We start from the raw sequence: 131,814 nt of genomic DNA on the forward strand, positions 1-131,814 counted from the left end.
ATTATTCAAACCATGGCAATTAAGCAATTAACACAAGTAATGGCTCTCTAGAATGACCATTGAATAATCAGCAATAATAACCTTGAGTTAATTATCAACAACATCTCCATCCTAGAGAACACAGATATGTGGATTGTAGTAGGACATGTGAGCCATGTGTGAGCTCACCGAAACACAAGCACACACAAAGGGGGCACAACAAAGGCGTGGTAAGGGAAAGAAATGGGTCAACGACCGACAGTAGCACAGCAGCAAACTAGTTGTTGAATAGCAAGCAGTGGAGCAGGAAAGATATAGTATATAGGGGCCCGGCCTGCTGTCAGCAGGACTGCCTTTGTTGATAGTTGTCCTGACTAACATGCTGCTCATTTGAATCTTGCAACACGCCAGGAGATCAGTGTGATGCTCAACAGGCAGCCAAAGGATCAGTCAGTTATCCGCATAGATCCAATAGAGAGTTCTATGGGTGTACAATGTATTCAGTCAGGGAGATCCAGATGGATCTATACTGAACAAAAATATAAAAGCAACATGTAAAGTGTTGGTCCCGTGTTTCATGAGCTGAAAGAAAAGATCCCAGAAAATGTCCATACGCACAAAAAGCTTATTTCTCTCAAATTGTGCACAAATTGTTTACATCCCTGTTTGTGAGCATTTCTCCTTTGCCAAGATAATCCATCCACCTGACAGGTGTGGCATATCAAGATTAAACAGTATGATCATTACACAGGTGCACCTTATGCTGGGGGCAATAAAAGGCCACTCCAAAATGTGCAGTTTTGTCACACAACACAATGCCACAGATGTCTCAAGTTGTGAGGGAGCGTGCATTGGCATGTTGACTGCAGAAATGTCCACCAGAGCTGTTGCCAGATATTTCTCTACCATAAGCCACCTTAACGTCGTTTTAGAGAATTTGGCAGTACGTCCAACCAGCCTCAAAACCGCAGACCAAGTGTAACCACGCCAGCCCAGGACCTCCACATCCGGCTTCTTCACCTGCGGGATGGTCTGAGACTAACCACCTGGACAGCTGATGAAACTGGGTTTGCACAACCAAAGAATTTCTGCACAAACTGTCAGAAACGTCTCAGGGAAGCTCATCTGCGTGCTCGTCGTCCTCACCAGGGTCTTGACCTGACTCCAGCTCGGCATTGTAACCGACTTCAGTGGGCAAATGCTCACCTTCGATGGCCACTGGCCCGCTGGAGAAGTGCGCTCTTCACGGATGAATCCCGGTTTCAACTGTACCAGGCAGATGGCAGACAGCGTGTATGGCGTCGTGTGGGCAAGCGGTTTGCTGATGTCAACGTTGTGAACAGAGTGCCCCATGGTGGCGGTGGGGTTATGGTTTGGGCGGGCATAAGCTACAGACAACGAACACAATTGCATTTTAATCGATGGCAGTTTTAAATACACAGCGATACCGTGATGAGATCCTGAGGCCCATTGTCATGCAATTCATCTGCCGCCATCACCTCATGTTTCAGCATGATAATGCACAGCCCCATGTCGCAAGGATCTGTACACAATTCCTGGAAGCTGAACATTTCCCAGTTCTTCCATGGCCTGCATACTCACCAGACACGTCACCCATTGAGCATGTTTGGGATGCTCTGGATCGATATGTACAACAGCGTGTTCCAGTTCCCGCCAATATCCAGCAACTTCGCACAGCCATTGAAGAGGAGTGGGACAACATTCCACAGGCCACAATCAACAGCCTGATCAACTCTATGCGAAGGAGATGTGTCGCGCTGCATGAGTCAAATGATACGGACTGGTTTTCTGATCCACGCCCCTACTTAAAAAAAAAAAAAAAAGGTATCTGTGACTAACAGATACATATCTTTATTCCCAGTCATGTGAAATCTATAGATTAGGGCCTAATCAATTTATTTTAATTGACTGATTTCCTTATATGAACTGTAACTCAGTAAAATCTTTGAAATTGTTGCGTTAATACATCTGGAGTGTCTGCATGGACATCAACAGGAAACAATTACTTTGGCATGGGAGGGTAGGTATAACTATAAGGGGAAAGGGTCAGGGCAGGGGAAACATGCATTGCTATGAATAACATGGTGCAAGAAGTGAGTCCGTTGCATCACTCAGTGGGCCACTATCCCAGGTTGAACCATGAGCTTGTCTCTGCCTGAATTTACCATGTGTGTTCACTATCATATTTCATATCCTAACTCCATCGCAAGGACAAATGTAATACACACAAACACGAGAAAATAACCACAAACGAAGTGTTGGTAGAGGTCACACGTTGCTAGTGTTTTATTGGTTAATACGTGCATCATCAGGTCACACAATAGAAAGCTGAATCCAAAGTAATGAATGGCAGAACAGCACAGCCATAGAACACCCACACCAACATACAGAAGGAGGGACAGGAGTTCTCCTGACCATGTGACCTGACCATTTAGTCTAGACCGGAACATTTCTTGGTCAGGAAAAACAACTGTTCCTAAACAGAACACTGGAGGACACAATTTCCAACTCCCCCATGTCCATACCCAACTACTTTTGCTGTTGAAATTACATATTTTCAACCAGTTTTACGGGTAGTGAAGAGATACAGTGCGTTACAATGGTTACAATGTCCAGTAGCTTATTCCTGTTGCAACCCAACAGGTTCACGTTCCATAGCAACCCAACAGATTCACATGTTCCATAGCAACCCAACAGGTTCACATGTCCCATAGCAACCCAACAGGTTCACGTTCCATAGCAACCCAACAGGTTCACGTTCCATAGCAACGGCAACAGATTCACGTTCCATAGCAACTCAACAGTTTCACACAACCATCTGATCGGAGGACAGCCGTAAAAGAGTAAGGTTGCAGTCAGAGCTTTGCATCATCACATTAATCTCTGACATAAAGCATATACACAGAACTCTTTCTGGTTAAAAAGAAAAAAAAAGAAAAAGTGACACACACACATAGAAATCAACTCTGTAATTGATCAAGTGAGAGGTTACATTTCAGTAACAAAGAATCTTAGTTCAAACATCTCTTTGCTTTTGTCCAGTCTTAAGACATAAGAGGAACAGCAATTCTTGATTGTAAAATATATGCTACTATTTCATACGGCCTCCTAAGAGGTATAATTAAAGCAATATAAGACCAAATAGGACAAAAATGAAACGGAGTAAAAGCTCATTAATAACAGTTCATTCTGTTACAGTATTCTAAAACACATTCAAACATTAATGCCTAAGACAAATCATTTACTTGTTTGTAATGTCACCCTCTAACATTTATAAATGATTGTTACAAATAATGTTTTATCTGGAAGCGGATCTTTTTAAATAACAGATACAGTAAGGTATTTTCTGACAAATATGACATTTTATTTAAATGAGTCTCATTTACAGTATAATACACGTAACTTTGTTAAGTATATAAGGATATTTGCGAATAAACACAAATAGTTCCTATTGACGTGAAACGTCATGGCGTTTTGTCGTTATTAATTTGGTGTTACTTGTAGAAGCTTTATAAGCATTAACTTTGAAAGGTACTGGCAAAAGAGTTGGAATGAAGAAAGAACCTCTTTTGCCTCAAAGTGTGGTCTATAGCCCATGTCTTCCTGACAACAGGAAATTAATGTTATGCCCTCATCTAACTGCATTACCTATTGTAGGTAAGCAAACTCAAATAGAATGTTAAAATAGGTTAAAGGGGCAGTCCCACTAGCAGAGTCACAGCCCACAGCTACCACCAAATGTAATCCTCAAAAATAAAGACAGGAAGCTTTACCAAACAATTCAGACCACAGTAAAAATACATAAAACACGGTAAAATAACGTTTTTGGTCATCCTTCTGAAGCACATCCAAACCTCTTTCTGTCCCACACATGTATGAGTAAGGAGAGGAGAGCAGGGGCGCTTTCCCCAAAGTAGAAAGGATTTGTGAGGAATTTATTTTCCTGCATGACATTACTGTACATATACAACCAGGAGACCAAACAATACATGAATGAGTTAGCCTTTCGGCTTAGCGACGTACATAAAAGCTATTAATTCGGTTTGACTTTTAAACATGTACTGCAGGTAATACTCACATATTTCTGATGTATATACATATATTTATGTAAACATATGGACACTTTTCTTTACAATAACTACATGTATAAGCGTTTGCAATAATTATTTTCTGTCAAGTATGCTACCAATACGCTATCATGAAATTGAAATTTGATTAGATTTTCAGTGCCATATTTCGCCTGTTCTTTTCCTTTAATTTCCATGTCAGGAAAAAGTGTGCTTTGAAGGGCGAGAAAAGGGCTGTAAATTTCATAAAATCCATAAAATCATATGCAATTAGTCTAAGAAAAAAATGTTTTGTTTCCTATATAAAAAAAGAGTTGCCATCTTATTAACACAAGGATATACATACTGAACTGTTCAAGGGTCCAAAAGTGCATAAAGCTCATTAAATTGGTCTCATCATAGTAGAAGGGGAAGGAAAATGTTGACGAATAGCCCAATATTAGAAGACACCTGTGGAGGCTGCTGAGGGGAGGATGGCTCATAATAATGGCTGGAACGAAGCAAATGGAATGGCATTAAACACATGGCACCATGTGTTTGATGTTGTTGATACCTTTCCACTCATTCCACTCCATTCATTACCACATGCCCGAACTTCCCAATTAAGGTGCCACCAACCTCCTGTGATAGACACATTTAGTAATTGTTTTTGTCATTAAAGCCTCTTAGTCTTATTTACTTGTTACACTTACATAGTGTACAGGTACTACCAGAGCTAAGCGTCACTGTTGCAACTGATCCGGTTGTTTTACAATTGTAGAGGTAGTATTAACAATACCTATCGCAAATATTTGGTGTTTCTTAGGTTCTGATTGAAAATATTATTTTGGACCCTTTCCTTCCCCTATGTACACACCACACAAGATAACATGGAGGGAAGCTGACAAAAGCTTTTCAAAAGAGGAAAGCAAATATAAAAGCTGTGTAACAGATATTTGCTGTGGTGCCATAGGGCTTGAACCCTGCCACGGCTGCATGCAGCTATATATTTTTTGGTTTTCCCTTTTGAAATGTGAAAACAGACAGAGACAGGTCAGTAATGTTTGCTATCCTCACAATGTTAGGTTATATCCTCCTTCGGGTAGCTAGCTGCAGATGAGATACAAGACTACAGACATATCCCACACTGACAGACGGATCAAAACCTCAATAGTAATACATGATGCAACACGGCTGCGCGGGCAGACAGCAAGCATGGTCCTCTGCAGGAGCAGGATTGGTGTTCAGTTCAGTAGCTACACTGCTGCTTGGCAGGAGTGCCGGATGGAGCAAGTGGGCCTGGGGTACCTAGGTGCTGTAGATGCCTCAGAGAGAGGGGTTTCCTGGGGTAGACTCTACAAGGCAAAGAGGGCATCCTCCGTCCGTTCGGCCTTCTTGCGGGTGCCGCTGGGGGCGCTGATAGGGGGACCAGGCTCATCACTAGGGAGCGATGGTAAGGAATCGACCACCTTCGCTCGATCCTCCAGAAACTTATCAAACTCTACAGGAAGAGGAGAGAAAACCCCTGTTAACAGCAGGACATGGTTTGTCAGTTGTTGACTTTTTGCATAGTGATCGTCATTGCTGCACCTTCTGGAGAGGCACAGTACTGCATGTTATTTGCCCCACATCAGCAGTGAAACACCTCATTCATGCAATCAATGTGTTGAAGATCAGTAGATTGGTTGAATCAGGTGTGATGGTATTAGCTGAGACAAAAGCCTGCAGTACTGTGGCTCTCCAGGAGCAGGCTTGAGAATAAGAGCACAAAGGCTACGTTTACACGGGCAGCCCAATTCTGATCTGATCGGATTGGTCAAAAGACCAATTAAGTGGCAAAGATCAGAATTAGGCTGCCTGTGTAAACGCAGCCTAATATATCAAGTGCTAAAGAGCTGATCAGAGAATTTTGACACACAAAGTAAGAAGCAGAATCTATGCCACATTTAATGAGAGCTTCTACACATGCAAAAAATGTAAAAAATAAATAAAAATAAATAAAAAATAAAATGCGCAGTATCAAGTGTTAGTGCCCTGAATCCATCCATACCTTCACTCGTCACCCCTTCCTCACCATCTAAACCATCGCCTTTCTATTCAGAGGAGAAGAAACAGAAATCAGTGAATCCATAACATTTGTGGTCAATTCTGCCAGGAGGATCACACAACTATTGACTCACCAAGATGCCTTACAGTAAATTGACATTGTTAGGAGACAAAGTCAAAAAATTGGTCTTCCCTTAGGTATTGTATAAGTATGGGTTGCAAAATTATTTCCCAAAATCCCAGTTTCCCAGAAATCCCAGTATAGAATTAACGGATTCCCTGCTTATTCCCTCTTGATTCCAGGAATCTTCCAACTGGGATTTCTTGAAAACCAGGGTATTTTGGGAAAGTTACAGGAATTTTGCAACCCTACGTACAAGTTGACTAGGCTACTTACCTTCCTAACTCCTACAGGACACCATTCACAACTCAGGGAGGTCACTCCCACCCAGTGCTTTTGTACTGACATTGAGGTACTTCAAGAACATGTACTTTCCACCACTGTGTTGGACCCATGCTTCCAATAGATCCATCCACTCGTCCATCCAACCTTTCAGGAACATATTTACTCTGCTATATCCCTTTAACAACAGGACCTGTGTCTACCTTTCACATTCATCAGGAATAACCACTGTAGCGTCACCTGGTGTGATGTGATACAGTACCAATGTCATCTTTAGACTGGCAGGTTTTATTCTCTAGATTAGCATTACGGTAGCATGTGAGAGATAGTACATCTCATAGATCACTTTTATATTGTTATATCACTCACATCATTGGTGGAAAACCATTAGTCAGATAATGTATCAATAGAAGATGGTCAACTAAAGTTAAGAACACTACATGTGATCTACCTGGTTACGTGAGATGGATAGAAATGTCATGTGATAAAAGAAAAAGAAAAGAAACGTGAGAGAAGAGAGAGAGAGAAATCAAGGTAAAGAAGTCTCACCACATCAGCACAGAGCCACTCCTCTATGTCATCCATGACAGAGGACTGCGATACGGGGATCTATGGAGCAAAGCCATGGACAAACCCAGGGGACGGCACAAAGCCACACAAAATAATAAACCCCACCGCCACACCCACCCGACAACAGAAACAAAACAAAGAAACGACAAAAACAAAAGAAAAACAACAAGAATAGATTCACCGGAGGCTCTGAGAGGAAAATGACAAATAACAAAAACAAAGCCATCAAACCAAAACCAAGAGCAGAGGAAGAGAACACCAGACACATCACAGTGGTCCTCAGACACAGAGGAGTCCCTATGTGTGCAGGTTTCCTTTATCATGTTCAACACATTGATTTATTATGCATATGGACAGGATTTTTTCCTGACTGGGCATAGGCAATAACCAGGTCATAGGCAATAACCAGGGTCCAGAGTTGTACCTGGGTCAAATCACATGGTCAGGATTCAGGGAAAACTCCAGTCCCAGACCACTTCCCAGGTAATTATTTTGTCCTCATTGGTTCTAATGAGTAGGTATGGAACTACCAGCTGCAGTTATGTAACACTGTGTTAATTAGTCCACATCATTAGTCAATTAACAGATCAGCCAATTAACATGATTCAATCATTTGTTGGAAGGACAACCTGCAAAACACAGGGACCACCGAAGACTGGGAATGAGGACTAATGTCATAATGACACACGCACACACAGAGCATAAGCAACGCTGGCTGCATGACATGCAGTGACAGTGAGAATGGAAAGGAGAATGTGAGAGGGTGGATGCCATGGTGTGTGTGTGTAGAGGTCGGAGTAACTCAGGGTACAGTACCAGCAATCAGGTCTGATAGGAGAGGGGTCAATGGTCATGAAGGCTGCCCTAACAGTTGCCTGTATGCACAGATCTAGGATCAGCTTACCCTCCTGGTTTAATGGTTCTGGGTAGAAGTATGCCTATATGCACAGGTCTAGAATCAGCTTACCTTCCCCAGATCCTAACCTGAACCATTTATTAAACATCAGTGTCATGATGCAACTGAATCATAGCCGATCTCATCCAAGCTCCTTTTAGTTGCTGATCACAAAGATCGAAGAGAAGGAGATACTGAGAAGTTACTCAGAAGTACACAGACTAGTCATGCTTTGAGCAGAAGAATAAGATAGAGAAGAGATCATGCTCAAGCTGCCAGGCATCTGCATTCACTGACGTCATATCTACAATCTAGTCTTTAGAATCTAGATTCTCTAACAGATCAAATTCCACTGTTGTGTACCGATATGAGAAGGACATAAATGTATAATGCTCTTAAAGATTCTGATAGATCTTTTGGGACTTTGATGAGAGATGTTGAAACAATCACTCTTTGTGAAGTAGTGGTGGGTTTTTTCAGTCTCCACCAGTCTATTGAGGAATCAAAAAAGGAAAACATCAAAGGTACTGTTGTGTAGGATGCTCCATACACTAGGTCACTAGTGGTAGATAGAAAACTCACTCAAAGGTAAAACAGAGGGTGAGTTACTGTAAGGGAATTCCCCACACGTGGGAGTCACGTGATTTGCATAATGATACGCAAGTCAGATCATTTGGACTTTGGCTGTCTAGCTAGCTACACTCCTTTCGAGCAACTTCACAATATATTGTTGTTAAGCCTTATTCACAGATTCCGGGTGTTGAACATTATGCAATGCCAACTTTTCAAAGCCAACAGGGTCGACAGGGTTGACATATCATGGTCAACATACCATGGTCAACAGGGTTGACATACCATGGTCGACATATACCATGGTCAACAGGGTTGACATTACATGGTCAACAGGGTTGACTTACCATCGTCAACAGGGTTGACTTACCATGGTCAACATACCATGGTCAATAGGGTTGACATACCAAGGTCAACATACCATGGTCAATAGGGTTGACATACCAAGGTCAACATACCATGGTCAACAGGGTTGACATAACATGGTCAACATACCATGGTCAACAGGGTTGACATAACATGGTCAACATACCATGGTCAACAGGGTTGACATAGAAGAAGGACCATAATTGAAAGAAATAATAAGTATGGTACAATATGGAACAGTTTTATACCAATCATAACAGCAATCAATGCATCACATCAACAGTATTGTAGCTAATAGGTTTAATATGTTAAATCAGTTAATGCACTAGTCTTCCAGTGTTAAAATGGAACTACTATACTAGTTGTCTTAATATGTATAGTATATTATCTACACTGAACAAAAATATAAACGCAACATGTAAAGTGTTGTTAAATAGCATTAGCATTACCCAGGTGCACCTTGTGCTGGGGACAATAAAAGGCCACTCTAAAATGCGCAGTTTTGTCACACAACACAATGCCACAGATGTCTCAAGTTTTGAGGGAGCGTGCAATTGGCATGCTGACTGTAGGAATGTCCACCAGAGCTGTTGCCAGATAATTTAATGTTAATTTCTTTACCATAAGCCTCCTTAACGCCGCTTTAGAGAATTTGACAGTACGTCCAACCGGCCTCACAATCGCAGACAACGTGTATGGCGTCGTGTTGCGAGTGGTTTGCTGATGTCAACGTTGTGAACAGAGTGCCCCATGGTGGCGGTGGGGTTATGGTATGGGCAGGCATAAGCAATGGACAACGAACACAATTGCATTTTATCGATGGCAATTTGAATGCACAGAAATAGGCCATTTTGAGGCCCATCTTTTAAAAAGGTATCGGTGACCAACAGACGCATTCTGTATTCCCAGTCATGTGAAATCCATAGATTAGGGCCTAATAAATTTATTTTAATTGACTAATTTCCTCATATGAACTGTAACTCAGTAAAATCTTAGAAATTGTTGCATGTTGCGTTTATATTTTTGTTCAGTATACTTCAAAAAATTTCTCTATAGACTGTTAGCTTGACAATGAATGTGACAGAGATGATACTTTCTACTACACAGACGTTTGAACCAGGTCCAATCAGCAATAATGATACTATTGACAACAAATCTGATGTCAACCATAGAAATAGAATCACTTTCAAAATGGCCGCCGGTCTACCCATTATAGACCCACTGACTTGAATGGGGATTCCCATTCTAGTGATTCTATTTCTATGATGTCAACAGCCTTGTCAACTTAACACCTGTTGTGCAGCAAGCAGTAAAGTATCTGTACCTCTCCTGGGTTTAGTGTGTTACTGTTAGACATGTACTGTTTGTGACTGATGAAAACCCACACCTGGTCCTGGGGACCAAGCAGACCTTTCACTTCATCCATGAGGGGAGGAGGAGAGGATGGAGGGATGAGAGGACCAGGACCAACAGTAGGAGGGACAGAGTGAAGGGAGTCCACATGTGTAACAGTAGGTGTGTGTGTGTGTGTGTGTGTGTGTGTGTGTGTGTGTGTGTGTGTGTGTGTGTGTGTGTGTGTGTGTGTGTGTGTGTGTGTGTGTGTGTGTATGTGTGTATGTGTGTATGTGTGTGTGCGCGCGCGCGCGTGTATGTGTACAGTGGGGGGAAAAAGTATTTAGTCAACCACCAATTGTGCAAGTTCTCCCACTTAAAAAGACGAGAGAGGCCTGTAATTTTCATCATAGGTACACGTCAACTATGACAGACAAATTGAGAAAAAAAAATCCAGATAATCACATTGTAGGATTTTTTATGAATTTATTTGCAAATTATGGTGGAAAATAAGTATTTGGTCAATAACAAAAGTTTCTCAATACTTTGTTATATACCCTTTGTTGGCAATGACACAGGTCAAACGTTTTCTGTAAGTCTTCACAAGGTTTTCACACACTGTTGCTGGTATTTTGGCCCATTCCTCCATGCAGATCTCCTCTACAGCAGGCGGCAGGTAGCTTAGTGGTTAAGAGCGTTGTGCCAGTAACCGAAAGGTCTCTGGTTCTAATCCCCGAGCCGACTAGGTGAAAAATCTGTCGATGTGCCCTTGAGCAAGGCACTTAACCCTAATTGCTCCTGTAAGTCGCTCTGGATAAGAGCGTCTGCTAAATGACTAATTATATTATATATTATTATAATTATATATGTTTTGGGGTTGTCGCTGGGCAACACGGACTTTCAACTCCCTCCAAATATTTTCTATGGGGTTGAGATCTGGAGACTGGCTAGGCCACTCCAGGACCTTGAAATGCTTCTTACGAAGCCACTCCTTCGTTGCCCGGGCGGTGTGTTTGGGATCATTGTCATGCTGAAAGACCCAGCCACGTTTCATCTTCAATGCCCTTGCTGATGGAACGAGGTTTTCACTCAAAATCTCGATACATGGCCCCATTCATTCTGTCCTTTACACGGATCAGTCGTCCTGGTCCCTTTGCAGAAAAACAGCCCCAAAGCATGATGTTTCCACCCCCATGCTTCACAGTAGGTATGGTGTTCTTTGGATGCAACTCAGCATTATTTGTCCTCCAAACACGTCGAGTTGAGTTTTTACCAAAAAGTTATATTTTGGTTTCATCTGACCATATGACATTCTCCCAATCCTCTTCTGGATCATCCAAATGCACTCTAGCAAACTTCAGACGGGCCTGGACATGTACTGGCTTAAGCAGGGGGACACGTCTGGCACTGCAGGATTTGAGTCCCTGGCGGCGTAGTGTGTTACTGATGGTAGGCTTTGTTACTTTGGTCCCAGCTCTCTGCAGGTCATTCACTTGGTCCCCCCGTGTGGTTCTAGGATTTTTGCTCACCGTTCTTGTGATCATTTTGACCCCACGGGGGTGAGATCTTGCGTGGAGCCCCAGATCGAGGGAGATTATCAGTGGTCTTGTATGTCTTCCATTTCCTAATAATTGCTCCCACAGTTGATTTCTTCAAACCAAGCTGCTTACCTATTGCAGATTCAGTCTTCCCAGCCTGGTGCAGGTCTACAATTTTGTTTCTGGTGTCCTTTGACAGCTCTTTGGTCTTGGCCATAGTGGAGTTTGGAGTGTGACTGTTTGAGGTTGTGGACAGGTGTCTTTTTATACTGATAACAAGTTCAAACAGGTGCCATTAATACAGGTAACGAGTGGAGGACAGAGGAGCCTCTTAAAGAAGAAGTTACAGGTCTGTGAGAGCCAGAAATCTTGCTTGTTTGTAGGTGACCAAATACTTATTTTCCACCATAATTTGCAAATAAATTCATTAAAAATCCTACAATGTGATTTTCTGGGAAAAAAATGCTCAATTTGTCTGTCATAGTTGACGTGTACCTATGATGAAAATTACAGGCCTCTCTCATCTTTTTAAGTGGGAGAACTTGCACAATTGATGGCTGACTAAATACTTTTTTCCCCCACTGTATATATATATATATATACAGTGGCGAGAACAAGTATTTAATACACTGCCGATTTTGCAGGTTTTCCTACTTACAAAGCATGTAGAGGTCTGTAATTTTTATCATTAGGTACACTTCAACTGTGAGAGACGGAATCTAAAACAAAAATCCAGAAAATCACATTGTATGATTTTTAATGAATTTATTTGCATTTTATTGCATGACATAAGTATTTGATCACCTACCAACCAGTAAGAATTCCGGCTCTCACAGACCTGTTAGTTTTTCTTTAAGAAGCCCTCCTGTTCTCCACTCATTACCTGTATTAACTGCACCTGTTTGAACTCGTTACCTGTATAAAAGACACCTATCCACACACTCAATCAAACAGACTCCAACCTCTCCACAATGGCCAAGACCAGAGAGCTGTATAAGGACATCAGGGATAAAATTGTAGACCTGCACAAGGCTGGGATGGGCTACAGGACAATAGGCAAGCAGCTTGGTGAGAAGGCAACAACTGTTGGCGCAATTATTAGAAAATGGAAGAAGTTCAAGATGACGGTCAATCACCCTCGGTCTGGGGCTCCATGCAAGATCTCACCTCGTGGGGCATCAATGATCATGAGGAAGGTGAGGGGATCAGCCCAGAACTACACGGCAGGACCTGGTCAATGACCTGAAGAGAGCTGGGACCACAGTCTCAAAGAAAACCATTAGTAACACACTACGCCGTCATGGATTAAAATCCTGCAGGCGCAATGTCCCCTGCTCGCAGCCAGCGCATGTCCAGGCCGCGTCTGAAGTTGCCAATGACCATCTGGATGATCCAGAGGAGGAATGGGAGAAGGTCATGTGGTCTGATGAGACAAAAATAGAGCTTTTGGTCTAAACTCCACTCGCCGTGTTTGGAGGAAGAAGGATGAGTACAACCCCAAGAACACCATCCCAACCGTGAAGCATGGAGGTGGAAACATCATTCTTTGGGGATGCTTTTCTGCAAAGGGGACAGGACGACATGCACCGTATTGAGGGGAGGATGGATGGGGCCATGTATCGCGAGATCTTGGCCAACAACCTCCTTCCCTCAGTAAGAGCATTGAAGATGGGTCGTGGCTGGGTCTTCCAGCATGACAACGACCTGAAACACACAGCCAGGGCAACTAAGGAGTGGCTCCGTAAGAAGCATCTCAAGGTCCTGGAGTGGCCTAGCCAGTCTCCAGACATGAACCCAATAGAAAATCTTTGGAGGGAGCTGAAAGTCCGTATTGCCCAGCAACAGCCCCGAAACCTGAAGGATCTGGAGGTCTGTATGGAGGAGTGGGCCAAAATCCTTGCTGCAGTGTGTGCAAACCTGGTCAAGACCTACAGGAAACGTATGATCTCTGTAATTGCAAACAAAGGTTTCTCTACCAAATATTACGTTCTGCTTTTCTGATGTATCAAATACTTATGTCATGCAATAAAATGCAAATGAATTACTTAAAAATCATACAATGTGATTTTCTGGATTTTTGTTTTAGATTCCGTCTCTCACAGTTGAAGTGTACCTATGATAAAAATTACAGACCTCTACATGCTTTGTAAGTAGGAAAACCTGCAAAATCGGCAGTGTTTCAAATGCTTGTTCTCCCCACTGTATATATATATATATATATATATATATATATATATATATATATATATATATGTATATGTGTGTGTGTGTGTGTGTATCCAGAATATGCATAATGACTCAGATTCACCATCTCAGAGGTCCTAGGAGTCTTGACTCCTTTCAGAGCACACAAGGACAAATTAAGATTCTAACAGCTTATTTATTCATCATTGTGTGGGTATTGTACAATTGGAGGAGTCGTCTGGCTTTTTCTAATGTGTCTCCATTCTACTGTTGGTGCTAGCTGGTTTATCAGTGCTGGGATATGGATGGTCAGGGGGATGGATGGATGGTGACGAGGGGGCCAGGGGTGGAGGGGGGATATGGGTGATGGGGTGACTGGACATAGGGGGAGGACACTGAGGATGGAGTCCTCACCATTCCTTGGGTAATAAGCCAGCTGTCTATGGGCAGCTCCAACTCTGGGTTATCATCCCCTATCACCCTCAGCTGAATCAACAACAGAACAAGACCTTACACAAGATTGAAGATAGAGGAAGCCCCAGACCAGAGCAACAGAGCACAGAGAGAAACAGAGAAATCAAATGCAACGCAACAAACCAGACTGAAGAAAAGATGGGGAGAAGGAAAGATGGGGGGGAACAGACGAGAGGAAAAATACAGAATCATTCCAATAAAAAGGTGAACGCATGGGGAAAGGAGGAAGGAAATAAGGAGTTTGAACTTTGAGCCCTCAGCTGATCACTAAGCCCCAGACTGGCAGTTACATTCCATCTGAGGCAATCTCAACTGGCACTGGAGGGTGAAGGGTGTGTGTAATCGGTTTGTGTAATCGGTGTGTGTGTGAGAGAGAGAGTGTAGATTTCATAATACTTTGTGTCTGGCCTTACATGTGCAGAATCTACATCTAGTTTAGTAGTGTAAAACCTGATAATTACAAAGTGCCTTGTTAGTACTGACTGACTGTGGTACTAGAAAAAAAACTCATCCAAAAAATAGTTTTGACAATTTGAAGGAGAAAAGGTGACATGCAAAAAGTGGAATTCAATAGCATGGTTTCCTATGATCTTTGACACACATAACGTGACCAAATACTGTCTTACAGAGTGCAATGAACAAGACAAGAGGAAGAAAAGAACACCCCAAAAAAAACTATACTGAGGAATGACAGAATGACCAAGTAATGGGAGTTTATAGTTTAAAATGTTTAGAGAGAGTATTACATGTACCTCTTTAGAGTACCTAGTTATACTAGACTACAAGCCATGCTTATTGTCTGTGTTTGTTACTACAACACTACAAGAGTGTAGTTCACCATTCAGAGCTGGCTAGCCATGGTCTACTACTGTATTCATCTGGTATTACTCTGGTAAAGTCTGTCAGAGGCTGCGTCCAATGGCACCCTATTCCCTATATAGTTTAGTACTTTTGACCAGTGCACTATATAGGGAATAGGGTGCCATTTGTGGTACAGAGAGCCGAGGTCAATCACATGCAGAGAGAGGAGACCAGGGGCTGAGAGATTAACCTTGTCAACCATTTTAACAGCACGTCAACCACACTCTACACTTCAATGTGGGGGGGGGATGTGAATCTAAACTACATCCCCCAGCATGCTTTGGTGCACTCACCCCTCCAGTGGTGTTCTGTTGTCTGACATCCAGAGCCGAGGCAAGCCCGCCCAGGGCCCGAGGGTCCTCGTACTTCACACTGACAACAAACACACACAAAAACACAAACAGAGAACAAGTTAGAGCCAGTCCCACTGTGTGGCATGGAGATTGTTCTGGAAGGCTGAGAGTGGCTCTAGAACAGGAGTGGACAAAAACACATTCACAACTCTGGTCCTGGGGGACAGCAAATTGCAGGATTTTGTTCCAGCCCAGCTCTAACACACCAGATTACATTTATGTTAGCCTAACTAGAAGACTATGATAAATTGATTATATTAATCAGGTGTGCTATTGCTGGACTGCACACACTGCAGTCCGAGTCCGACAGGATCAAAGCTGCAAATCCATTGTAACAGGGTTCTAGAAGTTTGGAATGGGTTCTAGAAGCAAAAGGGAGAGCTAAGCTTGAAGAAGCCATACTTTCTGCGTTTGTCGGCCAGAGAGCTGGTCCTGGTCTGAGCGAACATGTCAAAGTCGTCTCCAAGGTTGTGGCCCGACAGAGAGGACAGGGTACCACTGACACTGTCCCCACCCACATCTGAGGGGGAGAGAGAGAGAGAGAGAGAGAGAGAGAGAGAGAGAGAGAGAGAGAGAGAGAGAGAGGGGCAGAGGTAGAGGGAGATAGGGAGAGAGAGAGAGGCAGAGAGAGAGAGAGATGCAGAGAGAGAGAGAGAGAGAGGCAGAGAGAGAGAGAGAGAGAGGCAGAGAGAGAGAGAGAGAGAGAGAGAAGAGAGGAGGGGAAGAGAAAGAAAGGAAGAGAGAAAGAGTTGAGAGAGGGTGTAAAAGGGGGTGTAGGGAAGAGAGTAAAAGAGAGATGAGATCTAAATGTCCACAATAACAGTCATCATCCTGCACCAGTCCTCTGGAATCAATGACAGTCATCATCCTGCACCAGTCCTCTAGAATCAATGACAGTCATCATCCTGCACCAGTCCTCTAGAATCAATGACAGTCATCATCCTGCGCCAGTCCTCTGGAATCAATGGCAGTCATCATCCTGCGCCAGTCCTCTGGAATCAATGACAGTCATCATCCTGCACCAGTCCTCTAGAATCAATAACAGTCATCATCCTGCACCAGTCCTCTACAATCAATGACAGTCATCATCCTGCGCCAGTCCTCTGGAATCAATGAGTCATCATCCTGCACCAGTCCTCTAGAATCAATTACAGTCATCATCCTGCACCAGTCCTCTAAAATCAATGACAGTCATCATCCTGCGCCAGTCCTCTGGAATCAATGGCAGTCATCATCCTGCGCCAGTCCTCTGGAATCAATGACAGTCATCATCCTGCACCAGTCCTCTAGAATCAATAACAGTCATCATCCTGCACCAGTCCTCTACAATCAATGACAGTCATCATCCTGCGCCAGTCCTCTGGAATCAATGAGTCATCATCCTGCACCAGTCCTCTGGAATCAATGACAGTCATCATCCCGCACCAGTCCTCTAGAATCAATTACAGTCATCATCCTGCACCAGTCCTCTAGAATCAATGACAGTCATCATCCTGTGCCAGTCCTCTAGAATCAGTCGTCAGTCATCATCTGATCCTCTAGAATCAAATACAGTCATCCTCCAGTCCTCTAGAATTAATTACAGTCATCATCCTGCACCAGTGCTCTAGAACCAATGACAGTCATCATCCTGCGCCAGTCCTCTAAAATCAATGACAGTCATCATCCTGCGCCAGTCCTCTAGAATCAATAACAGTCATCATCCTGCGCCAGTCCTCTAAAATCAATGACAGTCATCATCCTGCGCCAGTCCTCTAAAATCAATGACAGTCATCATCCTGCGCCAGTCCTCTAGAATTAATAACAGTCATCATCCTGCACCAGTCCTCTAGAATCAATGAGTCAACATCCTGCACCAGTCCTCTGGAATCAATGACAGTCATCATGCTGAACCAATCCTCTAGAATCAATGACAGTCATCATCCTGCGCCAGTCCTCTAGAATCAATAACAGTCATCATCCTTCACCAGTCCTCTAGAATCCCTCATAATTCAGAAGCACCTCTCTTACTCCACTCACTGTGTGCGTCCCAAATGGCACCCTATTCCCGATGGGCCCTGGTCAAAAGTAGTGCACTACATAGGCAATAGAGTGCCATTTAAGACGCAAGCACTATAGATCAAAGGAGCATATTCTACCATGTTCTCCCCCTGCCTGCTAAGGCATTTTTCTCTATCTAAGGCCTCAGCCAGAGCATAGTGCCACAGAGTGCAGCAACATCATTTAGGCTAACAGGGGAGTCATTTACAGTGCATTATGAGAGTTATGGAGCAGGGCTTATTTCCCTGATTATAAACCTTCTTACACTCCACTGTGTGTGTGTGTGTGTGTGTGTGTGTGTGTGTGTGTGTGTGTAAGGCAGGGCTGGGGCTGCATGTATGTATGGGCGGTGTGTTGCATGCTATAGGCTACGCATCATTGCAGTATAATGCATTTGTATACAGTACACAGTGTACCATTTATGTTCCTATTGAACCCTTCCCCATCCTTACCTAGGCCAGCGAGCTGAGTGGACAGAGTTGAGGGGCCGGAGGTAGGGTCTTGGATCAGGGCCGGGGTCCGGGCAGGGGAGGCTGCAGCCCCTGTAGCCCCAGCCCTGGGGGCGGCTACGGGGGGGACGCTGGATGGTGGTGTGGGGGTGGCTCGGAGGCTGACCACAGCGGGCGAGCCTGGCGTTAGGTCTATCAGGTTGTCCTCTGTGGCTTCGCTCAGCATCTGGAGGGAGACACAACAGAACACAGTCAACACACATACAGCGGTGGCTCCTGTAGAGAAGATTAACAGAGGTAGGAGGTACTGGAGATGTCTACTGGTCCAACACATCACTGTCCTCTATTTTAGACTATGGACATCAGAGGGGTTTGCTTATATATATATATATATATATATATACACAGTGGGGAGAACAAGTATTTGATACACTGCTGATTTTGCAGGTTTTCCTACTTACAAAGCATGTAGAGGTCTGTAATTTTTATCATAGGTACACTTCAACTGTGAGAGACGGAATCTAAAACAAAAATCCAGAAAATCACATTGTATGATTTTTAAGTAATATTTTGCATTTTATTGCATGACATAAGTATTTGATCACCTACCAACCAGTAAGAATTCCGGCTCTCACAGACCTGTTAGTTTGTCTTTAAGAAGCCCTCCTGTTCTCCACTCATTACCTGTATTAACTGCACCTGTTTGAACTCGTTACCTGTATAAAAGACACCTGTCCACACACTCAATCAAACAGACTCCAACGTCTCCACAATGGCCAAGACCAGAGAGCTGTGTAAGGACATCAGGGATAAAATTGTAGACCTGCACAAGCCTGGGATGGGCTACAGCATAATAGGCAAGCAGCTTGGTGAGAAGGCAACAACTGTTAGCGCAATTATTAGAAAATGGAAGAAGTTCAAGATGACGGTCAATCACCCTTGGTCTGGGGCTCCATGCAAGATCTCACCTCGTGGGGCATCAATGATCATGAGGAAGGTGAGGGATCAGCCCAGAACTACACGGCAGGACCTGGTCAATGACCTGAAGAGAGCTGGGACCACAGTCTCAAAGAAAACCATTAGTAACACACTACGCCGTCATGGATTAAAATCCTGCAGCGCACGCAAGGTCCCCCTGCTCAAGCCAGCGCATGTCCAGGCCGGTCTGAAGTTTGCCAATGACCATCTGGATGATCCAGAGGAGGAATGGGAGAAGGTCATGTGGTCTGATGAGACAAAAATAGAGCTTTTTGGTCTAAACTCCACTCGCCATGTATCACGAGATCTTGGCCAACAACCTCCTTCCCTCAGTAAGAGCATTGAAGATGGGTCGTGGCTGGGTCTTCCAGCATGACAACGACCCGAAACACACAGCCAGGGCAACTAAGGAGTGTCTCCGTAAGAAGCATCTCAAGGTCCTGGAGTGGCCTAGCCAGTCTCCAGATCTGAACCCAATAGAAAATCTTTGGAGGGAGCTGAAAGTCCGTATTGCCCAGCGACAGCCCCGAAACCTGAAGGATCTGGAGAAGGTCTGTATGGAGGAGTGGGCCAAAATCCCTGCTGCAGGATGTGCAAACCTGGTCAAGACCTACAGGAAACGTATGATCTCTGTAATTGCAAACAAAGGTTTCTCTACCAAATATTAAGTTCTGCTTTTCTGATGTATCAAATACTTATGTCATGCAATAAAATGCAAATTAATTACTTAAAAATCATACAATGTGATTTTCTGGATTTTTGTTTTAGATTCCGTCTCTCACAGTTGAAGTGTACCTATGATAACAATTACAGACCTCTACATGCTTTGTAAGTAGGAAAACCTGCAAAAATCGGCAGTGTATCAAATACTTGTTCTCCCCAATGTATATACATATACTACTGTTCAAAAGTTTGGGGTCACTTAGAAATGTCCTTGTTTTCAAAAGAAAAGCAATTTTTTTGTCCATTAAAATAACATCAAATTGATCAGAAATACAGTGTAGACATTGTTAATGTTGTAAAAGGCTATTGTAGCTGGAAACTGCTGATTTTTTATGGTCTACATAGGCGTACAGAGGCCCATTATCAGCAACCATCAGTCCTGTGTTCCAGTGGCACGTTGTGTTTGCTAATCCAAGTTTATAATTTGAAAAGGCTAATTGATCATTAGAAAACCCTTTTGCAATTATGTTAGCACAGCTGAAAACTGTTGTGCTGATTTAAAGAAGCAATAAAACTGGCCTTCTTGAGACTAGTTGAGTATCTGGAGCATCAGCAATTGTGGGTTCGATTACAGGCTCAAAATGGCCAGAAACAAATAACTTTCTTCTGAAACTCGTCAGTCTATTCTTGTTCTGAGAAATTAAGGCTATTCCATGCGAGAAATTGCCAAGAAACTGAAGATCTCGTACAACGCTGTGTACTACTCCCTTCACAGAACAGTGCAAACTGACCTTCTAGGCAGAGTTGCAAAGAAAAAGCCATATCTCAGTCTGCCCATCTTAATCTTTTATTTTTATTGCCCAGTCTGAGATATGGCTTTTTCTTTGCAACTCTGCCTAGAAGGTCAGCATCCCGGAGTCGCCTCTTCACTGTTGACGTTGAGACTGGTGTATTGCGGGTACTATTTAATTTAACTATTCCTCTTTCTATTCTGGTTAGAGCCAGTTTGCACTGTTCTGTGAAGGGAGTAGTACACAGCGTTGTACGAGATCTTCAGTTTCTTGGCAATTTCTCGCATGGAATAGCCTTAATTTCTCAGAACAAGAATAGACTGACGAGTTTCAGAAGAAAGTTATTTGTTTCTGCCCATTTTGATCCTGTAATCGAACCCACAATTTCTGATGCTCCAGATACTCAACTAGTCTCAAGAAGGCCAGTTTTATTGCTTATTTAAATCAGCACAACAGTTTTCAGCTGTGCTAACATAATTGCAAAAGGGTTTTCTAATGATCAATTAGCCTTTTAAAATGATAAACTTGGATTAGCAAACACAACGTGCCATTGGAACACAGAATGACTTCATATTCTAGTTCTCTGGAACAACACCACTATATAAAAGGTTCCATGTGAACATGTCATTTGGTCTTACTGTAGTAAGACATGTTTCAACATTTTCCTTATTGACTCTATTCATCTCAAGACAGAGCTGGGATAGAATGGAGTGCTGTCATACTTGCCTCCATTAGCTGACCACGACACAAAGAAACAGAGAAACACACAGAGACATAAAACTGCTATACATGCAGCAAATCAGTCACAAACATTGACAATCTAAATCATATCACATTGAAAATGCACTGAAACAAATCAGACATAATCAAATCAAATGTTATTTGTCACATGCTTCGTAAACAACATGTGTAGACTAACAGTGAAATGCTTACTTACGGCCCCTTCCCAACAATGCAGAATACAATAAAAAAATATATTATAATAATATTTAAAAATGATGGCACGAGGAATAAATCCACAATGAGTAATGACAGCTTGGCTATTTACATGGGGTAGCAGTACCCAGTCAATGTGCAGGGGTACGAGGTAATTGAGGTAGATATGTACATACAGTGGGGAAAAAAAGTATTTAGTCAGCCACCAATTGTGCAAGTTCTCCCACTTAAAAAGATGAGAGAGGCCTGTAATTTTCATCATAGGTACACGTCAACTATGACAGACAAATTGAGAAAAGAAAATCCAGAAAATCACATTGTAGGATTTTTAATGAATTTATTTGCAAATTATGGTGGAAAATAAGTATTTGGTCACCTACAAACAAGCAAGATTTCTGGCTCTCACAGACCTGTAACTTCTTCTTTAAGAGGCTCCTCTGTCCTCCACTCGTTACCTGTATTAATGGCACCTGTTTGAACTTGTTATCAGTATAAAAGACACCTGTCCACAACCTCAAACAGTCACACTCCAAACTCCACTATGGCCAAGACCTAAGAGCTGTCAAAGGACACCAGAAACAAAATTGTAGACCTGCACCAGGCTGGGAAGACTGAATCTGCAATAGGTAAGCAGCTTGGTTTGAAGAAATCAACTGTGGGAGCAATTATTAGGAAATGGAAGACATACAAGACCACTGATAATCTCCCCTCGATCTGGGGCTCCACGCAAGATCTCACCCGTGGAGTCAAAATGATCACAAGAACGGTGAGCAAAAATCCCAGAACCACACGGGGGGACCAAGTGAATGACCTGCAGAGAGCTGGGACCAAAGTAACAAAGCCTACCATCAGTAACACACTACGCCGCCAGGGACTCAAATCCTGCAGTTTCAGACGTGTCCCCCTGCTTAAGCCAGTACATGTCCAGGCCCGTCTGAAGTTTGCTAGAGTGCATTTGGATGATCCAGAAGAGGGGATTGGGAGAATGTCATATGGTCAGATGAAACCAAAATAGAACTTTTTGGTAAAAACTCAACTCGTCGTGTTTGGAGGACAAAGAATGCTGAGTTGCATCCAAAGAACACCATACCTACTGTGAAGCATGGGGGTGGAAACATCATGCTTTGGGGCTGTTTTTCTGCAAAGGGACCAGGACGACTGATCCGTGTAAAGGAAAGAATGAATGGGGCCATGTATCGTGAGATTTTGAGTGAAAACCTCGTTCCATCAGCAAGGGCATTGAAGATGAAACGTGGCTGGGTCTTTCAGCATGACAATGATCCCAAACACACCGCCCGGGCAACGAAGGAGTGGCTTCGTAAGAAGCATTTCAAGGTCCTGGAGTGGCCTAGCCAGTCTCCAGATCTCAACCCCATAGAAAATCTTTGGAGGGAGTTGAAAGTCCGTGTTGCCCAGCGACAGCCCCAAAACATCACTGCTCTAGAGGAGATCTGCATGGAGGAATGGGCCAAAATACCAGCAACAGTGTGTGAAAACCTTGTGAAGACTTACAGAAAACGTTTGACCTGTGTCATTGCCAACAAAGGGTATATAACAAAGTATTGAGAAACTTTTGTTATTGACCAAATACTTATTTTCCACCATAATTTGCAAATAAATTCATAAAAAATCCTACAATGTGATTTTCTGGAGAAAAAAATTCTCATTTTGTCTGTCATAGTTGACGTGTACCTATGATGAAAATTACAGGCCTCTCTCATCTTTTTAAGTGGGAGAACTTGCACAATTGGTGGCTGACTAAATACTTTTTTTCCCCACTGTATATGTAGGGATAAAGTGACTAGGCAACAGGATAGATAATAGACAGTAACAGCAGCGTATGTGATGAGTGTGGAAATGTGGAAGTGTGTGTGTGTTGAAGTGTGTGTGTTGTGAGTGAGTGTGTAAAGTAAGCATGTGTGATTGTGTGGGTAGAGCATTGTGGTAATCACAACAAACTGACAGATAGTAACATGTACAGTGGCTTGCGAAAGTATTCACCCCCCTTGGCATTTTTCCTATTTTGTTGCCTTACAACCTGGAATTAAAATGGATTTTTGGGGGGTTTGTATCATTTGATTTACACAACATGCCTACCACTTTGAAGATGCAAAATGTTTTTTTGGGTGAAACAAACAAGAAATAAAACAAAAAAATAGAAAACTTGAGCGTGCATAAATATTCACCCCCCCAAAGTCAATACTTTGTAGAGCCACCTTTTGCAGCAATTACAGCTGCAAGTCTCTTGGGGTATGTCTCTATACGCTTGGCACATCTAGCCACTGGGATTTTTCCCCATTCTTCAAGGCAAAACTGCTCCAGCTCCTTCAAGTTGGATGGGTTCCGCTGGTGTAGAGAAATCTATAAGTCATACCACAGATTCTCAATTGGATTGAGGTCTGGGCTTTGACTAGGCCATTCCAAAACATTTAAATGTTTCCCCTTAAACTACTCGAGTGTTGCTTTAGCAGTATGCTTAGCGTCATTGTCCTGCTGGAAGGTGAACCTCCGTCCCAGTTTGAAATCTCTGGAAGACTGAAACAGGTTTCCCTCAAGAATTTCCCTGTATTTAGCTCCATCCATCATTCCTTCAATTCTGACCAGTTTTCGCAGTCCCTGCCGATGAACAACATCCCCACAGCATGATGCTGCCACCACCATGATTCACTGTGGGGATGGTGTTCTCGGGGTGATGAGAGGTGTTGGGTCTGCGCCAGACATAGCGTTTTCCTTGATGGCCAAAAAGCTAAATTTTAGTCTCATCTGACCAGAGTACCTTCTTCCATATGTTTGGGGAGTCTCCCACATGCCTTTTGGCAAACACCAAACGTGTTTGCTTATTTTTTTCTTTAAGCAATGGCTTTTTTCTGGCCACTCTTCCATAAAAGCTCTGTGGAGTGTACGGCTTAAAGTGGTCCTATGGACAGATACTCCAATCTCCGCTGTGGAAATGTGCAGCTCCTGTAGGGTTATCTTTGGTGTCTTTGTTGCCTCTCTGATTAATACCCTCCTTGCCTGGTCTGTGAGTTTTGGTGGGCGGCCCTCTCTTGGCAGGTTTGTTGTGGTGCCATATTCGTTCCATTTTTTAATATTGGATTTAATGGTGCTCCGTGGGATGTTCAAAGTTTCAGATATTGTTTTATAACCCAACCCTGATCTGTACTTCTCCACAACTTTGTCCCTGACCTGTTTGGAGAGCTCCTTGGTCTTCATGGTGCCGCTTGCTTGGTGGTGCCCCTTGCTTAATGGTGTTGCAGACTCTGGGGCCTTTCAGAACAGGTGTATATATACTGAGATCATGTGGCAGATCATGTGACACTTAGATTGCACACAGGTGGACTTTATTTAACTAATTATGTGACTTCTGAAGGTAATTGGTTGCACCAGATCTTATTTAGGGGCTTCATAGCAAAGGGGGTGAATACATATGCACGCACCACTTTTCCGTAATTTATTTTTTAGGATTTTTTGAAACAAGTAATTTTTTTTATTTCACTTCACCAATTTGGACTATTTTGTGTATGTCCATTACATGTAATCCAAATAAAAATCAATTTGAATTACAGGTTGTAATGCAACAAAATAGCACAAACGCCAAGGCGGATGAATACTTTTGCAAGGCCCTGTATATCCACTCCTGTTGAGTTGTTCATAGATGCAGTAAGATAACTCACCCCGTTATTCTGAGCCGCTCTACCCGACCGGTACCTCTCATACCTGCAACACACAACAAGACAAGTCCTCTGAGTTCAACGTAACGAACACGTAGGCATCGGCATGAATCATACATTTACATTTCTTTCATCTCTAAAAAACAAACATGAAAGGAACGCTTTGACTTTTTGAGGCCATCAAATGTTTAATAGAAGTGTGTGCTCCAGATAGGTCCCCAAGGCCTAAGATGTTTAACTTTGTTCTTGTAGGTAGGGCCTGCTGGAACTATGTGCTCTACATGCCAACATTATGTCACAGAGTAGATATCCTCGTTCACCAGTGGGCTTTGTGTAGCTGTAAGCGTAAGAAGTCAGGTAAGCTAAATTGTGTGTGTTTGTGTGTATTGTCATGCCCATGTGTGTGTGTTACCTCTCGTATCGTAGGAAGATGTTGTTGAGGTCGTCGTTGATGTGCAGCAGCTCCTCTGTCACCTCCTCGTTGGAGACCCGGGAGATCAGCTCCACCACCCGCTGCTGCATGGCCCTGCACGTCCTGTTCAGCTCCTAACACACACACACACACACACACACACACACACACACACACACACACACACACACACAGGGTGAGGACAGGGCATCACTGATGGAAAGGTGAGAGTCTGTCTGTCACTCAGAAGGTCGATGACTAGAATTCCCTAAAACAGGTCTCTAGCTAGCCAATAGCCATACATGTCCATAATTAGACTCAGTTGTGTTACTGAGTAAGAGAAATCACAACACTTACATTACATTTTTTGAATCACAGTTTAACTGTATTACCTAAAGTCACCTCACAAAACAGTGGAAAGGTCACCTGATTCAAATACCTATCTATCACACCCTCAGTCTGAAATACAAAGGGTATCCAGTGTCGTATTCATTGGGGCACAACGTAGCAAAAATGTGTGTTTCAGGTAGTCCCTCCCTGTTTCAATATGTTTTCTTCCATTGGTGCCTAATGAATACGACCCACCTTTGCTTAATCGAGAACCACATTGATTCTAGTCTATTGGTTCAGTGCTTGGAGCAATACTGAAACGCTACAGCTCAGCCAGCTCTGCTTTATCAAGCCTAGTGGTTATGTGGTATGTGTCACAAGACCCGGATTCTGTAGGGGATTTAATTAAAACACTGAAGCTTACATTCTCTTTGAGGTTCTGAGAGCGTGCTTAGTGGTCAGTTCTTGGAATTTGACCACAGGCAGTGGTCTGTCACGCTGCGGAGTGAAGTTTCCCCTATAGGGGCTCGATTCAATCCGTATCGCCGAAAGTTCAGAGCTACAGCGCGATTGAAATTTCAAGGCAATCTTCCCGCGTTCACGGAGACTGCATTCACGGTAAACGCTGCATGTCGGCTCAATCGGAAACTACCTTTAAAATTTCAAGCATGCTTGGGCTCCCAAGTGGCGCAGTGGTCTAAGGCACTGCATCTCAGTGCTTGAGGCGTCACTACAGACCCCCTGGTTCGATTCCAGGCTGTATCACAACCGGCCGTGATTGGGAGTCCCATAGGGCGGCGCACAATTGGCCCAGCGTCGTCCGGGTTTGGCCGGTGTAGGCCGTCATTGTAAATAAGAATTTGTTCTTAACTGACTTGCCTAGTTAAATAAAGGTAAAATACAAAAAACTTCGGTGTTGCGGTTTGAATCGAGCCCTAGGTACAGATCTAGGATCAGCTTCACCTCAACCAATTAAATGCTAAACTGATCCAAGATCAGCATCTAGGGGCAACTTCACCCTACACCAACTGTCACTTAAGAAAGTACAGTACAGTAATATTTAGCATTCACTCCTCCTCCCTCTAGAGTGGTGGTACTATGGTGGTACTACTCCCTCTAGAGTGGTGGTACTATGGTGGTACTACTCCCTCTAGAGTGGTGGTACTACTCCCTCTAGAGTGGTGGTACTATGGTGGTACTACTCCCTCTAGAGTGGTGGTACTATGGTGGTACTACTCCCTCTAGAGTGGTGGTACTACTCCCTCTAGAGTGGTGGTACTATGGTGGTACTACTCCCTCTAGAGTGGTGGTACTATGGTGGTACTACTCCCTCTAGAGTGGTGGTACTACTCCCTCTAGAGTGGTGGTACTATGGTGGTACTACTCCCTCTAGAGTGGTGGTACTATGGTGGTACTACTCCCTCTAGAGTGGTGATACTACTCCCTCTAGAGTGGTGGTACTATGGTGGTACTACTCCCTCTAGAGTGGTGGTACTATGGTGGTACTACTCCCTCTAGAGTGGTGGTACTATGGTGGTACTACTCCCTCTAGAGTGGTGGTACTATGGTGATACTACTCCCTCTAGAGTGGTGGTACTACTCCCTCTAGAGTGGTGGTACTATGGTGATACTACTCCCTCTAGAGTGGTGATACTACTCCCTCTAGAGTGGTGGTACTATGGTGGTACTACTCCCTCTAGAGTGGTGGTACTACTCCCTCTAGAGTGGTGGTACTATGGTGATACTACTCCCTCTAGAGTGGTGGTACTACTCCCTCTAGAGTGGTGGTACTATGGTGATACTACTCCCTCTAGAGTGGTGGTACTACTCCCTCTAGAGTGGTGGTACTATGGTGGTACTACTCCCTCTAGAGTGGTGATACTATGGTGGTACTACTCCCTCTAGAGTGGTGGTACTATGGTGGTACTACTCCCTCTAGAGTGGTGGTACTATGGTGGTACTACTCCCCCTAGAGTGGTGGTACTATGGTGGTACTACTCCCTCTAGAGTGGTGGTACTATGGTGGTACTACTCCTCCAGAGTGGTGGTACTATGGTGGTACTACTCCCTCTAGAGTGGTGGTACTATGGTGGTACTACTCCCTCTAGAGTGGTGGTACTATGGTGGTACTACTCCCTCTAGAGTGGTGGTACTATGGTGGTACTACTCCCTCTAGAGTGGTGGTACTATGGTGGTACTATGGTGGTACTACTCCCTCTAGAGTGGTGGTACTATGGTGGTACTATGGTGATCCTACTCCCTCTAGAGTGGTGGTACTATGGTGGTCCTATGGTGATACTACTCCCTCTAGAGTGGTGGTACTATGGTGATACTACTCCCTCTAGAGTCCCCTGTAGCTCAGTTGGTAGAGCATGGTGCTTGCAACGCCAGGGTTGTGGGTTCGTTTCCCATGGGGGGCCAGTATGAAAATGTATGCACTCACTAACTGTAAGTCGCTCTGGATAAGAGTGTCTGCTAAATGACTAAAATGTAAATGTAAAATGTAGAGTGGTGGTACTATGATGGTACGACTCCCCCTAGTGGGATAAATGAGTTCCAACACATTTCAGTTGAGCAGCAGGGTGACTACAGCAGGGAAGGTTTATACTTGTATTTAGGGGTAAAATAAAAACTAAAAACAGATGGAGCGCTACTGGTGAATTCCTTTTATTAATTTTTTGCGTGCAGTACACAGCTGTCTCAAATTCTCCATGATGAAAAGCTTCCACAGTTTGGACCAATACAGTGATATATTTTTTGTAGTATAAGGGCGTCAGATAAATATAATTACTAGAATGGACATCCCCATTCAAGTCAATGTTGTGTTGTAATTCTATTTCTATGGGGGATGTAGTATCTGACCTGGAGTTTTAGAAATATAATTACTAGAACGGCATCCCCATTCAAGTCAATGTTCTGTAATTGTATTTCTATGCTGGGTGTAGTTTATATTCTGACCTGAAGGAGTTCCAGGTCCGAGGAGTCCTCCTGTCCAGGCACCATCTCCGTCAGCATCTCTGACATCACTTTGGTGTTTCCCCTCACAATGTCCAGTTCACTGCGCAGCCGGGCGATCTGAGGAGGACACACAGGGGTCAAGGGTTAGCGAGAGAAAGTCTTCCCTGATCTGATCAAAGCTAAGTGGAGGCACCCTTGCTTTCGCCTATCTCAGTATGTTACATCAGTGATAAACTCACTAACTGTATGTCGCTCTGGATAAGAGCGTCTGCTAAATGACTAAAATGTAAATGTAAATGATAACTCCAAGGAGGGGAGGAAGGAAGGCAGTATGTTGACAGTTTTCAAAGAGGGCCCAAGATTGTGCATAAAGGCCTACAGGATGCGTCTCAATTGTCAAAGTGGCTTCCTCCTCATCTTCTAATATCCTTTCCTTCATCCTCACTAATCTATTAGAACTTGATAGGTGAAAACAAGTGCCATATGGTTCTCACATCTGTCATTCCAGTGCAGTGGGCAATTGAAGGAGAGTAAGGGAAGAAGAGGAGAGGAGAGGAGGGGAAGAGGAGGAGAGAAGAGGAAGCACCTTAACACTAGTGAGATGCACCCCCATATTATGCATATCAAGTTCTTCGACGCAACCCTCAGGACAGGCGATACTTGGTTTCTTATTGGGCAACGTCTAGGTAGCCACCCCCTCCCTCTGTTCCAGTCTGTTTTCTTCCGTTTTGGGCCTAATGAACATGACCCTGGTAGTAGTTTAACATTAGCCTTCAGAGGCCATCTTTATCCTCACCTGTTCAGGGTTGGCGGTGATGGGGCCCTGTACGTTGGGGATGTGTGGTATCTGTAGGACGGGGGTGAGAGCGGCGGGGGCTGGGGCTGGAGCCGGGGCGGCTGCAGGCTTGGGGAGGGTGGCTGTAGCTGTGGCTGTGGCTGCAGCGTGGGGCTGGACGGGGGCTTTGTACTTTAGTACAGCCGGGTCCACCTCTGGTAGACCCTGTAGAGAGAACACAACATGAAGTTAGTTAGTACAGTGCTGCTACTACGGCAGTATGGTCACTGCTTCAGATTATTTTATCTCTGTAGCGTGGGTGCGTGCATGCTTGTGTGTGTTTGTGGCACCCTCTGTAGCATGCGTTCATATATGTGTGTGTGTGTTGGGTCTCACCCTCTGTGGTGTGATGTGTGTGTGTGTTGGGTCTCACCCTCTGTGGTGTGATGTGTATGTGTGTGTGTGTGTGTTGGGTCTCACCCTCTGTGGTGTGATGTGTGTGTGTGCGTGTTGGGTCTCACCCTCTGTGGTGTGTGTGTGTGTGTGTGCGTGTTGGGTCTCACCCTCTGTGGTGTGTGTGTGTGTGCGTGTTGGGTCTCACCCTCTGTGGTGTGATGTGTGTGTGTGCGTGTTGGGTCTCACCCTCTGTGGTGTGTGTGCGTGTTGGGTCTCACCCTCTGTGGTGTGATGTGTGTGTTGGGTCTCACCCTCTGTGGTGTGTGTGTGTGTGTGTGCGTGTTGGGTCTCACCATCTGTGGTGTGATGTGTGTGTGTGTGCGTGTTGGGTCTCACCCTCTGTGGTGTGTGTGTGTGTGCGTGTTGGGTCTCACCCTCTGTGATGTGTGTGTGTGCGTGTTGGGTCTCACCCTCTGTGGTGTGTGTGTGTGTGTGTGTGTGCGTGTTGGGTCTCACCCTATGTGGTGTGTGGATGGGTGACAGAGCGTCCAGGTCAGCCATGGGGAACTCAATGCCTTTCCTCTTCAGCTCCTCATAAATATGGACCACCCCCGTCAGGTCAGGGCTACTCCTGAAGGCATCCGCCCAGGCCTGGCAACACACAGACAAACACAGAATAAGGCCGTGTCCGGAAACAACCCCTAGCCGCTACATCCTAGGCACTGGTGGACATCTGAGAGGAGTGGCTAGATGAAGGCCAAATGGTGAGGGGCCCAGGTGTTGTGTTGCTGACATCAGTCCTGTGTGTTTGTGTGTTCGGTCGCTGGTTACCTGCCTGGAGCTGCTCAGGTAGAAGGTGTCCTCTCTCCTCCTCTCACTGTATTTAGAGGGGTTTGTTTGAGGTGTCTGGACTAATTTTGGATGTAGGGTTTTCATAACTGCTGTAGCCTGGCCTCTTATAGCGCTGTCTAATGCGTGAGAGATGGGAGGTTGTAGCTCCACCTTGCTCTCTGATGGGCTTGGTGAAATGTTCACCAAGTTACTTATACCTATCCACTCCTCTCAGATGGAAAAGTACCTAGGGGTTTCTTAGATAGATATTATGTGCTGTACCTGGATCAGAGCCAGGACTTTTTCCTGTACGATGGTGGGGGGTTGGTTTTGGGGGAGATGATTTTGACGAGGACACCATCAATGAAATCCCGGTTAGCCACGAAGACGTGAAACCGGTGGCCGCAGTTCTTTACACACGTCTCCAACACCTATAGAAAGAAAGAAAGAAAGAAAGAAAGAAAGAAAGAAAGAAAGAAAGAAAGAAAGAAAGAAAGAAAGAAAGAAAGAAAGAAAGAAAGAAAGAAAGAAAGAAAGAAAGAAAGAAAGAAAGAAAGAAAGAAAGAAAGAGAAAGAAAGAAAGAAAGAAAGAAAGAAAGAAAGAAAGAAAGAAAGAAAGAAAGAAAGAAAGAAAGAAAGAAAGAAAGAAAGAAAGAAGAAAGAAAGAAAGAAAGAAAGAAAGAAAGAAAGAAAGAAAGAAAGAAAGAAAGAAAGAAAGAAAGAAAGAAAGAAAGAAAGAAAGAAAGAAAGAAAGAAAGAAAGAAAGAAAGAAAGAAAGAAAGAAAGAAAGAAAGAAAGAAAGAAAGAAAGAAAGAAGAAAGAAAGAAAGAAAGAAAGAAAGAAAGAAAGAAAGAAAGAAAGAAAGAAAGAAAGAAGAAAGAAAGAAAGAAAGAAAGAAAGAAAGAAAGAAAGAAAGAAAGAAAGAAAGAAAGAAAGAAAGAAAGAAAGAAAGAAAGAAAGAAAGAAAGAAAGAAAGAAAGAAAGAAAGAAAGAAAGAAAGAAAGAAAGAAAGAAAGAAAGAAAGAAAGAAAGAAAGAAAGAAAGAAAGAAAGAAAGAAAGAAAGAAAGAAAGAAAGAAAGAAAGAAAGAAAGAAAGAAAGAAAGAAAGAAAGAAAGAAAGAAAGAAAGAAAGAAAGAAAGAAAGAAAGAAAGAAAAAGAAAAGAAAAGAAAAGAAAAGAAAAGAAAAGAAAGAAAGAAAAGAAAAGAAAGAAAAGAAAAGAAAGGAGGTATGTCTTCATATTCTATTTCTCTGGAATAACATCACTTTATAAAGGTTCCATGTGAACATGTCATATGGTCCAAAAAGAAGGTCCATATGTTACTGTAGTAAGACATGTTTCAACATTCTACTCATTGACTCTATTAATCTCAAGACAGAGCTGGGAATGGAGTGCTGTCATACTTGCCTCCATTAGCTGACCACGACACAGAGAAACCACGAAACACACAGACATAAAACTGCAGTACATGCAGAGAGAGAGAGGTAAAACATCAGGATGAGAGAAAGAGAAAGAATGATAGAGAGAATCTCCCTGTAAGAAGAGATGTGTGCTCAGATATTCACAAAGATCTGACTTCTTTCATCTGACACGGAATACAGAAGCTTTTAACTAGCACACAGATCAAAGGGCTGGATGGATGCAGCTAAATAAGCAAGAACCACATAAACAAAATAAAATAGGAAGAGAGAAAAAAACATAACAGTTGAGAAATCGCCTGAGGGAGAAGACACAGCAGACAATACTGGACAGATCAAGTATTACGAGTGCTACCCCATACATCCCAGCTAATTCATGAACGTGTGTGTGTCTGTATAGGTGGCTTTTTGAAGCTCAGGATTGAAGAACAAGTGTAACAGATAATAGCACTGTCCTAGTTAAGCATGCAGGCGTGTTTGCAAATGTGGTAAGTGTGCTCTAAATGTGAAAGGTCTATTTGTTTGTTTCGCTTCCCCTAGACTCGGTTGTTGTTGAGGGTAAGTTCAGGCAGTAAGCATTGTTTGGATCTAGGCCTAGATCTGGACGTATTCTCTCTCTGTCCCTGCTGGTGTGCTCATCCAGTGTTTTCCAAATGGTGGGTCTTGAGTGCTTTGTGACAACTGCCGCTGTAAGAAGGGCTTTATAATATACATTTGATTGATTGCTTGATTTGATTGGTCTGGGGTCAGGTTCTACCGGTGGGTCTCCAGATGCACTTGCACACATGATCAGTGATTTAACCTGCATGTTTTAGGCTTTTCAACACCACACACCCTCTTTATCATCTGAAAAGATTTAGGTGGGTCACGTTGGGAACCTCAGTAGAGCCTGTCTCACCGTCAATCCTAGCATCACCTCCCGGTAGTTCCTGTTCCCACTTAGTCTCTTCTTCAGTGCTCGGATGGCGTCTTTAGGCCTGCAGGAACACAACACAGAAACGTAGCTAAGCACAGAGATCCTGTTAAATAGCGTCCTGTAAGTAATTATATGGTTAAGCAGCTAATCTTAATGTAAAGTAAAAGTATGCATGGCATTCTTGGATTAGCATAGGACTTTGGTCATGCTATCAACTCAACTCACACCGTTGTTTTTATTGACCTAACCCATCTTAGCTGTGGTGTTGTTGATTTTGTATGAAGTCGTGTGCAGGTGGGATGTCACAAGGCAACTAGCAGTAAATATCTTGCCTCCGTGGGGCAACAACCACACATTGTTTACTACCTGACAGTCTAAACACACACACACACACACTTCAAAGGCCCAGTACAGTCAAAACTCAGTTTTTTATATCATATTGTACAACAGCTGATAAAACTAACACTGTAAAAGTTTGAAATAATGTGATCAGTGTTATGTCCTTATAGTTGCTGGTTAAAAATATAAATTTACACAGGACCTTCTAAATCAGTAGGTTTTGCATGGGTGGAGTTTTGGCTTGGCTGGTGAGATCACTAAGCAGTATAAGTTAATAGACCAATAACAAAGAGTTCCAAACCAATAACAGCTGGTTTTCAGGTTACATATCCCCCCCATTAGGCCCTTTCTCAGACCAGCTCTCATACAGTCCTAGCAAAAGTCTTGCTTGAGAAATAGTTTTTTGCTAAAAAGCAATTTTTGGTTCTTTCTTACCATTTTAATTAACAACTATTACTACAGTAATGTACAGGGCCTTGCAAAAGTATTCATCCCCCTTGGCGTGTGTCCTATTTTGTTGCATTACAACCTGTAATTGTATTTTATTTTTATTTGGATTTCATGTAATGGACATACACAAAATAGTCCAAATTGGTGAAGTGAAATGAAAAAAATAACTTCTTTCAAATAAAAAAAATCATAACGGAAAAGTGGTGCGTGCATATGTATTCACCCCCTTTGCTATGAAGCCTCTAAATAAGATCTGGTGCAACCAATTACCTTCAGAAGTCACATAATTAGTTAAATAAAGTCCAGCTGTGTGCAATCTAAGTGTCACATGATCTCAGTATATATACACCTGTTCTGAAAGGCCCCAGAGTCTGCAACACCACTAAGCAAGGGGCACCACCAAGCAAGCGGCACCATGAAGACCAAGGAGCTCTCCAAACAGGTCAGGGACAAAGTTGTGGAGAAGTACAGATCAGGGTTGGATTATAAAAAAATATCTGAAACTTTGAACATCCCACGGAGCACCATTAAATCCATAATTAAAAAATTGAAAGAATATGACACCACAACAAACCTGCTAAGAGAGGGCCGCCCACCAAAACTCACAGACCAGGCAAGGAGGGCATTAATCAGAGAGGCAACAAAGACACCAAAGATAACCCTGAAAGAGCTGCCAAGCTCCACAGCGGAGATTGGAGTATCTGTCCATAGGACCACTTTAAGCCGTACACTCCACAGAGCTGGGCTTTATAGAAGAGTTGCCAGAAAAAAGCCATTGCTTAAAGAAAAAAATAAGCAAACACGTTTGGTGTTCACCAAAAGGCATGTGGGAGACTCCCCAAACATATGGAACAAGGTACTCTGGTCAGATGAGACTAAAATTGAGCTTTTTGGCCATCAAGGAAAACGCTATGTCTGGCGCAGACCCAACACCTCTCATCACCCCGAGAACACCATCCCCACAGTGAAGCATGGTGGTGGCAGCATCATGCTGTGGGGATGTTTTTCATCGGCAGGGACTGGGAAACTGGTCAGAATTGAAGGAATGATGGATGGCGCTAAATACAGGGAAATTCTTGAGGGAAACCTGTTTCAGTCTTCCAGAGATTTGAGACTGGGACGGAGGTTCACCTTCCAGCAGGACAATGACCCTAAGCATACTGCTAAAGCAACACTCGAGTGGTTTAAGGGGAAACATTTAAATGTCTTGGAATGGCCTAGTCAAAGCCCAGACTTCAATCCAATTGAGAATCTGTGGAATGACTTAAAGATTGCTGTACATCAGCGGAACCCATCCAACTTGAAGGAGCTGGAGCAGTTTTGCCTTGAAGAATGGGCAAAAATCCCAGTGGCTAGATGTGCCAAGCTTATAGAGACATACCCCAAGAGACTTGCAGCTGTAATTGCTGCAAAAGGTGGCTCTACAAAGTATTGCCTTTGGGGGTGTGAATAGTTATGCACGCTCAAGTTCTGTTTTATTTGTTTCACAATCAAAAATATTTTGCATCTTCAAAGTGTTAGGCATGTTAAATGATACAAACCCCCCAAAAATCCATTTTAATTCCAGGTTGTAAGGCAACAAAATAGAAGAAATGTCAAGGGGGGTGAATACTTTCGCAAGCCACTGTACTTAATTTTTACCCAGAAATGATTTGACATTGAAATAAAATCAGCTGCATTGGCCTTTAAAAAAGCATCACATAGATCTCCGCTGCACCTCTCCTCTCCGCGACACCATTCGTTCTTGTTCCGTCAGCCAGCTCCACGGAATGTTTTTCCGGTTTGAAAGTCTCGTCAAACTCCTTAAACTTCCCGATGTCCGTGACTATATGTGACGTTGCTCCCGTATCAACCATCAGCCCTTTATGTTTCAGTCCACGAACCTGACAGTCACTTATTTTGAATGCAAATGTGTGGCCTTCAGCATCTGTTGCTTGTTTCACATTGTCTCTTCTTTTTCGTCTGCAATTTGCGTCAGTATGAGTGGAGCGCTTGCAAAAACTACACCACTGTCTCCGTTCTCTGTGCTCTCCAGTAACACTACATTCCCGGGCCTTGTGCCCTTTCTGGCCACAGTTGAAGCAGGTTATCTCGGTCCCTTTATCTCTTCCTCTTGGCCAGCTAACTTTAATGTTACTTGCCTTCATCACGTTGTCGCCAGTGGAAATGGCGCTAAACTTCTCGGTGCTTTCGTAGCTCCTCAACTTGGTTTTGAACTTGCCATAAGTTGTCGGCTCGTCACTCTGCGTTATGTGGATGGCAAACGGCTTAAATGATTCGGGCAAACCTTTCAGAATCATTGCAATCAACAGCCCGTCACTTAAAGTCTCTTCAGCATTCCTCAGTGCTGTAATAGCCGTCTCAGCACGAATGATATAATCCGTAACACTTTCGTCACTGGCTTTCTGAAGAGAAGTTAGCTCAGTGTAGAGGCTAATCACACGTGGCTTCCCTTTACCTGCATAATGTTCCCTCAATATCTTCAACGCTTTTCTCCCATCATCTGCTGCTTCTCTCATTATCAGGGAAAGACTTTTATCATCCAAAACCTGTATCAATTCGGCGTAGGCTTCTTCATTTTTCTCTCCGTCTTCTTCATCTTCATCCACGCTCAATATGGTGGCCTTTAGCCCTAGCAACGCAAGTGTCCCAAAAACGTAGTCTCCCATAACTCGTAGTTTTTTCATCTCCGTCGAAACATAATCTATTCCATCGGCTTCCATATTCCCTCCTGGGCCCATAACCTGTTGGTGCTGTCATCTTCAGGACAGGAATACCGGCTTACTTAACGGAGGAATAAACACACATGTTCATCGTTGGTGTTTCAACCAGAACGCGGGAAAATGCCCTTTCTTTATTTTCGCACATGCGCAGTTGTACATTTCTCATAGGGCATAACTGTACCAGTGTAAGAACACAATTTATAACATATTAGTCTATATGTTAACAGTTTACATGTGTCCACTTAATTTGCATTACTACCTACCCGTAACAAGCCATCTTTCTACCCTTAGCAAGCTATCTCTGTAGCTAATATTTCTGCTAAAGCTAACTAAATCACCAGTAGCTAGCTAGACACGCCGTTATAACTAGTCAACTAGCTAGGTTATATCAGGGATTTTGCCAAATGTTGCGGTGGGTACCGTTTAGCTAGCTAGTTAACGTTAACTAGCCTACTTTGAAGTAACTTAGTAGCTAGCTAACTACTCTTGCATTGTTTCCATTGCACCGTAGTGATATATTTGCTTGTTATGTTTAAATGCTTTTAACTAATACCTTTCCAGAGGCTTAACAACATTTGGTCATACTGCTGTTAAAGTGGAAAACAAAGGAAGTGCCCATGCTATTCAAACTGGGTTTCCAGGTTGATGTTGGCTTCATGTATCCAACAGCGTAACCAGAGTGAACAGGGAAACAAAACAAACATGATCAACTACTTGTTACTTAGTGCTTTTTACATATTCTGTAAACGTGGTGGTTTTGATGATCAAAACCATCCTGAGTGGCGCAGTGGTCTAAGGCACTGCATCGCAGTGCTAACTGTGCCACTAGAGCCTGGTTCGAATCCAGGCTCTGTCGCAGCCGGCCGCGACCGGGAGACTCATGGGCGGCGCACAATTGGCCCAGCGTCGTCCAGGGTAGGGGAGGGAATGGCCGGCAGGGATGTAGCTCAGTTGATAGAGCATGGCGTTTGCAACGCCAGGGTTGTGGGTTCGATTCCCACGGGGGGCCAGTATAAAAAAAAATATATATATAAAAAAAAAAAAAAAATGTATACACTAACTGTAAGTCGCTCTGGATAAGAGCGTCTGCTAAATGACTAAAATGTAAAATGTAAATGTAAAGTACATCAAAGATACTGGTCTGGATTGAATTGATTGGTTAGTGTAGGGTAATTAATAGGCCTGTGACTAGTGGTTGTGTAAGACTGTATATGCAGTTCCTTAGAGTGTTAGCTATTATGAATCATGGCAAAAAAAATGGTTTGCTCTCTGTGAGTGTTTGCATCTGCATCCTCATCATGACTGTATGTATGCTGTGGCCACAGTTCAAACTATGATTTAGGCCTTTCTTGACTTTATTGGGGACCGATAGAATACAGTCAGTCGGATAACATCTCACAAAGTTCTACACCGGTAGCCTGTCTAAGTGAAATTAGCTATAAAGGGAACGCTATAAAAGAGATCTGCAATTAGGATAGCTAGTCAACATTAATCTGTCAGTGTCACATCATGATTTACATGGCATTTTGAATATGTCATCTGTTGCTCAGCTGGTAGTGCACGGCGCTTGTAACGCCAAGGTAGTGGGTTCGATCCCCGGGACCACACATACACAAAAATGTATGCACGCATGACTGTAAGTCGCTTTGGATAAAAGCGTCTGCTAAATAGCATATTATTATTATTATTATTATTATTATCTGAGCCTGTATATCGGTCTTCCTGCCTGCCTTATAGAAATATCAAAGCTAATCTTAATAGAGAAAGCTCTCCCTCTTTCTCTCTGTGCTACAGTTGAGGTAATGAGCTTCCATGAACCTCTTAATGAACTCTGGAGCTCTGTGATGTTTCAGAGGAGAGATGAGAGTGTGTATATCACTGTCTGTGACAGCCACGGCTGAGTGTATGCAGTACATAAAACATTAACGGAGTGGTGCTCAGGCAGTAGTCTCACTGACAGTCAGGCTCTCACTGATATGCTCTCTCACTGACACTAGTGGCTCCTATGGGAGGGAGTTGAGGCCTTCAGACTTCAGACACGAACAGACTATAGAAAGAGAGGAACTTAGGGAATACTGGTGTGTGCTACCTCATGTCAAAAGTTCCACTTCCAGAAGTTTCAGGTAGGCAGTCTGTTTATCTGTCTGATAAGCGGCATTAGTGGAAAGAGAGTGAGCGGGGGGACTATATAATAATTGACCTCAAAAGTTAGTCTTGCTGCTAGCTGGCATTCCTTCCAAATGTACACTACCAGTCAAACGTTTGGACACACCTACTCATTCAAGAGCTTTTCTTTATTTGTAAAACATTTTACATTGTAGAATAATAGTGAAGACATCAAAACTATGAAATAACACACGTTGACTCATTTAGTAACCACAAAGTGTTAAACAAATCAAAATATATTTTATATTTGAGATTCTTCAAATAGCCACCCTTTACCTTGATGACAGCTTTGCACACTCTTGGCATTCTCTCAACCTGATTTATATATATATTAAGACATGGGTCATTTTTTCCCCTGAATTGTACTGAAGTCTTGTGTTCTTCCAGGACGTCAGACAGCTAGCCAGCAGACAGTCAGACCTGACCTGTTAACCACTGTGACTGGAACACAAGACAGTCCAGTGTTCAGTCAAGCAGAATAGACTGACTGGGGCTGCGAGTGAGTGTGTGTGTGTGTGTGTGTGTGCCAAAGCTTGAGTGCATGTGGGCATGAGGAATGTGAGAGACAGAAAGGGAGAGAAAAAAGAGAGAAAGGGGAAGCAGAAGAATGATTCGGGGAAGAGGAAAGAATTGTAGAGGGTTTGAATCCCTCCAGTTGTTCCTAAAGGCCACAGCAACAGACTCAACCGATTTCAGGAGAGTCAACAACAACTTTCATCTCATTAAGCTAAAAGAGAAGTTAACGCTAATTAGTAAAAAATGACATTTTCTCGTTCCCTTCTGTCTGCACTGCAGCTTGACCCTGTGCTTGTCTCGACTGTATGTGTGATGTGTGCCGTGTAGGGAGTTTGAGAGCAGAGCAGAAGACTGTCTGTTGTTCGCTGTAACTAATGGACAATAAAGTTGTATTGTATTTGTGCACACTATTTGTTATTTTTGAGTGTAATAAGTGGTTTGTGTTTGTGCAAGTGACTTGTTCAGTCAGTCAGTAAGGCAAGCAGTGAGTCAGTCCGTCTTTCAGCCAGTAAGTCCGTCTTTCAGTCAGTAAGTCCGTCTTTCAGCCAGTAAGTCCGTCTTTCAGCCAGTAAGTCCGTCTTTCAGCCAGTAAGTCCGTCTTTCAGCCAGTAAGTCAGTTTTTCAGCCAGTTAGTCCATCTTTCAGTCAGTTAGTCCGTCTTTCATTCAGTTAGTCCGTCTTTCAGTCAGTAGTCCGTCTTTCAGTCAGTAGTCCGTCTTTCAGTCAGTTAGTCCGTCGTTCAGCCAGTTAGTCAATCAGTTAGTCCGTCTTTCAGCCAGTTAGTCAATCAGTCAGGGGAAAGTGTTGGTGTATGTGATGTAGTCAGTAGCTCACCCTTCCTCCGTCTCGTTGATGATGTCACAGATCTCCATGTTGAGGGTCCAGTCCTCAGCCTGCAGGCCGCCATCCGTGGCCTTCTCTGGAAAAGACAACAGGAAGTCAACAATAGGAAGTCAACAACAACAGGAAGTAAACAAGCCTGCTCATTGGACCAAGGAAGACCCTAAGTAGTAGGAAGTTGCCCCTAGAGCAGTGAGCAACACCTAACCCCATGGGAATAACCAGTACAGCCCGAAAAGGATGAACCACCCCTTTGGGCCTGGTTCCTATCTAGGTTTCTTCCTAGGTTTATTCCTTCTAGGGAGTCTTTCCTGGTGCTTTCACTTCTGCTTTTCTTGCTCTTTTGGGTCTAGGCTGGGCACCTTGTGACAATTGCTGATATAAAAATAGCTTAATAAAATAAATTAGGCCTAATTGATTGATTAACTAGATGGGAGATGTAAAACAGGTTTTATAACTGACCTAGAGTCAGTACTCTGCCAACCCACTGTCCACTAAGCCTTGGGTTATATTTCAGTCCGACTGCGCTGTGACCTGTCCCCTTACCTCAACAAGCCGCACTAATTAGCCTAAACTCCATGGCTTATGTAACATTACTGTGGGCATGAGAAAAGTTGTGTAGCCAAGCACGTAAACATGTGATAACAGTAACACGTTTCCTGTAGCATGCCAATCTCTCGCTATTGATGTGTCTCGTTTGATAACTGTAGCATAGGCCTAGGCCTTTTCGGATGTTAAAAACGCATTCCTCCTTCCTTCCTAGAAGTAGTCTGATGATCTAACCTGCTTAGATGGGTGTGAGCAAGGCTTCTACTGGTGTTGATTTCACCAATCACGTCATGTGTGATGCATTTTAATGTCATGGAAGGATGCATTTTAAGCCTATTCAAACAGGACCATGGGTGTTCTCTGCATTGTCTTAGAGAGAGGAAATGTAATAAAGGGAAACGTGACAGACAGGATTTGCGCTATTGGCTTTTCAACACAGTCAATAACAGTGAAGTTTTATAATGACATAATTGAGCTGACGTCTAGAAGTCTACTACCACTGGTGTCGACCAATTACCGTGCTGAATTCATCCCTCTATGAAACAGGATTAAATAACTGTGTGTGTCCCACATGGAACCCTATTCCCTATATAGTCCACTACTTTTGATCAGAGCCCTATGAGCCCTGGTCAAAAGTAGTGCACTACATATAGAATGGGGTGAAATTTGGGATGCAGGCCTAGTCTCCCTCCTGGTATTGGCTGGCAGAAAACAAGGAAACTGAGCCAGCTAGAGGTTTTTAGAGTCAAAACACAAAGCTAAGAGTTAAAATGTTTAAAAGTTAGTCATGATGACTAGGCTAGCTCTAGGTTAGCTCATGGCTCAGTCAGTCAGAGCTTTTCTACCTCCAGCCCAGGGGCGCAGAGCAGAGTGGCATGCCCAGGCCAGGGGCCTCTCTCTGGGGCTGTGTCCTGTTCTGGCCTGGTGGAGCACTAGTGGTTCATGATCTCTACCGTCCCTCTCTTTCCAACCCGTCAGATCACACGGTCTACCACTGAGAGGCCACTGTATGTGAAGGACTTTGATGCTTTTGGTGTCTGTTTCTCTCATTTCAATCACACCCACACACAGTATGCGAACACACACACACCGCCTCTAATCTAAATATTACTCAAATAAAGTATTTCCTGTGCACACAAAGACAGTATTCTGCTAACCTGTTGACAACATGTCAGAACATGAGAAGCCAAGGGACACTGTGTTTAGCTGCTCGGGCCCAGTGTGTGAACAGCAGAGCATTAAGTGTTGTTAAGTCTTAACCACTGCTATCTCCACTGGGACGCCCCACGTAATCTCCTCAAGTGGATTGGAAAGCGGACAGACAGGGAGAGAGAGGAAAAGACGGAGAGTGAGAAAGAGGAGGAAAATGGAAGGGAGAAGGAAAGGACCAGACCTATATGGAAGGGAGAAGGAAAGGACCAGACCTATATGGAAGGGAGAAGGAAAGGACCAGACCTATATGGAAGGGAGAAGGAAAGGACCAGACCTATATGGAAGGGAGAAGGAAAGGACCAGACCTATATGGAAGGGAGAAGGAAAGGACCAGACCTATATGGAAGGGAGAAGGAAAGGACCAGACCTATATGGAAGGGAGAAGGAAAGGACCAGACCTATATGGAAGGGAGAAGGAAAGGACCAGACCTATATGGAAGGGAGAAGGAAAGGACCAGACCCATATGGAAGGGAGAAGGAAAGGACCAGACCTATATGGAAGGGAGAAGGAAAGGACCAGACCTATATGGAAGGGAGAAGGAAAGGACCAGACCTATATGGAAGGGAGAAGGAAAGGACCAGACCTATATGGAAGGGAGAAGGAAAGGACCAGACCTATATGGAAGGGAGAAGGAAAGGACCAGACCTATATGGAAGGGAGAAGGAAAGGACCAGACTTATATGGAAGGGAGAAGGAAAGGACCAGACCTATATGGAAGGGAGAAGGAAAGGACCAGACTTATTCATCCCTTATTTTTCTTGACAAAAAGTAACACAGAGTTTGGGCTGTTGCGGTCAGCCGGTGATTGGCAAGCAAATAACTGCAGGTCTCAGTTGATTGGCAAGCAAATAACTGCAGGTCTCAGTTGATTGGCAAGCAAATAACTGCAGGTCTCAGTTGATTGGCAAGCAAATAACTGCAGGTCTCAGTTGATTGGCAAGCAAATAACTGCAGGTCTCAGTTGATTGGCAAGCAAATAACTGCAGGTCTCAGTTGATTGGCAAGCAAATAACTGCAGGTCTCAGTTGATTGGCAAGCAAATAACTGCAGGTCTCAGGTGATTGGCAAGCAAATAACTGCAGGTCTCAGTTGATTGGCAAGCAAATAACTGCAGGTCTCAGTTGATTGGCAAGCAAATAACTGCAGGTCTCAGGTGATTGGCAAGCAAATAACTGCAGGTCTCAGTTGATTGGCAAGCAAATAACTGCAGGTCTCAGTTGATTGGCAAGCAAATAACTGCAGGTCTCAGTTGATTGGCAAGCAAATAACTGCAGGTCTCAGGTGATTGGCAAGCAAATAACTGCAGGTCTCAGTTGATTGGCAAGCAAATAACTGCAGGTCTCAGTTGATTGGCAAGCAAATAACTGCAGGTCTCAGTTGATTGGCAAGCAAATAACTGCAGGTCTCAGTTGATTGGCAAGCAAATAACTGCAGGTCTCAGTTGATTGGCAAGCAAATAACTGCAGGTCTCAGGTGATTGGCAAGCAAATAACTGCAGGTCTCAGTTGATTGGCAAGCAAATAACTGCAGGTCTCAGTTGATTGGCAAGCAAATAACTGCAGGTCTCAGGTGATTGGCAAGCAAATAACTGCAGGTCTCAGTTGATTGGCAAGCAAATAACTGCAGGTCTCAGTTGATTGGCAAGCAAATAACTGCAGGTCTCAGTTGATTGGCAAGCAAATAACTGCAGGTCTCAGTTGATTGGCAAGCAAATAACTGCAGGTCTCAGTTGATTGGCAAGCAAAGAACTGCAGGTCTCAGTTGATTGGCAAGCAAATAACTGCAGGTCTCAGTTGATTGGCAAGCAAATAACTGCAGGTCTCACGGTAATTGACCGTTAATTAACATAAACACATTTAGCATCTCCTGGCTTCCACGCATAGCCTACAAGCCACTGATGCCGACCATTGGAACGTCTACATTTCAGTCCAATAAATCTGTGTAATATAGCCTACACCTTCACAATAAATCCATTATTTATTTCAGACAGGTCTAAAGAAACATGATATGAAGAAAATGTAATCTATTTCTGAAGAACATAATACCATACTGAGTTGTCCTTATGTTAGGTCCTGATCTGGCAATGCCATATGGCTGTGGGCTACACTAGTTCATTTAGCAGACAACATTTGCTTCGAATTCCGTGGCATTATTTTATATTATTTTATAGTATGAAGAACACAACTGAACATCACTGAATAAAACAGAAAGGATATTTTCTCCAAATGACTTGAGGGAGACGCACATGCGGCTATTCTGTGTTGAGCGGTTAACAATGAAATAGGTACTCCTATATGCTTAATTTAGAGTTATTTATGCAACTTTAGTTGTGATACAAACGTTGGGCTACAGTGAGGGAAAAAAGTATTTGATCCCCTGCTGATTTTGTATGTTTGCCCACTGACAAAGAAATTATCAGTCTATCATTTTAATGGTAGGTTTATTTGAACAGTGAGAGACAGAATAACAACAAAAAAATCCAGAAAAACGCATGTCAAAAATGTTATAAATTGATTTGCATTTTAATGAGGGAAATAAGTATTTGACCCCCTCTCAATCAGAAAGATTTCTGGCTCCCAGGTGTCTTTTATACAGGCAACGAGCTGAGATTAGGAGCACACTCTTAAAGGGAGTGCTCCTAATCTCAGCTTGTTACCTGTATAAAAGACACCTGTCCACAGAAGCAATCAATCAATCAGATTCCTAACTCTCCACCATGGCCAAGACCAAAGAGCTCTCCAAGGATGTCAGGGACAAGATTGTAGACCTACACAAGGCTGGAATGGGCTACAAGACCATCGCCAAGCAGCTTGGTGAGAAGGTGACAACAGTTGGTGCGATTATTCACAAATGGAAGAAACACAAAAGAACTGTCAATCTCCCTCGGCCTGGGGCTCCATGCAAGCTCTCACCTCGTGGAGTTGCAATGATCATGAGGAATCAGCCCAGAACTACACGGGAGGATCTTGTCAATGATCTCAAGGCAGCAGGGACCATAGTCACCAAGAAAACAATTGGTAACACACTACGACGTGAAGGACTGAAATCCTGCAGCGCCCGCAAGGTTCCCCTGCTCAAGAAAACACATATACAGGGCCGTCTGAAGTTTGCCAATGAACATCTGAATGATTCAGAGGAGAACTGGGTGAAAGTGTTGTAGTCAGATGAGACCAAATCGAGCTCTTTGGCATCAACTCAACTCGCCATGTTTGGAGGAGGAGGAATGCTGCCTATGACCCCAAGAACACCATCCCCACCGTCAAACATGGAGGTGGAAACATTATGCTTTGGGGGTGTTTTTCTGCTAAGGGGACAGGAAAACTTCAAAGGGACGATGGACGGGGCCATGTACTGTCAAATCTTGGGTGAGAACCTCCTTCCCTCAGCCAGGGCATTCAAAATGGGTCGTGGATGGGTATTCCAGCATGACAATGACCCAAAACACACGGCCAAGGCAACAAAGGAGTAGCTCATGAAGAAGCACATTAAGGTCCTGGAGTGGCCTAGCCAGTCTCCAGACCTCAATCCCGTAGAAAATCTGTGGAGGGAGCTGAAGGTTCGAGTTGCCAAACGTCAGCCTCGAAACCTTACTGACTTGGAGAAGATCTGCAAAGAGGAGTGGAACAAAATCCCTCCTGAGATGTGTGCAAACCTGGTGGCCAACTACAAGAAACGACTGACCTCTGTGATTGCCAACAAGGGTTTTGCCACCAAGTACTAAGTCATGTTTTGCAGAGGGGTCAAATACTTATTTCCCTCATTAAAATGCAAATCAATTTATAAAATTTTTGATTTTGATTTTTTGGTTGTTATTCTGTCTCTCACTGTTCAAATAAACCTACCATTAGAATTATAGACTGATCATGTCTTTGTCAGTGGGCAAACGTACAAAATCAGCAGGGGATCAAATACTTTTTTCCCTCACTGTATACAGTATGTTTAGATTTTTAATACATTCTAAGGCTGCACGACTCTAATGATGATTTGAAAAAAGTCACATGAAAGGCATGAGCTCTGCTTAGTTTTTTGCTCAGGCTGTACACACTTCATCAGTCTCTCATTCACAATTTGACAAAAACTTGATAATTTTTTTATTTTATTTTATTTTACCTTTATTTAACTAGGCAAGTCAGTTAAGAACAAATTCTTATTTACAATGACGGCCTACACCGGCCAAACCCGGACGACGCTGGGCCAATTGTGCGCTGCCCTATGGGACTCCCAATAACGGCCGGTTGTGATACAGCCTGGAATCGAACCAGGGGGTCTGTAGTGATGCCTCAAGCACTGAGATGCAGTGTCTTAGACCACTGCGCCACTCGGGAGCCCATAATGCCTCAAACTTCCCAACGGCATCCCCTTTGTGTGGCCGTATTGCCCCCTAAAATAATCCATGCCTTTTGTGGCCAGTGGCAGTTGTGCCCTTGGGCTGAATATAATAATTATAATTCCCTTCTCCCGGCTGCGTGTTCCGAAGCACCTCTCACTCACATGGCTCTCTCAGATAGCTCAATTCTTATTAGCCAATGCCCGTCACGTGATCAGGTCCTTCTCACAGGCTACAAGTGAAGACAGACATCGGGGATGCAACTGCGCGCGTCCTTATCCAATTCCGTGGCGCATATTAAAGATGTTGGAAGAACTGTCCTGTTAGATTAATTTGGATTTTAAGAATAATGACTAAAGAATTTCACCCCAAACACAGTATAAATGTTAGAATTATCATGTAGTGTCAACCCACTAACAGAGGGGGCGTTACTAACCATTCAAGGGGGAAGGCGGGAACTGTTTAAGAAAGCCACCTAAAGGTGGGAGGAGCATAGTGCCTTTGTTTGTCAAGGGGTATAAAAACAGTATGTTTGTGTTTTTGGCCCCAGAGCTCTCGCCATGAATAAAAATACAGATAAGACTTGTGAGTTGTGGACCTTGAATCATTGATGATTAAAACCAGAGCCTTACAACCTCTGGTAATGATTCAAGCTTAGGTTGAATTAGAGATAAAAATTCACATGACAGATTGGTCCTTCTGAGCCGGATCTTAATACATCTTTATCGTTCTAGAGACACCGAAATCCGTGCACGGGCGGGTGATAGCATCCGTTAGAGAGTCCTGGCCTTCCACGTTAAGGTTAATAAACAGGCCGGTGATTACTCTTTATGAACGATAAAGACGTTAACAAGTTTGAAAAAGCATTTTAATCCAGACTGCAAGGAAAAGGTCAGTAATTTTTATTCATGGATTTTGGTAAAATGTGTTGAACTTAGTTACCAAAGTCAAAGAAGGTAATAATTATTACGACAGGGAGGGTCCGCAATTGATCCTAGAGGTAAATAGCTATTACAAAAAAAAAAACTAGTCCGAAATGACATGGTAGTGAATTGCAATCACAAATGTAAACTAAGTTAATATTGTCATTGTACGAATTGCAATGTTCAGTATAAACAGGGAAATAATTATCATCATATGAGAGGGATATGTCGGGAGTTCATATATGCGACTGGGCATTTGCTAGAACTGTGCAAACAAGTTTAACAGATGATAAGGTCATATGTGTGTGAGACTGAATCCCTCGGGAGACGTGATTATTATTTCAGGGGTGGGGGAAAAAATAAGTCGCGTGAGAAATTGGGTAACTTACTCGTTTCATGAAACCGGAGTTAAATAGAAACTCTGGGTTAGGGGTTAAATAATTTTAAAGGGTTAACTACAAAAGCAAGAGGCGCACTAAGAGATTGGCTCCTACGGAAATAATTCGGGAGTGAATTATTTAAAAAACAAAAAGGGGGGGAGGGATTTCTTATTGTTCCACGATGGGAAAGACATCTTCTAAACAAGTCCGAGAATTAACGGGAGATGAAATATATATGTTAGGGAGGGATCGGAGAAATATGTTTTATGGGTCCATTTGGGAGAAGAGGTATGAATTTATTGGGCATCTCGAAGTAAAAAAGTTAGTGGGCAGATGCATATAAAATTAGATGAAAAAAAGCGAAAGGAGGGGCTGAAGACAGGGAGTGTGTTTTTTTTAAGCGCGAAAAATGCTTTAACGGGGACAAAGGAATATTTAACTATCGTGACTGCAGGGGGGAAAAAGGAGAATGACAGTCAATATTTTTGGATCGAACAAATGTTTGACAAAATGATTCGTGTCAATTAAGAATTGGCTAAAAACACCACAAAGCGATTATTTGAGAGGTACCTATAAAGTCCAACGATGTGGTCCTCTGTAGCTCAGTTGGTAGAGCACGGCGCTTGTAACGCCAAGGTAGTGGGTTCGATCCCCGGGACCACCCATAATAAAAAAAATTATGCACGCATGACTGTAGGTCGCTTTGGATGGGAGCGTCTGCTAGATGGCATATTATTATGCGTGTGTCTGGACTTTCGCACTCAAACGTAGACGTACGTAATGGGTTGGAAGGTGGAGAATATTTGCGTTTTTGGTCAGTTGGCAGACGCTCTAATCCGGAGCGACTTGAAGAGCCAATAGAGGTTTGCATGGAACTATTCTGTCGTGTTGGGCATTTGAATGGCAGAAGATGAAATATGTGTGTATGAGGAAATTCAACGGCGGGTATGAATGATAACCGGATACTACTTAATATTTGGTTGGTTAAATGCTAAATAAAATATTTGAGGCGTGGTTATGGGGTAACTAGGAAGACGCACTTATTCAAAAAGGAATGGGTGGAGAGAGAGTTTTTTTACGTGTATTAAAAGTTGCATTAGATAGCTTTAGTAATATTCTAGATATGTCTATGAAAATATGTTATACGTACTAATGACATTATTTCCTAAGAAGGAAAATTGTAGGGAAGTTTCCCGCGCCTCCCCCATAATGTAGGAAGGAGCAGGAGAGGGGGGGAGTGAGAGACAGGACATCGTTCAAATGGTAGGAATGTCATTAAGTGTATGCTGATAAATAATATCAAGCATTTGTTTTATTGATTGGGGCCGAATCAGAGAAAACTGTTAAATATATTGAATAGCGAACTGAAAATGAAAGGCATGGAATACAAATAATTGGAAAATTTTAAAACGATAATTTATTTTCGTTACAAGGAAGCAAGTGGCATTGGCTGTTGTGCTGGGGGAAATAGCGCCAGCCTGTGGTGGGTTCTGGATTTGTTATAAATAACTTTATATTTTAAACTAAAATGAATAGACTACAATTGGAACATCAGAAAAAGGACAATATAATCCGTAATAGTTATTATAATTATTATTGATAGTTATTGCAATTATTATTATCCTGAGTGGCGCAGTGGTCTAAGGCACTGCATCGCAGGGCTAACTGTGCCACTAGAGATCCTGGTTCGGATCCAGGCTCTGTCGCAGCCGACAGCGACCGGGAGACTCATGGGCGGCGCACAATTGGCCCAGTGTCGTCCAGGGTAGGGGGGAAAATGGCCGGCAGGGATGGAGCTCGGTTGATAGAGCATGGTGTTTGCAACGCCAGGGTTATGGGTTCGATTCCCACGGGGGGAGGCCAGTAAAAAAAAATAAAGATTAAAATAATAAAAATGTATTCACTAGGTTGCTCTGGATAGGAGCGTCTGCCGGGTGACTAGAATGTAAATGTATTATCATTGATTCAGTAATGATAGGAGGGAAGTAGCGATAGAGCTGAGAGGGTTGAGAGTTGAGGACAAGGAGAATGATTTGTGGCTCTGGTTGGCGGGAAAAAGGAGAGGCAGAGACAGACTTAGAGAGACAGAGAAAGTTAGAGAGGGAGAGAATAAAAGAAAAAGAGAGAAGGAAACTGTTTAGGTTTGAAAAAACAAGCAGGCTGGAGAGACAGAGATAACAGTTTCTGGAGCTTGAAAAGCAGAGACTAACAGAGTAAGAAAAGGAACAGACGAGAGCAGAGTATTTAATGGCCACTAGGGGAAATAGCTGGGATCGGTAGAACTCCAGGATAGAAGAGGAGAGAGATTTTACTAGGGGGTGGATCAAATAATTGATAATGGATCATTTGAATGAGATCACATGTAGCAGATTTAGAGTAATCAATTAAATAATCATTGTATACTCGAGGAATTTTGAGGGATTTTATGAAGTTAGGCAGTATTTAGGTCATAAGAGGGAGCTACCAAATTAAGTTGAGCCTAACTATCTTTGATTGTTATTTTTCAATTGGGTTTTTCAAATAAAATAAAAACACACCCAGCATGATGTTTATAAAGGGTTGTTATGTTGAATTTAGGGAATTTTCAACAGTTCATAGGTGGTGTTTACTATGCTGTGGGATGGAACGGTTTATTGGGTGATATTTGAAACTAAATTCATGGAATAAGCTGCAGTAATCAGAAGAATGTACAATCTAAGGCGAGACAACTATTGCCTAGATCATTGATTTAGCAATAGGGTCAGGTAGATAAGGAAAAGAAGAAAACAATTAGATGAAGAATGATGAGCTTTTTGGTAAGGATAGACTTCTGTAAAGCTAAGATCGTCATTATGTACTGCATACGGGTAAATCAAGTGATCTTATCTATGGGAAGGCAATGGCAGCCCATGGTAAAATCATTTGGAACTCTGAGGAGGAAGAACAGGTTATGTTGTTGCTCTCTTCAAAAACAGTCTTAGCTTTTCATAAATATATCAGGGATGTTACCCAAATGGTATAGAGTAAAGAGGGATGACATTGGTCGTGGTTTAAAGATGATGGTTTTTTTGGTGGGCTATTAGAGATAACTGGGTTATCTAGTTGCAGGCAGAATACTTAAGTGACCTAAAAATGGACTTGTCATGTCCAACAATCAGTCTTCAGGTCAAGCCCGGGAGAGCCGGGGTAGAACAGAGGTTGAACTAAACATAAGTGTTTTTACAAGATAAGAGATTGTTTGATTGGATTACTAATTGATTCTGAACTGAATGAAAGTCGAATTTAGCCGCCATAAAGACAAAGGAAGTGGGAGGAGCAATAAAGAAGCAAAAAAGAATCTCAAAAATGAAAGGCATGGCAATTGGTTGATAAATAACCTAAGGGAATGTTTAGGAAGGTGGAAAAAATTGACACATAAGCAGAACTATGTGTCAAGAGAGGGGAAGAGGCTAATTGTATTAGATAATATACGAAGGAGAGGACAAAATACTTTTAAAAAACATTTTTTAGATAGTCTAAAAGGAGAATGCAGTCAGAAATTGTTACATTAATCTGAACATGTGTGAAGATAGTTTATTAACCACACCCGTATGTCAGAGGTTTTGTGCCCCACAGGTGAACTAAAGGAGAAGGTGACCCACTATCTAACCAGGTGACTGGTGAGCATCCAGTAAGGAAAACTGGAAGCAGTCCTGTTGGGAAGGGCCCTATCAGGTTATGTTGGTAACCACCTTGGCCATTAGAATAGCAGAGAGAGGAACCTGGGTCCATGTTACCCACTGCAAGAAGGTAAGACCACATACAAGCACCGCTTAGCACACGCAGAGTTGACAAGCGGAACTGCGCCACAGGGTGCGGGGGTCACCTCTGTCAACGAAGATCTCCTACCCAGACCTATCATCACTGTAGTGTGTTCCTAGGGTGTGAGTATGGGGTGGTACCGAGCAGAAGGACTCAAGACAGGAGAGGGTTGGTTTTTTTTGGGGAATATGGGTGACCCTGAGCTGCATCATAGTCTCGGCAATAGTCGTGGTAGGTCAAAATCCACCACCACCTCGCACCAATTACGCTATGGCCTTACCATTATTAAGAAATAAAGGGAAAGCGACCCGACATACTGACCATCAAGGGCAAGTGATCTACAAAATAGGAGTCAGAGAAGGGTGGGGAGTAAGATTCAAAATTATGATTAGGGATCTTATCAGAGCGGATAAGCAAGCAACATGGGATTATAAGATCCCGTTGTATTTATGTTCAACCCCCTCAGCGGATTGTTCCTGGGCTCAGGTATTTAGACATACTGGGGGAAGGAGATATGAGACGGGGGGGGGGGCTGGACGTCCAGATGGAGGATAAGAAGGTATAACGACATCCCCACGGAGATGGTAGTAACAATAGTAAAGGTCACTAAAGAGGACATGAAAATAACTTACTGGGCTTGCGCGGACGTATACGGACGGGATACTTGTCTAAGATTATATTTAATGGAGTCAAAAGAGATAGAGGGAGCAGGTACTGGCATTAATCCATTGATGACAATAGACCGAGTAAATCAGTCAAGGGATGACGGAGTCAATTTGACTAACCCGTCCACTATGAAAGATTTTCTCCTCCAGGAATGGAACAATGGGGAAGTGGAGGGGGTCCCTGATGAGAATCTCTGGTTAAAGTGGATGAAATACACCACTAGGGCCTTGGGGGAGACCAATTGTTATGCATGCTCCATTGGGCGACCAACAATGTTGGCCGCCCCAATGCCAAAGGCAATGTTTCCCTGTGTATTAGACCTGGGGTCCAATCAAAAAGAGCCAAATTGCACAGGGATTGGGCTGGCAAAATTGACATACTCGGCCAGCCCACCTAGATTCACTTTAACTCCTGGCGAATACCAGTGTTACAGACATAGAAATGGCACCCGTAACTTGGGTGATTTTGATGGCTGTAAGGAGATAATTAATGTGACTGATTTAGATAAGGAAGGAAGGGAAAAAAAATTAGGAACCTAACCATCCCTTTGACTGATGTGTGGTGGGCATGCACTAAAAAAGGGAGCAAAAGGGAGCATTCGGCAGACATTACCAGAGGGATGGGTGGGTACTTGTGCACCAGTATTGTTGGTCCAACCTGTAAGAATTGGTCATCAAAGACCAGTGACAGGAAGAATAATTGGGAGAAAAATAAATAAGTCAGGAAGGAAATAGCCCAATTTGGATAGATGGTATAGGCATCCCCAGGGGTGTTCCATTTTTTTTCATTTTTCTGGTGGGGGACAAACAAAAATATGGATTGGATAAATTATATATATTACAACCAACAGCGATTTATTGACAAGACTAGAGATGCAGTAAGGGGATCTCTGAGTGATTATCCGCCATCCCGCTCATAACTTAGTAGAGGTTGGTTCTAGATCAGGCAGAAAGGGCCGGTGTCTATAGAAAGATAAGCCATTGTTGCATATTTATCCCTAACAACACCACACCGGATGGGACAGTCACCAGAGCTCTTACAGAATTAACTGCACTAAGTGAAGGATGAACTGAACTCAGAAGTTAGTACATTGTGGATAGGATGGTTTGATTAAATATTTGGTAAATGGAAAACCCTAGCAGCCACCATCTTAGGAGCGATCAGTGTTTGTATGGGTATTCTTGTATTATGTGGTTGTTGTCTTGTTCCCTGTGTCCGAGGATTGGTGAGTCAGGCGTTGGTGAAATGCAGTATCTAAACCATAATGAGAGATGGACTGACTCCGGACTCTGACCAGGGGAATGTGAAAAACAATCCTCAAGGCTTGGTGGATGACGAGGATTTGGACCCTGAAAGACCGCAATTGGATGAAATGTTTATTAGTTCTGATGTGATCTCTGAGATTAATCATGCTTGTAAAATACATGTATCCTGAATGTGGGAATATTTAGTCAAAGGGGTGGATTGTTAGATTAATTTGGATTTTAAGAATAATGACTAAAGAATTTCACCCCAAACACAGTATAAATGTTAGAATTATCATGTAGTGTCAACCCACTAACAGAGGGGGCGTTACTAACCATTCAAGGGGGAAGGCGGGAACTGTTTAAGAAAGCCACCTAAAGGTGGGAGGAGCATAGTGCCTTTGTTTGTCAAGGGGTATAAAAACAGTATGTTTGTGTTTTTGGCCCCAGAGCTCTCGCCATGAATAAAAATACAGATAAGACTTGTGAGTTGTGGACCTTGAATCATTGATGATTAAAACCAGAGCCTTACAACCTCTGGTAATGATTCAAGCTTAGGTTGAATTAGAGATAAAAATTCACATGACAGTCCACATTTACTTTTCATCAGCCAACAAGATGAGTAGGCCTAACGAACAGCAAAAGCACTAGCCTATGTCTATCCCCTATATTACAAAAGTTGACCTATTCTATTCTGTGCGAGAAATAAATATTCCAAACATAGTATGGGACAGTTATGGGATGCGATAGATCCCAAATTAATACAACCACTAGCATCAAAAAAACTGTTTTAAACAATGAGGATGATCAGAACAGATCAGAACGTTTAGCTTAAAATGTTGATAGCCTAATAGTTTATTTCTTCACATTATAAGCGCAGCAATGCGCACACGGCAGTTGGCTATAAGCGCGCATGTTCCAAAATGCAATAAAACACCATTCTCAAAAGTGACCGCAATGTGATTATGCATGTAATGCTTTTATTATAAAGGTGCATTTTTATGGTGAAAATAATCTTCCTCAAACTTGAAACTCATGTGCTGCGTGTGTATGCCAATTAGGCTCTACACCCGTTGTAAAGTGGATTAATGTGCTTCATTTTAAGAAGTTATTTGGCCACTTTAGTTGTGATACAAACCTTATCAAAACATTCATGCCTATGGGCTAGGCTACATGAGGTGTGAGACTATGATTTGAAAAAGTCACACAAAAAAAAGGCATGCGCTGTTTCTTGTATAATTTACAAGTGATTTCACTACACCCGCAATAACATCTGCTAAATAAATATGTGTATGTGACCAATAAAATGTGATTTGATTTGAGAAGTGATAATATATAATTCACAAGTGATAGACTAATATTGTCACCCATCAGACTATTCTTGATTTAATCTTGTCTTTACATATACTAAATAATATATGAGTGAAATTTGTTTTGATTTAGAATGGACCATTATCATGCACCTATCTCGAAACAGGGCACGGGAAAAAATTAATGTCATCTATGCACTTAAATAGCAAATGTAGGACGCTTTTCCCGTGGTTCATTTTCATGCCAGCCAGGTAGCCTATGCTCCTGTTGTAAAGAGAATCAATGTGCTTAATATTAGGAAAGTTGATAAATAAATATAGTAGGCCTAGCCTATAGAAAGCTGATGGGACCCTACTCTTTTTAATAGAGGCCATCAAAACTCTGTTTTCTCACGTAATTGCATAGCCTATAGAACTGTTGTGCAACATGGGCTCTCATTAAGTGTTTGATAAGATTTTTGATCACATTTGCATTGATGTCAGAGTGATTAGAGGGACAATAGAGTGCTGAGTCCCAGGCAGTTAGCAAGTTTGGTAGGCTACTAATGACCATCAGCAGCATCAGAGCTTGGAGAAGGCTAATTACCGTGACTAAAATGGTCACGTGGAATTTGACTGCCCTCATGACTCGTGACCGCCGGTGTGGCGGTAATATGGTCACCGTAACAGCCCTATACACAGTCATCCTTTTTGAGGCCTCCCTGGTCTATTCATGGAACAGGATAGACATTGCAACCAGAGCTTTTCGAAATAGAAGAGAGACTGATTGGGTTCGAGTTCAACCAAGGCCCCACCCCCAGTGCCATGGAGTGAAACCAGTACAACCAGTCACGTGACCACACAGGCGGCAGGCTGTGCCATCCACTGCCAATGCCACAGATCTCTGTTTCAGATCCCTCTTTGCTCACTGTCTGTTCTCTCTCCCTCTCTACCCTCTCTTCCTCTTCCTTTCTCTGTCCCACTATCTCCATATTTTCTCTCCATCTTTTCCCCTTTTGTCTGTCTTCATCCCTCTCACTCTCCCTCCCTCCCTACATTTTTACCAGCCAAATATATTTTTGGGCCAAGAAAATTACACCAACAAAACACAAAAAAACTGATGAACATGCTTTGTAATGTTTCTAAAATAATACATGTATTACTAGTAAGAAGTAACTAATGTGGTATATTGTTTAATTACATTTTTTGTGACCTGAGTCTTTTAACCAAAATATCACAGATGAACAAATGCGACTAGAGTAATGTGTGCCTGTGAGATTGAGTCAGACTAGTAGAAGCATTGACTTCTCTTCCCAAGCAGTTGAAACTAAAACATAGAAAAACAACCTAGCTTATGAACAAAACAATGTAAATAGCCAATAAACAAGGACAAAGTCTCACTTCAGTAGACTTTAGTTTCAAGTAAATTAGACCAGCTTTTATGCCTGTGAGCAGCGCTTTAATTTTTTTTATCTTTCACTCTTCACCTGCCCCCAGCCAGGCAGTGTTGCGATGTGGAATAGGCTATATAGGATTTGTAGTTCTTCAAATTTGAGTGATTAATTTACCAGCTATGAAACAAAACGGCGGAAATACTTTGAAAACAGCTACTGGAGCATTTATTTTACTATAAATGTGATCATACTTGACAATTGTTTTATTCACAAATGCCAGTGAAATGCTCGCACTGTGGAGCCCTGACCACCCGCCAACGTGGCTGGTGAAATAGACATCTTACCGCCAATGCCAAAATCTACCCGCATTTAGCAGGTGGCGGGTGTTAATTTTAGGCCCTGATTCAAATCATCAAAGCTTGATGATGAGTTGGTTACTTGAATCAGCTGTGTAGTGCTAGGGAAAAAACCAAAACGTGCACCCAGGGGGGGCCCCAGGCCGAGTTTGGGAAACCCTGCTGTAGCCTACTCCCAGATAGAAAATAGGTTATGTTCGGCTATTTGTTATTCCTTAATCCACTAATGCATAGCTCTGAGATAGATTTTTGAAATTGGCTCATTATATAACCCAAACGTGTATCCATGGTTACTGAACCATCCCTGTGTCTTATTGTCTTCTTTTCAACATCTCGTCATAGAAGGCTTATTACCAGACAGTGCTCCAACCCATTAGGGACAAATCCATGGGCCTGCTAGCTACACTAACCCTTCCACTAATAGAGATGGGGATGGCAGGCAGATTGCTCTGTTTCCTCCAGGATGTGTCTAGCTGATTTCCTCTATGATGGTCTCTGTCTCCTCAGCAGCTAAAGGGAAAGAGATAGCCTAGATGTTGTGACTCTAACTGTACTCTGAGACAGAGTAGTTTCATTAGTATCAAACCTCAAGCCACACACACACACGCTAACATTAAACACACACACCATCCAACCACCCACACACACACACCGCAAACATATACACACACCATCCACCCACCCTCTCTCTACCCACCCTCTCTCTCGCTCATCCCATCCACCCCCTGCCTGTCAGGCCACTTAAGGTAATGAGAAAGGAGAATTAAGTGATTCACAATGCAAACCTCATCAGTAGGGCTGCTGCCTGTTCTGTTGCCCCCCGTCTCTGAGTGCTCTCCCATTTCCTCTGTGAGAAGTGAACCTGATCCCTTTCCCCTGTCCTGCTGCTGCTGTACTGTGGTGTTGGGTACCACTCTCACTACCAGCACTGCATCCACACAGACAGACAGGCTATATGGACAGACAGACGGCTATATGAACAGCACAGTGAGCACTCAACCAGAGAGATAACACACTGGGGATGATTATTTAAAGCTAGTAGCTCCTAAAGAAATTAAAGATCCAGTCTGCTGCTTGCTGGGCACAGTGGGCAGTGACCTGAGCAGCCCTCTCTCGGAGCTGACAACAATGATGGTAGTAGTGACTTAGCCTAGCTGGTGTTCAGCGGCGGCCATCTTGGATGACTTGGCACCAAGCTGGCCAGGGAAGTAGCAGGCCTGTAGGCTACACTCACAGCAATGAAAGACCCTTCTTCTGCACCTCTTCAGAGCAACTTCCTTCTAGCCTGGTCCCAGATTGTGACCATGACCAATGGAGTTGGCAAGACAGCACAAACATATCTGGAACCAGGCTAACTTCCTTCCTCAAGAGTAGACCCATGACCTGTTCCCATTCGATTTCACAAAGATGCATGACTAGGGGCTAATAAACTGTGGATATTATCAGCTTCAGACATCAATATCTCATCTTCGGAAATAGGCTAGGCCTAACCATGAGAAACTGGACTGAATGCATGAGAAACTGTTTGTGCAATCTGCCTGGGTGAATTCCTAGGCGGTTCTCTCAGAGACAATGCAGAGACGACAGCTCACCCCCACAATGCAGAGAGAGGACAGCTTACCCCCCACCTTGTCTTATATCTAGTTTGTTAGGCTAGGCTATACAAGATCTCAACTGAGCTGTAAGGATACAGTACTAAGATGTTTATAACATAGGACAGTTATGGTTGTAGCTAAGGCCTTGAACTGTAAGGATACAGTATCAGGGCCTAAAATTAACACCTGCCACCTGTCAAATGTGGGTAGATTTTGGCATTGGTGGGTAAGATGTCTATTTCACCAGCCACATTGGCGGGTGGTCAGGGCTCCACAGTGCGAGCTTTTGTGAATTAAAAAAAGAGTCAAGTATGATCACATTTATAATAAAATAAATGCTTTTGTTTTTTTCAAAGTTGTAAAAGTATTTCTGCCGTTTTGTTTCATAGCTGGTAAATTAATTGCACAAAGTCAATGAACTATGAATCCTATATAGCCTATTCCACCTCGTGCTGCAACACTGCCTGGCTGGGGGCTGTGCACACGTGAAGAGCTGAGTGAAATAATTTTTTTAAGTATTGTTTTAGAAACATTACAAAGCATGCTCATCTGTTTTTTTGTGTTTTGTTGGTGTACTTTTAGCAGGGGATTTTTTTTTCTGAGTGGATGATAGATGTTTTAATCTACCTGCCACAGTGGCTGGTGGACCAAAAAGTGAATTTTATGCCCTGTACAGTCCTATAACATAACATAGGATAATTATGGTTGTAGCTAAGGCCTTGAGCTGTAAGGATAAAGTACAAAGACCTTTATAGGGGATGTAGCTCAGTTGGTAGAGCATGGCGTTTGCAACGCCAGGGTTGTGGGTTCGATAAAATAATGTATGTGCTAACTGTAAGTCGCTCTGGATAAGAGCGTCTGCTAAATGACTTAAATGTAAAATGTAAATAACATAGGATATTTATATAGTTGTAGCTAAGGCCTTTATAAAACATTTACAGCCTAACTATTCTATCCACTGAGCCCTGGTTAGCATTCTGACATGTTCCATTGTTCGTGCAATCGCCAATTCAATAGTTTTGCTGTGGATGTAGACGTGCTGTTAGATAATCAGTGACTATCAATGACGCACACTGTCCCTGCCTGAGGGTACATAGGCCCAGTAGAGCCCTACCTAGCCTCAGCCCAGTCCCATCCAATCACACAACCACATCTTATCTCAGCCCAGCCTCAGCTTCACTCTCTTTCTGGCCAGACTACACTTTATCACACAGTCTGCACCACCTGGGGTTGGTAACAGTCCATTGTATTACATTTTATTATTAACCTTTATTTAACCAGGGGAACCCATTGAGACCAGGGTCTCATTTGCAATGGTGCCCTGAGAACAACAAATTCACCTTTTGGGACCAAATACATTTACATTTTAGTAATTTAGCAGACGCTCTTATCCAGAGCGACTTACAGGAGCAATTAGGGTTAAGTGCCTTGCTTAAGGGCACATCGACAGATTTTTAATAATCACATTTTAGAGTGACCTGTAGGTCATACCAGACAAGAAGTGCATAGTAACTGAAAGCAGTCTTCCCTAACTCAGAGACCCGTGGAACCTCTAGTACAAACTAGTCTAGAGAGTCTTATAGTTACTAGATTTCCAATTTAGAAGTGAGGTGAGGTAGTAGGGGAGTTTCTGGAAAAGTGCTTTATATCTGAATAATAGCCAATGTTGGCCCCTTCTGGTAATCAGAGACTCCCAGCCAACTATGTAAGAGACAATGATGCTTATGGAAATTATCACCAGTGATAAAACGCAAGGCTGAGTATATAGCGACAGAACTTAGAAGTCCACACTTGTTAAACAGTCCTCAAAAGCAGCTAGCCTATAATGACGCTAGCAGAGGGTTTATAATATGGAGGTGCTATAGAAGTTTTCAAATAGCCTAGACCCTCCTGACCTAGAAGTGAAAAACGATTCCTGCTTTACCACATCTAGACCAATCCCAACCGCAGGGATCACTCAGTTATTATCATTCTGTTATCTCCCAAATTACAGGCCGGGAGCAGGGCCTGGGGAAATGTCCACAGACTGAGCCAGTTAAACCTGTTGCAGGGTTAAACAAACTAGGCTAACTAAGCCTTAAGATATTATGACTATGATTATAAAAGTCTTAGAGTTGTTCGTAAAGCTGGTTATTAGTACAGTAGGTAGAAGATCTATGCACACTACACAGTGGACCAAGCCTATCAAATCAGGCATTCACTACCCATATGTTTTGCATGCCCTATAAGGCCTAAGTATGAACCTAGCTCTGGTCCAGGGTGTTATGTGTGGCTTACTGACGCTCACCCGCACGTAAAGCCCTGGACCAGAGCTACTATGAACCATACAGGGTGTAAAATAAAAGCCAGAAGGTAGTAACAGGTTACGCTACTCAAAATGCCACTTCCATTAGGTCTTGGGCTAATCAGGAACACAGAATAGCTTCTAACATGTTTATTTTCTTAGGCCTTTAATGCCCATAAACACTTGCCAGTATTTCAGTCCAAATAAGCACTGTTGAAGCTCCTCGTCCCAATGACAGAGCAGGAAACTGCCCGGAAAAAGCTGCTTCTTTAGGAGCTGCAGGAGGGAGGGCACTGAGGGGAAGGGGGAACTTTGAGGGAAGCCACATGGGGATGTCGACTAGCTTCCTCATTACAATCACAACTGACCAAACTACTACCCTAACAACGGGCCCCTGGAAAAAAAAAATAGGGCACTATTTAGTGTTTATTGGCATAATCAAGGTCAGCTGTGTTTGTGTAATCGCAGAAACGCTGGCAAACATAGCCACCTGGCCTGTGGTTTTGACAATGCAAGTCTATCTTCTCGTAATAGAAGTAAGGCCCTACGTGAACTGTGAAGCTGCAGTGTTACTGACAATGAATCATCTTTGAAGGGTGTTTTGCTAATGTGTCATCAGTATTTGTGAGAAAGCCCATTGTGATTTGTCTGCACTTTCCAGCATAGTTAAAGGTCAAAATGACGTATCTTCCCGTTTATCCCCTTCCATAATCAATTTCATGACTGTACCACTGAGTGTGTGTACGAGTTTACACAATACAGACCAACTGTTCGAATGTGAATTAATTAATTCGTTTAAAAACACTTGTCAGTGTCATGTAAGGAAAACACTAATTGGCAAATGAGACAGCACATTGATGAACAATTTCAATTGAAAAACTGTTACCCAGCTGTTGTATCATTGCGTTTCAAAACAAAGGAGAATCCAGTAGAAAACACCCTCGTGAAATCATTTCGCTATATTTGGAACAAATGTGTACATTCAGGAAATGTGCTACCCTGATTCCAGTTAGCTTAGCGAACTGTAATCCACAGTTTATCTAGCTAGTTTATACCATCAATGATCTGGATATTCATTATAAATTCACTCAAACAACAACAACAACAGTTTGATAGTACAGATTGTAGGGAAAGGTTTAAAGTTATTTTCCCAAACAATAATACTTTATTTTTATACATGGGTTAGCCGCGAACCGATATATTTATAAACGTTCTATGTGTAGCTGGCCGATGATGCTACAGCTAGGTGGCTAGCTAGCTTAGCTCGCCACTGGTGCTTCTGAATGCCGTACAATAACAAATGTAAGTCAACATTCAAACCTTACATTATGACTTTATAAAACCTGATTAAACAGCATCCATAGCTGGTAACTTACCAATGCACTGGCCCACAGGAGTGCTGTACGGATTGCCCAGTAAGAACTCCATCTTTATGACAACAAACAATACGCACCGAATGACAGCGGCTGGAAGAGAGGCGCATTATCTGCAAGTCCCTCCCACTGAGCAACCACATTGGAAGATACAACTGAGATATCAATCTGTATGGCTGTGTTTATTGTCGATCAAAATTAGCAGCTATTCAGGGTATGTTCACCACCAACACTAGAGATAGCTATCTATGCACAAGATCCAAGCTGGATGTGATCGATTTGAACGTTATTGTTCATGTTATTTAATATAAAAAAATAAAGTATTATTGTTTGGGAAAATTACTTTAAACCTTTCCCTACAATCTGTACTATCAAACTATTGTTGTTGTTTGAGTGAATTGATTCTGAATATCCAGATCATTTCTAACGTACTGCACTTGATGGGATAAACTAGCTAGATAAACTGTGGATTACATGGCATCATTCAGGAAATCCTGACCAATACGGCTCTGATCCTGACTAAAAGAGATTCTAATAATTGTAATTAAGTACATAATATTCACAAAGAAACCTCATAGTAATGCTTTATGCTTACATTGGTTTGCATAGTGCATAGTGCATATCGCAACTGTATCCTCTGTGAAACTGTTTAAAACTGTTCAGCTATAAACATTTCGGTGTTGAATGTAGCCTAGTTCTGCTGCCTAGTTGCTAAGCAACAGTATACATATTCGCGCAGCAGACGTGGGTTTGAAAAGTACAAGGCTGATAACATACATTTATTTTCAAATTACTTTGTTGTTTGGTTTTCTTGTGGTCTCTCAAAACAGCAGCTTGTGAGAGAAAGCAATCTGATACCTTTTTCATTTAGCAGAAATTAGGTCACTCAGCTCTGGCTTAGTTGTTGTGCTGCTGCTGAAGAAGTGCTAGCTGGCTAGGTACTGTAGCTACATAAACTTTTGTTTACAAGAGCCATAGCTAGCTACTGTAGCTAACGTTAGCGAGTTAACCTAACATAAATGCATAAATGCATTAGATACAGTTTGTGTTTATTTGTTATTGCAAAACAGCCACTCAACTCTACAAAGCTACCTGGCAGGATTGTGATGACACTGAGACTCCCTGTTTATCAATCAGAATAACCTTTGTTTAAACCTACAACCACCGTCAGACAGTGGCATTGAATGCAGCATTTGATATTGACCTGCCCTTCTCTCCACAGTAACAGTCCAGGGTAGAGAGTCAGGGGATCCAGAGACATTAGCAGGATGAGGAGGCTATATGATACCGCGGAGCCCAGTTTGGTGGATGAGGAGCTGCTGCAGAAGGCAGTGGAGGAGCAAGGCCCTCAAGACCAGGCTGGGCGGATTGCCAAGGAGGAGGGCATCCAGTATGATGAAGTCTGCCAATTGCGCCTAGACTACAGGAGTAAGACATTTGACAGATGTTGATGTTCTTCAATCATCTGCATACTTTTTGGTGCAGGCATGTCATGTCCGTTGTCCACAGAGAGAAGGGCAATAGTTGCAGTAGAAATAGATTTTATTCCTTACTTTGTCCATATTATTTGACATTTCTGTCCATAGACATCCTGTGGCAGTTCACGTCTCTGACCAAGCTACAACTGGACAATAACATCATTGAGAAGATTGAAGGACTGGTGCGCCTCACTAATCTGAAGTGACTAGGTATGAAAGGCGTCTCTCACAGTCCCTGAATATGTTCCACATACAGTAAATATAATGAATGTATGTGTTAAACTGTATATAGCTAGATCAAGATGACTATATTGTTTTTCACTAAAAGACAAGCCCTTCACTGATACAAGGCAACTATGGCCTAATGATCAATATTCTCTTTTCTCTCTCTCTCTCTCTCTCTCTCTCTCTCTCTCTCTCTCTCTCTCTCTCTCTCTCTCTCTCTCTCTCTCTCTCTCTCTCTCTCTCTCTCTCTCTCTCTCTCTCTCTCTCTCTCTCTCTCTCTCTCTCTCTCTCTCTCTCTCTCTCTCTCTCTCTCTCTCTCTCTCTCTCTCTCTCCTCTTCTCCTCTAGATTTGTCCTTCAATAACATTGAGGGGATCGAGGGGTTGGATTCTCTGGTGAAGCTGGAAGACTTGAGTCTGTACAACAACAGAATCTCTGTCATTGAGAACATGGACACACTCCTAAACCTACACGTTCTCTCTATTGGGAACAACTTCCTGGCTCAGTTGGAAAAATTGAGTAACTCTCAAACATTTATTGTTTATGTTTCAAATTCTGAATGTAACTCTCAAATTGTATACTGTAGTATATTAGTGCCAAAATATACAGTACCAGTCAAAAGTTTGGACACACCTACTCATTCAAGGGTTTTTCTTTATTTTTACTATTTTCTAAATTGTAGAATAATAGTGAATATATCAAAACTATTAAATAACACATATGGAATCATGTAGTAACCAAAAAAGTGTTAAACAAATCTAAATATATTTTATATTTGAGATTCTTCAAATAGCCAACCTTTGCCTTGATGACAGCTTTGCATTCTCTCAACCAGCTTCACCTGGCCAGGTCATCTGATGCAGCACTCCATCACTCTCCTTTTTGGTCAAATAGCCCTTACACAGCCTGGAGGTGTGTTGGGTCATTGTCCTGTTGAAAAACAAATGATAGTCCCACTAAGTCCAAACCAGATAGGATGGCGTATCGCTGCAGAATGCTGTGGTAGCCATGCTGGTTAAGTGTGCCTTGAATTCTAAATAAATCACAGACAGTGTCACCAGCAAAGCACCCCCACACCATAACCCCTCCTCCTCCATGATTTACGGTGGGAACTACACATGCGGAGATCATCCGTTCACACACACCGCGTCTCACAAAGACACGGCGGACACATTTCCACCAGTCTAATGTCCATTGCTCGTGTTTCTTGGCCCAAGCAGGTCTCTTCTTCTTATTGGTGTCCTTTAGTAGTGGTTTCTTTGCAGCAATTTGACCACGAAGGCCTGATTCACACAGTCCCCTCTGAACAGTTGATGTTGAGATGTGTCTGTGACTTGAACTCTGTGAAGCATTTATTTGGGCTGCAATTTCTGAGGCTGGTAACTCTAATGATGAACTTATCCTCTGCAGCAGAGGTTACTCTGGGTCTACCATTCCTGTGGCAGTTTCATCATAGCACTTGATGTTTTTTGCGACTGCACTTGAAGAAACTTTCAAAGTTCTTGAAATGTTCCGTATTGACTGACCTTCATGTCTTAAAGTAATGATGGACTGTCATTTCTCTTTGCTTATTTGAGCTGTTCTTGCCATAATATGGACTTGGTCTTTGATAGATTAATTTGTATTTTAAGAATAATGACTAAAGGATTTCACCCCAAATACAGTATAAATGTGTGAACGGTGTTAGAGTTATAATGTAGTGTCAACCCACTAACAGAGGGGGGGAGTTAGAAACTGCTGAGAAAGCATTCCAGGGTGAAGGGGACTGAGAAGCTGTTTAAAGGTGGGCGGAGCAAAGTGCCTTTGTGTGTCAAGGGATATAAAAGCTGTATGTATGTTTTTTGGCGCCAGAGCTCTCCATGATTAAAACATACAGATCATTCTTGTTGGTTGCGGACCTCAGTTTAATTCATGATTAAACCAGAGCCTTACACTCTCTGGGAATTATTCAAAGGATTAAGTTTGATTAATTAGAGATAGAAATTCTCGTGACAAATGGTCCTTCGAGCGGAGCTCAAAATACGTCTTTATCGTTCTGAGGACACCGAAAACCATGCACGGGCGGATGATAGCATCCGTATAGAATAGACCTGGCCTTCGACGTTAAGGTTATAAACAGGCCGGTGATGAATCTTATGAACGATAAAGACGTTGACGAGATCTGGAAAAGCATTTAAATCCCAACTTCAAGGAGGAGGTCAGTCATTTTTATTCATGGTTTTTGGTGTAATTATTTGAACTTGTATGAGAATAGTAATTCTTGTGAAGGGCAGATAATAGTTACCAAAATCTCATAGGATAATTAAAAGGAAGGAAGGAGGGTCCGAAAATGACTCTAGGTAAATGGCCATTACCAAAATAAACTAGTTAATATTGAGATTGTACGAGATACAGTCTTTACAATATAAACAGGAAGGGAGATAATTATCAGCGTGTGAGATAGATACATTAAACAAGTCAAGAGTCATAAACAACTGGGGATTTGCTCTAACTCTGTGTATTTCATGAAACTGGAGCAGTTACGACCTCTAGGTTACGGATAGTGTTAGCAAAAAATCGTATAAGGTTGTATACGTGTGAGACCTAATGATCCATCGAAATACGTGATAATTGTTTCAAGGAAGGGACTAAAATAGGTCGCGTGAGAAAAAAAATGGTTGTCCCATCCCTTTCATGAAACTGGGGTTTTAAAAAACTCTGGGTTACGGGTTGGATAATTTAAATGGTTAATTACAAAAGCAGATCATAAACATTGGCTCAAGAGTCGCACCAGATAATAAGTCCCAAGGAAAATAATTCTGGATTGAATTATTACTAAACGGGGGGATTTCTTATTTTTCTACCATGGGAAATAAATATGATTAGGTAGATGCATGTAAATTGCGGAACGGATTTGAAGAAACAGCGAGGGGAGGGGCTAGACACAGCGATAGTATGGCTTTTGGAGAGTCAGGAAAGACTAAATTAGATAGCTATAATAAATCAGGGAGGCAGAATAGGGGAGGAGGTAAGAGGAAGTGCTTTAACTGTAACAAGGAGGGTCATTTGGCCAGAGAGTGTAAGGCCCCGTGTAAATACTGTAACAAAACAGGTCATAACCATCGCGACTGCAGAAATAAAAGGAAAGGGCAGTGTCTGGGAAATGACAGTCTATTTTTTGGTTCCACGGGTAAAATGTTTGAAGAAGTGATTTGTGTCGATTAAGAATTGGCTAAAAACACCACGAAGCGATTATTTGAGAGGTACCTATACATTTCTAACAACATATACGTATGAACTTTCTCACCCAAACGTAGACGTACGTCATGGGTGAGAATATTTACATTTGCGGTCATTTAGCAGACGCTCTTGTCCAGAGCAACTTGCAGGAGCAATTGGGGTTGGGTGCCTTGCTCGGGGGCACATCGGCAGATTTTTCACCTGGTCGGCTCAGTGATTGGAACCGGCGACCTCTCGGTTGCTGGCACGGTGCTCTTGGTTACTGGGCTACCTGCCGCCCCATATGAGTTTAAGGTTGTGCCGTTGTTTGATTATGTGATAAGGTTTAATGGGTAATCGGACCATAACTAATGTGGTTATAGAAGTAATGTATAATATAGTGGAGAGCCAATAGAGGGTTCCATTTAACTATTATGTTTTGTTGGGCATTTCAATGGCATAAGGTGAAATCTGTATGTATGAGTGAATTCAACGGCTGGTATGGGTGGTAACCGGATACAACTGAGTATTTGGTTTGGTGATGTTGAATGGAAGATTTGTAGCGTGGTTGGGGTTAAATAAAAAGACTCACTTATTCAATAGGGAATGGGTGTAGGGAGAGAGAGTTTTTGTGTTGCTGAATGAGGTGAGAGCTAGTGTGGTTTTCATTTGGTGACGTCACTTGCTCTATGAACTGAAAGTAGTTGCTTTGAAAGAATCGTTGTAGAGTGACTGGCGATGTATGTAGAGGGTCCCTGGTTCAAACCCAGGTAGGGACAGTGGGTAAAGCTTTCGCATTGGGGCTATGGACCTAGATTACTACGTGGATTGAGAAATGTGAAAAGTTGAACTAAATCAAATCAAATCAAATTGTATTGGCCACATGCGCCGAATACAACAGGTGCAGACATTACAGTGAAATGCTTACTTACAGCCCTTAACCAACAGTGCATTTATTTTTTATAAAAAAGTAGAATAAAACAAAAAAGTGTTGAGAAAAAAAGAGCAGAAGTAAAATAAAATAACAGTAGGGAGGCTATATATACAGGGGGTACCGGTGCAGAGTCAATGTGCGGGGGCACCGGCTAGTTGAGGTAGTTGAAGTAATATGTACATGTGGGTAGAGTTAAAGTGACTATGCATAAATAATTAACAGAGTAGCAGCAGCGTAAAAAGATGGGGTGGGGGGGGGGGCGGTGCAAATAGTCCGGGTAGCCATGATTAGCTGTTTAGGAGTCTTATGGCTTGGGGATAGAAGCTGTTGAGAAGTCTTTTGAACCTAGACTTGGCACTCCGGTACCGCTTGCCGTGCGGTAGCAGAGAGAACAGTCTATGACTAGGGTGGCTGGAGTCTTTGACAATTTTGAGGGCCTTCCTCTGACACCGCCTGGTATAGAGGTCCTGGATGGCAGGAAGCTAGATAGGAACTAGATAGCTTTAGAAGTATTCTAGAAAGGTCTATGAAAATATGTTACAAGTACGAATTACATTATTTCCTAAGAAGGAAGATGATTAGGGCAGGTCCCCGCGCCTCCCCCGTTTTGTAGGAAGGAGCGGGGGGGAGACAGTACATAGTTCAAATGATAGGAAAATAATTAAATGTATGCTTATCAACAATAGCAAGTATTTGTTTTATTAATTAGGGCCTAATCAGAGACAACAGTTAAAGAAATTGAATAGTGAACTGAAATTGCGATAGAGCTGTAGAAATTATTTCAGTTGAGGACAAAGAAAAATAATTTATGGTTCTAGTTCCCGGGTAAAATAGTTGTACTTGCTTGACTAGATCGAGCAGAAGTTTTAATAGTTGAATGAAAAGCATTTATTTGACGAAGTCTAATGGTTATTACTTTATTGTATAGGTTGGGTAACACCAGTGGTGTATGAAAATAAGTGGTGAATTCTAAAATAATAATTTGGTTTCGTTACGTGAACAATGGGATATCGTTTTTACTGTTAGGATGATGGATTTAATAAACATTGGTTATAAGTATGAAGTTATTAAACAATAGGTTTATATTTTAAAACATCAATTCAACAGGTTGCAATGATTAAATTAATAGAAAAGGGTTATAGGGTTATATTAGAAGGTGTAGTGAACTTAATGAAACGTGGTATTATATAGTGTCTTCCAGGATTGATGGAAGTCTCCTATAGCATTATGTTAAGGGGTTGCCTGGGATAAAATATAATGTCTTACTTACACGGAGTATGTGATTGTATTGGCTAATGAATGAAATATGACATTTACAGGGGCGAAAGGAACAATAGAAGGGGAGACAGATTTTCCTATGGTGTTGGTAAAATAATTGATAATGGATCATTTGAGATGAGATCACATGGAGCAGATTTAGGGGTTCAATAATCATTGTGAGATGAGTTATGAGGAATTAGATTGATACAAACGATTATTGATGAGTTAGGACTGGGGATATCTGTATCATGTTTTGTGTGTACTTTTACCATCTTTAGATTACTGATGGTAATTGAAGGTTGACAAAATGTATAACCAGGAGAAAGAGATTAGCTTATCTCATTGGAATGTTTCCCAGGGCTAGGGGGAGCAGTAGTGAAGTTAGGCAGTATTTAGGTCGTAAAAGGGAGCTACCAAATTAAGTGGGGCCTGGCTATCTTTGATTGTTTTTTTTCAATTGGGTTTTTCAAATAAAAAACAACACACCTAGTATGATGTTTATAAAGGGGGTTGTTATGTTGAATTTAGGGGGTTTTCAACAGTTCATAGGTGATGGGTCTTAAAGGAGCACACACAGTGAATTTTATGGAGTTTTTCGGTTTTTGACTGAGTTTGGAGTGTGCATGATTTCTTGTGGGAGTGAATGTCATGAGGACTTGGTGTTTACTATGCTGTGTGATGGAACGGTTTGTTGGGTGATTTCAATGGCCTCTGGGCTCTGTTTTGACTTTCTGGTGTTGATTGGTCATCCACACTGGTGGTTCTGGGGGCATGAGAGGAGGACTTTGGGATGGTTTATTTTATCAAATTGAGGGTAATTTATAGTGCTGTGAAAAGTGTTGTCGTGTATGAAGATTATGACTAGTCTTGAGGGACAAAGAAAAACTGTTTATCTTAGTGTGATATTAATAAAAGCCTCTAATCACGGTGCAGCCTAAGCGGACTCTTTGTTGACAGTAATAACCACCAACAACAGACGCGACACGACAGTGTGAAGAAGATTATAATTTGGTAATAATAGGATTTGAAACATTAAAATAACAGAAGAGGGAGAGAGCTTTCCTTGAATGAAAGATACCTGTTGCTAGTCAATTGTACTACTCTTGGATTACTTTTACAGGATAGAAGTTAGTTGAGATGTTATCAAATGTTGTCATTTACATTTCATTTCTATTATGTTTTAATAAACAACAAGTTGGTATTTGAAACTAAATTAATGCAATGAGCTGCAGTAATCAGAGGAAGGCACAATGTAATGCGAAACAGCTATTGCCTAGTTCATTGATTTAGTAATAAGATCAGGAAGATAGTAATAATAGGAAGCTGGATAGGATAATTTAAGATAGGGACTAGCTGTCCAGAAATAGATGAAGAATGATGAGCTTTTGGGGAATGATAGACTGCTGTAAAGCTTGGGTACTCCATTATGTACTGCATACTGGTAAATTAAGTGATCTTATCTATGGGAAGGCAATGAAAGCCCATGGTCAAATCATTTGGAACTCTGAGGAGGAAGAACAATTTATGAAGAGAAAAAAGTTACTCACTTCCCAAACAGTCTTAGCTTTTCCTACATATAACAGGGATTTTACCCAAATGGTAGAGAGTAAAGAGGGATATATGACATTGGTCGTGATTTAAAGATGGTGATGAGGGAGTTTCTTTTTAGTGGGCTATTAGATATAACTGGGTTAATCACGAACATAGAGTTTTTTTTATTCTTTGTTGCTAGGCAGAAGACTTAGGTGACCTAGGGTCGAAGTGCTTGCTCTTACTTCAATCCATGGCTGTCTTTTGTCTCTCTTCAAACATTGTGAAGGGAGCGGCACCAGGGTTGAGCAGAGTTCAGGCTAAAACCTGTCTCTCCTTTGCTATTTTCTTGATTGATTACAGCATGAAGGGGGGTTTGTGTTAGTTTTGAAAGATTTAAGTATGGACCTGTCATGTCCAACCATCAGTCTTCAGGTCAAGCCCGGGAGAGCCGGGGTAGAACAGAGTTTGAACTAAACATGAGTGTTTTTACAAGATTGATTGATTGGATTACTATTGATTCTGAACTGAATGAAAGTCGAATTTAGCCGCCATAAAAGACAAAGGAAGTGGGAGGAGCAATAAAGAAGCAAGGGACCGTCTCAAAAATAAATAAGGGATGGCAATTGGATGATAAATTACCAATATTACCTACAGTGGGGAAAAAAGTATTTAGTCAGCCACCAATTGTGCAAGTTCTCCCACTTAAAAAGATGAGAGAGGCCTGTAATTTTCATCATAGGTACACGTCAACTATGACAGACAATGACACCCAAAGAACACCATACCTACTTGTGAAGCATGGGGGTGGAAACATCATGCTTTGGGGCTGTTTTTCTGCAAAGGGACCAGGACGACTGATCCGTGTAAAGGAAAGAATGAATGGGGCCATGTATCGTGAGATTTTGAGTGAAAACCTCCTTCCATCAGCAAGGGCATTGAAGATGAAACGTGGCTGGGTCTTTCAGCATGACAATGATCCCAAACACACCGCCCAGGCAACGAAGGAGTGGCTTCGTAAGAAGCATTTCAAGGTCCTGGAGTGGCCTAGCCAGTCTCCAGATCTCAACCCCATAGAAAATCTTTGGAGGGAGTTGAAAGTCCGTGTTGCCCAGTGACAGCCCCAAAACATCACTGCTCTAGAGGAGATCTGCATGGAGGAATGGGCCAAAATACCAGCAACAGTGTGTGTACATATGATGAAAATTACAGGCCTATCTCATCTTTTTAAGTGGGAGAACTTGCACAATTGGTGGCTGACTAAATACTTTTTTCCCCCACTGTAAGTGATTGTTTAGGTAGGTGGCAATATTGACACATGAGCAGAACCATGTGTCAAGAGGGGGAAAGAGGCTAGTGGTAGGATTAAATAATATATGAAGGAGAGGACAAAATACTTTTAAAAAAAAACTTTTTTTAGATACAGTCTAGAAAGAGAATACTGATGTGAGCGGCATCCAGTCCCTAAAGAAGAAAGACTGGAAGCAGGCATGTTGGGAAGGGCCCTATCAGGTGATATTGGTCACTGCCTTTGCCATTAGAATAGCAGAAAGAGCAACCTGGGTCCACGTTACCCACTGCAAAAAGGTAAGAACACATACAAGCACCACTGAACACACGCAGAGTTAGAGAGAAGAACTGCACAAATAGGGTCTGGGGATCACCTCTGTTAACGAAGATCTCCTACCCCGACCTATCATCACTGTAGTGTGTTCTCAGGGTGTGAGTATGGGGTAATATCAAGCAGAAAGACTGAGGACAGGAGAGGGTTGGCAGGTTTTGGGAATAGGGGTAACTTGAGCTGCATCATAGTCTCGGCAATGGTCTTGAAATGTCAAGATCCACCACCAATTACGCTTTGCCCTTACCATTGTTAAGAAGCAAAAGAGAAGAGAAGTGACCCGACATACTGACCGTCAAGGACGAGTGGCCTACAAAATGGGAGTCAGAGAAGGGCAGACTGTAGGATTCAAAATAAGGGTTAGGGACGTAGCCAACGGGTGGGGTACATGTCAATAAGCAATTTGGGATTATAAAATCCCATTATATTCGTGTTCGGCCCCCACGGCGGATTGTTCCTAGACTCAAGTGTTTAAATACACTTGGGGACGGGGATATGAGACCGGGCGAGACTGAACATCCAGATGGGGGGTAAAGAGAAACAAAGACATCACCAATTATCAATTGGAGATAGTAGTGATGTGATTGACTTAAGTTCAGAAGCACAGGAGAGAATTCTGAACCTTACAGCCCCTGTAACCGATGTGTGGTGGGCGTGTGCCAGTAAAGACAGTATAAGGCCGAGAATACCAAAAGGGTGGCTAGATACGTGCGCCCTGGTTCTACTGATTCAGCTAGTTAGAATTAGTCACCAGGAACCAAGGAAAGGGTTAAACAGACGTAGGAGGAGTTTTAACAAAAAGGAGAATAGTCCTATTTAGATGGATGCGATTGGGATACCAAGGGAGGGTATCGGATGGATAACAAGCTATGAAAGAATTAGGGGAAGGGTTTACAACCACGTTCTTTTGGTGGGTGACAATAAACAAAATTGTGGATTGGATTAATTATATCTATTACGACCAACAACGATTTATTAGCCAGACTAGGGATGCAGTAAAAGGGATCTCTGAACAATTTTCCGCCATCTCACTCATGACTTAGTAAAAGAGGTTGGCTCTAGATCAGGCAGAAAGGGGCGGTGTCTATAGAATGATAAGCCATTGTTGCACATTTTATCCCTAACAACACCACACCGGATGGGACAGTCACCAGAGCTCTTGCAGAATTAACTGCACTAAGTGAAGAATGAGCTGAGAACTCAGAAGTTAGTACATCGTGGATAGGGTGGTTTGATGAAATGTTTGGTAAATGGAAAACCATAGCAGCCACCATCTTAGGGCGGTCAGTGTTTGTATGGGTATTCTTGTATTATGTGGTTGTTGTCTTGTTCCCTGTGTCCGAGGATTGGTGAGTAAGGCGTTGGTGAAATGCAGTATCTCAACAATGATGAGAGATGGACCGACTCCGGACTCTGACCAGGGGAATGTGAAAAACGATCCTTCAGGATTGGTGGATGACGAGGATTTTGACCCTGAAAGACCGCAATTGGATGAAATGTTTATTAGTTCTGACGTAATCTCTGAGATTAATCATGCTTGTAAATACATTTATCCTGAATGTGAAAACATTTAGTCAAAGGGGTGGATTGATAGATTAATTTGTATTTTAAGAATAATGACTAAAGGATTTCACCCCAAATACAGTATAAATGTGTGAACGGTGTTAGAGTTATAATGTAGTGTCAACCCACTAACAGAGGGGGAGGAGTTAGAAACTGCTGAGAAAGCATTCCAGGGTGAAGGGGACTGAGAAGCTGTTTAAAGGTGAGCGGAGCAAAGTGCCTTTGTGTGTCAAGGGATATAAAAGCTGTATGTATGTTTTTTGGCGCCAGAGCTCTCCATGATTAAAACATACAGATCATTCTTGTTGGTTGCGGACCTTCGTTTAATTCATAATTAAACCAGAGCCTTACACCCTCTGGGAATTATTGAAAGCATTAAGTTTGATTAATTAGAGATATACATTCTCGTGACAGTCTTTTACCAAATAAGGCTATCTTCTCAAATTCAAAAAATTTACTTTTAAGAAGGCACACCTGTTAATTGAAATGCATTCCAGGTGAAGCTGGTTGAGAGAATGCCAAGAGTGTGCGAAGCTGTCATCAAGGCAAAGGGTGGCTATTTGAAGAATCTCAAATATAAAATATATTTTGATTTGTTTAACACTTTATTGGTTACTACATGATTCCATGTGTTATTTCATAGTTTTGATGTCTTCCCTATTATTCTACAATGTAAAATATAGTTTAAAAAAATAAAAACCCTTGAATGAGTGGGTGTGTCCAAACTTTTGACTGGTAGTGTATGTTATTTTCATGGCATGGGCTGGTATTGTATGTTTGCTGGACACTGTAGGAATTGCAATCAACCAGATCCTCTGATTCCCAGGTGATCTACCTCCGAAAGTTCAAGAACCTGCGCACTCTCAACCTAGCTGGAAACCCCATCTGCAAAGAGGACCACTACAAGATCTTTGTTGCTGCCTATCTTCCAGAGTTGGTTTACTTGGACTTCAGACTATTGGATGAACAAACAGTGAGTGACGGAATAGGAAAATTGCCCCTAGACACTGATCTTGGGTCAGTCTTGCAATCCCCCCACTAATGGTTAAGGTTAGGATTGGGGGAGGGGAAGCTGATCCTAGATCTGTAGCTATTATTTATTTATTTTATTTTTTATTTAACCTTTATTTAACCAGGTAAGCCAGTTGAGAACAAGTTCTCATTTACAACTGCGACCTGGCCAAGATAAAGCAAAGCAGTGCGATAAAAACAACAACACAGAGTTACATATGGAATAAACAGAACGTACAGTCAATAACTCAATATAAAATATATATACAGTGTGTGCAAATGTAGTAAGTTATGGAGGTAAGGCAATAAATAGGCCATAGTGCAAAATAATTACAATTTAGTATTAACACTGGAGTGATAGATTTTCAGAAGATTATGTGCAAATAGAGATACTGGGGTGCAAATTAGCAAAATAAATAACAATGTAAATAACAATATGGGGATGAGGTTGTTGGGTGGGCTAATTACAGATGGGCTGTGTACAGGTGCAGTGATAGGTAAGCTGCTCTGACAACTGATGCTTAAAGTTAGTGAGGGAGATAAGAGTCTCCAGCTTCAGAGATTTTTGCAGTTCGTTCCAGTCATTTGCAGCAGAGAACTGGAAGGAATGGCGGCCAAAGGAGGTGTTGGCTTTGGGAATTAAAGCATTAGAAACACATCCCTGGCGCTAGAGCGACAAGTACAGGAGAACCAATGGGATGGCAAGGTTGTATCCACACCAACATACCATAAGTCTTACAAAACACAAGTCTTACAAAATAAGAGATTTATGCCTAGGCTCAGGGACATTCCTGTCCTGATGAATTAAAGCATTTATGTAAACGAGAGCATTACAAAATGGTTAGTCATGGATTACAAACGTTTCCCCTGGGAATCAGCCAACTGAATAAGCGCCACACTAAAAGCGGTCGCAAAACTGCTGAACTGCCATACCTTTACACATCCCATCCATATTGTAACCACAGATTTGAAGAAAACTGTTCCAAAGGTCTATTTTATAAATGATTCTTCAAGCGCTGCACTGGATATACCATTAGCTTGTGTGAATACATTAATACCTTGCTTTTTTCTTACTCTACCAACCATTCGGGCGGGCATTGAACATTAAGTATCTCCTTATGTAGCGAGAGCAGGCGTTTGGAAAATACCAGTATGCCATTGAGGAGATGCGCCACAATGAGGCCCAAGAGAGAAGGACGATGGACGCTAGGCAAGAGCAAGAGGACGAGCTCCAGTTGCACAGGGTAACCTACGAAAAACATACATTCAGAGCAAAGTATACATTCTACATCCATGTGTGCGTTGAGCTTGAAATCATTGGACAATTCTGCCACCTACTGTTGTGTGTGTGTGTGTGTGTGTGTGTGTGTGTTTGTGTAAGTGTGCTTCCCTACCTACAGGATGCCTTTGTGGAGCTCTTGAATGGCCCATATCTGTTTGACAGCAGGTACGCAGATGATGCAGAGGCAGCCAAGCTGGCCTACCTCCCCAGAGTGTCTGTACTACTAGATACATATCCTTCTCCATACTCTGTTCCCTCAGTGTCAGTCTATTTGGAGCATGCCTTCTCCCTTCCACAATTGGCTCTTGATTTATTGGATGGCTAAAAGTAATAATAATAATATACAGTGGGGGAAAAAAGTATTTAGTCAGCCACCAATTGTGCAAGTTTTCCCACTTAAAAAGATGAGAGAGGCCTGTAATTTTCATCATAGGTACACGTCAACTATGACAGACAAAATGAGAAAGAAAAATCCAGAAAATCACATTGTAGGATTTTTAATCAATTTATTTGCAAATTATGGTGGAAAATAAGTATTTGGCCACCTACAAACAAGCAAGATTTCTGGCTCTCACAGACCTGTAACTTCTTCTTTAAGAGGCTCCTCTGTCCTCCACTCGTTACCTGTATTAATGGCACCTGTTTGAACTTGTTATCAGTATAAAAGACACCTGTCCACAACCTCAAACAGTCACACTCCAAACTCCACTATGGCCAAGACCAAAGAGCTGTCAAAGGACAACAGAAACAAAATTGTAGACCTGCACCAGGCTGGGAAGACTGAATCTGCAATAGGTAAGCAGCTTGGTTTGAAGAAATCAACTGTGGGAGCAATTATTAGGAAATGGAAGACATACAAGACCACTGATAATCTCCCTCGATCTGGGGCTCCACGCAAGATCTCACCCCGTGGGGTCAAAATGATCACAAGAATGGTGAGCAAAAATCCCAGAACCACACGGGGGGACCTAGTGAATGACCTGCAGAGAGCTGGGACCAAAGTAACAAAGCCTACCATCAGTAACACACTACGCGCCAGGGATTCAAATCCTGCAGTGCCAGACGTGTCCCCCTGCTTAAGCCAGTACATGTCCAGGCCCGTCTGAAGTTTACTAGAGTGCATTTGGATGATCCAGAAGAGGATTGGTAGAATGTCATATGGTCAGATGAAACCAAAATAGAACTTTTTGGTAAAAACTCAACTCGTCGTGTTTGGAGGACAAAGAATGCTGAGTTGCATCCAAAGAACACCATACCTACTGTGAAGCATGGGGGTGGAAACATCATGCTTTGGGGCTGTTTTTCTGCAAAGGGACCAGGACGACTGATCCGTGTAAAGGAAAGAATGAATGGGGCCATGTATCGTGAGATTTTGAGTGAAAACCTCCTTCCATCAGCAAGGGCATTGAAGATGAAACGTGGCTGGGTCTTTCAGCATGACAATGATCCCAAACACACCGCCCAGGCAACGAAGGAGTGGCTTCGTAAGAAGCATTTCAAGGTCCTGGAGTGGCCTAGCCAGTCTCCAGATCTCAACCCCATAGAAAATCTTTGGAGGGAGTTGAAAGTCTGTGTTGCCCAGCGACAGCCCCAAAACATCAATGCTCTAGAGGAGATTTGCATGGAGGAATGGGCCAAAATACCAGCAACAGTGTGTGAAAACCTTGTGAAGACTTACAGAAAACGTTTGACCTGTGTCATTGCCAACAAAGGGTATATAACAAAGTATTGAGAAACTTTTGTTATTGACCAAATACTTATTTTCCACCATCATTTGCAAATAAATTCATTAAAAATCCTACAATGTGATTATCTGGATTTTTTTCCTCATTTTGTCTGTCATAGTTGACGTGTACCTATGATGAACATTAAATGCCTCTCTCATCTTTTTAAGTGGGAGAAGTTGCACAATTGGTGGCTGACTAAATACTTTTTTTCCCCTCTGTAATTATATATCTTGTTGTAAGATAGTGATTTAACGGAGAGAAAAAACTGGGGGGAAAATATTCTACTATTGCATCGAAGGCTCCTTCCTTGACTCTGTTCCTACATACAAGAGCCAGCTGGTGGCGCTGTGTGTGCAGGTGTTTAAGATTGGCTTGGCACAGCGCGGCCGGAGGGAAGACGAGGTCAAGTCGTTCTTTGACTGTTCCAGAGAAGCCGTGGACGACAACCAGCAGAGAGCAGCACAGATCACTGCAGACTTCGAGAAAGCCAGGAGACAGGTGAGTCATGGGACTGTAGCTTTTACGGTCATGCAAAGAAGGGATGCCGCTAATGTCAGATGTCAAAACGTACATATCCGATTCGCGTCGGGGGAAGAATTTGAGCATTTTAGCTAACCCTAACGCTTTTCCTAACCTTAACCTAATTCTCCTAACCTGCTACGTTAATTATCCTAACCTGCTGCGTAAGTTCTCCTAACCTGCTACGAAAAGTTACTTCTGATATTAGCGGCATCCCATCTAGTCAAAAACCGGCTTTCACTTGCACAGACAGTGAAATGGTCACGTTTGAGAGCTTCAATTCAGCGCAGACTGACAGATCTACAAATCTTAATAAATAAATAAATTGGTCATTTAGCAGACGCTCTTATCCAGAGCGACTTACAGGAGCAATTAGGGTTAAGTGCCTTGCTCAAGGGCACATCGACAGGTTTTTCACCTAGTCGGCTCGGGGATTAGAAGCAGCGACCTTTCGGTTACTGGCACAACGCTCTTAACCACTAAGCTACCTGCCGCCCATGAGTAGACCAATTGGCAAGTCTAATTGGAAACTGTTTGATTTTCCCCCAATTAATTACAGCTCTTCCCTGCCCATGTAACCTTTTTCATTATCTAAAAGATCATTAAAAAATCCCAAATTAGCACTCCTACTCTGAGATGCTTTATTAATAATAATAATATATTTAATTTATTTAGCGCTTTTCATTATACAGATTATCTTAAAGATGCTAAAAAACAAAACAAAAACAAAAGTACATGTAGTTCTTGGGCTGGACAATGGTCTTCAACAGAGGCTAAATATGAATATGGCCCATGGAATTCAACTGACTCCTATCTGCCCCATCTCTATGGAGGGATATACTGTAAGTGTCAAAATACATTTAATATGAATTATTTTGGAACAAATATTACATATTTAATGTATTTGCACTGAATATCTTCTTGGCCACACATAGATAATGTATGAAAAATGTATGCACTCACTAACTGTAAGTCGCTCTGGATAAGAGCGTCTGCTAAATTACTAAAATGTAAATGTAAAAATGTCACAGCCATTTTATTTAGAAAGTTGGGCCATTGAGGTTTCTGCATTATGATGCATTTGCATTCTATGGCAGCCATGTTAGTGCTCCATTAACATTACATGGGGAATATAATATCTAGAATGAGCATTGGGATGCATTTACATAAAACGTTAAAATTCTATGGCAGCCATGTTAGCGCCCCATTAATATTACATGGGGAATATTTAAATAATGCTATGTAACTGAATGTCTATAATAAGAACAATATTCAAAATTCAAAAAATTGGCCCAACTTTCTAAGTATATGGCTCTGGATAATGGTATAACAAACTGCTATAATAAAAACACGATAGCAACAGTTTAACAAAAACGGTGCTATTTTTATCGTATCAAATCCACTGTACATAAATCTTACAAAAATCATACAAATAACAAAAACATCATGCAAATCATACATAAATGTTGTGTATCTCCACGTTGCCACACACACACAGGTGATGTTTGAGATGCAGCAGGCCACAGACACACGTCTCCTGGAGGCCCAGCTGAACCACTGCAGGGAGGAGATCAACCAGCTCTGTGACAGCCTCATGACCCAGGAGCTACAGCTGGTCGACCAGCTGGAGGTGTGTGTGTGTGTGTGTGTGTGTCTGTGTCTGTGTCTGTCTGTCTGTCTGTCTGTCTGTCTGTCTGTCTGTCTGTCTGTCTGTCTGTGTATTGTTATGATCTAAATTCCTGCCTTTAAATCTGAACTGTGACTTCCAAGAGGTTAGGAGTAGAGGTTTTCACGGATCCACCTGTACCCATACCAGATACCTGATCTGGGATCAGAGCGGGTCCGGATCCAGAATTCTAATTAATGTCACGGGTCTGGGTCGGATCTCATATGATTGTCACGAGTCTCAGGTCTGTGTCATTTTAACTGACTTGTCCAGAAGGACCCGTACAGAGCCGAACGCGACTGCTGCAGTAGAGAGAGAGAAAAATTGTATAATTTATGCTGCTGCTTTTCAAGGGTGGTGCGTGTAGCTTGTTGTTGTTGTTGACCAGTCATAAGTCATCAAAGCGGCAATAGGTTACAGTCATATAGCCTCTGTGTGTGGCAAAAGTTAGGAGATATCTAATCAATGGAATTAAAATGACGGAATTAAAAGTTAAAGGAGAAGGATAGGCTACAATGACCAAGAGCCAACAGGTAGGCTGCTACTTAATATTCTGAATGGAGTTGTTGTTACGATGAGAAAGCGCATGCACTGCTTCCTCAATTAACTTAAGCTAGCTTAATTAGCTAGCTTCTCCCGGTTCGATGCAGTCAAGACAGGTACTACGTAATCATATTGGATGATAAATAACCTAGCTATTAGCAGCTATTAGTCTACTATAGTGCATGTCGGCTAGTTGGTTGTTTGCTGTCTCTCATCCCTGTGTCACTCCCTCACAGTACGGACCCTCCACCGCCTGCTAGAGCGGCACCTTTCTCTCCCTCCTCTCACGCTTTATCTGCTCCGGTTAATAAAGTAGCTTAAAAAATGACTTTTCTGCTGCTTCCCTCACTCTGTGTCGATTGGACCGGGTCTGGATCTGAACCAGGTCTATACGGAACGGGTCTAGTTCTCCTCAGGTCCGTTCGGAATGGGTCTCTGTATTTTAAAAATAAATGTATGCATATCGGGTCTGGGTGGGAAAGCCCCAGGTTAATTTCGGAACAGGTCCAACCTTTTTCGGTCCGTGAAGACCTGTAGTTAGGAGTCATCATAAAGCAGTACCTGGTAACCTAGGTGACCTCTAGGTGACCTCCCTGAGGCCAAGTGCCAATGGCTGTAAATTCAGCCATCTGGAGTTTCAAATGATAGAGACATCTAATATAGAGCTCACTCTGACCCAAGTGGTCTCGATAACCTTGATTAATGTTGTGACCAGGGGCCCAGAACACTTGAAGAACGAACAGATAAGCAAGAGTATTTATGCGTGCCTGCCTGCCTGCCCTTGAGGGGGTTAGCAGATTGCTACAAACGTCTTAGAGGAATGTGTCTGTCTCCCCATATGCATATGTCTGTTTATTGTTTGTCTATTAAACCTTTAAATATAAATGTAGAAGTCGTTCTCCTTATCTTTGGGTACAGCATTTTCCACACCTTGAGCAAATAATTTTTTCCCGACCGTGTGTGTGTGTGTGTGTGTGTGTGTGTGTGTGTGTGTGTGTGTGCGGCTGATGTATATTATAGTACACGTGCAAGAGTTCCTATGGAAACTATCTCATTCATAGAGGAATGTTTGAAGTGGTTCATTAATTCAAGTGTATAGAATGTTTAGGCACAACAAACCTATATGATAGCTTGTATAGTCTGTGTGCTGTCAGACACTAGGTCCAGCTGCAAAGAACAGTAGAGTAAATACAGGCATTAGATTAACATATTTTTTCTTTTCCGTTTGATATCAAAACACACATTTCGATTTGAGATATGTTATTCATAATAACTATTCTCCTTTTTTTTCCATAGGATATAATCAAAGATTTTGAGAGGAACATTTCAGACATGGTTGCCGGACTCAAGGAATATATCCTTTACTACCTCATGTATTTCAATATAACTGCAAGTTGCATGTGTATTATAATGGTGTTACAGTGCACTGATGCAGTTATAAAAATCAGGGGTCTGTATGTATCAAGCATCTCAGAGTAAGAGTGCTGATTTGCTGATTTAGGATCAGTTTAGCCTTTTAGATCGCAATTAATAAGATTACATGGACAGGGAGGACCTGATCCTAGATCAGCACGCCTACTCTGAGATGCTTGATATACAGTACACAGCCCCAGACAAAGTGTCCTTGACACAGACCCACATTCGCCCAGTGCCGAGACTTAGAGAACCACCACCACGAGAAGCTACTGGAAATCGCCGTGACAACCCTGGAGCGAGTGGCCAAGAATGAGCTGGAGGAGGATATGCCTGATGATGTCCGAATGGCAGTGTCAGAGTCAGAAAGTCCCTGTGCCTACAGCAAATCCTATAGGCCCTGGTAAAAAGTAGTATACTAAATAGGGAATAGGGTGCTATTTGAGACGCAGCCTAAATAGTGTTTCCCTACCCCTCTCTCAACCCTGTCTCTTTTCTCCACAAAAATTGACAAAAATTGTCAGACTCCAGCAACCCAAGTCATAGACTCTTCTCTCTGCTACCTCACGGCAAACAGTACCGGATCTGGGATCAAAAGGCTCCTGAACAGCTTCTATCCCCAAGCCATAAGACTGCTAAAGAGTTAACTAAATAGCTACCCGGACTATCTGCATTGACCCTTTTTGCACTAACTATTTTTGACTCTATGCACACACACTGGACTCTACCCACACACTCACACATACTTACATTACACTGACACTGACACTCCAACACATACACACACACACACTCACTCACATATACGCTGCTGCTACTGTCTATTATCTATCCTGTTGCCTAGTCACTTTACCCCTACCTACACTATATATACAAAAGGATGTGGACACCCCTTCAAATTAGTGGATTCGTCTATTTCAGCCACACCCATAGCAGACAGGTGTATAAAATCGAGCACACAGCCATGCAATCTCCATAGACAAACACTGGCAGTAGAATGGCCTTACTGAAGAGCTCAGTGACTTTCAACGTGGCACCGTCATAGGAAGCCACCTTTCCAACAAGTCAGTTTGTCAAATTTTTGCCCTGCTAGAGTTTTTCATGGTTCGGGCTAGGCCACTTAGTTCCAGTGAAGGGAAATCTTAACGCTACAGAATACAATGACATTCTAGAGGATTCTGTGCTTCCAACTTTGTGGCAACAGTTTGGGGAAGGCCCTTTCCTGTTTCAGCATGACAATGCCCCGTGCACAAAGCGAGGTCCATACAGAAATGGTTTGTTGAGATCGGTGTGGAAAAACTTGACTGGCCTGCACAGAGCCCTGACCTCAACCCCATCGAACACCTTTGGGATGAATTGGAACACTGACTGCGAGCCAGGCCTAATCGCCCAAAATCGGTGCCCGACCTCACTAATGCTATTGTGGCAGAATGGAAGCAAGTCCCCACAGCAGTGTTCCAACATCTAGTGGAAAGCCTTACCAGAAGAGTGGAGGCTGTTATAGCAGCACAGGGGGGACCAACTCCATATTAATGCCCAGGATTTTGGAATGAGATGTTTGACGAGCAGGTGTCCACATATCTTGGTCATGTAGTGTTTATGTACACCGCATTCGGAAAGTATTCAGACACCTTGACTTTTTACACATTTTGTTACGTTACAGCCTTATTCTAAAATTGATTAAATATATTTTTTGCCTCATCAATCTACACACAATACCCCATAATGACAAAGCGAAAACAGGTTTTTAGAATTATTTGCAGATTCATACAAAATAAAAAACAGAAATACCTTATTTAAATAAGTATTCAGACCCTTTGCTATGAGCCTTGAAATTGAGCTCAGGTGCATCCTGTTTCCATTGATCATCCTTGAGATGTTTCTACAACTTGATTGGAGTCCACCTGTGGTAAATTCAATTGATTGGATATGATTTGGAAAGGCACACAGCTGTCTATTTAAGGTCCCACAGTTGACAGTGCATGTCAGAGCAAAGACCAAGCCATGAGGTCGAAGGAATTGTCTGTAGAGGTCCAAGACAGGATTGTGACGAGGCACAGATCTGGGGGAAACAGATTGAAGGTCCCCAAGAACACAGTGGCCTCCATCATTCTTAAATGGAAGAAGTTTGGAACCACCAAGACTCTTCCTAGAGCTGGCCGCCCGGCCAAACTGAGCAATCGGGGGAGAAAGGCCTTGGTCAGGGAGGTGACTAAGAACCCGATGGTCACTCTGAAGGACAACCATTTCTGCAGCACTAAAACAATCAGGCCTTTATGGTAGAGTGGTCAGACGGAAGCCACTCCTCAGTAAAAGGCACATGACATCCGCTTGTAGTTTGCCAAAAGGCACCTAAAGGACTCTCAAACCATGAGAAACAAGATTCCCTGGTTTGATGAAACCAAGATTGAACTCTTTGGCCTGAATGCCATGCTGGTTAAGTGTGCCTTGAATTCTAAATAAATCACAGACAGTGTCACCAGCAAACCATCCCCACACCATAACACCTTCTCCTCCATGCTTTACGGTGGGAAATACACATGCGGAGATCATCCGTTCACCCACACCGCGTCTCACAAAGACACGGCGGTTGGAACCAAAAATCTCAAATTTGGACTCCAGACCAAAGGATACATTTCCACCGGTCTAATGTCCATTGCTCGTGTTTCTTGGCCCAAGCAAGTCTCTTCTTCTTATTGGTGTCCTTTAGTAGTGGTTTCTTTGCAGCAATTCAACCATGAAGGCCTGATTCACACTGTCTCCTCTGAACAGTTGATGTTGAGATGTGTCTGTTACTTGAACTCTAATGAACTTATCCTCTGCAGCAGAGGTAACTCTGGGTCTTCCATTCCTGTGGCGGTCCTCATGAGAGCCAATTTCATCATAGCGCTTGATGGTTTTTGCGACTGCACTTGAAGAAACTTTCAATGTTCTTGAAATGTTCCGTATTGACTGACCTTCATGTCTTAAAGTAATGATGGACTGTTGTTTCTCTTTGCTTATTTGAGCTGTTCTTGCCATAATATGGACTTAGTCTTTTACCAAATAGGGCTATCTTCTACCCCCCCTACCTTGTCACAACACAACTGATTGGCTCAAACTCATTAACAAGGCACACTTGTTAATTGAAATGCATTCCAGGTGACTACCTCATGAAGCTGGTTGAGAGAATGTCAAGAGTGTGCAAAGCTGTCATCAAGGCAAAGGGTGGCTATTTGAAGAATCTCAAATATAAAATATATTTTGATTTGTTTAACACTTTTTTGTTACTACATGATTCCATATGTGTTATTTCACTATTATTCTACAATGTTAACCCTTGAATGAGTAGGTGTGTCCAAACTTTTGACTGGTAGTGTATCTACCTCAATGACCTCGTACCTCTACACATCCACACGGTACTTGTACCTATGTACAGTGAGGGAAAAAAGTATTTGATCCCCTGCTGATTTTGTACGTTTGCCCACTGACAAAGACATGATCAGTCTATAATTTTAATGGTAGGTTTATTTGAACAGTGAGAGACAGAATAACAACCAAAAAATCAAAATCAAAAATGTTATAAATTGATTTGCATTTTAATGAGGGAAATAAGTATTTGACCCCTCTGCAAAACATGACTTAGTACTTGGTGGCAAAACCCTTGTTGGCAATCACAGAGGTCAGACGTTTCTTGTAGTTGGCCACCAGGTTTTCACACATCTCAGGAGGGATTTTGTCCCACTCCTCTTTGCAGATCTTCTCCAAGTCATTAAGGTTTTGAGGCTGACGTTTGGCAACTCGAACCTTCAGCTCCCTCCACAGATTTTGGGATTAAGGTCTGGAGACTGGCTAGGCCACTCCAGGACCTTAATGTGCTACTTCTTGAGCCACTCCTTTGTTTCCTTGGCCGTGTGTTTTGGGTCATTGTCATGCTGGAATACCCATCCACGACCCATTTTCAATGCCCTGGCTGAGGGAAGGAGGTTCTCACCCAAGATTTGACGGTACATGGCCCCGTCCATCGTCCCTTTGATGCGGTGAAGTTGTCCTGTCCCCTTAGCAGAAAAACACCCCCAAAGCATAATGTTTCCACCTCCATGTTTGACGGTGGGGATGGTGTTCTTGGGGTCATAGGCAGCATTTCTCCTCCTCCAAACACGGCGAGTTGAGTTGATGCCAAAGAGCTCGATTTTGGTCTCATCTGACTACAACACTTTCACCCTGTTCTCCTCTGAATCATTCAGATGTTCATTGGCAAACTTCAGACGGGCCTGTATATGTGCTTTCTTGAGCAGGGTGACCTTGCGGGCGCTGCAGGATTTCAGTCCTTCACGGCGTAGTGTGTTACCAATTGTTTTCTTGGTGACTATGGTCCCAGCTGCCTTGAGATCATTGACAAGATCCTCCCGTGTAGTTCTGGGCTGATTCCTCACCGTTCTCATGATCATTGCAACTCCACGAGGTGAGATCTTGCATGGAGCCCCAGACCAAGGGAGATTGACAGGTCTTTTGTGTTTCTTCCATTTGCGAATAATCGCACCAACTGTTGTCACCTTCTCACCAAGCTGCTTGGCGATGGTCTTGTAGCCCATTCCAGCCTTGTGTAGGTCTACAATCTTGTCCCTGACATCCTTGGAGAGCTCTTTGGTCTTGGCCATGGTGGAGAGTTTGGAATCTGATTGATTGATTGCTTCTGTGGACAAGTGTCTTTTATACAGGTAACAAACTGAGATTAGGAGCACTCCCTTTAAGAGTGTGCTCCTAATCTCAGCTCGTTACCTGTATAAAAGACACCTGGGAGCCAGAAATGGGGTCCTCTGTAGCTCAGCTGGTAGAGCACGGCGCTTGTAACGCCAAGGTAGTAGATTCGATCCCCGGGACCACCCATACACAAGAAAAAATTATGCACGCATGACTGTAAATCGCTTTGGATAAAAGCGTCTGCTAAATGGCATATTATTATTATTATAGAAATCTTTCTGATTGAGAGGGGGTCAAATACTTATTTCCCTCATTAAAATGCAAATCAATTTATACATTTTTGACATGCGTTTTTCTGGATTTTTTTGTTGTTGTTCTGTCTCTCACTGTTCAAATAAACCTACCATTAAAATTATAGACTGATCATTTATTTGTCAGTGGGCAAACGTACAAAATCAGCAGGGGATCAAATACTTTTTTCCCTCACTGTATATAACCAAGCTATCATTGCTCATTGTGTATTTATTCCTTGTGTTACAATTATTTTTCCATTATTATTATACAAATTATATTTATTGTATTCTGCATTGTTGGGAAGCAATTCGCTGTTGTTTACGAAGCATGTGACAATTACAATTTGATTTGATTTGATATTGTATGTGTACATGCTCGTCCATATTGCACTCAGACACACTGCACACTGTCCAACTGTATTCTGTTCTTACTGCCTCACATCTCTGACAACATTGCCACTGTCACTGTTATTGAAACTACAGATCTGCTATCTTAATTTGATCAGTCTGTTGTCACAGAGAATATTCCTGCCCAGCAGGAAATGCAAATTGTATTGTATTCAAGGTTTAAAAAGGCTTCTAAAGTTTGTAATTTCCACATTAACATGTCATACTTGATTTTCCCTAACAAAAAATATGTCAACCACTACAATAAATGTCCATTAATTATAATCCACATAAAAATTCACATTTCCTGTTGCTACAGGATTATTTTCCTGCTGTGAGAAATTAAGATCCGTAGCACCTCAGCAGCACTTTCCCCAGTGGCACTCGGCAGTATCTTGATCCAACTGGCGCCTAGGTGAAGTTTCCCCTAGGTACAGATTTCAGATCAGTTTTCCTACCCCCAATCCTAACCTTAAACATTATGTTGAGAATGCAAAACTGACCCAAGATCAGTGTCTAGGGGCAACTTCACCCTGCATCAGCCCTCTGTGTTACACAGTGTCTGTTTGTCCCCCCATGCAGCTGTTTGTAGACAAGGACACAGTGATCAATGCAGTCAGAGCCTCCCACGACACCCACCTGCTGAAGATCGACAACCGTGAGGACCAACTGGTGACGCGCAGCAACAGCTGGATGAGCGCTCTGATGAAATTGGTAGGCAGGGTAATGCATGGAAATAGGATGACATAGATTGTATTTCTATGGGGAAGGCAAGGCATTGCCACAAACACTCAGTATGACAGTTTCCAGTTTTCCACCATGAAGAATGTTCTAACCTTGGGGTGTTTTAATTTGTTGTTGTTTTGTAACTTATTCGCCTGTCAATGCAGGTACAAGATGAAGAGGTGAAGCGGAATCGCAAGCGCATCTCAGAGATTCACAACTACATTGACTACGTGAGGGATCAGCTGGATGAGATGCAACATGAGCACCATTGATTAAGAAGAGAGGAAGGGAAAGGAAATATAGCAGAAGAAACAGTCCCAACACAGATTCACAAGCCTCAGGCATACAGCAAATGCCTTTCTTTTCATACTTACTTATTTTTCATGAACCTGTGTAATAAGGAAATTGAATTGTGTCAAAATAAAGTCCATTATTTATTGTTCATTTCCAGAAACAGGCTGAAATGTTTGTTGTGTATTCCTAACTGGTTCATATTTCAACTCTCTGGGACAACTCTGCCATCTACTGTTGTGTGTGTGTGTGTGTGTGTGTGTGTGTGTGTGTGTGTGTGTGTGTGTGTGTGTGTGTGTGTGTGTGTGTGAGAGAGAGAGAGAGAGAGATACTCTATGCATGCATAACTATCAACACCCAACCAAAACCATTCAACTAAAAACATTTTAGGTTTTGATTATAATCATTGTATTCTACAATACATTTCAGAACTAATAGAAAGTAAGGCCAAATATATAAGTTTTCAACCTTAGTACAAAACTGCAAGAACGCTGATCATTCATATGGATTTTTCCAGTGGAAACTAATGTACAAAAGTGCAACTACATGTCCCACAATGCATTTCCGAAGACTATCCAATTACGTTTCCGTTCAAATGAGGAGTGCACTTGTCCAGCCAATCAAATAAGGTGATTCTGAATTGTCTAATGCAACGTTGAAGTTCCCTTAAACCCAGTACACGTCCAGAGTGAGCTATCCTAGGGCCGGGGAGGACGATAGTCAACTTGCAAGTTTAGAGATACTGCTCGTCAGTAGCCCCTCTCCCTATTACGAGCTTCCTCCGTCTGTGGTTCATGACTGTTGCAGTCGGGGACACGCACGCATTAGCGCTCATCATGCCGGTTCGAGCTGAGCGCTGCAGCAGCACCGCTGCGGCCCGTACATCCTCAGACTCTCTTATCCCTCCCCCGCCGATCAACACGCACCAGCCCGGGGTAGCTACTTCGCTGCTGTACAGCGGTTCACAGTTTCGAGGGCATCAGAAGAGCAAAGGAAACTCGTATGACGTTGAGGTCGTTTTGCAGGTAAATTATCTTGCTTTTAAGAAGCTTGATATGATGGATAGCATGCTTGCAAGCTGACCATGTAAGGTTGTCTTGTCACTGCTGCTAGTGACTGTCAACCACCACTGTCACGCAACCGATTTAGCAAGCTAGCCAGCTGAACTAGTTAGTTAGCAAACAAACTAGTTTAGGAAGCTTGACAGCAAGTAATCTGTAGCTTGTAGCTAGCTAGCCCATTCAAATAGACGGTAAATGTTAGTAAGCTCCCTTGGCCCCCCTAGGGTTCTCGAGAGATAACAGCCAGTTATGCAAATATTTGGATAGATGAATACTGGCATTCACATGCATGATTTATGTAAACAAATGGCCTAATTGTTAAATGACAAAAGGTAGCTAGCCTTCAGCATTTTCGTTGGTGCTCGCTCAGATAAACTGACAGCTGACTATTGAATAGGCCTGTTCATTCATTTGAGAAAACCTCTGAAAATACCTGAGAATAACATTTGTGAATAGCCTGGTTGTCATTCTGTGAAGGCACATGATGGGTTGTTGTTGTTGTGTACACACACACGGACATTGTGACCACTGTACTTGAATACCACTCATTGTACGATTGTTTGTCTCCTGTAGCATGTGACCATGGAGGACTCTTATCTGTGTGGTTACCTGAAGATCAAAGGCCTAACCGAGGTAAAGTGGAGCAGAACTGGGTCAGATACAGTGTACTTCTACCTTACCACTCACATGGAATGAGAGATGGTGGTGTCATGGGTCTTTAAGCCCCTTTTGGGAACTTATCATGGCAGGGGTCAGTGTAAGCTAAGTGCAATGCAGCTCACCAGCCCCAATTTAAATGTACATACATACATCATACATTATGATGACAACATGCTAAACAACAAGCCAGAGCCATCTATTGACCAATTTGCAACACCAGTATGAAGGGCTATCTGTTACGTTGCAAAAGTGTAGGCTACAGATGTAGGTCTTGTCAGAGCACTGTATACCGTATTTGGACGTTTAGTCTTAAATTGATTGACTGACTGACTGCCTGCCTGACTGCCTCTAAGATGGTACAGACAGTCATAGAACAGGCCTGTGTGCTGCAGCTTTCTGCCTGCATTGTCTGTTTACAGCGAGGTCTACAATTCAGAGGGTGTGTGGTACAGAATGTGATTGCTGTGCACTTTCTCTCACTGGCAACACTAAATATCAGGGCCCTTCCTACTCTCCTCTCCTCATAAATTACACAGATCCCTTCTTCTCTCACCCTGCTGTTCACCTCTTCTCTTAGAGAATGAGTTGTGAGTGACTCAAAGGGAGTGCTCAGGGAAAGGGTGCACTTTGTTTACTTAACAAGGTGCTACCTACCACTGTTCTGGCACCTGGCACCTTTGCATAATGTTAAAGTGAGCTGGGTCGTATTCATTCGGACACACCGCAGCAAATTGTTTTGCAACGGAAAAAGAAAACACGTTGAGGTCGACCCTCCCCGTTTTAGTTTTTCAGTTCTCCTGTTTGTTGAATATGAATATGACCCTGCATTAAACAGGCATTGCTGTTCGTTATTGATGGCAGTCCTGTGTGTGACACGTCATTCATCACTGCAAAGGACATGTGTTCCAGCCAGGAACCCTTCCTAAAGGAACCTTGGTAACCATGACTGTAGAGTCAGATTATGGGAATAGTAAAAGTGGGAGCACAGCTAGATCCATGTATTCAGGTCTATAAACAGAAAAGCATTGGGAATATTTACCTACTTTGTTGGAGACAACCGTTATGATGTGTGTGACTGTAAGAAAGATTGAGTGTGCCGTGTATAACTAAAACCATCTCTTTTGTCAGTGAAAGTCCTTACGGAGAAGGAAACAGGGTTGTATTCTCTAGGAACAAAACCAAAGCAAACGGGGAGGGACTACCTGAACTTGTCCAATAAACTCTTGTTTTCATTGCAATACATTTTCCATTGCAAAAAGATTCTCTACAATAATCGAGAATTTCAACAAGCATTTTGCTACGGCTGGCCATGCTTTCCACCTGGCTACCACTACCCCGGCCACCAACTCTGCACCCTCCGCTGCAACTTGCCCATGCCCCCTCCGCTTCTCCTTCACACAAATTCAGACAGCTGATGTTCTGAAAGAGCTGCAAAATCTGGACCCCTACAAATCAGCTGGGCTAGACAATCTGGACCCTTTCTTTCTAAAACTAGCCGCCGAAATTGTCGAAACCCCTATTACTAGCCTGTTCAACCTCTCTTTCGTAACGTCTGAGATCCCCAGAGATTGGAAAGCTGCCGCGGTCATCCCCCTCTTCAAAGGGGGTGACACTCTAGATCCAAACTGTTACAGACCTATATCCATCCTGCCCTGCCTTTCGAAAGTATTTGAAAGCCAAGTTAACAAACAGATCACCGACCATTTCGAATCCCACCGTACCTTCTCCGCTATGCAATCCGGTTTCCGAGCTGGTCATGGGTGCACTTCAGCCACGCTCAAGGTCCTAAACGATATTATAACCGCGATCGATAATAGACAGTACTGTGCAGCCGTCTTCATCGACCTGGCCAAGGCTTTCGACTCTGTCAACCACCGCATTCTTATTGGCAGACTAAATAGCCTTGGTTTCTCAAATGACTGCCTCGCCTGGTTCACCAATTACTTCTCAGATAGAGTTCAATGTGTCAAATCGGAGGGCCTGTTGTCTGGACCTATGGCAGTCTCTATGGGGGTGCCACAGGGTTCAATTCTTGGGCCGACTCTTTTCTCCGTGTATATCAATGATGTCGCTCTTGCTGCTGGTGACTCTCAGATTCACCTCTACGCAGACGACACCATTTTGTATACATCTGGCCCTTCATTGGACACTGTGTTAACAAACCTCCAAACGAGCTTCAATGCCATACAACACTCCTTCAGTAGCCTCCAACTGCTCTTAAACACTAGTAAAACTAAATGCATGCTCTTCAATCGAACGCTGCTGGCACCCGCCCACCCGACTAGAATCACCACTCTCGACGGGTCTGACCTAGAGTATGTGGACAACTACAAATACCTAGGTGTCTGGTTAGACTGTAAACTCTCCTTCCAGACTCACATTAAGAATCTCCAATCCAAAGTTAAATCTAGAATCGGCTTCCTATTTCGCAACAAAGCCTCCTTCACTCATGCTGCCAAGCATGCCCTCGTAAAACTGACTATCCTACCGATCCTTGACTTCGGTGATGTCATTTACAAAATAGCCTCCAACACTCTACTCAGCAAATTGGATGTAGTCTATCACAGTGCCATCCGTTTTGTCTCCAAAGCTCCATACACTACCCACCACTGTGACCTGTACGCTCTTGTTGGCTGGTCTTTACTACATGTTCGTCGTCAAACCCACTGGCTCCAGGCCATCTATAAATCACTGCTAGGCAAATCCCCGCCTTATCTTAGCTCATTGGTCACCATAGCAGCACCCACCCGTAGTCTGCGCTCCAGCAGGTATATCTCACTGATCATTCCCAAAGCCAACACCTCCTTTGGCCGCCATTCCTTCCAGTTATAATAATAATAATAATAATAATAATAATATGCCATTTAGCAGACGCTTTTATCCAAAGCGACTTACAGTCACGTGTGCATACATTTTTGTGTATGGGTGGTCCCGGGGATCGAACCCACTACCTTGGCGTTACAAGCGCCGTGCTCTACCAGCTGAGCTACAGAGGACCACCCAGTTCTCTGCTGCCAATGACTGGAACGAATTGCAAAAATCTCTGAAGCTGGAGACTCTTATCTCCCTCACTAACTTTAAGCATCAGTTGTCAGAGCACCTTACCGATCACTGAACCTGTACACAGCCCATCTGAAATTAGCCCGCCCAACTACCTCATCCCTATATTGTTATTTATTTTGCTCTTTTGCACCCCAGTATCTCTATTTGCACATAATCTCTTGCACATCTAGCATTCCAATGTTAATACTAATTGTAATTATTTTGCACTATAGCCTATTTATTGCCTTACCTCCATAACTTGCTACATTTGCACACACTGTATATATATTTTCAGTTGTATTTTTTGACTTTATGTTTTTTTACCCCATATGTAACTCTCTGTTGTTGTTTTTATCGCACTGCTTTGCTTTATCTTGGCCAGGTCGCAGTTGTAAATGAGAACTTGTTCTCAACTGGCTTACCTGGTTAAATAAAGGTGAAATAAAAATAAAATAAAAAATGGTGTTCACTAATGAACCCAGCTCTCACTCGCTCTTAATCTGCGTTTCTGGTGTTCACAGGAGTATCCCACTCACCATGTTCTGTTTCTGTTCCTTACAGGAGTATCCCACTCTCACCACGTTGTGTTTCTGATCCTCGCAGGAGTATCCCACTCTCACCACGTTCTGTTTCTGATCCTCACAGGAGTATCCCACTCTCACCACGTTCTTCGCAGGAGAGATCATCAGTAGAAAGAGGCCCTTTTTAACCAGGAAGTGGGACGCCGACGAAGATGTGGACCGCAAGCACTGGGTATTCATTTGAAGCTCTCGATGTCTTTAATTTCATATTCCCATTGAAGCATAGTCATTTGTCTGTGTGGTGTTTTCTTCTTTTTAACAAACACTTCTTGGATGCAGGGTAATACTTCAGTTTTTAATTGTCTTTGAGAAAAAGTACAACTAAAACAACACATTTTTGTTTTGTTTCTTTCCAGGGGAAGTTTCAGGCTTTTTATCAGTACGCAAAGAGCTTCAACTTGGACGACTTCGATTATGAAGAGCTGAAGAACAGTGATTTTGTCTTTATGAGGTGGAAGGTGAGGCCAATATCACCTGATGTTCCATTGATCGCTCGTTCTCTCTCCCTGTGTGAACTTTAACCTTTAACCCTTCCTCTGTGTCTCTACACTTGTTCTTACCTTAGTATGGATGGACGTTTTCTGATATTGCCTCTGGCCACACAGATGTATGAAAATGCATTTATATGTATGCATTTATCATTGTCTAGTTTTGTTCATCCAATTTTGGGGGGAGGCTCGATCTATATTTTTTGGGAAAAAAATCTGTCTGGCCGTAGCGTGCCACGTTTGTCCTTTCTAACATTTTACATTTTCGTAATTTAGCAGACGCTCTTATCCAGAGCGACTTACAAATTGGTGCATTCACCTTATGATAGCCAGTGGGACAACCACTTGGGGGGGGGTGGGGTGGGGTGGGGGGGGGTAGAAGGATTACTTTTATCCTATCCCAGGTATTCCTTAAAGAGGTGGGGTTTCAAGTGTCTCCGGAAGGTGGTGAGTGAGTCCGCTGTCCTGGCGTCGTGAGGAAGCTTGTTCCGCTGCTCTGGCACCCCAATGGTGAACAGTTTTGACTGGGCTGAGCGGGAACTGTGCTTCCGCAGAGGTAGGGGGGCCAGCAGGCCAGAGGTGGATGAACGCAATGCCCTCGTTTGGGTGTAGGGACTGATCAGAGCCTGAAGGTACGGAGGTGCAGTTCCCCTCACAGCTCCATAGGCAAGCACCATGGTCTTGTAGCAGATGTGGGCTTCAACTGGAAGCCAGTGGAGTGTGCGGAGGAGCGGGGTGACGTGAGCGAACTTGGGAAGGTTGAACACCAGACGGGCTGCAGCGTTCTGGATGAGTTGTAGGGGTTTAATGGCACAGGAAGGGAGCCCAGCCAACAGCGAGTTGCAGTAATCCAGACGGGAGATGACAAGTGCCTGAATTAGGACCTGTGCTGCTTCCTGTGTAAGGTAGGGTCGTACTCTGCGAATGTTGTAGAGCATGAACCTACAGGATCGGGTCACCGCTTTGATGTTAGCGGAGAACGACAGGGTGTTGTCCAGGGTCACGCCAAGGTTCTTTGCACTCTGGGAGGAGGACACAACGGAGTTGTCAACTGTGATGGCGAGATCATGGAGCGGGCAGTCCTTCCCCGGGAGGAAGAACATGGCCATATAGTGACTAGCGTTTGTTTCTTGTCCTCTCCCTTACAGGAGCAGTTCCTGGTCCCGGACCATACCATTAAAGACATCAGCGGGGCGTCCTTCGCTGGTTTCTACTATATCTGCTTCCAGAAGTCCACAGCCACCATCGAGGGCTACTACTACCACAGAAGCTCTGAATGGTACGTAGTCTGCGTCCCAAATGACACCCTATGGACCCTGGTCAAAGTAGTGCACTATATAGGGAATAGGGTGCCATTTGGGAGGCAAGCACACTGGAGTGTAAATATTTACCAGTTGTTGTTTTGCATGCTGATCTGAACATACAGGGATGTTGCTACTGGTTAGCTGCTTGGCTACTGGTTAGCTGCTTGGCTACTGGTTAGCTGCTTGGCTACTGGCTAGCTGCTCGGCTACTGGCTAGCTTCTCATTCTTGGTCCCCTTGTTCTCTTCCAGGTACCAGTCGTTAAACCTCACCCACGTCCAGGAACACAGTATGCCCATCTACGAGTTCCGGTGATACCCTCCCCCTGGCATCGCTGGCAGAGCAGGGGACTTTGATTGGCACTGCCCTAGACACTCATGGAGGGGGACATGAACTGACCAATCAAGCCAAGGATGTACCTACCAGTCGTCTCTGCCGAAAGGGAGAGAACGATGGAAAGACTAGATGGATGGAGGGAGGGATAGACAAAGAACAAGGCCACCGACCGACCGACAGACGTACAGTTCTTCCCAGCCTGCCTTTCTAGACTTTGCATCAGTTTGGATCAGCAGCACTGTTTTTGGTTTCTCTTCCCCGCTCTTTCTCCTTTCAGCATCTTGTTTTTGAAGCTACTTTTCCTCCTTTTCCTCCATGTTGAAAACACTCTCCCCTATTCAGTTGGGGATCTAGAATCCTTGTTTGTTTCTTTATCCCCCCTCCGAAAATGGAGACTCCACCAATCACGGAAGTGTTTTTGTTTTTTTTGCCTTGTGCTTCTGGGTTGGGTTCTCAGCTGTCTGGAAGATTTAAGCACAGTTTGATATTGCATTTTAAATTTGTCTCGATGAGTTGAGGCCTGATTTGAGATTGACCGAGCTACAGAGTGAGCAAGCGATCCTGAAAAGATAGATCTCCATAAGAAGGTCTTGAGGTGTGACGACATTAAGCGTGTGCTCAACAGAAGATTGATGGTCAATGATCTGCCATGATGCAAGATCTGACAGCTTAGTCGGATGACGTCTTGGTGAAGGTTGATATTTGAAGGCAGGGTATAATCAGATGTGTGTTGTGGGCTATTGAAACACATATAATACCATTTACATCATTTAGCAGACGCTCTTATCTAGAGCGACTTACAAATTACCACACCGATGGCTACTTCAAATCTGTCCTCTCTTTCTCTGAGATGGTGGAGCCGGCATCGTCCGACCTATAGAGGAAGTCACCATGTCCTAGTTCATATTGGCGGACATATTTCCAGGCTGCTACTGCTGTTTTTTGAAAAGCCTCTCCTACCGCTCCCTGCCTCAATCAAGTGAACTGATAAAACGCTTTACGCTTCACTCATTTTTCTATGCAAGTTACAAAAAAAAATCTTATCTGGCACTTACCTACTTTCAATTTCATTTTCAGAAAGGACTTTTAAAAAGTATTATGATGACGTACGTGTGATCACACAGCCACCAGAGTATTTATTGAAAATTAATATTGTTAATTTAAATGTGTATAGATATATAATAAAGAGTTGTTTTTATTCACCAGGCTTTTAAACTCTGATTTGACACAGCTATTTGAGTGTAATGCTCTGGTGTCTAGAGTTCTGTGTGGTGGCTCTGAAGTAGTGGTGGTGGAGAGGGTGTAGCACAGATTGCACCTGGGCTGCGTTTAGACAGGCAGCCCAATTCAGATATTTTTTTCACTAATTGCTCTTTTGATCAATCACATCAGATCTTTCCACATCAGATCTTTTTCAGAGCTGATCTGATTGGTCAAAAGACAAATTTAGTGAAAAAAAAATATCAGAATTGGGCTGTCTGTCTAAACGCAGCCAATGAGTTGTCTGTGTGGTGGCTCTGTGAAGCTGGAAGAATGCTAACGCTAGAGCGCTACAAATCAAAGTTTGTGCAGTGTACTAAATGCCACGGTACAGACCGAGAGATGGAGCTAGTATAGAGTTTTGGCTGGAGGAAAAAAGGATGTAAGGCGTAGAAATACAATGATTAGAATGGACACATGTAAGTATTTCGTAAGACGTTGATGACCCAACTAGATATGGGTTTTGCGTTGGTACTGTAGCAGTATGCTGCGTTACGACCTGACACATCACATCAACGCATGTACAGTATTGCAGACAGTCAACGATTCCTTTTAACAAGGTCGCCCATTCTGTTATTTTTATTTCTACGTTTCTGATGTATTGAATGTAGCAGGGAGCTGTCTCCTCTGCATTCTTTACTTAGCCCCTAATTATACCAACGCACAACCAGTGTGACTCATCTCGCCCGTAACATTTTGATGTCTTTTCCATTCACGAAAAGAAGACCTTCGGAATGAGATAGTGGTGGTTGTTAAAAAACCTTGATGACGTGTGAAGAGATGTTTTTTGGGACAAGAACAACCCTCGTCAAAGCTTTGGAAAAAACCTTCTGCCTTAAATGTAAGATGTTTGTACAGAGCACCGTTTTATATCAACATTGGAGTTGAATCGTAAGAGTGTGAATTGTTAAAGCATGTTGTCATTTGTGCAATTTCAAAAGACCTTTGAACTCCAGTGAGTCTCCTGGGTCATGGTCATTAGACACCAAATGGGAGAAAACAGACTGAAACGCTAAGGGACTACCTGGACTTGTCCAATAAGAGCCACTTGTTTTCAATTTCTGTTAAATGTTTTATAACATTTCACTATGGTGTGAGCTAATGAATATGACCCTGAATTGGGTGACATCACATGACAGGTGTCAACCAGGAAGTGAAATTACTTAGCCTACCTCATTGGTCAGTTTAATGTTGCTCGAGCCAGCATAAATAACATTACTACACTAAAAAGCTGGTTTGGATAATAAGAATGGCAAGTGGATAAGATTTGATAGGAATATGCTATATAGGAATGTCCTCAAAGACATTGAGAAGTCTACTTTCAAGACATTAAAAAGGCTGCTTTCAAGACATTGCTCTACGGATGTTTCTTCTCACAAATTACATCTGATTTCAAAATGTGTTAGGAGTTGCTGTCTGGACTGCACTATAAACTGAGTTGTGTTTCTGTGTCCATGCTCCAGCTCCATTCTCCAGGTATCAAAGAGTGTGACAGACTGTAAAATAATAAACATTATTTCCTTTGTAAATGATTGAGCTACAAGAATGGACACAAGAAGCTAGTTGAAAGTGCAAATTAAGCTTTGATTGATAAGTTACAAGTGTCTGTTGAGTTTGAATTTAAATTGTAAGACCTGAGTCAATAAATGCATTGGATTGTATGATACAGGAGGAAGAGTTGGTGTGTTGTTCACTATGGTGGCTGTTTTTACTGGTGATTGAAACGGTCTTTGAAAGCATGTCACCTCTACATAGATATTTTATGAGAACGTTTATGGATGGAGCTAATTGAAAGAATGAGGTTCCATCAACATTGCAATAAAACTAATCCCAAGAAACCATATTTTCTTCTGTGGGTGTTTCTGTCATTATGTTTATTATAGTTTTCCATTATTTTGTGATGGATTGGGTGTTCGTTTCTAATACTTCTGAGTGATAGTTCAGGACCATAGACTTAACTGTCCAGTGTTTCCAGATTTCTATGAAATATGACAATTACTTACAATAGGTATGTTTCCATCCAATTGGTGACAGATTTTCATGCGAATATTCGCATGAAAATATACAGTGCCTTCGGAAAGTATTCAGACCCCTTGATTTTTTCCACATTGTTACGTTACAGCCTTGTTCTAAAATGGATTCTCTAAAAAAATTAATTCTCAGCAATCTACACACAATACCCCATAATGACAAAGTGAAAACAGGTTTTTAGAATTTTTTGCAAATGTATTAAAAATAAAAGACATACTTTATTTACATAAGTATTCAGACCCTTTGCTATGAGACTCAAAATTGAGCTCAGGTGCATCCTGTTTCCATTTATCCTTCTTAAGATGTTTCTACAACTTGATTGGAGTCCACCTGTGGTAAATTAAATTGATTGGTCATGATTTGGAAAGGCACACACACCTGTCTATATAAAGGTCCCACGGTTGACAGTGCGTGGCAGAGCAAAAACCAAGCCATGAGGTCGAAGGAATTGTCCGTAGAGCTCCGAGACAGGATTGTTTCGAGGCACAGATCTGGAGAAGGGTACCACAACATTTCTGCAGCATTGAAGGTCCCCAAGAACAAGGTGGCCTCCATCATTCTTAAAATGGAAGAAGTTTGGAACCACCAAGACTCTTGCTAGAGCTGGCCGCCTGGACAAACTGAGCAATCAGGGGAAAAGGGCCTTGGTCAGGGAGCTGACTAAGAACCCGATGGTCACTGACAGAGCTCCAGAGTTCCTCTGTGGAGACGGAAGAACCTTCCAGAAGGACAACCATCTCTGCAGCACTCCACCAATCAGGCCTTTACGGTAGAGTGGCCAGACGGAAGCCACTCCTCAGTAAAAGGCACATGACAGCCCGCTTAGAGTTTGCCAAAAGGCACCTAAAGACTCTCAGACCATGAGAAACAAGATTCTCTGGTCTGATGAAACCAAGATTGAACTCTTTGGCCTGAATACCAAGCGTCACGTCTGGAGGAAACCTGGCACCATCCCTTCGGTGAAGCATGGTGGTGGCATCATGCTGTGGGGATGTTTTTCAGCGGCAGGGACTGGGAGACTAGTCAGGATCGAGGCAAAGATGAATGGCGCAAAGTACAGAGAGATCCTTGATGAAAACCTGCTCCAGAGCGCTCAGGACCTCAGACTGGGGCGAAGGTTCACCTTCCAACAGGACAATGACCTTAAGGACTTCGGGACAAGTCTTTGAATGTCCTTGCGTGGCCCAGCCAGAGCCCGGACTTGAACCCGATCGAACATCTCTGGGGAGACCTGAAAATAGCTGTGCAGCAATGCTCCCCATCCAACCTGACAGAGCTTGAGAGGATCTGCAGAGAAGAATGGGAGAAACTCCCCAAATACAGGTGTGCCAAGCTTGTAGTGTCATACCCAAGAAAGACTCAATACTGTAATCACTGCCAAAGGTGCTTCAACAAAGTACTGAGTAAAGGGTCTGAGTACTTATGTACATGTGATATTTCAGTTATTTATTTTTAATAAATTAGCAGAACTTTCAAAAAACCTGTTTTTGCTTTGTCATTGTGGGGTATTGTGTGTAGATTGGGGGGGGGGGACAATTTATTCAATGTTAGAATAAGGCTTTAACGTAACAAAATGTGGACAAAGTCAAGGGGTCTGAATACTTTCCGAAGGCACTGTATTTCCTGATCGTTCTTATATCTCCTAGATATACAGTGGGGGAAAAAAGTATTGTCAGCCACCAATTGTGCAAGTTCTCCCACTTAAAAAGATGAGAGGCCTGTAATTTTCATCATAGGTACACGTCAACTATGACAGACAAATTGAGGGAAATTAATTCCAGAAAATCACATTTGTAGGATTTTTAATGAATTTATTTGCAAATTATGGTGGAAAATAAGTATTTGGTCACCTACAAACAAGCAAGATTTCTGGCTCTCACAGACCTGTAACTTCTTCTTTAAGAGGCTCCTCTGTCCTCCACTCGTTACCTACCTTGCAATTATACGAATACACCTATCAAATCAAGTCTACATGGAATATCTAGCATCCAATCTGTGGCAAAATTATCAGCCTGTTTTGCTAATTAAGGTGTCAAGGATATTGATCTAAATTCATTATTTTGTGACAGACTGCTACCACACACACCCACACAATTTGTTTGAGATTAAACAGCAGTATGCAACATCTCAATATTATACTGTTCAACACTGCATCAACAGTTGGACAATATACTGTAGGTTGTCACATTGATTTAAACTTTTGGATAAAATACATCCACTTCTAATTAATACATTTCCATATGAATATATATTGAAATTAACATTGACAAGAGTATAAAATCTATAAATATAAATGTTCATATCAAATCTACATTGACAAAGTATAAAATACAAAACAATACCCATTTTTCCCCATATTCTGTACATGAAATGTAACGTCACCTATACAAACAAGCATGATAATGTTATATATAAAGTGCTTCCTGTGACGTGCATCCTGAAAAGTTACTTCCAGCTCTTATGAAAACATTTTTTTGTAGTTCTCACAAACACACAAAGATCAGGGTACCAAAGTATATGTGAGGAGACCCTAACTGGCTCGTTATTGGGCATATTCATGTCTCTCATAGGGAGTTTCTATGGGACAGAGGCAAAGTGTGTCAACTACAGAAAATGCAGGGTAGATGGGCTCAGTGAAAGAGGTGTAAAATGTGTGCAGGAGAGTCACCATGTCAGAGGTGACACTATACAGAGTCAGAGTGCCAGCAGGCCAGTCCATATACACTCCCACCCGGTTAGAATCTGTGGGAGGGGCACAAACTGGAGTCCTTTTTCTATTGTGTCTTGCTGAGAAACCTCCATCTGTGCAGTACCAACTCCATGACATTTCATTCCAGCCTAACCAACTTTTGTACCCTTCCTCCATCTTGGGAATCCCTCTATATGTTGCTGCAATCTTCGTTTTTTTACTACCAAATTCAACTTCCCAGTAGCAGCGATCAGAAAGACCCTCTCCACACAGCACTTGTACATTTGCCAGGCTGAATCTGTCAGGGTGATCGGCGTATAGCTGCACCTCCCTTGTATTCTCAACGTTTCTTCCATCTTCACTTATTCGCAGCATTTTGTTTGCGGTGTTTGAATCTAGTGTAAGCTGGCATGCATCTGTACATGAAAGAGAGGGGTTAGGAAGGACTGGAGTTCCAATCTGTTTACAGATTTGGAGGCAGAGAGAGTTCGCTGGCTGGTAGAGCCTTGATTCACAGAATTAAAACCACCACAGATAAAACAATACATTTGTTACAACATAGCTTACATTTCAAGAGCCTCCATTTCTCCCTGCTTGATCCAAGACGGTCAATGCTGAAGGGTGGAAACCAGAACTGTGAGCATATATTCTACATGCAGTTTTTGTGGCAAATGTGTTGATAAAATTGGTATTACTGCAATTTTTTAACCAGAGCACTTTTATTTTAACAATTCACTTCATCACATTTTGAAATGCGTTTAGAATGCAACAGTCAAACAACTAAATTATGATCACTGCTCTATATACATTAACGTGTTTTTAAATACCTTCCGTATCGAGAGAGTACTAACTTATTGTATGGTTTTGTTTGACACTATGTCACTTACTTGTGCTCAACATGTTTAAGTGATTACTCCAATATTATTTTAGCGCAAACTGTTTATTCCCTAAAAGATTAATGCAGATGAGGCATAACTCACCTCAGTGCCTCTAGTTTACAGTGTGGATCCTCCAGTACAGCAGATAGCTGCTCTACCCCTGATTCCTCTGGATAGTTGAAGCTCAGATCCAGCTCTTTAAGGTGTGTTGGGTTTGAACTCAAAGCCATGGCTAGGGAAACACAGCCCTCGTCTGTAATTCCACATAGTGAGAGCCTGCATAAAAATGTTGGGAGGATGAAAGGTATTAAGGAGGTTGAGGGCCAGACATTTTCACTGAAGAGCAAAAATAAGCAACCTTTGTTTCACATGCTAAAGCACAGATCGCTTACTAATTTGGTCCTCAACCTTGGCAAAAATGTAAATGAAAAATAGTGAATGTGTAGCAGTGGGGATTTGTGAAACCTCTGCCTGCAATCTCGCCACTTGCGCTGCCGAAATGGACCTTTCCCATTGGACACACCACGTAATTTCAACGTGGAAATTTGGGTAATATTTGGTAGCGACGTTGATCAATGAGATTTCAACCTTTATTCACCCACTCAAAAGGTCTGCCAAAAGTGAGTTGAATTTCCAATGCGTTATCACTATGCTTTAAACCATCTAAAAGCACAACCAAATTCCAATGGAAAAACAATGTCTTTGGTTTAGAGGTCACCCAATTGTCTATCACTGCACTTTCAACCATTTAAAAAGCACAGAAAATTTCAAATGGGAATACAATGTCAGATATTTTGTTAATTTATGCAACAGATTAATGTGTTATCACTGTGCTTCATCTAATAGCAGAACCAAATGACCTGGATTGCAGTTGAGATTTCACTAACCGGTGAACCCGCACATTTGACTCTGTACCGGTACCCCCTGTATATAGCCTCCCTACTGTTATTTTATTTTACTGCTGCGCTTTCATTATATTTATTTTTTACTTAACATTTTTTTTCTTAAAACTGCATTGTTGGTTATGGGTTTGTAAGTAAGCATTTCACTGTAAGGTCTACACCTGTTGTATTTGGCGCATGTGGCAAATAACATTTGATTTGATTTGAGATTACATTACAAGTAGGCTACATGGTGCAAGTGATCAATGCCATTTGAGATTCTGTGCAGATTATTACAATTGTTAAGATCTCCACAGACCTGAGACCTGAGATCTCCACAGACCTGAGACGACCTATGCATGCAATTTTGGACATACACGCTTTATATGATTACCTAAGAAGACATTTAAAGTTACAGTAACCTCAATGTGGCTATGGATGTGTTACTGATTTTAAGGTTGAAAATTATATTAGTTTATAAGATAACTTTAAGCTATTTACTGTATTCCAAAAAGTAATATTGAATTGTGATGAGTGCTGCATCAGATGACCTGGCCTCCACAATCCCCCGACCTCAACTCAATTGAGATGGTTTGGGATGAGTCGGACGGCAGAGTGAAGGAAAAGCAGCCAACAAGTGTTCAGCATATGTGGGAACTCCTTCAAGACTGTTGGAAAAGCATTCCAGGTGAAGCTGATTGAGAGAATGCCAAGAGTGTGCAAAGCTGTCAAAGGCAAAGGGTGGCTATTTGAAGAATCTCAAATATAAAATATATTTTGATTTGTTTAACACTTTTTTGGTTACTACATGATTCCATATGTGTTATTTCATAGTGTTGATGTCTTCACTATTATTCTACAATGTAAAAATAAAGAAAAACCCTTGAATGAGTAGGTGTGTCCAAACTTTTGACTGGTACTGTAAATCCAGCATATCAATTATTAATTTGTAGACAAACTAGAATTAAAGTCAGTGGCACAGATTTTTTATTCATCTTTATCAAGGGTGCCAATAATTATAGACCTGACTATACATGCACAGAACTCACCGAAGTATCTCCAGCTTACAGTGTGGATTCCCCAGTCCTTTGGAAAGGAGCTTCACTCCTGAATCCTGCAGGTTGTTGTCACTTAGGTCCAGCTCTACTAGACTAGAGCTTGAGCCCATGACAGAGGCCAAGGCCTCACAGCATTTGTCAGTAAGGTTGCAACCATCCAACCTGTAGATGTGAGGGGCCTTGTATCTCAGTTATGACTATAGTTTATTTAGCAAAAAAATGCATTATCAAAGTACTCAGACTGGTACTAACCTTGCTATTTTTGATAACCTCACCACTGGAAGCAGCCTCAAAAGCCCTCCATCAGATTGGACGTACTTCTTCAGGTCAAACACATCCAGGTCCTCCTGTGAAGTCAGCAACACAAAGGCCAGAGCCGACCACTGTGTAGGTGTAAGGTTCCTTCCTTGTAGGGAACCTAAGCTCAGGTAACTTTGGATCTCCTGCACTAGGGTTTTGTCATTAAGTTCATTCAGGCAGTGGAAAAGATTGATGCACCTCTGTGGAGAGGGATACTCTCTGATCTTCTCCTTAATGTACTGCACTGTTCTCTGAATGTCCTCTGAGCTGGTTCCTGCCTGTGTTTGTGTCATAAAGCCCTTTAAGACAGCCTGATTTGACTCCAGTGAGAGGCCCAGAAGGAAGCGAAGGAAAAGGTCCAGGTGTCCATTCTGACTCTGTAAGGCTCGGTCCACTGCACTCTTGTACAAGTTCATCGAAGATCGTCCTTTCAATGACAACCTAGCAAGTAGCGATTTGTCCAGTAGGTTTTTGCCACTTCTTTGAAACGTCAGAAACACAAACAAAGCAGCCAGGAACTCTTGAACACTCAGATGCACAAAGTAGAATATCCTCTTTTGGTGCAGAACAGATTTTTCCTTAAAGATCTCCGTAAACCAACTACAGTACTCTGACGCTTCACTGACATCGATGCCGATCTCTTTCAGGTCCTCTTCGTAGAATACAAGATTTCCAGTCTCCAGCTGTTGGAAAGCTAACTTCCCCAGTTTCTGAATGATGTCATCCTCTGACTTGGACTGGTTAGTGCTTTGGGACCTCTTGCTCTTCATTCGTAGTTGAAGGGCCACTAAATTAGAGTACATCTGTGTCAAAGTGCAGGGAATTTCTTCGCTACATGCTTCAACCAAAAGTCCCTGTAGAACAGTGGCTACAATCCAACAGATCACTGGTATGTGGCACAAGATGTAGAGGCTCCTTGATGACTTCATGTGTGTAGTAATTCTGCTAGCCAGACTCTTATCAAGGATTTTCTTGATTAAGTACTCTTCCTTCTGTTGGTCATTGAACCCTCTCACCTCTGTCACCCTGTCAAAGCATTCAGGTGGGATGCGATTGGCAGCTGCAGGTCGTGTGGTTATCCAGAGGAGAGCAGAGGGAAGCAGATTTCCCTTGATGAGGTTTGTCAGCACCACATCCACTGAAACTGACTCATGGGCATCACAACATGTTTCATTGTTCTGGAAGTCTAGAGGAAGTCGACACTCATCCAGACCATCGAAGATTAACAAAACTTTGTTCTGATCACTGTCAATACATTTGAACTCTTGCATCTCTGGGAAGAAATTGTGAATAATCTGAATCAAGCTGTAATCTTTGTGTTTGATCAGATTCAGCTCACGAAATGGAAGGGCAAGTATGAAACAAATGTCCTGATTTGCCTTTCCTTCAGCCCAGTCCAATATGACCTTTTGCACAGAGATAGTTTTTCCAATTCCAGCAATTCCCTTTGTCAGCACTGTCCGGACAGCTCCCTCTTGTCCAGGTAATAGGTTAAAGATGTCATTACTTTTGATCACAGTCTCTTGTGTTGCTGCTCTCTTGGACACAATCTGTCCTACCTCATGTTCATCTTCAACCTCTCCTCTACCACCCTCAGTGATGTACATATCTGTGTAGATATCATTTAGAAGTGTTGGACATCCTTGCTTTGGGAGACCCTCAAACACATATTCAGACTTAATCCTGAGACTCGATTTGAGTTTTTCTTGACACGTCCTTAATACTTCACCTGAGGAGAAAACAAAACATACACAGAATGCTCATGTCTTTCAGACATGTCAGTGATAGAACAGGGGCTCAGCAAATGACAGTGCAGACTGGGCATTCAGTCACGGAACAACTCAGACCAGGGTAAGATAAACTACAACACAGCCATGAAAGGAAATGTTTTCTTAGTTCCACTAACCACCTGGACCCTCTTGACTGATAGTCTGGGAAACATCTGTACTGTCCTTCACATTTCTACTGATATGATCGCTTTAACAACTTACTTTCCTCCACTGTGCGAGCAAGCGATTCCTGGTTGGAATTCCGTAGAGAGTGCAGTGTGATCTTTAAAGCTCCTTTTCTGGCACATTTCTGTAGCATCATCGTAACATCATTCAGGACATTACTATTTTCCAGATTACTATCAAATTGGTGTGGGTATTCCTGACTTAGATCCCTTTTGAAAGTCTTCATCTCATCCAACCAGAACTTGAGAACACTGTCTTGAAGCCTCTGAAAACAGCACAATCATCAATATTATAATAAAACAACAGAAATATTTTAGTGGGTAGTAAGCATCTTATTATTGAATAGCGGGAGTGAAGTAGACAGGTAGATGAGAAAGGGTACAGTAGATAAGATAAGTAGGCTAGAGTTAAAAGTGAATGTCTGGTGGGCAAACCCAATACCCCCAAAAATTATAGAGTTCTAAAAAAAACACTCCGGTACATACCTGGAGAATGGGAGACAGGTCAATTTTGTCCCTGTGAGTAAAGCACATTTGATTAATTCCATTCAGTGTTTTTATTCAAAAGTAACGTACTTTTAAATTGCTAACAAGCTATAAAAGTGAATGTGATCACAGGACACCGTGAATAACAATTGGGGAAAAAATTAAGTACATTTAAGCCTCCTGTAGGGTTGCAAAATTACCAGTAATTTACCAAAGTTACCGTAATTTACTGTCATTCTTGGCAATCTATGAATCTATTAATTTAATTTACAAGTTTTAATAATACATTTATAAGTAATTTATACTTGAATAACCTTTTAAAAATGTACTCATATAAAATATATTTTCTTAATCTTCATATACACTAAGTATACCAAACATTAGGAACACCTTCCTAATATTGAGTTGCATCTCCCCTTTCGCCCTCAGAACAGCCTCAATTCGTCAGGGAATGGACTCTACAAGGTGTCGAAAGCATTCCACAGGGATGCTAGCCCATATTGACGCAAATGCTTCCCACAGTTGTGTCAAGTTGGCTGGATGTCCTTTGGGTGGTGCACTCTTAGAAAAAAAGGTGCCATCTAGAATCTAAAAGGGTTATTTGGCTGTCCCCATAGGATAACCCTTTGAAGAACCCTTTTGGGTTCCATGTAGAACCATTTTGGGTTCCATGTAGAACCATTTTGGGTTCCATGTAGAACCCTTTCCAGAGAGGATTCTACATGGAGCCCAAAATGGTTCTACCAGGAACCAAAAAGGGTTCTCCTATCGGGACAGCCGAAGAACCATTTTGGAACCCTTATTTCTAAGAGTGCGGACAATTCTTGATGCACACAGGAAACTGTTGAGCGTGAAATACCCAGCAACGTTGCAGTTCTTGACACAAACCGGTGTGCCTGGCACCTACTACCATAACCTGTTCAAAGGCACTTAAATATTTTGTCTTGCCCATTCACCCTCTGAATAGCACACATAAACAATCCATGTCTCAACTGTCTCAAGGCTTAAAAATCCTCCTTTAACCTGTCTCCTCCCCTTCATCTACACTGATTGAAGTGGATTTAACAAGTGACATCAATAAGGGATCATAGCTTTCACCTGGATTCACCTGGTCAGTCTGTCATGGAAAGAGCAGGCATCCTTAATGTTTCGTATACTCACTGTGTGTCCATATTGTCCATTAGTTTCTAGTGGATAGACCATATGGGTCAAGAGAAAATAGCCTAATTAATGGAAACAGCATCTAATCAACGATGACATAATTTGCAATTACCTCTGCAACTCTTCCAAATATTGACTTTCCTCACGACTGCCACCAGTTCGGCCACAAAATATTTACAGCAAAGACATATTAATGTAGTAAATAAAAGCTTATCAAAATATACAGTGCATTCGGAAAGTCTTCAGACCCCTTCACTTTTTCTACATTGTTACGTTACAGCCTTATTCTAAAATGGATTCAATTGTTTTTTTCGTCATCAACCTACACACAATACCCCATAATGACAAAGCAAAAACTGTTTTTATTTTAGCAAATGTATAAAAAAAAAAAATATGAAATATCACATTTACATAAGTATTCAGACCCTTTACTCAGTACTTTGTCGAAGCACTTTGGCAGCAATTACAGCCTCGAGTCTTCTTGGGTATGACGCTACAAGCTCGGTACACCTGTATTTGTGAGTTTCTCCCATTCTTCTCTGCAGATCCTCTCAAGCTCTGTCAGGTTGGATGGGGAGCGTCGCTGCACAGCTATTTTCAGGTCTCTCTAGAGATGTTCGATCGGGTTCAAGTCCGGGCTCTGGCTGGGCCACTCAAGGACATTCAGAGACTTGTCCCGAAGCCACTTCTGCTTTGTCTTGACAGTGTGATTAGGGTCATTGTCCTGTTGGAAGGTGAACCTTCGCCCCAGTCTGAGGTCCTGAGCGCTCTGGAGCAGGTTTTCATCAAGGATCTCTCTGTACATTGCTCCGTTCATCTTTCCCTCGATCCTGAGTAGTCTCCCAGTCCCTGCCACTGAAAAACATCCCCACAGCATGATGCTGCCACCACCATGCTTCACTGTAGTGATGGTGCCAGGTTTCCTCTAGACGTGATGCTTGGCATTCAGGCCAAAGAGTTCAATCTTGGTTTCATCAGACCAGATAATCTTGTTTCTCATGGTCTGAGAGTCCTTTAGGTGCCTTTTGGCAAACTCTAAGCGGGCTGTCATGTGCCTTTTACTGAGGAGTGGCTTCCGTCTGGCTACTCTACCATAAAGGTCTGATTGGTGGAGTGCTGCAGAGATGGTTGTCCTTCTGGAAGGTTCTCTCATCTCCACAGAGGAACTCGGAAGCTCTGTCAGAGTGACCATCGGGTTCTTGGTCACCTCCCTGACCAAGGCCCTTCTCCACTGATAGTTCAGATTGGCCGGGCGGCCAGCTCTAGGAAGAGTCTTGGTGGTTTGAAACTTCTTCAATTTAAGAATGATGGAGGCCACTGTGTTCTTGGGGACCTTCAATGTTGCAGAAATGTTTTGGTACCCTTCCCCAGATCTGTGCCTTGACACAATCCTGTCTCTGAGCTCTACAGACCTTATGGCTTCCTTCGACCTCATGGCTTGGTTTTTGCTCTGACATGCACTGTCAACTGTGGGGCCTTATATAGACAGGTGTGTGCCTTTCCAAATAATGTCCAATCAATGTAATTTACCACAGGTGGACTCCAATCGAGTTGTAGAAACATCTCAAGAATGATCAATGGAAACAGGATTCACCTGAGCTCAATTTCGAGTCTCATAGCAAAGGGTCTGAATACTTATGTAAATAAGCTATTACAGTTTTTTATTTTCAATACATTTGCACAATACATTATAGGGTATTGTGTGTAGATTGATGAAGAAAATGTTTAATTTAATCAATTTTAGAATAAGGCTGTAACGTAACAAAATGTGAATACTTTCCGAATACACTGTAAAGGATATTCCATGCCGAAACCCTCATATTAAAACACCAACGGTATTCACTAAGTTGATGGGTTATATTTTGGATAATGTTTTACAGCTTTGTCATTTGATATTTCATATTTAAAACATCTTATTTTATACATGTTATGAAAATTACCTAAAATCTCTGAAAGTTTAAAATTTTTCGAAACTTACTGGTAACATTCCCTCCGTTTGCCACAATACTCCAGCATGTATTGTTGCCATGAACATTGCAAACCAATGGCCAGTCCCTTCATCGCATATTAAGATTCTAAAATAAGAAACTTACTTTTGATCAGTTAAGTTTGCCCCCTTCATTGAATATGTTGTATGATCCATTGAACTAGCACTCTCCATGGCCATACAGCTAGTCATAGGAGAGTCTTGGACCCTGTAAATAACCAAACATGGACTGGTCAGCTTATAATGGGCTCTTCCTATACAGTGATGAAAAGTTTAAAAAAATATAACAAGCAAAGTCCTCACTTCTCATCTGTATTGACAGCGCCATGTTTGAAGTTGATTATTTTATACATTGAAGTATCACTCTTTAGTGACATACAGCTGGGCACGGGCGAGTCTGGTCTCTCTTGTTGGACCCTACAAGAAAAGCATAGGAAAACAGCATTTAAAAGGTAGACTAAGCAATGCACATTTTAGAAGTAGCATTATCGGCAGACTTCCACAAAAATAAAGAGCATGAAACGAGAGGCCAATCTCCTCTGCTGTTGATGTCACGCAGCTATCACTTTGAGCAAATTGAAGAGAACTCTTATGCATGCGCAGATGCTCTCTGTGGGTGTTCACAAGCAGGCCTCGTGTCGGGTTTACTCTTCAATATTTTTGTAATACAGAAGTCTCGATTCAACTAATTCCAACAGAGAAAACATAATGGGCCAATTGCAACCATCGGTGGCCACTAGATTACCGCCAGCTGATCTCTCGTTAAATCATCAATGAACGCTAAAATCACCCGCACAGCTCATCTCAATTGCAACCATTATAGGCCACCGATTTACCTAGTCTTGTTTGCTTCCAAAAAAAAACATGAATATTTCACCCTCTGGTGGGTATTATAATCTGAACAATTTAATCCTGCTATTTGAGGCGGCTAAGGGCGATTTAACCATTTACAACTGAAATAAAGTTTTTAATTTCCTTGTTTATCAAGGCAAATCACATTTGACATTTGAAACTAAATCGTGATAGAAAACGTAGGTAATAAAAAATTATAAATACAGTACCAGTCAAAAGTTGACACACCTATTCATTTTTCTTTATTTTTACTATTTTATACATTGTAGAACAATAGTGAAGACATTAAAACTATGAAATAACACATATGGAATCATGTAGTAACCAAAAAAGTATATTATTTGAGATTCTTCAAAGTAGCCACCCGTTGCCTTGATGACAGCTTTGCACACTCTTGGCATTCTCTCAACCAGCTTCATAAGGAATGCTTTTCCAACAGTCTTGAAGGAGTTCCCACATATGCTGAACACTTGTTGGCTGCTTTTCCTTCACTCTGCTGTCCGACTCATCCCAAACCATCTCAATTGGGTTGAGGTCGGGGGATTGTGGAGGCCATGTCATCTGATGCAGCACTCCATCACTCTCCTTCTTGGTAAAATAGCCCTTATACAGCCTGGAGGTGTGTTGGGTCATTGTCCTGTTGAAAAACAAATGATAGTCCCACTAAGCCCAAACCAGATGGGATGGCGTATCGCTGCAGAATGCTGTGGTAGCCATGCTGGTTAAGTGTGCCTTGAATTCTAAATAAATCACAGACAGTGTCACCAGCAAAGCAACCCACACCGTAACACCTCCTCCTCCATGCTTTACGGTGGGAACTACACATGCGGAGACCAACAAGTGTTGTTTAACACTTTTTTGGTTACTGCATGATTCCATATGTGTTATTTCATAGTTTTGATGTCTTCAATATTATTCTACAATGTAAAAAATAAAGGAAAACCCTTGAATGAGTAGGTGTGTCCAAACTTTTGACTGGTACTGTATGTGTCCATATTGTCCATCAGTTTCTAGTGGAGAGACCATGTGGTTCAATATAGAATATGCTAATTTATGGAAATAGCATCTAATCAACAAAACAATTACAGCAAAGACATATTGATGTAGTAAAATAAATAAAAGCATGTAAAAATAAAGGATATTCCATGCCGAAACCCTCATATTAAAACACCAACGGTATTCACTAAGTTGATGGGTTATATTTTGGATAATGTTTTACAGCTTTGTCATTTGATATTTCATATTTAAAAACATCTTATTTTATACATGTTATGAAAATTACCTAAAATCTCTGAAAGTTTACAAAATTTTGAAAGTTACTGGTAGCATTCCCTCCGTTTGCCACAATACTCTAGCATGTATTGTTGCCATGAACATTGCAAACCAATGGCCAGTCCCTTCATCGCATATTAAGATTCTAAAATAAGAAACTTACTTTTGATCAGTTAAGTTTGCCCCCTTCATTGAATATGTTGTATGATCCATTGAACTAGCACTCTCCATGGCCATACAGCTAGTCATAGGTGAGTCTTGGACCCTGTAAATAACCAAACATGGACTGGTCAGCTTATAATGGGCTCTTCCTATACAGTGATGAAAAGTTTAAAAAAATATAACAAGCAAAGTCCTCACTTCTCATCTGTATTGACAGCGCCATGTTTGAAGTTGATTATTTTATACATTGAATTATCACTCTTTAGTGACATACAGCTGGGCACGGGCGAGTCTGGTCTCTCTTGCTGAACCCTGTAAATAACCCAATATGAAATGACTAATCTTACAGGCTATGTGTATCTGATTAAATCGATTATACGTTTCATAATGCTGCCAATAAGATTACCACAAATAAATTCCTCACTTCTCATCGGTATTGACAGCAGCATCATTTAAGTTAATAGTGTGATTCATTGACTTATCACTCTTGATTGACCCAGAGCTTGACATGGGCGAGCCTGGTCTCTCTTGTTGCACCCTACAAGAAAAGCATATGAAAAGAGCATTTCAAAAGTTAGAATTTTAGAAGTAGCATTTGACAGACTTCCACAACAACAAAGAGCACGAAACAAGAGGCTATTGATGTCACGCAGCTATCATGTTAAGCAGAGTGATGAGAACTCCTGTGCATGCGCAGATGCTCTCTGTGGGTGTTCCCAAGTAGGCCTCGTGTAGGGTTTACTCTTCAACATTTTTGTTTCACAATGCTGCTCATATCACTGAGGCCGGGATTCAATCCAATAGCGCTGTCAACAATGTGCCTTTTAAAAAGGCAATGTTCCTGGCTTGCGGAGATTGCATTAACGGTATAAGCTGCATTTGCTGGCTCAATTGGAAATTACCTTTAAATGTCAAACACACTACAGTCGTGGTCAAAAGTTGAGAATGACACAAGTATTGGTCTCCACAAAGTTTGCTGCTTCAGTGTTCTTAGATCTTTATGTCAGTAGTTACTATGGTACACTGAAGTATAATTACAAGCATTCCATCAGTGTCAAAGGCTTTTATTGACAATGACATTCAGTTTATGCAAAGAGTCAATATTTGCAGTGTTGACCCTTCTTTTTCAAGACCTCTGCAATCCGCCCTGGCATGCTGTCAATTAACTTCTGGGCCACATCCTGACTGATGGCAGCACATTCTTGCATAATCAATGCTTGGAGTTTGTCAGAAGTTGTGGGTTTTTGTTTGTCCACCCGCCTCTTGAGGATCGACCACAAGTTCTCAATGGGATTAAGGTCTGGGGAGTTTCCTGGCCATGGACCCAAAATGTTGATGTTTTGTTCCCCGAGCCACTTAGTTATCACTTTTGCCTTATGGCAAGGTGCTCCATCATGCTGGAAACGGTATTGGTCATCACCAAACTGTTCTTGGATGGTTGGGAGAAGTTGCTCTCTGAGGATGTGTTGGTACCATTCTTTATTCATGGCTGTGTTCTTACTCAAAATTGTGAGTGAGCCCACTCCCTTGGCTGAGAAGCAACCCCACACATGAATGGTCTCAGGATGCTTTACGGTTGGCATGACACAGGACTGATGGTAGCGCTCACCTTGTCTTCTCCGGACAAGGTGTTTTCCGGATGGCCAAAACAATCGGAAAGGGGATTCATCAGAGAAAATGACTCTACCCCAGTCCTCAGCAGTCCAATCCCTGTACCTTTTGCAGAATATCAGTCTGTCCCTGATGTTTTTCCTGGAGAGAAGTGGCTTCTTTGCTGCCCTTCTTGACACCAGGCCATCCGCCAAAAGTATTTCGCCTCACTGTGCGTGCAGATGCACTCACACCTGCCTGCTGCCATTCCTGAGCAAGTTCTGCACTGGTGGTGCCCTGATCCCGCAGCTGAATCAACTTTAGGAGACGGTCCTGGCGCTTGCTGGACTTTCTTGGGCGCCCTGACGCCTTCTTCACAACAATTGAACCTCTCTCCTTGAAGTTCTTGAAGATCCGATAAATGGTTGATTTAGGTGCAATCTTACTAGCAGCAATATCCTTGCCTGTGAAGCCCTTTTTGTGCAAAGCAATGATGACGGCACGTGTTTCCTTGCAGGTAACTATGGTTGACAGAGGAAGAACAATGATTTCAAGCACCACCCTCCTTTTAAAGCTTCCAGTCTGTTATTCTAACTCAATCAGCATGACAGAGTGATCTCCTGCCTTGTCCTCGTCAACACTCTCACCTGTGTTAATGAGACAATCACTGACATGATGGCAGCTGGTCCTTTTGTGGCAGGGCTGAAATGCAGTGGAAATGTTTTTGGGGAATTAAGTTCATTTTCATGGATCACTCTTCATGACATTCTGGAGTATATGCAAATTGCCATCATCAACACTGAGGCAGCAAACTTTGTGGAGACCAATACTTGTGTCATTTTCAAAACATTTGACCACGACTGTACAATGTGAGATAGGTTTGCGTCTCAGTGGCTGCGTTTAGACAGGCAGCCCAACTCTGATATTTTTTTATTTTGACCAATCAGATTAGCTCTGGAAAAGATCTGGTGTGAAAATATCTGATGTGATTGATCAAAATACCAATTAGTGGAAAGAAATATCCAAATTGGGCAGCCTGTGTGAATATAGACAGTTTCATTTATTCCAACAGAGAAAGCATAGTCGGCCAATTGCAACCATCGATGGCAACTAGATTATCGCCATCTGATCTCGTTAAACCATCAATACGCGGTAAAATCACCCACACAGTTTCTCAATTGCAACCATTATAGGCCACAAATTTACCTCTCCCTAAAGAGCATGTTGTGGTTTACTCTTAGTCCTGATTGCTGCCAACATTTAAGAATATTTTTTCCCTCTGGTGGTATTATCGTCGGAACAATTTAATCATGCTATTTGATGAGACTAAAGGCGATTTATCTATTTGACAATCATTCTGTACAACTGAAACAAAGTATTTCATTGATCACGGCTACACATTTGAAACTAAATCGTGATTGTGTTATTTTGTTATCAAATTATTATATTCTAATACATTTATTGAAAGTTACACAAGTGATATTATAATTGTTTAATGTTTTTTATTTGTGGTTAGGCTGGTAGTGAAGAGTAACATGTCCAATGTGTGGATAGAGGGGATTATTTATTTGTAGAACAATTTGAAAACACTCAAATTATCCTTTATATTTTCTTACAGGGCTACAGCAATTAAGCCAGTTGGCCTACTGTGGCGTATTGTACGTTATTAAATAAACCATGTTTGAATTGGAAAGAAATGTGGTAGGTTGAGTAGTTTCGTATTACTTGGAAGTCGTTATCTTAACCAAATAAACAGATGCAAATAAACAGATTTATAATTATATTTAAATTGTATATCAACACATGTTGCTGCAATCCATATCACTTTAATTTACAATTAGGTAATTAATAACAAGTTGGTCTTCACTAACTATATTTTCGCAGAAGAGTAGCCTCGATGTAGGCATAATTTGGCTAAGTAATTGTCTGCAAATAAACGTGTTAAATAAATCATCGTAATTGACATAAGCTACATTTCCTGTCATCATTTTAATTCAGTTGTAATATGTCATTCTTCCAGTTATCTTTTTCGATATCGTTGTTTCTGTTAGGATGTTAATTGGGCAGGAGTACTGAACGCAGACAATTACCATTTCCCATGCCATTTCCGCTGTTTAGTATCAAGCCGGCTTGACACCATAACAGCTCTGGTTATTTTAGCTCATTGTAATCTCCCGCTGGTATCGTGTTGAGAAATCCAGCGGTAACCTGTAGGTTACCTGCGCGTAAAATTCGGCCTCTTCGTTGCAATGCACCCAATGCATCTCACATAGGTCAAATGAAGAACTGAATAAAATACAAATAAAACACAGCTCGAACTGTGTATTAACCAATCGGAGGTGGGATGCTCTGACTAGCCAGCTTTGAGACCATGCTGGTTGATGAGATACACTACATTCCCAAAAGTATGTGGACATATCGCATTCCAAATTCATGGGCTTTAATATGGAGTTGGTCCCCTCTTTGTTGCTATAACAGCCTCCTCCACTCTTCTGGGAAGGCTTTCCACTAGATGTTGAAACATTGCTGCGGGGACTTGCTTCCATTCAGCCACAAGAGCATTAATGAGGTCGGGCACTGATGTTGGGCGATTAGGCCTGGCTTGCAGTCGGCATTCCAATTAATCCCAAAGGTGTTCGATGGGGTTGAGGTCTGGGCTCTATGCAGGCCAGTCAAGTTCTTCCACACCGATCTCGACAAACCATTTCTGTATGGACCTCGCTTTGTGCACGGGGCATTGTCAGGCTGAAACAGGAAAGGGCCTTCCCCAAACTGGTGTCACAAAGTTGGAAGCACAGAATCGTCTAGAACGGAATTGTATGCTGTAGTGTTAAGATTTCCCTTCACTGGAACTAAGGGGCCTAGCCCGAACCATGAAAAACAGCCCCAGACCATTATTCCTCCTCCACCTAACTTTACAGTTGGCACTATGCATTCAGGCAGGTAGCGTTCTCTTGGCATCCGCCAAACCCAGATTCATCAGTCGGACTGCCAGATGGTGAAGCGTGATTCCACTGCTCCTGAGTCCAATTGCGGTGCACGACCATGGAAACCCATTTCATGAAACTCCCAACGAACAGTTCTTGTGCTGGCGTTGCTTCCAGAGGCAGTTTGGAACTCGGTAGTGAGTGTTGAAAAACGAGCGCTACACGCTTCAGCACTCGGCAGTCCTGTTCTGTGAGCTTGTGTGGCCTACCACTTTGGGGCTGAGCCGTTGTTGCTCCTTGACGTTTCCACTTCACAATAACAGCACTTAGTTGACCGGGGAAGCTCTAGCAGGGCAGAAATTTGGCGAACTGACTTGTTTGAAAGGTGGCATCCTATGACGGTGCCATGTTGAAAGTCACTGAGCTCTTCAGTAAGGCCATTCTGCTGCCAATGTTTGTCTATGGTGATTGCATGGCTGTATGCTCGATTTTTTTACACCTGTCAGCATGGGTATGGCGGAAATAGCCGAATCCACTCATTTGAAGGGTGTCCACATACTTTTGTATATATAGTGTATTTCAGAATGTTGACTGTTAGATTAGAGGCCCATTGCAGTCCAAATTCAGTTTTCCCTGCGTTTTATATAATTTTGTACAATAGCTGATTAAACTAACACTGCCAAAGTGTAGAAAATGTGATCTGCATTATTTCACCATAGTTACTGGTTGATAATACAATCTACAGTCTATTAGGTACACTCATCTAGTACCGTGAATGGGGTGGTGTACCTAATACACAGGATGTTTTTGTTTAACCCTCTTGTCGTCTTCTCTGGCTAGGCAAGTTTTTCTAACTTAATAAACCAACTAGCATAGGTGTGACCTGAGTTCGATCAAGTTGGGGCCTATAAATAGGTGAGAGGCAGTAATAGACTAGGCAGAAAGTGAGAAATAATGTCTCTGTCCTAAATGGCATCCTATTCCCTACATACTAAACTACTTTTGACCAGGGCCTGGTCAAAAGTAGTGCATTATGTACTGTAGGAACGCACCCATAGTTTTATTTCTGTGACAGAAAGACCGCAGGAGAGCATGCTATACTGAGGTGCGCCACGGTGACCATAGAGACTAAAGTGGTTAGACTGGATCAGCGTTCTAGACTCTCTACTGTGTGTGTCTGTGTGTACTCCAGACACAGAGGTGAGAATGCATTGTTTAAATTGTCAACACATTGAGCCAAATACATTTATAGAATAGCCTATGTCTAAAAATGACAGCTACATACACAATTCAAACGTTGACAGTGTGTCTCATAGACTAGACGTAACATATTAAAAGTAAATCCGGGACACTAAATTAGTATGATACAGTGCATTTGAAAAGTATTCAGACCCCTTGACTTTTTCCACATTTTGTTACGTTACAGCCTTTATTCTAAAATTGAATAAATAAAACATTTTCCTCATCACTCTAAAAACAATACCCCATAATGATGAAGCAAAAACAGGTTTAGACATTTTTGCAAATGTATTCAAAATAAATAACAGAAATACCTTATTTACATAAGTATTCAGACCCTTTGCTATGAGACTCGAAATTTAGCTCAGGTGCATTCTGTTTCCATTGATCATCCTTGAGATGTTTCTACAACTTGATTGGAGTTCACCTGTGGCAAATTCAATTGATTGGACATGATTTGGAAAGGCACACACCTGTCTATATAAGGTCCCACAGTTCACAATGCATGTCAGAGCAAAAGCCAAGCCATGAGGTCGAAGGAATTGTCCGTAAAGCTCAGAGACAGGATTGTGTCGAGGCACAAATCTGGGGAAGGGCCTCAATAATTCTTAAATGGAAGAAGTTTGGAACCACCAAGACTCTTCCTAGAGCTGGCCGCCCGACCAAACTGAGCAATCGGGGGAGAAGGGCCTTGGTCAGGGAGGTGACCAAGAACCCGATGGTCACTCTGACAGAGCTCCAGAGTTTCTCTGTGGAGCTGGGAGAACCTTACAGAAGGACAACCATCTCTGCAGCACTCCACCAATCAGGTATTTATGGTAGAGTGGCCAGACTGAAGCCACTCTTCAGTAAAAGGCACATGACAGCCCGCTTTTTAGTTTTTTTTTTAAAGGCACCTAATGTACTCTCATAACATGAGAAACAAGATTCTCTGGTCTGATGAAACCAAGATTGAACTCTTTGGCCTGAATGCCAAGCGCCATGTCTGGAGGAAACCTGGCACCATCCCTACGGTGAAGCATGGTGGTGGCAGCATCATACTGTGGGGATGTTTTTCAGCGGCAGGGACTGGGAGACTAGTCAGGATCGAGGAAAAGTTGAACGGATCAATGTACAGAGAGATCCTTGATGAAAACCTGCTCCAGAGCACTCAGGACCTCAGACTGGGGCGAAGGTTCACCTTCCAACAGCCAAGACAACGCAGGAGTGGCTTCGGGACAAGTCTTTGAATGTCCTTGAGTGGCCCAGCCAGAGCCCGGACTTGAACCCGATCGAACATCTCTGGAGAGACCTGAAAGTAGCTGTGCAGCGACGCTCCCCATCCAACCCCATCCAACCTGACTGAGCTCGAGAGGATCTGCAGAGAAGAATGGGATAAACTCCCCAAATACATGTGTGCCAAACTTGTGGCGTCATACCCAAGAAGACTTGAGGCTGTAATCGCTGCCAAAGGTGCTTCAACAAAGTACTGAGTAAAGGGTCTGAATACTTATGTAAAGTAACATTTTTGTTATACATTTTCAAAAAAATCGAAAAACCTGTTTTTGCTTTGTCATTATGGGGTATTGTGTGTAGATTGATGAGAAGAAAAAAGGCTGTAAAGTAACAAAATGTGGAAAAAGTCAAGGGGTCTGAATACTGTATGTTACATTTGGTATGGTTACCTATGACAGAAGGTTACTTAAGGTAAAAATTAAAATGGAGTGGTTCATCTGGGTGGATGGGTAGTCGTATAAGGTGAACGTCTAGCAACTCAAAGGTTGCGTCTTCGAATCTCATCACGGCCAAATTTAGCATTTTAGCAACTTTTCAACAACTTACTAGCTACTTTGCAACTACTTAGCATGTTAACTAGCTAACCCTAACCTTAACGTTAGCGTTAGCCACATAGCTAACATTAGCCACATAGCTAACGTTAGCCACATAGCTAACATTAGCCACATAGCTAACATTAGCCACATAGCTAACATTAGCCACATAGCTAACATTAGCCACATAGCTAACATTAGCCACATAGCTAACATTAGCCACAACAAATTGGAATGCATAACATATCATACATTTGCGAATTCATAACATATTGTACCAATTTCAATTCGTAACATATCGTACAAATTGCAATTCGTAACATATCATAGAAAACGGATGATGGACATCCACAAATTAATACATAACATAGCTTACTAATTGGACTGTAGAAAATTACTAATTACTCATTACTAAACTTACTAATTGGAGTATGGAAAATGTATGCACTCATTAACTGTAAGTCACTCTGGATAAGAGCGTCTGCTAAATGACTAAAATGTAAATGTAAAATGAGTGTGCCGAATTTACATTTACTATGTTACATCTACACCTGAGTCCAGGTTGAAGTACCCCCTGGAGGTGCAGCAGAGCTGGCTCGCTTACCATGGTAGTACTCATAACACAGTTTGAAAAAGGCCGGTCTATGATACCATACAGCAGGGGTACTCAAGAAGGTCCTATATGGCAAAGGTCCAGATGGATTTTGTAATTTGTCGACGTAGTAGACAGTAAAACTGGATTAAGTAGGCCTACAGTCCTGAAAATATGCCAAATAATCTGTAGGTTACCCGCTACTCCCTGAAAAGAAAATGAAAACTGACACACTTACATGAGCAAATGACTATGATCCTCCATGAAGTATCACAGTTTAGATGTCACATTATCATGGCCAGTCACAGGTATGCAGACAGGAGCAGGAGGGTCGTCAATATTTGCCACACCCAAAAGGTCAGACGGGGAGCCTACTCGACCAATCAGATGAGGGAGCATGCTGGCTAACGATTCGCAGGCATCGACTAATCAGATGAGGGGGTGTGATGACGCATATGCCGGCTTGCGGTTCGTGGGAAATGACCAATCAGATGGGCGAGTGTGATTACGCGTATGCCAGCAGACGAGAGACATGCATTTCTTTTATCTAGTGATCTATCAATGATATGGTTATTTATTAGCAATAATAAAACCAACCATTCTAATCGGATGTCTTATTCAAACCCAGCTTGCAAGCTTATCATGATGTTTGCCCTTACTCATAGTTACTTGTCTAAACTCAAAATAGCTGCATTGTTTTTAAAATGGAATGTAGACAAACAAATTGACATCTTGATTTTAGAATTATTATTTTTTTATCCACAAGTAAAACGTACACAATTTCACAGATTTTGTTTGTTTGTTGAAATTGTCAGATTTTTGGCTGATTTAAGATGAAAACTTTAACCCTGTTACTTTATTTGCCACTTAGGCACTTACTATAATAATTTATATAACTTAACATAGCCTTGCAGTCCACCTTTTTGGTATTTTGTAGCAGTTTCCATCTCTGTACAAAGGCATGGTCTTCAAGCTATGGAAGATGGCAAAACATTTCATAATAATAATTGATTGGATTTGCATGGCACTTTTCTAGACACCCAAAGCATACAGTGTAAGGGGAATCTTACCACCCTAACACCACTTACATACTCTTTTCAAAAGAAAATGTATTGGCCCATCCACACCCTCTTTGTAGGACAAAAGTAACTGTTTTACATTTTTGTTTTCTACAAACATTGTGTTACATAAAACTTATTCATACAGTTTACATACATGCTACTTTTATACAATGTATTATTTGATAGGAATTTAGTTTCATATACTGTACATATTACAAATAAAATGTTACTCATCATTACATACTCTTGCAATAAGTGCCATGGGATATTTGGTGACCACAGAGTTGGGACACTGTGCAGAGCCTTGGTGTAGTGGTAACACTCCCCAGCACGTGTCACATACAACTTTCCACCTGAGACCAGGATTCAACCTACCAACCTTCCCACTGTTTCTCCCATTTGCCTGTCTCCCCACTTCATTACTGTCTGAATAAATGTCAAACCACCTAAAAAATTTATATATTAGCATACTTTAAATTTCATCCCCCAAAAATCTCAAAGCAACAAAGTCGTTGAATTTTGAGTGTTAATTTAATGTTCAAAGCATCCTGAATACACCTAACCTGTGGTTTAAAAAAAAAAAAATGTCTAGCGTGCTCATAGGTCAAAGCCATGTCAAAATACGTCGAATTGCAGAACATGAGATTTAAAACAGTCAAATGTTCCTGGGGGAGGACACCAAGCCCCCTGTCTAGGGGTTGTGCCAAGGGGCAATGACATTCACATAGAAAATCTCACTCCAAGCTTTCTTCAAAAGTTGGCACCGCTGATTAAAAAAAACACCCTAATGGTTGGTTGACAAATATTGCCTCCAACAGTGCAGCGACTTGAAGGTGACTTGATCAAAAACAGCACGACCTTTGATCACATGATTTTTGTAAAGTTCATGCAGTCGACATGTAGTCGTAAGTCGGACAATTTTTATAACCATAATGCAACACACTTTGAAAGGCACTGACCAACGATGGTCACAGACTTGACAAAAATCAAAACAAATTTGTATTGGTATGTTTAGCAGATGCTATTGCGGGTGTAGTGATTGAACGCGCCCAACATGTTGCCAGCACTCATTTTCATTTCTGTAATGTGGGCTGCGTTCAGTAGGGTTTTACATTCTGTAACGTGCAATTGAACAGAAACAGTGCTGTACTGAACGACCAGTTGAAAAATGGGGAGGGGTTGGTTTGTGGGTTGGGGAAAGCTGTCAGCATGGCCACTGCCCTGTTAAACACGTCACTCAGTGCTTCAAGCCACACCTCCCCACACACACCAAACGGGAGCAAACGAAGTCCGTTCAATAACGTTTTAGGGACATGTGTCATTCAGTACAAACCGTTCAGCAACGTAACAAACGTTCAAGCGAACTGAACGCACCTGTGGTGTTACCAGTCTGCACATGCCCAGAATTGACTTGCTGTTGTAAATCTACCAACCAGTGTGCATGAAGTTGATGTGTTGAGGTGGTTCTGAGTGATTGTTTACGACACTCTTTTACGACACCTGTAGTAAATATTAGGCAATGACTGAATAACATTAAAAAGTCGTTAACTATGATTGATGGTCGTCTTTGCTCGCTGTAACCAACAAAGTAATACATGGTACCAGGAGTGGAAATCTAGTTTTTTCTGTGACTGTTGAAGTTTATGGAAGTGCAATGGATGTTGTCAAGACACCAGAGGCTTTGAGCCTGGATGGGAATATGGACACATTTATATTTACGTCATTTAGCATAAATGACACCAATTGGAAAACATTTCGGCAGCGGTTTTTTCTGTATGTCTGCTATTGGAGTTACAAAGGAGCCGGGTGAACTTAAAGTCGCTCTCTTTCTTACTATATCGGGACCACAGGCAATCGATATAGTCAATACCTTCACGTTTCCAAATGAGGAAGATAAAGACGAGTAAGCGGATGTACTGGATCAGTTTGATGCATATTGTTCACCTAAGAAGAACGAGACATGTGAACGTTGTGTGTTTCGCTGTCTTATACAACAGCAAGGTGAAATGTTTGACGTCTTTCTTACAGATTTGAAATTAAAAGTACAGACGTGTAATTTTGTAGACCTAACTTCATCTATGCTTCGAGATCAGATTGTGTTTTGTATAAATGACTCCAGAGTTAGAGAAAGATTGCTGCGGGAAAGTGAGTTACATTTGGACACTGCTGTAAAAATGTCAGTCGAATGAGCTGGCACAATTGCATATTAAAACCTTTAGCTCCACACCACTGCTATGGAGGTGGAAAACACAGCAGTGGATTTTGTAGACAAGGACACAAGGGGGCGCTATGACCAAACAATATTATTTTAGGTGTGGCACCAGGCCAGGAAGTGCCCTGCCTTTGGAAATTGTTGCTACAAGTGCAAGGGGAAAAATCATTTTGGAAAAATGTGTTTTGCAAAGGACAAGTATGGGAGACAAAATGTTCACACCATTGAAATGGAGGAGAATGAACAAAGTTATTTGTTTGTGGGCACTGTTGATTGCATGGAGGACGGGCAAGAACCATTACAGGTCCATACTGTAGCTAGTGACCACTGGTTTGTACCACTTGTGGTCAATGGTACAAATTTGACCTTAAAGCTGGATACAGGGGCTAAAGCCAACCTGATCAATATGAGGGATTTTCATGAGCGAAAGCACAAACCAGCCAGCATGCAAAAGGCTGTGGCTCTCAAAGCGTACAGTGGCCAAACAATTGAGACTAAAGGTTTGTGTTGGCTAACTGTAAAGGGGATAACAAGAAGCCACACACTTATGTTTGTGATTGTACCAGAGGGGCATGATTCTCTTTTGGGGGATACAGCATGTGAGTCGTTGGGACTGGTTAAGCGAGTGTACACCATTAATGACTGACTGGCTGCACAGTGTTCAACGGGTGACATGTAATCAAAATGGTGAGGAGATTGCTCAAAGATATTCTGATGTGTTCACAGGATTTGGAGCATTTCCTCTCATTCACTCTATTACTCTCACAGAGAATGCCAAGCCAGTGATTCATGAACCACGCAGAGTTCCAGTGCCACTACGTTAGGATCTAAAGGAGTTGGGAAGAATGGTGAAACTCAATGTGAGGAGCCAACAGACTGGGGCAATTCCATGGTGTGTGTTTGGAAAAGGAATGGAGATCTGAGAGTCTGTATGGACTCCAAGGACCTTAATAAATGAATCAAAAGGGAGCATTTTCAGATTCCTAAGAGGGAGGAGATAGTGTGTGAAATGGCTGGTGCAAACTATTTCTCCAAATTGGATGCTTCAAATGTATTCTGGCAGGTGAGGTTGGATGCAGCCAGCACCAAACTGTGTACAGTCAATACTCCTTTTGGAAGATATTGCTTTAAGAGGTTACCTTTTGGCATAAGTTCTGACCCTGAGCTCTTTCACAAGGCCATGGAAAGTGTCATTGAGGGGTTAGAGGGAGTATGAGTGTATGTGGATGCTTTTGTGGTCTGGGGGTCCCCTATTCAGGAACACAATGAGCGGCTGGAAAATACTCTGCAGAGGGTTCAGAAGTATGGTTTGATGCTAAATCGGGCTAAATGTCAGTTCTGTGTGAAGGAAATCACATTTCTTGGGGATAAGCTGTCCTCGGAGGGTGTGCAGCCTGATCATGCCAAGGTCAAAGCGGTGAGGGAGATGGCAAATCCCACAGATAGGAAAGGCATTCAGCGTGTTTTGGGTATGGTCAATTATTTGGGGAAGTTTGTACCAAACCTGTCAGCTAAAACAGTGAATTTAAGGACACTCCTTCAGGACAAGACCGAGTTCTCATGGAACAGAGAACATGAAAGAGAGTGGAACGATGTAAAGAACATTTTGGCTGAAGAGCCAGTGCTAACTTTTTTCGAACCTGACAGGCCTACTAAGGTGTTCATGGACGCCTCCAAAGATGGCGTTGGAGCAGTGCTGCTTCAGGAGCACCAAAGTATGTGGAAGCCTGTGGCTTATGCGGCCCGTTCTTTGACTGATGCTGAGAAGTGTTATGCTCATGGGAGAGGTCGCCACCACAGCCTGGGAGAAGGTTGGAGTCAACTTGTTTCACTGCAATGGTAAGGACTATTTGTAGACTATCGACTACTTGTCAAATTACCCTGAAATTGCACTCTTGTCTAGCACAACAGTAAAGACTGTCATTTTGCATTTTAAATACATTTTTGCTAGGCATGGGATTCCCCTAGTGGTGGTTTCTGATAGTGCACCTCAGTTTGCTTGCATTGAGTTTGTTTGCAGAGCATTATGACTTCAGACATATAACCTCTAGTCCGTTATATCCTAAAAGTAACGGAAAGGCTGAAAAAGGTGTGCAAATCGTGAAGAGACTCTTTAAAAAGGCAGCACACAGTGGGACTGATCCATACAGAGCAGCGCCCTTGAAATGTGGCCGATCACCTGCAGAAATCTTAATGGGATGCAGGTTGCGTTCCAGGTTGCCTATTTTCTGCCTGAATGACTGCCCATTAGCTGTGTAGGACAGGGCCCTGCAGTTGAAGGCAAGACAAAAACTATACTATGACAAAACTGCTAGAGTGTTGTCACCGTTGGCATCTCAGGATGTGGTTCAAATTCGGGGTCCGGATTCATGGAATAGAAAGGCTCCTGTATTGGAGGAGGTTGCGCCTCGGTCATATACAGTCAGGACAGAAGATGGGGCTGTGTATCGGCGCAATAGACAAAGCCTTTTGAGAACACAGGAGACGTTTGAGGAAGCTCAGAACACAGGCATACTGCCGTTGGACACACAGGAACAAGAAAGGAGAAGAAGTGGGGATGTTTCTGTGACTCTGGATAAGAGCATCTGCTAAATGATGTAAATGTAACAAAATGTGGAAAGAGTCAAGGGGTCTGAAAACGTGTACATTCGGAAATGACTTTTTCCACATTTTGTTACGTTACTACCTTATTCTAAAATTGATTACGCTTTTTACACATAATACCCCATAATGACAAAACAAAAACTACCCCATAATGACAAAACAAAAAGTTTTTTTTGAAAAAAATAAAATAAAAAGGACATACAGTGGGGAAAAAAAGTATTTAGTCAGCCACCAATTGTGCAAGTTCTCCCACTTAAAAAGATGAGAGGCCTGTAATTTTCATCATAGGTACACGTCAACTATGACAGATGAAATTAGAAAAAAAAATCCAGAAAATCACATTGTAGGATTTTTAATGAATTTATTTGCAAATTATGGTGGAAAATAAGTATTTGGTCAATAACAAAAGTTTCTCAATACTTTGTTATATACCCTTTGTTGGCAATGACACAGGTCAAACGTTTTCTGTAAGTCTTCACAAGGTTTTCACACACTGTTACTGGTATTTTGGCCTTTCCTCCATGCAGATCTCTTCTAGAGCAGTGATGTTTTGGGGCTGTCGCTGGGCAACACGGACTTTCAACTCCCTCCAAAGATTTTCTATGGGGTTGAGATCTGGAGACTGGCTAGGCCACTCCAGGACCTTGAAATGCTTCTTACGAAGCCACTTCTTCGTTGCCCGGGCGGGGTGTTTGGGATCATTGTCATGCTGAAAGACCTAGCCACGTTTCATCTTCAGTGCCCTTGCTGATGGAAGGAGGTTTTCACTCAAATTCTCACGATACATGGCCCCATTCATTCTTTCCTTTACACGGAGCACTCTAGCAAACTTCAGACGGGCCTGGACATGTACTGGCTTAAGCAGGGGGACACGTCTGGCACTGCAGGATTTGAGTCCCTGGCGACGTAGTGTGTTACTGATGGTAGGCTTTGTTACTTTGGTCCCAGCTCTCTGCAGGTCATTCACTAGGTCCCCCCGTGTGGTTCTGGGATTTTTGCTCACCGTTCTTGTGATCATTTTGACCCCACGGGGTAAGATCTTGCGTGGAGCCCCATATCGAGGGAGATTATCAGTGGTCTTGTATGTCTTCCATTTCCTAATAATTGGTCCCACAGTTGATTTCTTCAAACCAAGCTGCTTACTTATTGCAGATTCAGTCTTCCCAGCCTGGTGCAGGTCTACAATTTTGTTTCTGGTGTCCTTTGACAGCTCTTTGGTCTTGGCCATAGTGGAGTTTGGAGTGTGACTGTTTGAGGTTGTGGACAGGTGTCTTTTATACTGATAACAAGTTCAAACAGGTGCCATTAATACAGGTAACGAGAGGAGAACAGAGGAGCCTCTTAAAGAAGAAGTTACAGGTCTGTGAGAGCCAGAAATCTTGCTTGTTTGTAGGTGACCAAATACTTATTTTCCACCATAATTTGCAAATAAATTCATTAAAAATCCTACAATGTGATTTTCTGGATTTTTTTTCCTCAATTTGTCTGTCATAGTTGACGTGTACCTATGATGAAAATTACAGGCCTCTCTCATCTTTTTAAGTGGGAGAACTTGCACAATTGTTGGCTGACTAAATACTTTTTTTCCCCACTGTATTATATTTACATAAGTATTCCGACCCTTTACCCAGTACTTTGTTGAAGCACCTTTGGCAGCGATTACAGCCTTGAGTCTTCTTGGGTATGACGCTACAAGCTTGGCACATCTGTATTTGGGGAATTTCTCCCATTCTTCTCTGCAGATCCACTCAAGCTCTGTAGATCATCAAGGATCTCTCTGTACTTTGCTCCGTTCATCTTTCCCTCGATCCTGACTAGTCTCCCAGTCCTTGCCGCTGAAAAACATCCCCACAGCATGATGCTGCCACCACCATGCTTCACTGTAGGAAAGGTGCCAGGTTTCCTCCAGACGTGACGCTTGGCATTCAGGCCAAAGAGCTCAATATTGGTTTGAGACCACTGTGTTCTTGGGGCGTTGATTTTTTTGATTGAAATTACATGGAAACAACGTTGATTCAATCAGTTTTTGCCCACCATGTGTGCTGTTTTCCATTTCCATTGACAAATAATCTTGACTCATAATCAAAGGACATGTCCAGAACACAATTTATAAAGGTCAGACCAGGGCCCGTAAACATAAAGCATCTCAGAGTAGAAGTGCTGATTTAGAATTGTATTAGTTGTTAGCTTTCATTATAAGGGATCAGTCACAGACAGTATGAACATGTGGCCTGGTTGGTCTAACGGTAATGGTGCAGCCTTCGGCACTCACATCAACAGTGGCATAGGTTCGAAGCTGGCCAATTCCCCTTTGACACAACATTTTTCTATATTTCACTGCTGTCATATTCTCTCATTATCTGTTCAATAAAATCTGAAATCCCTTATATATACTGTATATATATTTTAAAACACATTGCTATCTTCACAATATACTGTGCAAAGGTCTGTATTCTTAGAGTGGTCATAACTATCCCATTTGACCAAGAGCCAATGTGCAGCAAGACGACCAGGAAATGGCCACTAGGGGTCAAGTGAACAAAATCTGTGTTGACCGTTGTGACTCCACATGGTACACATGGTATTGAATGAAGCACTATGTTCAATTAAAGAATTCTCAAAGAGGCAGGATTATTTTTTACTCAAAGTACAGCGTGATCCATCCGTGTTGGATAGGAATGAACAACAACTGGAAACACTGTAAAAACGGCTTTTGTTGGCAAAGAAATGTATTCTATGGCAATGGTCATATTCGGCATATTCCATCACAAAATCAGATATTCAAACAAGGCCACTTAGGTGTGAGTGGGTGAATTATTATTTTTATATTTTGTTTTTCTGGGTGTATCTCTGACAACCTGTATAGGTCCGGAACGATGCACCCCTTTTATTTAGTTTTCCAAGCTCCCGATCACAACCTAGCTGGTGTGGTAAAAGACCCTGACTAACTGTAGCACTATTATTGGTCTTTGTTTTGTAAGTGTTGTTAATTCTCTTAAGTGTATGAATTTGTTGTTTATGGATCTTGTGTGGCTTGTTTGCCACCAGGTGTCATGTTTTGTTCTGTCTTGCACTGAAAAAGAAAAAACTCCAATAAAATATATGAAAACATGATTACGGTTAGCTGATATATTCTTTGAGGTGTCTTTACTGTGAGAAAAACATATATTTCACACTTTGTTGGCTGTTGTTTGTTTGACAGATTAAGGGTAAGGAGAGCTGATCGAAGATCAAACTCTTTGGATCAACATCTCTCGTGCTTTATCTCGTGAAATACAAGACGATTGTGAATTTATTGAGAAGTTGGACTTTTCCCCTGATCAATTCTACTGCTTGTGTTTCCTTTCTCTCTCCTTCCACAGACACCAGGCTCTGCACTCTTGATGACAAGAAAGTCTCAATACCCCAATGATTCTAATTACCCAAAATACCAAATAGCTGCAGTGGAGAGCTTTACAGCTGTATGAGTGAGGAAGTTATTTGGTCACAGGAGGCTGCTGAGGGGAGGATGGCTCATAATAATGGCTGGAATGGACTGAATGGAACGGTATCAATCACATGGAAACAATGTGTTTGATACCACTCCATTTACTCCTTTCCAGCCATTACAATGAGCCGTTCATCCCTTCTCCCCTCAGCAGCCACCGGCTGCCTATGTATTTGGTGTACAGCAGAAACGGACTGGCCATGGGGCAGTTCAGGCAAATGCCAGCTGGGCTAGTCTAAATTAGTTTTTTGTGTGCAGAATGATCATTATTTGGCTAATAATGGGTACCTCAAGCAGGAAAATGGGCTGATGTGGTGGCCTCAAGGACAAAAATCTGTTAGCAATGCCCGGGACGTTTTATGGTCCTAGTCCGTCCCTGAAAAAAGACAAAAGAGAAAGGAGCCAGTAGGGAGCCAGACTTATAAATGTGGGGACAAATTCCCCCACGCTGATCCATGGTGAGATAGCATTGTCTCTCCTATAGGAAGGGACAGATACTGTTGTATTTGTGAATTTCCCAAGTCCTTGTTTTGTCTTCCTAGTAGTGCACCTGACCTAACCATCTCCAACGTTGTCAAGTGGAGCCATGTGACTATGTGTCTGTCCAAAATGGCACCCTATTCCCTATATTGGGGACTACTTTTGACTAGGGCCCATATGGTTCTGGTCAAAGTAGTGCACTATGTAGGGAATAGTGTGCCATTTGGGACGTAACCACCGTGTGGGGGGTCAAAAGTGAAAACTGGCCAATGGGAGAGCTCCTTACTGACAGACTGGGGTTCATGACCTTTGTGTTTCCTAGCCCAAAAAAGGCTAAAGTCTGCAGAAATGTATGCAGGCCGATGACATCACAACTTCCCAACAAACCAACTTCTTGAATGCCCTCCTACTTGAAGTTTGCAGATGTGTCTATAAAACACTATTTTGCTCAAAGCAAATTTTTTTACTTTTTAGTGTGTGTACTTTTTGTATTTATACTTAGGATATCGCTTTTCAACAGGAAAAGTTCCAAAATCACTGGAGGAAAAATCAAGCCAAATAAACAACTTTATTACTGTCAGAATGACGTTTACTTTATGAATCCAGGAGGCCATACAATGTGACTGACTGAGGCACCTGTAATTCCATGACATAAAAAATATGCTACATTGTTTTGAAAAAAAGACAGAGCTGTCCTAACAGCCTGATCTCACCTCAGAATATCCCTATTGTACTTGACACACTGCAATACACAAGAAATGCACACCTTTCCTCCCTGGTCATCATGAAATTCCATGATGTCATCATCAAAAATAACAATACCTCTGACTTCTCTGCCAGAAACCTTAGTCACACATTGTGTGGACATGAGGTTGGTGTGATCCTTAGAGCCAGAGCCAAAAGAAGAGAGCTCTTCCTCGTTGGTCTGGATGATAAAAATACTATCATAACGAAGGAGGGATGGGGTGTGGAGGAAGAGGATGAATCAGTCTCGTTAACTCGAATCTTATGGTCTAAAAATAAGGAATTTCCAGTTTGATGCTACTTCCTTGAATGCCTACCGTCCTCCAGAAATTGTTTAACTTTTCCTGTTGAAAAGCGATATCCCAAGTATAAATACAGTAAAGTATGGTTTGAGCAAAATAGTGGTTTTTAGACACAACTGCAAACTTCAAGTAGGATGCATCCAAGGAGTTGGTCTGATGGGAATCCGGATGTCATCGGCCTCCCCCCTTGCTTGAAGAACAATAGAGAACAAAAGAGGAAATGCCCACCCCCCCACTTGTACTATGCAGAGGTGGCACCACAGGTTCAAAAGTGGTGTGGCAAAATGTGTATTTTCTTTTCTGAGGGCTTTAGTTTTTCTTGACCTCATGACCTGGTCAGGTAAAACTCTGGGTCCTATTTGTAGGCT

General features: G+C 42.4%; 4 protein-coding genes across 4 annotated transcripts; 2 read left to right on the plus strand and 2 right to left on the minus strand.

Moving 5' to 3' along the window:
- Window positions 1–2,262: 2,262 nt before the first annotated feature.
- Window positions 2,263–61,690, minus strand: LOC121551416 (TOM1-like protein 2). Its single transcript, XM_041864057.2, is given in 17 exon segments — window positions 2,263–5,547; window positions 6,097–6,139; window positions 7,045–7,104; window positions 14,365–14,436; window positions 15,579–15,657; window positions 16,041–16,158; window positions 18,131–18,353; window positions 25,170–25,212; window positions 25,579–25,712; window positions 28,867–28,983; window positions 29,663–29,866; window positions 30,554–30,688; window positions 31,151–31,185; window positions 31,188–31,299; window positions 33,185–33,263; window positions 40,231–40,315; window positions 61,613–61,690. Coding segments are annotated over 17 exon segments (1,737 nt in total). The 5' UTR covers window positions 61,665–61,690; the 3' UTR covers window positions 2,263–5,401.
- Window positions 61,691–62,347: 657 nt separating this feature from the next.
- On the plus strand, window positions 62,348–88,053 carry LOC121551832 (dynein regulatory complex subunit 3-like). Its single transcript, XM_045214789.1, is given in 13 exon segments — window positions 62,348–62,547; window positions 62,832–63,040; window positions 63,184–63,297; window positions 63,660–63,830; window positions 69,344–69,348; window positions 74,244–74,390; window positions 75,553–75,672; window positions 75,829–75,941; window positions 77,761–77,935; window positions 79,455–79,586; window positions 81,815–81,928; window positions 87,524–87,655; window positions 87,832–88,053. Coding segments are annotated over 12 exon segments (1,494 nt in total). The 5' UTR covers window positions 62,348–62,547; window positions 62,832–62,877; the 3' UTR covers window positions 87,940–88,053.
- A 561-nt stretch (window positions 88,054–88,614) lies between these two features.
- LOC121551417 (glucose-induced degradation protein 4 homolog) lies at window positions 88,615–96,823 on the plus strand. The gene is made up of 6 exons (XM_041864060.1): window positions 88,615–88,983; window positions 89,593–89,652; window positions 93,367–93,474; window positions 93,659–93,760; window positions 94,939–95,069; window positions 95,345–96,823. The coding sequence occupies exons 1-6, from the start codon at window positions 88,753–88,755 to the stop codon at window positions 95,406–95,408; spliced, it is 696 nt and encodes a 231-aa protein (XP_041719994.1). The 5' UTR covers window positions 88,615–88,752; the 3' UTR covers window positions 95,409–96,823.
- A 3,753-nt stretch (window positions 96,824–100,576) lies between these two features.
- On the minus strand, window positions 100,577–120,894 carry LOC121551418 (NLR family CARD domain-containing protein 3). The gene is made up of 13 exons (XM_041864061.2): window positions 120,795–120,894; window positions 112,825–112,938; window positions 112,599–112,712; window positions 112,402–112,503; window positions 110,418–110,531; window positions 110,221–110,322; window positions 106,967–106,997; window positions 106,518–106,746; window positions 104,479–106,255; window positions 104,218–104,388; window positions 102,390–102,563; window positions 101,977–102,023; window positions 100,577–101,825 (listed from the first exon to the last, which is right to left on the minus strand). The coding sequence occupies exons 1-13, from the start codon at window positions 120,818–120,820 to the stop codon at window positions 101,263–101,265; spliced, it is 3,564 nt and encodes a 1,187-aa protein (XP_041719995.2). The 5' UTR covers window positions 120,821–120,894; the 3' UTR covers window positions 100,577–101,262.
- Window positions 120,895–131,814: the final 10,920 nt, after the last annotated feature.

The sequence above is a fragment of the Coregonus clupeaformis genome, unplaced genomic scaffold (genome assembly GCF_020615455.1).
Source record: "Coregonus clupeaformis isolate EN_2021a unplaced genomic scaffold, ASM2061545v1 scaf0313, whole genome shotgun sequence".
Taxonomy (NCBI): Eukaryota; Metazoa; Chordata; class Actinopteri; order Salmoniformes; family Salmonidae; genus Coregonus; species Coregonus clupeaformis.

Coding starts and splice junctions, on each gene's coding strand:
- LOC121551418 (XM_041864061.2), bottom strand. CDS start 120,820: ATGGAGGATCATAGTCATTTGCTCAT. Junction 106,998..110,220: donor GCAAACTTAACTGATCAAAA/GTAAGTTTCTTA, acceptor CTTTACTCACAG/GGACAAAATTGACCTGTCTC. Junction 106,256..106,517: donor TGCTCGCACAGTGGAGGAAA/GTAAGTTGTTAA, acceptor TTTTCTCCTCAG/GTGAAGTATTAAGGACGTGT.
- LOC121551417 (XM_041864060.1), top strand. CDS start 88,753: ATGACTGTTGCAGTCGGGGACACGCACGCATTAGCGCTCATCATGCCG. Junction 88,984..89,592: donor ACGTTGAGGTCGTTTTGCAG/GTAAATTATCTT, acceptor TGTCTCCTGTAG/CATGTGACCATGGAGGACTC. Junction 93,761..94,938: donor TTGTCTTTATGAGGTGGAAG/GTGAGGCCAATA, acceptor TCTCCCTTACAG/GAGCAGTTCCTGGTCCCGGA.